Source organism: Martes martes (genome assembly GCF_963455335.1).
Source record: "Martes martes genome assembly, chromosome: 7".
Classification (NCBI taxonomy): domain Eukaryota; kingdom Metazoa; phylum Chordata; class Mammalia; order Carnivora; family Mustelidae; genus Martes; species Martes martes.
The window spans coordinates 23,231,143-23,375,321 of record NC_137894.1 but is presented as its reverse complement, the minus strand read 5'-3'; the positions used below and the strand labels follow the sequence as shown (position 1 = coordinate 23,375,321).

At 36.8% G+C, this 144,179-nt stretch overlaps 1 protein-coding gene across 5 annotated transcripts; it reads left to right on the top strand.

The window, feature by feature from the left end:
* Positions 1-43,543: 43,543 nt before the first annotated feature.
* On the top strand, positions 43,544-135,376 carry UBE3A (ubiquitin protein ligase E3A). Of its 5 annotated transcripts, XM_080807560.1 has the most exons (14): positions 43,565-44,118; positions 68,146-68,209; positions 70,348-70,467; positions 72,007-72,206; positions 73,811-73,855; positions 95,239-95,546; positions 101,989-103,235; positions 112,818-112,962; positions 115,874-116,079; positions 116,746-116,910; positions 118,442-118,597; positions 118,694-118,767; positions 133,602-133,745; positions 134,743-135,376. In XM_080807560.1, coding segments are annotated over exons 5-14 (2,568 nt in total). In that variant the 5' UTR covers positions 43,565-44,118; positions 68,146-68,209; positions 70,348-70,467; positions 72,007-72,206; positions 73,811-73,853; the 3' UTR covers positions 134,864-135,376. The 5 variants fall into 5 exon arrangements, with proteins under 5 accessions (XP_080663687.1, XP_080663686.1, XP_080663685.1 ...); XM_080807559.1 differs by lacking the exon at positions 72,007-72,206; XM_080807563.1 differs by lacking the exon at positions 72,007-72,206 and having other exon boundaries at positions 43,571-44,118; positions 73,811-73,878; positions 95,435-95,546.
* The last annotated feature ends 8,803 nt before the right edge of the window (positions 135,377-144,179 follow it).

Here is a 144,179-nt window from a genome sequence, read left to right as displayed (position 1 = left end):
ATCAAAATACCATCAACTTTTTTTTCACAGAAATGGAAGAAATAATCCTAAAATTTGTATGGGAACAGAAAGCACCCGAATAGTCAGAGGAATGTTGAAAAAGAAAACCAAAGCTGGTGGCATCGCAATTCCAGACTCCAAGCTACTACAATGCTGTGATCATCAAGACATTATGGTACTGGCACAAAAACAGACACATAGATCAGTGGAAGAGAGTAGAGAGCCCAGAAATAGACACTCAACTCTACGATCAACTAATCTTTGACAAAGCAGGAAAGAATGTCCAAAGGAAAAAAGACAGTCTCTTCGACAAATGGTGTTGGGAAAATTGGACAACCCCATGCAGAAGAATGAAACTGGACCATTTCTTTACACCAAACAAAAAAATAGACTCAAAATGGATGAAAGACCTCAGTGTGAGACAGGAATCTATCAAAATCCTTGTGGAGAGTACAGGCAGCAATTCTTCAACCTCAGCCACAGCAACTTCTTCCTAGACACACCCCCAAAGGCAGGGGAAGCAGGGGCAAAAATGAACTATAGGGACTTCATCAAGATCAAAAGCTTTTGCACAGCAAAGGAAATAGTCAACAAAATCAAAAGACAACTGACAGAATGGGAGAAGATATTCACAAATGACATATCAGATAAAGGACCAGTATCCAAAATCTATAAAGAATTTATCAAACCCAACACCCAAAGAACAAATAATCCAATCAAGGAATGGGCAGAAGACATGACATTTCTGCAAAGAAGACATCCAAATGGCCAAAAGACACATGAAAAAGTGCTTAATATCACTTGGCATCAGGGGAATACAAATCAAAACCACAACAAGATACCACATTACACCAGTAAGAATGGCTAAAATTAACAAGTCAGTAAATTACAGATGTTGGCAAGGATGTGGAGAAAGGGATCCCTTGTACACTGTTGGTGGGAATGCAAGCTGGTTCAGCCATTCTGTAAAAAAGTGGAGGTTCCCCAAAAAGTTGAAAATAAACCTACCCTATGACCCAGCAATTGCAGTACTAGGTATTTACCACAAAATAAAAAATGTAGTGATCCAAAGGAGCACCTGCACCCCAATGCTTATAGTAGCAATGTCCACAATAGCCAACCTATGGAAAGAATCTAGATGCCCATGGACAGATGAATGTTTAAGAAGTAGTGGTATGTATATATAATGGAATATTATGGAGCCATCAAAAATGAAATCTTGTCATTTGCAATGAATGACATGGATGAACTAGAGGGTATTATGATAAGTGAGGGTATTATGCTAAGTGAAATAAGTCAATCAGAGAAAGACAATTATCATACAATCTCACTGATATGTGGAACTGAGAAATAGTGCAGAGGATCATAGGGGAAGGGAGGAAAAAAGAGACAAAATGAAGCCAGAGAGGGAGACAAACTATAGGAGACTCTTAATCTCAGGAAAAAAAAAATTAATAGTTGCTGGAAGGTTAGGGGGTAGGAGGGATGGAGTGGCTGGGTGATGGATATTGGGAAGGGTATGTGCTATGATGAGAGCTGTGAACTGTGTAAGAATGATGAATCACAGACCTGTATCCCTGAAACAATTAATACATTATATGTAAATAAAATAAATAAAGTTCTAAATTTGTGTTCTTCTGCTTATAATTCTCTGTGGTGATGCCCTTAAGCAGGCTCCTTCCTGGCCACAATATCCTCAGCTATATAACACTGGAGTCAAATCTCTGTACCTCCTATCTTCCAAACAGTGATCACTTTTCTACTTGTAGTATACTTGTTTTCTCAGATGTCCACAATTGATTTCTCGGGTGTTCAGAATGGTTTGATAACTACCTAGTTATATTTGAGGGTAAGACAAACTGAGGTTTCCCCTACTCCTCTGCCATCTTAACTGCTCTCCAAGAGTTCTTTTAAAGTTGATTTTCATTGTTTCTGCCAGTGTGCTCATTGCTTGTATGGAGAGGTGAATTTATGGAGCTCTTCACTCTACCATTCCAATTGTAAACTTTTAATTACAGTTAATTAATGAGAGAATGGACCCACAGAAAGAATGCATTATACTTAAACATTGGTTGAGCAGCTCATATTTCCTGGGCATTGGGCTAGGTCATAGAGATCTAAATATGGGAAAGAAATAGGACTTTCTCTCAAAACCTCAGCACTCACAAAGGAAATTAATACATGGATAGGAATAAGTGAACTGATAAAAAAATTAAGGCTTTCCTTAAGGATTAAAGGAGGGAGTCTGATCAGGGAATTAAGTGAAGGGGCTGACACAGCCATTTCCATCTACATTTTTTCCCAGCCAGAGAATAGCTATAGGAACATTTTGAGACTATTTATATGTTGCCACTTGCCAAGTTTTTGTATTTTTGTTTTATTCCTCTATTTATACCTCAGGTAAACAAAATTCTTAAAATAAAAAAGTCTACAATATGCCTGATCAGAACAGCAGAAAAAGACCAGTAGATGCAGAAAAAGAAACTTATTCCATTACTAGACTTAGGGGAAACAGAAACCTCAAGAATAAATAGTAGGTGTTAGCAACTGTAGAATAAAGATAGAAAGAGGGGGAAATAATGAGCTGGATGTCCCAGGTGTCTTCAGTAGAAAATGGTGCTTAGGGATAACACCAGAGTTTGGCCCAGGGGCATAAGGGGAAAAAGGGTTTTGTTGTTTCCTAATTCAGAAGCACATGTGTCATTTTAAATTCATTTTAAATTGATTTCACTTTCACAATTCAATATTGTAAAAAGGTATAGATATCTTTCTAACAATTTGACTGAAATATTTCTTCATCATCTCAAAAAGACCAGGAAAACTTTTCCTCTGTACAAATTACATTAGGAGCGTTGGAAAAATTTGTCAAAGCCATTTTAATCTAATAAACATCATCTGATAATAATATACGTTCTGTGAGTCTCTTAAGATTTCCCAGAAAAAAATTGATTTCTTTCTAAATGGAAACCAGTTCCCCCAACTATGATCTTGTTCATACCTGGAGGCCATACTTGGTCTGGTACAATATGAACTCATTCTGTTATGGACCTGTGGAGGTCTTAATACAAGGCTATTAAATGGAGACAGAAACGTGCAGAAGACTGACAAAGATATGTAAATGCTACAGATAGCAAAAATTGAGGGATAAGCACAAAGTCATGAATTCAATAATCCTTACGGCTGGTGTCTGTTCTGGGGTGGTGGCTTAGTCTATTCAGGCTGCTATAATAAAATACCAGAGACTTGTGTCTTATAAGTCCCAGGCATTTATTTCTCACAGTTTTGGAGGTTGGGAGGCCAAGATCAGGGTACTAGCATAGTCAGCTTCTGGTGAGAGTTCTCTTTGGGGTTGCAGATGCCATCTTGCTGTGTTCTCACATGGTAGAAGGAGCTTCTTTTTTAAGGACATTAATCTCATAATTAATATGCAGAGTCCTTGTAACCTAATCATCTCCCAAAGATCCCTACTTTTTAATACCATTACATTGGGATTTAGAGCTCAACAAATAAATTTGGTGGGGTAGGGGCATCTTCAGATCACAGCAAGTGGAGACAGAAATAAAGATTTCTCTGAAACACTTCCCTGTTCTCCTACTGGAAAGCACATTGCAAATATTTTTATAGGCTACTTAGGTAGTCTAATATAGATAAATACTGCCAAACCAAACTTACAGATTTTTCATTTCTGTACAGTAAAACCCCATTTGTTATATTTAACTGAGTAACACAAGCTGAATTAGCAAAGTGCTTAATTTATGTAATTTTTTTAAAGATATACGGTTTTGTGCATTTCTAGTACCCTCCAGGTTTATCAGAATTTGCCTCTTCACTGAATTTTTCCTTTAAACAAAATTCACTGCAGAGTAGGCTAAGTGATGCCATGGTGACAAACAATACCCCAAATCTTCACGATTCACACAAAGGTTCCTGCTCATTTATATCACTCACAACAATGTGCTTTCCTAGATCTGCGGGGGCTCTTCTGAGCTGTCATCATTCCCACTCTGGAATGTGGGCTGATTGAACAGCCACCATCTGAAACATCATCAGTAACTGTGACAGAGGAAAGAGTAAGAAGCAAAAATCCTCCTGGCTCTCAATCCTTCCACTTGTACATGACACTCATTCCTGCTTGTGTTTTGTTAGCCAGGTGAGTCACATGGGTAAGCTGAATTTCAAAGAGGCTCTGGGTGTTGGAGAACAATAGTACAGCCAGCCCACCACACATGACTTCTTACACAGTCTATCCTGTGTCTCTCACAGGACAGCTGCACAACTACTGCCTGCTAGTCTTGGTTTTCCTTACATAGGTTTACAGTTCAGAGAAAATACAAACAAAAGATCCCACCATATTGAGATTCCCTGACATGCTTGGGTGGGCAGAACCACAGAAAAATGCTGCCATGACAGGTGGCCCAGTCCAGGAAGCTTTTTTGTCACCATGGGCCTAAGACGATCTTCCTTGCCTAAGACACTAAGTAGTTCAATCTGGGGAAACCTGTTCCACTCCCTTAGGAAGCACTAAAAGGGAGTGGAAACCCCAGCACCAGTCAAGAAGTCAAGAAGACCTAAATCAAGGCTCTGAAATAAAACCGATTTGAAACCACAGCCTGGAAAAGTAAATGATTACCTATCTATTAAACCTAAACAGGGTAACTGCCTGTTAAAATTAAAGATTTAAATAAGACTTGGAATCTCCTAACACAATAGAAAAAAAGTCAAGAATAGAACAAAAAAATTACCTGCCAAGTCAAGAACAAAGTACACAAATGGAATGAGAAAAAACAATCCAATGACATTAACACTGGGATGAATAATATCTGAAATTGAATGAGTTGAAATAATCTGATAAGGATTTTTAAATAGCTGCTATAAAAATGCTTCAACAATCATTAACAAATTTTCTTAGAGAAAATAAAAACAATTACAAAATCTCATCAAAGAAATATAAATTATAAAAATAAACTCAATTAGAAACTAAAGAACTGAAAAATACAATAGCAATTAAAAAAAAAAAACCTCACTGGATGGGCTCGATAATATAATGGTGATGACAGAGGACAGAATCACTAAATTTGAGGATATAATTTGCACAGTTTGGACAGGTGATCTAAACAACAGAGAGAAATGACTTTAGAAAATAAACAGAGTCTAAGAGACCTAAAAGACTGAAAAAAATCCAACATTTCTGTCATTGGAGCCCTAGAAGGAGAAGAGAGTGGGGTTCAATGAGTACTTGAGGAAGAAATAACTAAAAACTTCCCAAGTTTGATGACACACACAAACCAAAAGAAATTTGTGCCAAAGACAAATTTTAAAATTCCTGAAAGAAACTAGAGAGAAATGATACATTACCTGCAGGAGGAAAAATGTTCAAATGTCAATAGATTTCTCATCTAAAACCATGGGAACCAAAAGAAACTGACACACCATTTTCAAGAATTGAAAGGAAAATAAATCAACCATGAATATTATGATTGGGAACACTGTCCTTAAGGAATAAAAAGGAAAAAAAGAAAGACTTTTTCAGATGAAAAACAATTAAAGAATTTTTTGTCAGCGAGTGTGCCCTTAAGGACTGCCAAAAGTAATTTGTCAAGTGAAAAAAAACTGATAACAGACGATATCTTGGAGCATCAGAAAAGGAGGGACAACAGAAATAAAAGGAATGTGGGTACATACAATGGACTATCCTTTTCATAGGTTTCATAAATTAATCATGTTTGATGATTAAAACAAAATTGTTAATGCCATCTGGTACTCAAGCCAATGAAATTTAAAAGAGGAGAAAGTAAAGAGATCTAGGTAGAAATGAAATTCTACACTTAACACAAAGTAGTAAAGTGTCAATATTGGTAGACTGTAATGTCACATATTTATATTGTAATACCAAGAATGACCACGAAATAAATAGATAGATAGATAAATAAATAAATAACTATGCAAAGAAATATACTCAAGAATACTATAAATAAATCAAAGTGGAATCTGAAAAGTAGTTCAAATAACCCAAGGAAGGCAAGAAAACAGAAATAAAAGAACAAGAACCAGAGGAAATAAACAGAAAATTAATAAAAAGGCAGACTTAAGTGTCAACATATAATTTACCTTCAATATAAATGGTTTAAATATAGCAATAAAAAGACATATTGGTGCATTAGATGAAAAAACATGACACTTTTAATGTTGTCTAGAAAAGACTCACTTCAGTTATATCAATATAGGTAAGTTAAATGTGTAAATTGTTCAAATGTTTTATGCATATCATGAAATACTACTCATCAATTACAAGGAACAATTCATGGATATACACAATTACTTCAATGGGTCTCAGAAGTGTTATGCTAAGTGAAAAAAAAATTATATATGTTATGTGCTGTATGATTTCTTTTATATAACAGTTTTGAAATGACAACATTTTAGAAATGGGAAACAAGATTGCCAGTGCTTAGGGGCAAGGATGTAGATAGGAGTGGGAGAAGGTGGATGTGGTTATAAAAGAGCAAAATTGGGGGGAGGGGTGCACTGATTCAATGGATGATAAAACTTTCAGTATCCTGACTGTGGTGGATAACACACAAATCTAAAATAGGATCAAATTGTTTATAACTAAATACACACACATGCATGTACATACACAAATAAGTATAAGTAAAACTGAGAAATGGGAAATATGCATTGTATCAATGTCAGTATCCTCATTGTTATACTATAAGTTCACAAAATATTACCACTGGGAAAAACTGGGAAAGTAAATACAGGATCTCTCTGTATTTCTATAGTTACATGTGAATCTATAATTATATCAGTAAATTTTTCAATTAAAAATAACTTTAAAAAAAAACTTACATATTCAGAATTGTTTTAAAACATAAATGCATGAGGTCTCCTCGTGGCTCAGTTGGTTAAGTGATTGCCTTCAGCTTGGGTTATGATCCTGAAGTTCCAGGATGGAGTCTTACATTGGGCTCCCTGCTCAGCGGGGAGTCTACTTCTCCCTCTGACTCTCTTCTTCCTAGTCTTTGTCCCTCAAATAAATAAATGAAATCCTGAAAAAAAAATACACGTACACACACACTTATTAAAACTTGCAATCTTTCCTTACTAGTGAAATAGTATTTTCCTCTTAGAAGCTCATCTCCTCTTACATTGTCCCTGTCTTCTCCCCTCAAGCATCTACAAGATTTTGAACAAAGAGAAGCACTCCGGGAAACATATCTGGCTCAAGCATCTTGGCCCCTGCTTTTGTCCTTGGTTGTAGGTAGAGTGCTGATGAGGCTCTTTGGTTCTGAGTCAGCATGAGTTGGCTCATTATGAGCCTCTGTTAACACCACAGCACTGACTAAGCCCAAATTTGGCAAGCCAAGAGAAAAAGAAAGAATAAAAAAAGGAAAGCCAAGACAGCAGGGAGGCAGGATTGAGTAACAGGGATTTAAAGCTAATGCTTCACATGGCTACAGAGATGCTTTTACAGGTCTTTCAGGGGCTGTTGTTTTCTTTCCTGGCAGCAAGAAACAACAGAAGGAATGGCACTGCACCTAGTCACATCTCTGTGATTAATTATAACTTTCTATATCGAAAGGTAGGCAATAAGGCATATATATGCCTTTTAGGAAATGAAAAAGGCACAGCTTTCATCATGGGCTACTTAAATCCTCCAGGACTCTAATAGGTTATGTAAGGACCTATTTTATATTTTTATATTTTAGCAAGAGGCTTTCATTGAGGTTAAACAAAAATCTTGTTGTTTAACCCTTAAAGTGTCCCTGCTCCCCTTCCCCCAGGGTATTCACTTAAAAACAAGTCCCGGAAACCAGCTCCAGGTAACAAAGCCCAGATACAAGGCTGGGTCAGGCCAGGTAGAGACATCCCATCAGTGGGGCATTGCATACTGTCTCCCTGGTTACCAAGGAGTATGGGCCCCGCCCTTTGGGAGCCTTTTGGGTGCCAATCCTAATCAAGGTGTAATAGGCTGGTTCAAATGTCTACTAGGGTAAATTGTAATTCAATTGGTCACCTAGCATCACTGTGGAGTTTCCTGTGTGTGTTACAATCTCATTGGTCACCTGTGTGTGGCCAGGCCTGACCACATGGCCTTTGCCCTTAAAAGCTAGTCTGTGACACAGAGAAGGGTCGCCCTCTCTTACAAGAGGTGCGGCCCCGAACGTTCAGTTAGATTCTTGATGCTTGTCATGAAGTAAAGCTTTGCTTGACCTTCGCTTCGTATCAGTCTCACTCCTTTAATCACGGACCCATTAATTAGGGCATAACATATGGGGGCTCTGTCCGGGATTAAACGATGAGAACTGAGCCAGCATCAGAATTTCTGGGAAAAGCCTCGAGGTAAGATCTCACAGATTTTACTCTGTGGGATCCGCCGATCTCCAGGTGCTCTATGAGATTGGTCGGTCTGTCTGGGTTGAGCTCCAGGTATAGCCCACCGAGATGAAGCTGAACGCGGCCATGCTTCCCAGGGCTGGAGAGGATGCGGGGACGCCCCTTCCCTCCACTGGTAGATCACCAGGGGGTTCAAGTCCCCCTAGACAGTCAGGGGGTTCGAGTCCCCCTAGGCAGCCAGGGGGTTCAAGTCCCCCTGGACGGCCAGAAGATGAAAAGTCCCCACTGGTGGCAGGTTCTGGGTAAGAACTGCTGGGCCTGGGGTTGTCTTTGTCTTGTCTTTTTGTTGTCTGCTGTGCTGTTTGTAGTGTTTGAAGGAATGGGGCAGAGAGTAAGGGGACTCTGACTCTTTTTTTTTTTTAAAATATTTTATTTATTTATTTGACAGACAGAGACCACAAGTAGGCAGAGAGGCAGGCAGAGAGAGAGAGAGGAGGAAGCAGACTCCCCACGGAGCAGAGAGCCTGATGCGGGACTCGATCCCAGGACCCCGGGACCACGACCCGAGCTGAAGGCAGAGGCTTTAACCCACTGAGCCACCCAGGCGCCCCGGGACTTTGACTCTTAATGGCTATAACTGGAGCCAACTGAGGTTAGTCTAACTCGAGACAGAGACTTTAAGGAATATTCCCGAGCAGCTGCTGAAACAACTTTGTTTCGGGGGCATTCCTTGCCCTCTCTGTCCCAATGGAGACTGCCTAGCCCCTCCCTCTTGCTGGCGGGAAAGCATGGCGTCTGCTCCTCTCTTGGAGCTGATAAGCCCTAGAACTGGGAACCCTTTCTCTGCCTTCTGGTGGCACTTTGTTCTGTTCTTCACTGTCGGGAAACAAGAAGAGCACCCCCTGGACCTAACAGCCCCCACTCCGGATCTTCCCACCTGGGTCTCAGATAAACATTTGAAACGGAGTGGGCCCAGGTGGAACGTAAATCAGTATTTGAACTAAGTTACGTTTGTTGGGTTAATTAGGATAAATATGTCTTTTGAGTTAATAGTAGTAAGTGTGAAACTTCAGAGTTTTTACTTAAAGTCAAGTAAGCTCATGTTATTTGTTAAAATCTGTGTTAAATCTATTAGCAAAGAGATGACTAAACTGATGGTTAATTGTCTCAAAGTTTTAGTGGGTAATTCTTAAGGTAGCTTTCAAAGTCTTTGGTAACCTGAAACTTTAAATCAGATGGGATAAAATGCTAGAGCGCTGGTTGCTGGAACTAGGTTTGTGCTTTTGAAATCTGTTGGTAAACATCTTTTGTGCTTAACTGAATTCTGTTGTAGCAGTTCACAATTGGCTTATATTTAATCTTCAGTAGAGGTTAAGGTATTTCTAAGAGTACAAAATTCTGGCTAAGTGTAATTAAGACTGATGGAAATAAGGGAAACAACTCTGTAGAAAAATAGGAAATATGTAAAAAGGAGAGAAAAATACCAGATGCCTGATCCTGTTTGAATAAGAAAGAAAAACAGGCCCGGGGCTACTGTCTGAGCTAAATCTATTCCTAAAGAATGGAAGGGGAGACCCAATGGGGTGAGGTGTCCAACCTGTTTGAATCTAAAGAGTGCCTGACTGTGAATGTGTCTATATGGCTCCACCGCTTCGGCTACAGAGTTTGAGTGGGCTGCACCCTGAGTCTCGCGGGGCGTCATATGTCATAACAGTCATCTACTCCACGGAGTAGCCTGGTCCGGGGTTTATATGGACAGACCTTGGACACTCCTAAGTTCCCGCGAGGGACGTGAGCAGGACAGCATCTGAAAGACCCCCCTCCCTTTGTCTGCGACATCCTTCATGATGGGAGGGAAACCCAGAAAACTTATATTATAAGACTGCACGCTTAAAAAAAAAAAAAAAGGAAAGATACTGGGATAAAAAAGCTGGTTTTCTCTCTGTTTAACAGGGCAAAGTTTTCTTCGGTTAATCGAAATGTAAATGGTTTCTCTTTGCCTGCCCAGAGTTGTAAATGAGACCTCTTTGGCTCATAAGGTTTCCTTGATATGCTAAGTTATTCAGGGAGTACTGCTAAACCAATGATAAACCTTGGGTTGCATTTGGGTTACATTTTATAACTACTCTAGAGGCTCTATACATTTCCTAGAGTTTAATGTTTTGATAAGGGTCATCACTTGATATTTAACCATATCTATTCTGAGTTTTTGTCATATGTAATTGTTTTAATTCTCTTGTAAGATGAATTCCGCCCTAAAGGAAATTCATATGGGAAGGCTTTCAGGACAAATACAGGCCTTTGATATGTTAAAACCCTGGTAACTGAAATGGGTAAGAATTTACAGAAATAAGGGCTGCATTCGGACCCAACCAGAATTAGTAACATGGGACTAGATGAACTGAAAGGTTGTAATGCTGTGTTTCTTAATGTTTTGTCTTGTTTTAAACATGACTGGTTCTGTAATGTTTGCTCCTCCAGACTAGGGAAACTCTTAAGTTACCTGTAACTTACAGAGATGTAAAAGTACTCATTTGTAAACGAATCAAGGCATTCAAATTTTCTCTCTATCTGAACCGTCTGAAACCAAAAAGTCTCAGTAAGTATTCTTTCTTCCTTGGCAATCAGTCATTTGCATAAGTTCAATAAGAATCTGTTCTCTTTGTAACAGGACAGCATTGGAAACTGGTTATTTTACCAAGGCTTTGACTGGAACGTCATATTTGAAAAGACTCAGATATGACCAGACAGTTTAAAGGAACTAAGGTTGACTTTATGAAACCTGGAGCTGTAAAGCCCTTTGGAACTGTTGGCCTGATACCTTGCTTACAGAGTTTCCAGCAGCCTCACCAGGTGAGTAAAGAATGTCACTCCCTGGTAGGAGGAGGAAGGAGCCTCAGGATACTTTGGGTACCTCAGGGAGAGGAATTTGCCCAAATTGACAGGTATTGCAGGCATGTCTGATGGCAAGTATGTGGCTTGGCTTCTGGCCCGGAGAGGCTACTAAAAGTTCAACCTAGAGGTTCCTTATAAGAAGTTCCAGCAAAGCAGATTCTAAATCTATATGATTACTTACCGTTCTTGCTGAGCTTATGTAAATAACTAGGCCAAGTTTGTTAAAACTGGACTTGTTTTTCAAATTAATAGGTCCTGATTTGGATATCTCTGGAAATGGTTATTTTAGAGAGAAAAACTGTTTTAATAACATGCCTTTGGGGCGCCTGGGTGGCTCAGTGGGTTAAAGCCTCTGCTTTCGGCTCGGGTCATGATCCCAAGGTTCTGGGATTGAGCCCCACATCAGGCTCTCTGCTCAGCAGGGAGCCTGCTTCCCCTCCTCTCTCTCTGCCTGCCTCTCTGCCTACTTGTGATCTCTGTCTGTCAAGTAAATAAATAAAATCTTAAAAAATAACAATAACATGCCTTTATGGGTGTCAAATTCTAGATTAGATTGTTATTAAATGTTTGTTTACCTAAGCTAGACAACTTAAGGTAAACTTCAGAGAAGTTGCAAGATAACTCATGTAAACTATCTTGCCTTTGTCAGTCAGTCAGCCCCAGATATAAGGAGGAAACTCCAGAAAATTGAAGGATTTGAAAGAAAGAATCTGACTGAGTTAGTGGGAATAGTAAAAATAGCCGCTGAGGACTATTGGTCATGCTTGTGGGGGACAAGAGCTCTCTTACAGACTCTGCAGGGAAAAGGGTATCAGGTGTCAGCAATGAAAACACAGCTTTGTAAGAGCCATGCCACTTATTTAGACTTTGGTCTCCATGAGGGAATTCCTTGGAACGGTGGGCTACTGCAGGCTGTGAATACTGTGGCTCACAGAGATGGCGCGAACTGGCTAAGGGAGGACTCACTATGGTAGAGTGGACAGCTAAGGCAGAAGGAGCATTTCGGGAATTACAAAGAGCCATACTGATTGCCCCAGCACTGGCCATCCCAGACGTTACCAAGCCCTTCCACTTGTATGTGGATGGAAAGGCAGGGGTGACTGAAGGAGTTTTGGCTCAGACTCTGGGGCCTTGGCAAAGGCTAATAGCTTATCTTAGCAAGAAACTAGATCTAGTAGTGGCTGGGTTCCCCCTTGCCTCCACATAATTGCTGCCACGGCCCTCCTGGTCAAGGATGCAAGTATATTTACAGAAGTGGACTAAATTAGACTATGAAGGAGATTGGGCTAAGACTAGAAGAAATTAGTAAGCCAAATACATCAGGGCACTCATCTGGGGACACGCAAGCTTAAGGAGCTTATGGGCAAGCAGTTCCAGATTTCTAAATTAGGGCGTATGGCTCAAGATGTGGTTGATAGATGTGCTCAATGTCAGGCCGTAAATGCGGGAGGAACTAGAATGGGAAGAGGGAAAAGAGAAAGAGGTAAGGACCCAGGAATTTATTGGGAAATAGATTTTACAGAGATAAAACCAGGAAAATATGGGCACAAGTATATGTTAGTTTTTGTAGATACCTTTTCAGGCTGGGTAAAGGCTCTTTCTGCCGAACATGAGATGGCAGGAATGGTAGCCAAGAAGCTACTAGAGGTTTGGGTCACCTCTTGTGATCAGGTCAGACAAAAGCCCTGCATTTGTGAGTTCAGTCTCACAGGTATTGGCAAAAGACCTAGGCACTAATTGGAAACTACATTGTGCCTACCAGCCCTGGGGCCCCGGAGCTCGGGGCAAATAGAAAGAATGAATCAGACTCTTGAAGAGACCTTGACAAAGTTAATTCTGGAGACTGGCAGTGGATGAGTAGATCTCCTTCCCTTCGCCCTCCTCAGGGCGTGATGTACACCCTACTTAAATAAGGTGACCCCATTTAAAATAATGTTTGGGAGACCCGCCCCCCCACCCTTGATTACAAGAGGTTGCTATAGCAGAAATGACTGGTCAGTCTGTACTCCAGTCACTGCAGGCATTATAGGCTGTCTTAAAAAGAGCCCATGCAGGGATCTGGACTGCCCACACTGGGACGGAAATGGAGGTGGAGCCACACCCTTCCCAATACGGGGACTTGGTTTGGATACACCGCCGTCCCTGGAGGGTGCACCTAGAGTGGGAAACCTGGAGCCTCGCTGGAAGGGACCATTTACTGTCATCCTGACCACCTCCATGGCAATAAAAGTAGAAGGCATCAGGGCCTGGAATCACGCGGGTCACATCAAACAAGCCAAGGACGAGAACGCCCCCCAGAGGTGGATGCTGCTCCCGATGGACCCCACCAATCCTGGACTAAAACTAAAACTCAAAAACGAGTTCATTAAATTCATTGTACCCCTGTTAAGATATAGGCGGGAGGTATAAGCAATTGCAAAATAAAAAGCGGGGGACTTAATTTACTGTTTCTGGGTAAATCACACTGGAGTCATTAAAACAGTCTAGCAACCGTTAAAAGGAGGGATATAAAACTGGCTAAAAAGTCAAAGATTTGACTAGTCTCCAAAGAAAAGGGTGGAATGTAAGGACCTATTTTATATTTTTATATTTTAGCAAGAGGCTTTCATTGAGGTTAAAAAAAAATCTTGTTGTTTAACCCTTAAACTGTCCCTGTTCCCCTTCCCCCAAAGGATTCACTTAAAAACAAGTCCTGGAAACCAGCTCCAGGTAACAAAGCCCAGATACAAGGCTGGGTCAGGCCAGGTAGAGACATCCCATCAGTGGGGCATTGCATACTGTCTCCCTGGTTACCAAGGAGTATGGGCCCCGCCCTTTGGGAGCCTTTTGGGTGCCAATCCTAATCAAGGTGTAATAGGCTGGTTCAAATGTCTACTAGGGTAAATTGTAATTCAGTTGATCACCTAGCATCACTGTGGAGTTTCCTGTGTGTGTTACAATCTCATTGGTCACCTGTGTGTGGCCAGGCCTGACCGCATGGCCTTTGCCCTTAAAAGCTAGTCTGTGACACAGAGAAGGGTTGCCCTCTCTTACAAGAGGTGTGGCCCTGATTGTTCGGTCTGATTCTTGATGCTTGGTGTGAAATAAAGCTTTGCTTGACCTTCGCTTTGTATCAGTCTCGCTCCTTTAATCACAGACCCGTTATTGGGATACCCATTTTGGGGGGGACCTAACAAAACACAGGGTCAAGACCGTGGGCAGAAAGAGCTGTACTGGGGTCATGAGGAGAGGCCCATTATATACTTCCAAGTTGGGGGGGTGGTTAGGGATAGTGTAAGTCTCTAAGGAATTAGGAAGCAAGGTTTCTGGGACCTTAGGGGGCTAGCTATTATTTGGAAATGTCACTTAATACCATCTAATAAAATCTTAGTCATGAGACCCTTCAGATGTATATCAGTGGGCCATGCTTGGGGGATGATTGTCAACACATATTTGGGGGGTAAAGATAAAGGAAATTTCCTTTTTTTTTTTTTAAAGATTTTATTTATTTATTTGACAGACGTATTTATTTGACAGATAGAGATCGCAAGTAGGCAGAGAGAGAGAGAGGAGGAAGCAGGCTCCCTGCTAAGCAGAGAGCCCAATGCTGGGCTTGATCCCAGGACCCTGAGATCATGACCCGAGCCAAAGGTAGAGGCCTTAACCCGCTGAGCCACCCAGGCGCCCGATAAAGGAAATTTCTAAAGGAATTTGTATATGTTAAAGTAGACTTACAGGCTGGGGGGGGGGGGGGGGCGTGGTCAGGCTAGGATTGGCCTTTGTTGAGTCCCTAGAGGAATGTCACTCTGCCTGTTTCAAAGTTGTCAGTGGGCTCTAGGTAGTAAGTGAATTTAACAATTTTTCTTCTGCCTTTGCTTCCTACATCAATCATCACCTGTGAGGAAGGCAAAAGCAAGGAAGGGGAAATGGGGAACATTACTGGCTCCTGAAAGGGACTTTTTCCTGCCAAGGTTATGGAAGTATTCATCTCAATGCATAATGTCATGTCTTCTGTGTTCTTCTGGCTTTTCTTACCCTTTTGGCCATCACTTTCACATCTACCCAGGCTGGCCTCTATGGTTAGTCATTTGAAATCATTGATTTTTTTGGAACCTTAGAATTTCTGCTTTTCCAAACTATCACCCTTTTTTTGTCCAAGAATATCTGGAGGAAAACAAAAACCGTGCTGTTTTGATTCTCAAATTGTGTGCTAACTATAATTTGGCCTTCAGAGGGACTGTACAGTAAGCAGTCTTTTTCAGTTAATCTTTTCTTCACCTTATTATGCATTATCTAAAGTAAGGGCTCCAAGTATGTGTCACTTTCTTCAAGCCCCCAGTGACATCTCCGCCCCCCTACATTTTTATAAAATTACCTCTCCTCCCAGTTTTGTAAAACTTTCCCTACTTTCTTTTCTTTCCATCTCATTTCATGTCTTCTTAGCTTTCCTCTTCTCTCGTTGCTTTCCTTTGCAGTCAACTCCATTTGGAAAACCATCTGTTGATATCCCGCATTATCAGTCTCTCTCCTACATTTTCCCTTTTCAGTGACCACCCACATCCCCCAGTTCAGGCTCCCTTGCAGCCTCCACCCTTCACATCCCTTGATTCCATAACCCTTGCTGATAATTTTCGTCTTCTTTGCTCTGGGGAACAATTGACCCTAGCATCTCTTGTCACATGAAAGCTGGTTTTTGGCCTCAATGTGTTACTCCTCTACTATTTTATTTCTTACTGTACACCCCAAATTCATGAGCCCTCTTTAAACTTCTATTCTCAGGAACTTCCCCTTTTCTGTGTGAATCTTCTTGACAGATACATTACCTAGTAGAACTTCAGTCCTACTTCAGACCTGCCTCTGTAGTCCATCTCAGACTCCAGACTCTACCTTTGTTCCAGTCTCTTGTTCCTGCTTGTTTATTGGATGTCACTGTCTAAACAGCACTTTGGAAATGCAAGCCCTTAGTGTCCAAGTCAGAACTCACCACCTTTCCCCCCAACTCACTCTTCTCTATGAATCTTTTTCTGTTCCCATCACTAAATCTGGGAGTTTTGCAACAACATTTACTGCATGTCCTTGAGGTAGCATTGGGTCTTCATTACACTGGCTCAGGCACCTAGCACAAGACCTAACACAGAATAAAAGATGTTCACTGTATTTATGAATAACACTTTGTCCTCATCTGATCATTTATTGAGTCTTAGAAGTGGGAACAATTTATCCCCAATAATTCAGATAAACTATATAAAGGACCTGGATTGAGTTGACAGTGACACTGGAAATTGCAAGTAGGAAAGACTTTTGTTTGTTTTTGTTTTTACTTTTTTTTTTGTTTTGTTTTTTGTTTTACTTTTGTTATTACTAACAATTGACTTGTGTAACCTCCTCCATCTGTTCAGCATTTTGTGCATAAAGCACATACAAGCAAGCATATAGCAAGCTATATTTATTTTTAATATTTAATTTATTTTTTATGGAATGGGTATTTCATTTTAATCTCACTAGTAACCCAGTAGAATATGTATTTTATTCCTCATAAGTAAACAAAAAAATTGATGTTGGAATAGATTCTGTAAATTGTCCCACAGCAGAAAAGTAGCAAATTGGAATGAAAACTAATATCAATTTGCAAAGAAAGCACATATTCTTGCCATGATGTTACACCTACCTTCCTACTGGTGTCTGTCTGTCTTTCTTTCATTCTTTCTTTCTTCTTTTAATTATATTCACTTAGCCACTGCATAGTACATCATTAGTTTTTGATGCAGTATTCAATGATTTATTAGTTTATTTCATACCTAGCCATTCTCCTAAACTAATTCTAAGCAAGTGATTCTCATGAGTTTCCTAGTCTTGTTATTTTTTTTTCTAAAAATTTTATTTATTTGACAGAGAGAGATACAGTGAGAGAGAGAATACAAGAAGGGGAAGTAGGAGAGGGAGAAGCAGGCTTCCTGCTGTGTGGGGAGCCCGGTGTGGGACTTGATCCCAGGACCCTGGGATCATGACCTGAGCTGAAGCAGATGCTTAACAACCAAGCCACCCTGGTGCCCTCTAGTCTTGTTATTTAACAATGGTGACCACTTTCCTCTTTTGAATAATTATATTTTTTACCTTTATTCCTTTTGCATTGCATTTCAAAACATTCTTAAATAATAAAATAAACAACGAAGTGCTCAGATTCTCAATCAGAATGTCATCTGCTAAGAAAGCATCTTGAAGGGCACATATAATGATTTGCTGAAGTTTTCAATGTGTGTGTGTGTGTGAGCATTTAAGGTATTTAGGCAGACACCACCTTTTTTTTTAATGACTTTTTACGTTCTCCATTCAAAATAGTTAAGTCCTACCACCATCTAATAGTTATCAGGAATGCTAACAATGTACATTGCATACATTATTACTCACTTGAATATTTTATCGATAGCATATTTATACCCCCCTAGAAGGAAAGTGAAATGCAGCAAAAAAAAAAAAAAAAAAGAAAAGAAAAGAAAAAGAAAAAAGAAAAAAAAGAAACCTCTATTAGACACTGCACTCAGGAGCCAAGGTGGCACGTGGAGACTGCTGAAAGGCAAAACTTTCAAACTCTTAAAACTTTCATTTATAAAGGAAACCTGGAAATCACAGCACTACACAGGAAGATGGCATCTGGTAGGTACTGTAATTTTCCCTTGAGTTCATTTATTCTTCAAAAACAGGCAAACCAAAAAGTTCATTTTTTAAGATTATCTTATAATCACAGAGTAATCAGCAGTACCATCTTTCTGTACAGAGGAAGAAGTTGGACATAGGTTTTTCTTCTGAGTGAAATTGTTAAAAGCAAAACTCCCCAAGACCTTTCTAGCATGGGGATCAGACACAGCAACAAAAATTGCCAAGTGTATGACTTTTTTCCTGACACACCTCAGAACACCTGGGGGTGGGGAATGTGCACAATGCTGAGTCAAAGATTTTCTGCTAGCTCACTTATGCATCCAGGCACAGAATCTGGAAGAAAAGGGGTTATTAGTTACCTCTGACAAAACACCTTCATTCATTCACATTTTCTACATACTAGAAACTGGTCTTGGTATAGTGATAACCTACACTAATGCAGCTCCTATCCTTTGAAGTTCATAGAGAGGGACAAGATAGATAGATAGATGATAGATAGATAGATATAGATGATAGATAGATAAATAGATAGATGATAGATATATAATAGATGGATAGATAGAGATATATAGATATAGATAGATATAGTTTTTTCAATGTACACTGAAGAAAAAGAAAAGGAATTATAAGAAAGAGAATAATAGGGAGCCTTACCTTAAATCAGGTAGGGAGGGAAGGCCTCTCTCTGATATCCAAATGACAAGCTATGGGGGTGAAGCAAGGGGAGAGCATTAGGTTCCAGATGGGAACAGTGCAAGATTCCTGAGGAAGGAAAGAGTTCTGCATATCAAGAAACTATAAGAAAGCCCAGGAGTGCAGGACAGCAAATGAGACAGCGTAAGGAGAGGTGGTGGAATAAGACATACAGGCTTATATAGGCTGTAATAGAGGGTTAGGGTTTGGGTTAGTTGCTGGATCTTGCTTATTTTAAGGGTAATAAGAGTATATGTAGGGTGGTGGGGACAAACACTGGATTTCAGAGAAATGAAAAATGAATGAAAATGAAGAAATAGTCACCCAATATGAGCTTATTTCTTCAGGAGACCTTAGCTATAAAAGAATACAGAGTAAAGAGATTGAGTGAGAATTCCCTTTCTAGTTGCAATAATTTGAGCATACTTACAGACCATGGAAAAAGCCAGTAATATTAAAAAAAAAATGGAAATGATGCCAAAACAAAGTCCACAGCCAGATAGCTTCTCAGGGGAGTCCTACCAGACATTTAAAGAAGAGTTAATACCTATTCTACTCAAACTTCCAAAAAATAGAAATAGAAGGAAAGCTTCCAAGCTCATTCTATAAGGCCAGCATTGCCCTGATTCTAAAACCAAAGATTCCACTAAGAAAGAGAACTACAAACCAATATCCTTGATGAACATGAATGCAAAAATTCTCAACAAAATACTAACAAATCAAATCCAACAGCTCATTATAAGAATCGTTCACCACAATCAAGTGGATTTTTTTCCCCCTAGGATGCAGGGGTGGTTTAATATTCACAAATCAAACAAGGTAATACACCACATTAATAAAAGAAAATATAAGAACCTCGTTATATTTTCAATAGATGCAGAAAAAGCATTTGACAAAGTACAACATCCATTCAGGATAAAAATGATCAACAAAGTAGGTTTAGAGGGAACATATCTCAACATAATAAAGACCATATATGAAAAATACACCTCTAATATCATCCTCATTTGGGAAAAATTGAGAGCGTTTCCTCTTTCGTCAGGAACAAGACAGAGATGTCCAGTCTCACCACTCTTATTTAGCATAGTATTGGAAGTCCCAGTCTTAGCAATAAGGCAATAAAAAGGGAAAAAAGGCATCCAAATCAACAAAGAAGAAGTAATATTTTCACTATTTGCAGATGACATGATACTCTATATAGAAAACACAAAAGATTCCATGAAAAGAAAAAAAAATTGTTATTACTGATGCATCAATCCAGTAAAGTCGCAGGATACACGAAGTACAGAAACCTGTTGCATTTCTATACACCAATGATGAAGAGACAGAAAGAGAATTCAAGGATTCAATCCCATTTATAAACCAGAAGATCCCTAGGAATAAACCTAACCAAAAAGGTAAATGATCTGTACTCAGAAACTATAAAACCTTGATGAAAGAAATTGAAGATGACACAAAGAAATGGAGAAATATTCTATGCTCATGGACTGGAAAAAAACAAATATTGTTAAAATATCTATACTACTCAAAGCAATCTACACATTTAATGCAATCGTTATCAAAATACCAACAGCATTTTTTCACAGAGCTAGAATAAAAAACCCTAAAACTTGTATGGAACCATAAAAGACCCCAAATTGCCAAAGGAATCTTGAAAAAGAAAAGCAAAGCTGTAAGTATCACAATTCCAAACCTCAAATTTATATTACAAAGCTGTAGTGATTGAGACAGTATGGTATGGGCATAGAAACAGACACATAGATCAATGGGAACAGAACAGAAATTCCAGTAACAAACAAGCAACTGTATGGTAAACTAATCTTTGACAAAGCAGGAAAGAATATCCAATGGGAAAATGAATTTTTTCAACAAATGATGTTGGGATAATGGGACAGCAATGTTCAAAAGAATGAAACTGGACCACTTTCTTACACCATACACAAAAATAAATTAAAAATGGATAAAGGACCTAAATGTGAGACAGAAAACCATTAAAATCTTAAATGAGAACTTATGCAGTAACCTCTTTGACATTTGTTGTAGCAATTTCTTACTAGATATGTCTCCTGAGGCAAGGGAAACAAAACCAAAAATAAACTATTTGGACTTCATCAAAATAAGAAGCTCCTGCACAACAAGGGAAACAACAAGACTTCAAGACAGCCTACAGAACAGTAGAATATATTTGCAAATGACATATCTGATAAAGGGTTAGTGTCCAAATTGTATGAAGAACTTATCAAACTCAACAACCAAAAAACCAATAAACCAATTTAAAAATGGGCAGGAGACATGAATAGATACTGTTACAAAGAATACATACAGGTGGCCATCCATCATATGAAAAGCTGGTCAACATCACTCAACATTAGAGAAATACAAATATAAACAACAATGACGTATCACCTCACGCCTGTACTATGTTGAATAAAAGTGGAGTGAGTTGGCATTCTAATCTTGTTCCTGACTTTAGGAAGACAACTCTTAGTTTTCCCCACTTAGTAAGAAGTTCACTGTGAGGATTTTTTTTTTAAGACTTTGTTTATTTATTTGATAGAGACACAGCGAGAAAGGGAATACAAACAGAGGGAGTGGGAGAGGGAAAAGCAGGCTCCCCAATGAGCAGGGAGCCTGATACAGGGCTTGATCCCAGGACCATGGGACATGACCTGAGCCAAAGGCAGATGCTTAATGACTGAGCCACCCAGGCGCCCCCACTGTGAGGTTTTTATGTAATGCATTTGTTATATTAAAAATTTCCTCTAGACCTACCTTGTTGAGAGTTTTATCATAAATGGGTATTTTACTTTATCGAATGTTTCTTCTGCATTTATTGAAATGATCATATGTTTTCTACCCTTTCTCTTATTACATCATGTTGGTGGATTTGTGAATATTATACCACACTTGCATCATAGGAATAAATCCCATTTCATCATGTATTATTTTTTAATGTATTATTGGATTTGCTTATAGCATTCTGTTGAGGATATTTGCATCAGAGACTTTGGCCTGTGACTCTTTTATTCTGATGTCTTTATCTGGTTTTGGTATCAGGGTGATACGGACCTCAAAGAATGAATTTGGAAGTTTTCCTTCCTTTTCTATTTTTGGGAGTAGTTTGAGAAGAATAGGTATTAACTCTTCTGTAAATGTTTGGTAGACATGGTTGGAGCTAGAGAATATTATGCTAAGCAAAGTAAGTCAGAGAAAGACAAAAAACACATAAGTCCCTTCACAAATGGAATTTAAGAAACAAAACAGAAGAACCCAGGGTGGAGTGGGGGGGAGGCTTGGGGAGGGTGGAGAGGAAAACCAAGAAACAGACTCTTAACTACAGAGAACAAATTGATGGTTACTGGAGGGGACATAAGTGGTGGGGGATGGATTAAATTGGTGTTGGATATTAAGGAGGGCACTTGCTGTGATGAGCACCCAGTGTTGTATGTAAATGATAGATTAATAAAGTCTACACCTGAAACTAATATTTCAGTATCCAGTTTAGACTGCAACTCATTCATGGCATTTTTCTTTAAAGATTTTCTTTATTTATTTGAGAGAGAGAGAGTGAGAGAGAGCATGAGAGGGGAGAAGATCAGAGGGAGAAGCAGACTCTCCATGGAGCTGGGATCCCAATGCAGAACTTGATCCCGGTACTCCAGGATCATGACCTGAGCTGAAGGCAGTCACCCAACCAACTGAGCCACCGAGGTGCCCCTCATTCATGGCATTATTAAGTTCATAGATCTCATTTCTGCCCTTAGAGATTCTACATTGTCTATATTGTCACTAATGCTTTTTTCTAGCCGAGCTATTGACTTGCTATCCTGAATTGCTATTGAATTGCTATCCTGAATTCTTTCTCTGACATCTTGCTTATATTCATTTCCATTCATTTGGTGGTAGAGGACATTGTCTCTGTTTCTTTTCTTTGTTCAGGGTTCTTCCTCCTAGTCATTCTGTTGAGGGATGGTTGAGTAAATGAGCAGAGTCCAAAATATCAACCATGACCCAAGCAAAATGAACCATAGTAAAATCCAGGATGGTCCAAAGCCACTACTGAAAAAAAACAAAGATAAAATGAAACGCACCTTGCCTGGATCATGGTTGATATATTCACCTCTACATCCCCTCAACCACCTCTCACCAAAATGATGAGGAGGAGGAACACCCAACAGAGGAAAAATTCAGAGACTGTGCCCTTTGCCATAGAACTATTGGGTATGGACATAAACAGTATACCAGAAAGGGAATTCAGGGTAACAATTATCCAGGCAATGGCTAGGCTGGAGAAGACCATTAGTGACAACATAGAAACTCTAAGGGTGGAAGTGAGGGCTGATCTGACAGTACTAAAAAATGCTATCAGTGAGATTCAATCTAATCTAAATACTCTAACAGCTAGGGTAAGTGAGGCAGAAGATGGAATTAGTGATCTAGAAGACAATCTGATAGAAAAGAAGGGTCGGGAGGAGGCCTGGAACAAACAGCTTAGAAGCCATGAAAACAGAATTAGGGAAATAAATGATACCGTGAAACGTTCCAGTGTCAGAATTATTGGGATCCCTGAGGGGGTGGAGAAAGAGAGAAGACTAGAAGATATAGTTGAAAAAGTCCTGGACGAAGATTTCTCCAGTTTGGGGAATAGAACAAGTGTTCATGTCCTAGGGGCAGAGGGGATAACCCCCAAGATCAACAAGGCTAGAAAGACATCTAGACACTTAATTGTGAAATTCATGAATCATAATTTTAGACAAGAGGTCTTAAGGGCAGTTAGGAGGAAGAGATTCCTTATGTACACAGGGAGGACCATCAGAATAATGTCATACCTGTCCATGGAAACCTGGCAAGCCAGAAAGGGCTGGCAAGACATATTCAAGGAGGGGGAGGAGTCAAGATGGCGGAGAAGTAGCAGGCTGAGACGACATCGGGTAGCAGGAGATGAGCTGGATAGCTTATCTAACCATTGTGAACACCTACAAATCCAACGGGAAATCGAAGAGAAGAAGAGCAACGATTCCAGAAACAGAAAAGCGATCACTTTCTGAAAGATAGGACCTGCGGAGAAGTGAATCCAAAGCGACAGGAAGATAGACCCCGGGGGAGGGGCCGGCACCCAGCAAGCGACGGAGCGACGGAGCACAAAATCGGGACTTTTAAAAGTCGGCTCCACTGGGAGACATCGCTCCAGAGGCTAAACTGGGGGGAAACCCAGGCGGGGTCAGCATAACCCCAGGTCCCGCGGGGTCACAGAAGGACCGGGGGTGTCTGAGTGCCGCAGAGCTCGCAGATATTAGAGCGGGGAAGCCGGCTACAGCGACAAAGCCGAGGAGTGAGCTCTAAGCCCGGGATTACCTTGTGCCGGTCGCAGGCTGGGTGGGCTCGGAACGCGGCCGGAGGCCACGGAGACGAAAGCGACCCGGCGCTTTTCTCCAGCTCCAGCAATTGACTGCTTTCCTCGAGGCGCGACTGCAAGCCAGGGAGGCGGGGCTGTTGGGCGCTTTGCTCTGAGAGCGCACTGAGGAGTGGAACCCCAAGCTCTCGGGGCCGAGAGATTGGGAGGCCGCCATCTTCATTCCCGTCCTCCGGAACTCTACAGAAAGCACTCAGGGAACAAAAGCTCCCGAAAGCAAACCCGAGCGGATTACTTAGCCCGGCCCCTGGCAAGGGCGGTGCAATTCCGCCTGCGGCGAAGACACTTGAGAATCTCTACAACAGGCCCCTCCCCCAGAAGATCAACAAGAAACCCATCCAAAACCAACTTCAGTCACCAAGAACAGCGGAATTCCACAGCAGGAGAAAGCAAATCTTTTCTGGACAAAATGACAAGGCGGAAAAACTCACCTCAAAAAAAAGAACAAGAACAAGAGGCCGTACCGAAGGCTGGAGACCTAATCAATATGGACATAGGGAACATGACAGATCTAGAGTTCAGAATGACAATTCTCAAGGTTCTAGCCGGGCTCGAAAAAGGCATAGAAGATATTAGAGAAACCCTCTCTGGAGAGATAAAAGCCCTTTCTGGAGAAATAAAAGAACTAAAATCTAACCAAGTTGAAATCAAAAAAGCTATTAATGAGGTGCAATCAAAAATGGAAGCTCTCACTGCTAGGATAAATGAGGCAGAAGAAAGAATTAGTGACATAGAAGACCAAATGACAGAGAATAAAGAAGCTGAGCAAAAGAGAGACAAACAAATACTGGACCACGAGGAGAGAATTCGAGAGATAAGCGACACCATAAGATGACACAACATTAGAATAATTGGGATTCCAGAAGAAGAAGAAAGAGAGAGGGGAGCAGAAGGTATATTGGAGACAATTATTGGAGAGAATTTCCCTAATATGGCAAAGGGAACAAACATCAAAATCCAGGAGATGCTAAGAACGCCCCTCAAAATCAGTAAAAATAGGTCCACACCTCGTCACCTGGTAGTAAAATTTACAAGTCTTAGCGACAAAGAGAAAATCCTGAAAGCAGCCCGGGAAAAGAAGTCTGTAACATATAAGGGTAAAAACATTAGATTGGCAGCAGACCTATCCACAGAGACCTGGCAGGCCAGAAAGAACTGGCATGATATATTCAGAGCACTAAATGAGAAAAACATGCAGCCAAGAATACTATATCCGGCTAGGCTATCATTGAAAATAGAAGGAGAGATAAAGAGCTTCCAGGACAAACAAAAGCTGAAAGAATTTGCAAACACCAAACCAGCTCTACAGGAAATATTGAAAGGGGTCCTCTAAGCAAAGAGAGACCCTAAAAGGAGTAGATCAGAAAGAAACAGAGACAATATACTGTAACAGTCACCTTACAGGCAATACAATGGCACTAAATTCATATCTCTCCATAGTTACCCTGAATGTTAATGGGCTAAATGCCCCAATCAAAAGACACAGGGTATCAGAATGGATAAAAAAACAAAACCCATCCATACGCTGCCTACAAGAAACTCATTTTAGACCCGAAGACACCTCCAGATTTAAAGTAAGGGGGTGGAAAACAATATACTATGCTAATGGACATCAGAAGAAAGCTGGGGTGGCAATCCTTATATCAGATCAATTAGATTTTAAACCAAAGACTATAATAAGAGATGAGGAAGGACACTATATCATACTCAAAGGGTCTGTCCAACAAGAGGACCTAACAATCTTAAATATCTATGCCCCTAACATGGGAGCAGCCAACTATATAAACGAATTAATAACAAAATCAAAGAAATACATCGACAGTAATACAATAATAGCAGGGGACTTTAACACTCCCCTCACTGAAATGGACAGATCATCTAAGCAAAAGATCAACAAGGAAATAAAGGCCTTAAATGACACACTGGACCAGATGGACATCACAGATATATTCAGAACATTCCATCCCAAAGCAACAGAATATACATTCTTCTCTAGTGCACATGGAACATTCTCCAGAATAGACCACATCCTGGGTCATAAATCAGGTCTCAATCGGTACCAAAAGATTGAGATCATTCCCTGCATATTTTCAGACCACAATGCTCTGAAGCTCGAACTCAATCACAAGAGGAAATTTGGAAAGAACGCAAATACATGGAGACTAAACAGCATCCTTCTAAAAAATGAATGGGTCAACCAGGAAATTAAAGAAGAATTGAAAAAATTCATGGAAACAAATGATAATGAAAACACAACAGTTCAAAATCTGTGGGACACAACAAAGGCAGTCCTGAGAGGAAAATATATAGCGGTGCAAGCCTTTCTCAAGAAACAAGAAAGGTCTCAAATACACAACCTAACCCTACACCTAAAGGAGCTGGAGAGAGAACAACAAAGAAAGCCTAAACCCAGCAGGAGAAGAGAAATCATAAAGATCAGAGCAGAAATCAATGAAATAGAAACAAAAAGAACAGTAGAAATAATCAACAAAACTAGGAGCTGGTTCTTTGAAAGAATTAATAAGATTGATAAGCCCCTGGCCAGATTTATCAAAAAGAAAAGAGAAAGGACACAAATAAATAAAATCATGAATGAAAGAGGAGAGATCACAACCAACACCAAAGAAATACAAACTATTATAAGAACATACTACGAGCAACTCTATGGCAACAAATTTGACAATCTGGAAGAAATGGATACATTTCTAGAGATGTATAAACTACCACAACTGAACCAGGAAGAATTAGATAACCTGAACAGACCCATAACCAGTAAGGAGATTGAAACAGTCATCAAAAATCTCCAAACAAACAAAAGTCCAGGACCAGATGGCTTCCTAGGGGAATTCTACCAAACATTTAAAGAGGAATTAATTCCTATTCTCCTGAAACTGTTCCAAAAAATAGAAATGGAAGGAAAACTTGCAAACTCATTCTTTGAGGCCAGCATCACCTTGATCCCAAAACCAGAGAAGGAGCCCACCAAAAAAGAGAATTACAGACCAATATCCTTGATGAACACAGATGCAAAAATTCTCACTAAAATACTGGCCAATAGGATCCAACAGTACATTAAAAGGATTATTCACCACGACCAAGTGGGATTTATTCCAGGGCTGCAAGGTTGGTTCAACATCCGCAAATCCATCAATGTGATACAATACATTAATAAAAGAAAGAGTAAGAACCATATGATACTCTCAATAGATGCTGAAAAAGCATTTGACAAAGTGCAGCATCCCTTCCTGATTAAAACTCTTCACAGTGTAGGGATAGAAGGCACATACCTCAATATTATCAAAGCCATCTGTGAAAAACCCACCGCAAATATCATTCTCAATGGAGAAAAACTGAAAGCTTTTCCGCTAAGGTCAGGAACACGGCAGGGATGTCCGTTATCACCACTGCTGTTCAATATAGTACTAGAAGTCCTAGCTTCAGCAATCAGACAACAAAAAGAAATTAAAGGCATCCAAATTGGCAAAGAAGAAATCAAACTCTCACTCTTTGCAGATGATATGATACTATATGTGGAAAACCCAAAAGGCTCCACTCCAAAACTGCTAGAACTTATACAGGAATTCAGTAAAGTGTCAGGATATAAAGTCAATGCACAGAAATCAGTCGCATTTCTTTACACTAACAACAAGACAGAAGAAAGAGAAATTGAGGAGTCAGTCCCATTTACAATGGCACCCAAAACCATAAGATACCTAGGAATAAGTCTAACCAAAGAGGCAAAGAATCTATACTCAGAAAACTATAAAGTACTCATGAAAGAAATTGAGGAAGACACAAAGAAATGGAAAAATATTCCATGCTCATGGATTGGAAGGACAAATATTGTGAAAATGTCTATTCTACCTAAAGCAATCTACACATTTAATGCAATCCCTATCAAAATCCCATCCATTTTTTTTCAAAGAAATAGAACAAATAATCCTAAAATTTATATGGAACCAGAAAAGACCTCGAATAGCCAAAGGAATATTGAAAAAGAAAGCCAAAGTCGGTGGCATCACAATTCCAGACTTCAAGCTCTATTAGAAAGCTGTCATCATCAAGACAGTATGGTACTGGCACAAAAACAGACATATAGACCAATGGAACAGAATAGAGAGCCCAGAAATAGACCCTGAACTCTATGGTCAACTAATCTTCGACAAAGCAGGAAAGAATATCCAATGGAAAAAAGACAGCCTCTTCAACAAATGGTGCTGGGAAAATTGGACAGCCACATGCAGAAAAATGAAATTGGACCATTTCCTTACACCACACATGAAAATAGACTCAAAATGGATGAAGGACCTCAATGTGAGAATGGAATCTATCAAAATCCTTGAGGACAATGCGGGCAGCAACCTCTTTGACCTCCACCACAGCAACTTCTTCCTAGGAACATCACCAAAGGCAACAGAAGCAAGGGCAAAAATGAACTATTGGGATTTCATCAAGATCAGAAGCTTTTGCACAGCAAAGGAAACAGTTAACAAAACCAAAAGACAACTGACAGAATGGGAGAAGATATTTGCAAACGACATATCAGATAAAGGGCTAGTATCCAAAATCTATAAAGAGCTTAGCAAACTCAATACCCAAAGAACAAATAATCCAGTCAAGAAATGGGCAGAGGACATGAACAGACATTTCTGCAAAGAAGACATCCAGATGGCCAACAGACACATGAAAAAATGCTCCACATCACTCGGCATCAGGGAAATACAAATCAAATCCACAATGAGATACCACCTCACACCAGTCAGAATGGCTAAAATTAACAAGTCAAGAAATGACAGATGCTGGCGAGGATGCGGAGAGAGGGGAATCCTCCTACACTGCTGGTGGGAATGCAAGCTGGTGCAACCACTCTGGAAAACAGTGTGGAGGTTCCTCAAAAAACTGCAAATAGAGCTACCCTACGACCCAGGAATTGCACTCCTGGGTATATATCCTAAAGATACAAACGTGGTGCTCCAAAGGGGCACGTGCACCCGAATGTTTATAGCAGCAATGTCCACAATAGCCAAACTGTGGAAAGAGCCTAGATGTCCATCAACAGATGAATGAATAAAGAAGATGTGGTATATATACACAATGGAATACTATGCAGCCATCAAAAGACATGAAATCTTGCCATTTGCGACGACATGGATGGAACTAGAGGGTATCATGCTTAGCGAAATAAGTCAATTGGAGAAAGACAACTATCATATGATCTCTTTGATATGAGGAAGTGGAGATGCAAGGCGGGGGGGGGGTTGGGGGAAGGTAGGAAAAGAAAAAATGAAAAGATGGGATTGGGAGGGAGACAAACCATAAAAGATTCAATCTCAAGGAACAGACTGAGGGTTGCGGGGGGGAGGTGGTACGGGAGAGGGTGGTGGGGAAATGGACATTGGGGAGGGTATGGGCTATGATGAGTGCTGTGAAATGTGTAAACCTGACGATTCACAGACCTGTACCCCTGGGGATAAAAATACATTATATGTTTATTAAAATAAAAAAAAATTTAAAAAAAAAGATATTCAAGGCACTAAATGAGAAAAACATGCAGCCAAGAATACTTCATCCAGCAAGGCTGACATTCAGAATGGATGGAGAGATAAAGAGCTTCCAAGACCGGCGAGGTTTAAAAGAGTGTGTGACCACCAAACCAGCACTACAAGAAATATTAAGGGGGTTCTACAAAAGAAGAAAGAACCCAAGAGTGACATAGAACAGAAATCTACAGAGACAATCTAGAGAAACAAGGACTTCACAGGCAACATGGTGTCAATAAAAACTTCTCTTTCAATAATCACTCTCAATGTGAATGGCCTAAATGCTCACATAAAAAGGCACAGGGTTGCAGACTGGATAAAATGACAGGGCCTATCCATATGCTGTCTACAAGAGACCCATTTGGAACCTGAGATACATCCAGACTGAGGCCAAAGGGATGGAGAACCGTCTTTCATGCCAATGGGCCTCAAAAGAAAGCTGGGGTAGTGATTCTCATATATGATAAATTAGGTTTTAGGCTAAATACTATAGTCATAGATACAGAAGGACAGACACTACATCATTCTTAAAGGGTTTATCTACCAAGAAGATCTAACAATTATAAATATTTGTGCCCCCAACATGGGAGCAGCCAAGTACAAAAGCCAACTGTTAATCAAAATGAAGAGTCATACTGATGTGAATACATTAGTTGTAGGGGATCTTAACATGCCACTTTCAGTAATAGACAGATGAACTAAGGAGAAAATCTACAAAGAAACAAGAGCTTTGAATGACACATTGAACCAGATGGACCTCATAAATATATACAGAACATTCCTCCCTAAAACAACAGAATACTCATTCTCCTCAAGTGCACATGGAACTCTTGCAAGAACAGACCACATACTGGGTCACAAATCAGGGCTCACCTGATAAAAGATTAAGATTATTCCTCACATATTCTCAGACCATAATGCTTTGAAAGTGGAACTCAACCACAAGAAAAGGTTTGGAAGGAATTCAAACACTTTGTGTTTTTTTTTGTTTTTTTTTTTTTTGTTTTTTTAAAGATTTTATTTATTTATTTGTCAGAGAGAGAGAGAGAGCGAGCACAGGCAGACAGAGGGGCAGAGGGAGAAGCAGGCTCCCCGCGGGGCAAGGAGCCCAATGTGGGACTCGATCCCAGGACGCTGGGATCACGACCTGAGCTGAAGGCAGCTGCCCAACCAACTGAGCCACCCAGGTGTCCCAGGAATTCAAACACTTTGAAGCTAAAGACTATCCTGCTTAAGAATGTTTGGGTCACTTCAAAGTATAGGGATAGAGGGAATATTCCTCAACTTCATAAAAATCTATCTATGAAAAACCCACAGCAAATATCATCCTCAATAGGAAAAAGCTGACTGCCTTCCCTTTGAGATCAGGAACATGACAAGGATGCCCACTCTCACCACTCTTGTTCAACATAGTATTAGAAGTCCTAGAAACAGCATTCAAACAACAAAGAGAAATAAAAGGTATTCAAATCGGCAGTAAAGAAGTCAATCTTTCTCTCTTTGCAGATGACATGATACTTTATATGGAAAACCCAAAAGACTCCACCCCAAAACTACTAGAACTCATACAGCAATTCAGTAATGTGGCAGGATACAAAGTCAATGTACAAAAATCAGTTGCTTTCTTATACACTAACAATGAAAATACAGAAAGGGAAATTAGAGAATCGTTTCCATTTACTATAGCACCAAGAACCATAAGATACCTGGGAATAAACCTAACCAAAGAGGTAAAGGATCAACAGAACACTCATGAAAGAAATTGAAGAAGACACAAAAATATGGAAGACCATTCCATGCTTATGGATCAGAAAAATAAACATTGTTATAATGTCTAAACTCACTAGAGCAGTCTATACTTTCAGTGACATTCCAATCAAAATTCCACTGGCATTTTTCAAAGAGCTGGAGCAAACAATCCAAAAATTTATATGGAATCAGAAGAGACTGTGAATTGCTAAGGAAATGTTGAAAAAGAAAAACAAAACTGGGGGCATCATGTTGCCTGATTCCAAGCTTTACTACAAAGCTGTGATCACCAAGACAGCATGGTACTGGCATAAAAACAGACACATGGACCAGTGGAACAGAGTACAGAGCCCAGATATGGACCCTCAATTCTATGGTCAAATAATCTTCGACAAAGCAGGAAAAAATATCCAGTGGAAAAAAGATAGTCTCTTCTATAAATGGTGCTGGGAAAATTGGAAGATGGAAATGTAGAAGAATGAAACTCAACCATTCTCTTACACCATACACAAAGATAAACTCGAAATGGATAAAAGACCTCAACGTGAGGTAGGAATCCATCAGAATCCTAGAGGAGAACATAGGCAGTAACCTCTTCGATATTGGGCACAGCAACTTCTTTCAAGATATGTCTCCAAAAGCAAAGGAAATAAAAGTGAAAATGAACTTTTGGGACTTCATCAAGATCAAAAGCTTCTGCACAGCAAAGGAAACAGTCAACAAAACAAAAAGGCAACCCACGGAATGGGAGAAGATACTAGCAAATGACAGTACACACAAAAGGCTGATATCCAGGATCTATAAAGAACTTCTCAAACTCAACACACACAAAACAGATAATTATGTCAAAAAAAAAAAAAAAACAGGCAGAAGACATGAACAGACATTTCTCCAATGAAGACCTACAAACGGCTAACAGACACATGAAAAAATGTTCATCATTACTAGCCATCAGGGAGATTCAAACCAAAACCACATTGAGATACCACCTTACACCATTTAGAATGGCCCAAATTAACAAGACAGTAAATAACATGTGTTGGAGATAACGTGGATTAAGGGTAACCCTCTTACAGTGTTGGCGGGAATGCAAGTTGGTTCAGCCACTTTGGAAAACATTGTGGAGATTCCTTAAGAAATTAAAAATAGAGCTTCCCTATGACCCTGCAATTGCACTACTGGGTATTTACCCCAAAGATACAGATGTAGTGAAAAGAAGGGCCATCTGTACTCCAATGTTCATAACAGCAATGGCTATGGTCGCCGAACTGTGGAAAGAACCAAGATGCCCTTCAATGGACGAATGGATAGGGAAGATATGGTCCATATACACTATCGAGTATTATGTCTCCATCAGAAAGGATGAATACCCAACTTTTGTATCAACATGGATGGGACTGGAGGAGATTATGCTGAGTGAAATAAGTCAAGCAGAGAGAGTCAATTATCATATGGTTTCACTTATTTGTGGAGCATAAGAAATAACACGGAGGACATGGGGAGATGGAGAGAAGAAGGTAGTTGGGGGAAATTGGAGGGGAAGATGAACCATGAGAGACTATGGACTCTGAAAAACAATCTGAGGGTTTTGAATGGGTGGGGGTGGGAGGTTGGGTGAGCCTGGTGGTGGGTATTATGGAGGGCACGTATTGCATGGAACACAGGGTGTGGTACCTAAACAATGAATTCTGGTACACTGAAAAGAAACTAACAAAAGAAAAAAAAAAAAACAACAACGAATGTTTGGGTCAACCAGGAAATCAAGGAAGAACTTAAACAATTCATGGAAACCAATGAGAATGAAAACACATTGGTTCAAAACCTATGGGATACAGCAAATGAACATAGCCATCCAAGCCTCCCTCAAAAAAATTGAAAAATCCAGAATACACCAACTCTCTTCATACCTTAAGGAACTGGAAAACCAACAACAAATTAAGCCAACCCCATGCACAGGAAGGGAAATAATTAAGATTAGAGATCAATGAGTTAGAAACTAGAGATACAGTAGAACACATAAACAGAACTAGAAGTTGGTTTTTTGAAAGAATCAATAAGATTGATAAACCACTGGCCCAACCAATCCAAAAGAGAAGAGAGAGGAACCAAATTAACAAAATTATGAATGAGAGTGGAGAGATCACAACTAACACCAAGGAAGATTTTTGGAAGATTCTGGATTTTTGATGACTGATTTAATTTCTTTTATGGTGATCAGTCTGTTCAAATTTTCTATTTCTTCTGGTTTCAGTTTTGGTAGTTTGTATTTTTCTAGGAATGTATCCATTTCTTCCAGGCTGTCCAATTTGTTAGCATATAGTTTTTTATAATATTCTCTTGAAATTGTTTGTATTTTTGGGTGTTGATATTATTTTTCCTCTCTCATTTGTGATTTTATTTATTTGTGTCCTTTCTCTTTTCTTTTTCAGAATTCTGAGTATAAGTTTATCAATTTTGTTAATTCTTTTAAAGAACCAGTTCCTGGTTTCATTGGTCTGTTCTACTGTTTTATTTAGGTTCTATATCATTTATTTCTGCTTCAATCTTTATTATTGCCCTTCTGCTGACTTTAGGCTTCATTTGTTCTTCTTTCTCCAGCTCCTTTAGGTGAAAGGTTAGGTGATTTGAGATTTTTCTTCCTTCTTGAGATAGGCCTGTATTGCTCTATACCTCCCTCTTAGGACCACTCGAGGAGTCCCATTTTATCCAGTCTGCAACCCTGTGCCTTTTTATGTGAGCATTTAGGCCATTCACATTGAGAGTGATTATTGAAAGAGAAGTTTTTATTGACACCATGTTGCCTGTGAAGTCCTTGTTTCTCTAGATTGTCTCTGTAGATTTCTGTTCTATGTCACTCTTGGGTTCTTTCTTCTTTTGTAGAACCCCCTTAATATTTCTTGTAGTGCTGGCTTGGTGGTCACACACTCTTTTAAACCTCGCCGGTCTTGGAAGCTCTTTATCTCTCCATCCATTCTGAATGTCAGCCTTGCTGGATGAAGTATTCTTGGCTGCATGTTTTTCTCATTTAGTGCCTTGAATATGTCTTGCCAGCCCTTTCTGGCTTGCCAGGTTTCCATGGACAGGTATGACATTATTCTGATGGTCCTCCCTGTGTACATAAGGAATCTCTTCCTCCTAACTGCCCTTAAGACCTCTTGTCTAAAATTATGATTCATGAATTTCACAATTAAGTGTCTAGATGTCTTTCTAGCCTTGTTGATCTTGGGGGTTATCCCCTCTGCCCCTAGGACATGAACACTTGTTCTATTCCCCAAACTGGAGAAATCTTCGTCCAGGACTTTTTCAACTATATCTTCTAGTCTTCTCTCTTTCTCCACCCCCTCAGGGATCCCAATAATTCTGACACTGGAACGTTTCACGGTATCATTTATTTCCCTAATTCTGTTTTCATGGCTTCTAAGCTGTTTGTTCCAGGCCTCCTCCCGACCCTTCTTTTCTATCAGATTGTCTTCTAGATCACTAATTCCATCTTCTGCCTCACTTACCCTAGCTGTTAGAGTATTTAGATTAGATTGAATCTCACTGATAGCATTTTTTAGTACTGTCAGATCAGCCCTCACTTCCACCCTTAGAGTTTCTATGTTGTCACTAATGGTCTTCTCCAGCCTAGCCATTGCCTGGATAATTGTTACCCTGAATTCCCTTTCTGGTATACTGTTTATGTCCATACCCAATAGTTCTATGGCAAAGGGCACAGTCTCTGAATTTTTCCTCTGTTGGGTGTTCCTCCTCCTCATCATTTTGGTGAGAGGTGGTTGAGGGGATGTAGAGGTGAATATATCAACCATGATCCAGGCAAGGTTCACCCTGGAAAGTTTTGGAGTTATCAGAAGACACCACCAAAGGAAAGAAAGAGGGGAAAAAAAGATTAAACCCAGCCAAAGTGAGTCCCAAAATTAAGATTCATAAGGTATATAAACAAAAATGAATAAACAAAAAGACTGACAAAGGTAAAAGAGAAAAATAAAAGAAAAACAGCCAAAATGAACTCCACAAATAAGATTTATACAGTGCAAATACAAAAATAAATACAAAGATACACCAACGATGAATATCATGGGAAGGTGGCTATAAACCCTCAATGTGGGCAAGGAAGGTTATTTCGGTTCTTCCTGGGTGAATTTTGTGATCTTTGTTAAAGGACTCAACTTTCCAGAGATACAGGGAAATTAAAACTGGTTTATATATCAGGATAGTACTGAATAGGGAAAAAAGGATTACCTTGAAGCTTGTGTTTATATGTATTAAAAAAAAAAGAAAAGAAAGAAAAAACCAGAGGTATATGTATGAAAAAAGTTCAAGTTAAAAAGTTATTATGCAATATGTTGTATTAAACCTCTTGTTGTATTGGTAAGTAGGTTAAAAAAATCAATGATCGTGCAAGCTAATTAAAAAAAAAAGTTGTGTCTATGAAATATACAAGTTTTGGGGCAATATCGGGAGCTTAATATATTGTTTTCCTCTATTGTTGGGGTTTTAAAGTTTTATGGGGACCCTGTGGTGGTTGTCTTCTTGTTCTTTTGTCTTGTCTTCTGGGGAAGGGGCCTGCTGCATTGTTTTTCAGTCCCTCCTGCTTGGGCTGAGTCACCCTGCTCCCTATGTAGGGGTTTGGCTCTGTGGAAACTGGTTTTCCAGGCTTTTGTTCTCTGGTGGTTTTTGTTCTTTGGCAGCTTTTTGTAGCTTTTTGGAGGTTTAGTGGAAAGCAAACTGTCTGCACCTAGCAGACCTCCACCTCAGAGAGAAGCTTCAGTCTGCTCCCCTCTGGGTGGCCCAGAATATACAGACACCCCCTCTGCAAACTCTGCTGAACACCACAACCTCCAGAGGCAGTGTGTACCCCCAGCCACTGTCTCAGTGGTCACCCGAGGCCCCCGCTTGTCTCTGCACCCCCATGCCACTAAAACTGCAAGCAGTTTTGGTCCCAGTGAGCTCAAACCCGGGTGACAGCCATGGCCGGGACTGCTGTCTGGGGTCCATGCCCACGCTGGGTGTGCTCACACCTGGCAGAGGCACAGGTCGTGGAAGGCTGTGGGCCCTGGGACCCTGACCTGAGTCAGGGCTGTGTTCTCTCAGGCATGGGCTAGGTGCTCTCAGACCCCGTGGTCGCTCAGGTTGCAGAAGGCTGGGGGCCCAGAGACTGTGGGCCGGTGCCCACACTGGGCTCTCTCAGGCACAGGCAGGAGTGTGCCCAGCCCAAGCAGTGATGCAAGCAGTGGAAAGCCATGGGCTCAGGGACCATGGACTGGAGGTCCTGCCCGGCTCTCTCTGTCATGGGTTGTTGCTGGTAGTGACCATTCTGGGACCATGGACTTAGGCCCACGCCCGTGACCACCCGATTCCACCTGCTGCCCCTTAAAATCTTTTGCTCTTTTTGAGTGCTTTTAACCAGTCTCCAAATTAATGCTGGTCCCCAATCACAGGGCACTTTCGTATTGGCATATTACTTTCCAATGGGTTGCTTCTAGTGGCTCCCTTCCCCTTCTGTTTATCTTCTGATATCTGTCTGAGCATTCTCACTCTGCTTTACCCCTCCACTGGTGTCTTCTACCCCTGTAGAGATCTAGAAGTGGTTAGTCTTACATCTCAGTCTGATTTCATGGGTGTTCAGAGTGTTCTGGTTGATATTTAGTTCACTTTAGGGGACCAGTTGAAACAAGGTCTCCTACTTTTCCACCAACTTGCCCCTCCTCCTTATTTCTCAATTTAAATCAATAAATTGGCATTCTGATTTTAAAATTCCATGGCTTCAGCTTTGACAATGTTAATTTGGTTGCTGGACTACTCTAAACCTGCAACCATGAGGGCCATCTGAATGTGGCAAATTAATCAAATTTGGATCATTTGTCCCTTTGTTTATTTGTGCATTTATTCATGTAGCAGATGCTATTGGCAACCTGGGTCTTATCAATGTAGTACATGCCAGTTCTAGTTCCACTTGCCAGCATTTGCTCCCCCCCCCCTTTGGGCACTCCCTGACCAGCTGGAACTGCCATGTCCCTACCACAGCAAGCCAGTAGTGTGAGTAGTCACTGGGATGGTCAGTGTACAATAACAGCTACCTCTCTCTACTGACAGGATAACTGAAGTGAATATTCTACACTTTCTCACAGAGTTTGTCAGTAGAAGTAAGCACTAGTTGCCCACAGTGGATACTTGAGTGATACTGCACACTTTATTGGTTGTCCTCCTTCCCTAACTCACTTCCTTCCTTCCCTATCAAAGTTTTGGGGATTACCTCCCAAAGAAAATACCTGTGCTCAATTATCTCAAATCTGCTTCTGGGGAATCCCAAATTAAGACAATTTCATCTACTCACCCATTCATTCATTAACATTTACTGAGCATTCATCATGTTCCAGGCACGGTCAAGTCCTTAGCAATGTATGGTCTCTTTAATCATTATTCATATCATCCTCTTTACAAATGAAGAAACTGATGCTTAAAGAAGGTGAGCAGCTGGTCCAACATCACAAAATAAGATAGAATGCTGGAATGGAATGGTGGCAGATCAGGTTGGCTGAGGTTCTCAGAACCTGAGCTTTTAATTGAACAGTATGGAAAAGGAGGTTTCTGGTGGGGTAACAAGTTGAGAATATTTTTCTGGTATACAGGTATCTCCCACTTTTGAAAGCTCATATTACACTACTTGGCTTTTATGAAAGACACACATTAGCACATACTTATTTTTACTGACTGAAAGAAATCTGAAGATTTTTGCTTTTACAAAAAAAGGTGAAAAGTGAAAAATTGTGTTCAGTATTTGTTTTGCAGCTAGCCATAATAGAAGCAGCACACACTCAGAGCAGTGACAGTGTCACCACCCAGCTTCTTCTTTAGGAACTACACTCAGCATCTCAGCATCAAAGCTGCCATTGCTTTGAACTCTATGAGTATGTGTTTTATCTCCATTCATTGTATGTGTCCATTGGCAAGATGTGTCCTAGGATATCAGAAAAACCTAAGAGAGGTTTTTTTTTGGATCTGGGAATGTTAAAAAAAATTTCCATATAAATTAATGGTATTTGCTTTTTTGCTTTATGTCATTTCAATTTATAAAAGATTTCATAGGAACATTCTATTTTGAAAAGCAGGGGAAACCTGTAATACTGTTAGGGATGGCTGATTTAAAAAGCACTTCAATGAAACTTATTTGAAATTCAAATAAAAATATATCTTTATTTTCTGGGAAAGAAGCAACAACACACACACACACACACACACACACACCCCGGATTAAATCCTACCTCTACTCAGCTGTAGGACATAGACAAGTTACTTATTCTAGGCTTAATTTCCTAGTTGGTAAAATGCACAATACCCAAAATTGTAAGAATTAATGAGATTTATTCAGACAACTAGCATTTAATGGGTGCACGAATGTCATCTGTGGGGAAATAATCTGTCATTCCAGAAAGTCTGTGTTAGGTTCTAAAATACAGATGCAATTGGTATAATACTTAACCAAACTAAAAACAAAACATTTTATGTCATGAATAATATCTACATTCTTATCTTTAAAAACCTTCCCTTTTCTGTATCATTATGATGATTTACTGTCACAAAGCAAAACTAAAAACAAACAAAAAAGGCAAGCGTTAGATAAAAAATTGTTTGAAGCAATTTCAAAGAGACCAACAGTAAATTTTATCAATTTGATAATTTTGTATTGTTACTATCAAGCAAGAATAAAAAAATGAAATATTATCAATTGAAAACTATACTCATGATTCTTCCCTAGACAGATGTTTTCTTTTGTCAAGATATTCTGAAGAAAAAATGTATTAATTTTTAATCAATTTATTTTTATTTCAATTTTTTATTTTAATTAATTTTTAATTAATTATTTTTAAAGATTTTATTTATGTCAGAGACAGAGAACATAAGAAAGGGGAGCAGCAGACACAGCAGGCAGAGGAAGAAGCAGGCTCCCAGCCCAGTGAGGAGCCCTGTGTGGGACTTGTTCCAGGACCCTGAGATCATGACCTGGGCCAAAGGCAGATGCTTAACTGGCTGAACCATCCAGGCACTTCTGCACCATTTTTAATAATTGATTTTATTTAACCAATGCACTTCCTTAGATTTAAAAAAAGTATTTTGTTAGAATTCCTGTTAGAATAAATATTAAAAATAGTATTAGACATTTAAGTGCAATGTGAATGATTTCAAAGAATGAAAGGTGCACCTGTCAGAGACAAAATTTCTAAGGACGGCTTCATTGATTTCGTTCAAACTGTTTTATTCAGAACAGTTCAGATTAGCAGCAGCAGCTGCTGGTAGTCAATGAAACTCTCCCACCTACTCTCCTGCTGGGCTTACCATAGGCACAAAGAGACCAAAATGACCAAAGTCAAAGCATGATAGCACTTCCGGGTTTTTTGCTTGAATGATTTTTTTTTTTTTTAATTCCAGTAAGGTTAACATACAGTGTTATATATTAGTTTCGGTTGTACAATATAGTGATTCAACAATTCCATAGATCACTGTGCTCATCATACGTTCCCTCCTTACTACCCATCATCTATTTCACCCAACTTCCCACCAACCTACCATCTGGTAACCATCAGTTTGTTTTCTATAGTTGAGTCTGTTTCTTGGTTTGCTCCCTTTGCCCCATTTGTTTTGTTTTTTAAATTCCACATATGCATGAAGTCATATGGTATTTGTCTTTCTCTGACTTATTTTGCTCAGCATTATACTTTTAGCTTCATCCATGTCATTGCAAGTGGCATGATTTCATTTTTTTTATGACTGAATAATATTCCTATAGATATACAATCACCTCTTATTTATCTATTCATTTGTCCATGGACATTTCTGCTGCTTCCATTATTTGGCCATTGTAAATAATGCTGCAAAAAACAGGGGTGCATGTATTCCTCTGAATTAGTGCTTCTTTGATTTCTTCACTTGGATATTAGGATACAAAGTTAGCTTCAATAAAAGGTGTCTAGAATAACCACACAGATTATAGTAGTTAGCCATCTCACACCAAAGCTCAAGCTGGTACACAGGATCCAACTCATGAAGTCTTCAGGAACCCACCTTGTTGTACCTCCAAAATAGCTCACAACCCTTCCTACATTCTGATCATTAAAAAAGGACAAAGGAAAAGAGGCATCCCATTTATTTTAGAGTATCATCTGGAAGTTGCTTACATCATTTTTGCTCACATCCCACTGGCCAGAATCTTACTGATATGGCCATACTTACTTTACTATAGGCAACCATATGTCCAGCTAGATAACTCCATTATCATGGATGAAGAGGAGAATGCATATTAGGGGTCAACTAGCAGTCAATCTCTACTACAGATATCCACTCCAGAGATATAGGCATCTCTAATTCAACATTTGCAAAACCCAATTATTGCTTGTTGTTCCAAAACTTGCAGTTCTCCAAAATAATTCCCATTTCAGTTAATGGTGGAAAATGGAACAAATGAGTTCAATATTAAACATGCTGATTTTAAGGTGCTGTAGAACATCCAGTACAAATTTCCAAAAAGAGTTTGAAGATACGTCTGGTTCTGAGTGAGAGCAGTGTTCAAGATTCAGACTTGATCCCTGACTGAAATAAGTGATAAACGAAGAATATGAATATATATATATTTAGAGAGAGAGTGTGTGTATGTGTGTGTGTGTGTGTGTACTGGGACAGACTGTGTAATACAGTAGGTAAAAAAAACTGAGGATTGAGAGGAAGAACATTCTGCAAAGAAGACTTGAAGAAGAGGGCCCAAGACATAGGGAGAGAGGCTAGAGAATGCAGGATAATGGAAGCAAGGGAGCAATTTCCAGGAGGCAGTAGTTACCAATGTGGAAACCTGCAAAAAGGTCAGGTACAATGCAAATTGAGAAGCAACTTTTAGATTTGGCCTTTATGCTATTACAGACAGCTATATAGTAAAATGGGGACAGATGTTAAATTTCAGTAGTTGAAGAGGGACTTAGAAATGACAATCCAAGTACAGATAGCTCTTCTAAATAGAAGGGACAGAGTTAGCATAGCAAGAATTTATGAACAAGAGTGGGAACGACCAAGGGACTGAGTCTTGAGGTCTCACCCCTCACCTGCCAGTACTCTGACACCCGCCTCCCCCCAAAAAAAAGCTGTAGGAAGAAGGATGGCTCATACTGTAAGACAGGAGATCAGGGTAAATACAAATTTAGGTAGCTCTGTAGGAATTAACGGTGGAGGTGTAGAGGAGTTCATGAAGTGTGTAATGCTAAACAATGGTATTGATAATAGTAGTACTATTACTAAGTCCTAACATTTACTGAGCACTTATCTTATGCCAGTGAATGTGCTAGTAATTTTTATGAGCAAACATCACGAAATTTGAAAATGGGTAAGACAAAGAGCATAGTGTGGTCTTGAATCAGGTGTGACACTAATGTCAGACACAATACCTATTAATGAACTAAAAAAGCCTATGTGTAATTTCTCCATATTCAGAGGAGAAACTGCAATCCTTCTTGATTTTAGTAAAGATCTGGATAGTCATTCTGACTTTTAAGAGCAGATTTATTGGGGCACCTGGGTGGCTCAGTGGGTTAAGCCTCTGCCGTCAGCCCAGGTCATGCTCTCAGGGTCCCGGGATGGAGCCCCACATCGAGCCTGACATCAAGCTCCACATCTGGCTCTCTGCTCAGCAGGGGGCCTGCTTCCCTCTCTCTCTCTGCCTGCCTCTCTGCTTACTTGTGATCTCTTGTCTGTCAAATAAAGAAATAAAATATTTTTTTAAAAAAGCAGACTTATTTCTCTTCAGTCTTTTTTTTTTTTTTTTTTTTGGTACTCGGGAATTTGTTTCATTTTGATGCACCAGGTTATATAAAATTTCATTTATTCAAGCAATTTCTACTTAAGGAGAATAGTTAAAAGTATCTTCACAGGCTAGATAATGAAGTAACATATTGCTTTGATCATTTTAATACAAATCTTTGAAGATTTTCTCATTTGCCTATTTTGATAATATGCAAAGAAAATCCTTAAAAGATTATGATTCTAACTAGCCTCTTCTACAAAATGTAACTACAAATTATTTCCAAATGAGGATCTATAATGGGGGAAAATGAAAAAAAGAAAGAGGAAGTAAGTTAAAATCAGACATGATTTAATACTGTCACTTATCATTAATTGTCCTGGGATAAGTTAAATTCCGCTAGCTTATTTTTTATAGTTTTAAGTTTTTTATAGTTGCTTATAACTGGGAAGCAGTATACATAAATATATCCCTGACTTACAATGTTCTAAGAATGGCAGCTAAATACACCGCTATGTAAGACTGTTGATTTAAAAAAAATTCTTTGAATGCTAGACGAATGGGATCTCATATAGCATTTTAGGGCTTAGCAAAGTTTCAAGCCCTTAAGTCTATGAATTGTTAGTGATTCCACTATATTTGCCAGTTAAGTGTCGCAGAGCCATAAAAAAAATCAAACCCTTTTTAAATAAAATGATGACCTTGATACTAAACATGAAGATGCATGGTTTTAAATGGGTTCAGTTGTCATATAGATCAAAATTAGCATCCATCCAGCTGATGTTAACCAGAAGGCCACAATCTCTTTAACAACCACCTACCGAATGTCAAAACTGCGAGACGGACTTTCTTCTCCTAGTAAACTAATGACATCGTGTTGGAGAGAGGCCTGAGCAAATGACCTTGGTCCCCTGAAAGATGGCTCACACTTTCGGGGTACCTCTGCAGTATTTACAAAGGCAGCTCTGGGCGGAAAGGGGTTGGGGTCAGAGGCCTGGTATCCGGAAACTGCGGCCTCGCAGCGGGGCAGGGAGCTATCAAAGCCGCCCCCGCCTCCGGCGGATTTTCAGAGCTGATTCGTCCCCCTAAAATCGGGCGCGTTTAAGTCCCAGCACATTCGTCGACTTGGTTATACCAAGTAACTCTCTAACACTCCCGGAGGCTCCAGGGGGCTTCCGGTGTGTACCCTCTTCTTTCGGAGGGAGGGCCACAAACAGCGGTGGCTCAAGAGAAATACTGACCCTCTTCTCGATCCCAAGATGGCGACCAACCTTGGTTGGACTCCAGGGAGCCGCGAACCACTTCCCCTTCCCAACAGCCCCTGCGCTGCCGACGACGGCAAGCAGGAAGGGGGAGGAGCCGGCAAGAGAGGGCGGGGATAACGCTGCGCCCTCCCTCGCGCACCCCGGCCCCGCCCCACGTCCCTGCGTCCGGCCCAGAGCTCTCGCCAGACCGGGCGGCGCGCGCTGCCTGCTGGGATACTCGGCCCGCCCAGCCAGTCCTCCCAGCTATCGCTGCGGCCGCGAGATCCGCGTTTTTCCCAAGATGGTGGCGCTCGGTTCGGGGTGACTGCAGGAGACGACAGAGCTTGAATCCCCTTCGCCAGAACCTCGACACACCACCTTCCTCCCGCTCGCGCACCCCGCTGCCACTTAGCTATCTACCGGCCTGGGCGCTCGCCTCCCGCTGCCGCCTCCGACTTGCGCTTCATCTCTACGAACCCAACGATTACGGCCGCGGGCAGCTGCGCCTCCCTCGGCTCCTCCTTGGGGTCGCTCTCGGAGCAGCTCGCAGCGTAGCTCCGGCTCAGAGGGCCCCGCAGCTCCCCAGTGGGGAGAAGCAGCGGCGGAGCGGCGGCTGGCGACGAGCGCGGGGTTTTCTGCGGCCCCGGCGCCCCCTTTCCCGGCCTTAATCTCCGGAGAAGGAAGCGCGGGTCCCGCATGAGCCCCGGCGGTGGAGGCAGCGAAAGGGAACGAGGCGGTGGCGGGCGGAGGCGGCGAGCGAGGGCGACCGCGACCAGTGAGGCAGCCGCTGCTGCGAGGGCCACAGCCCAGGCGCGGGGGCGACAACAGGTCAGTGTGGCGGAGGACCGGGCCTGGGCCGGGGAGGCTTGGCGGCATTTCCCTTCGTTCTCTCTATCGCCCAAACCACCCTTAGGGGCTGGCTCTGGCGAAGGTAGGGACGCTCCCAAACCGCGCCACCGCGAGTGTTTGGGGGCGCGTGGTTTGGAGGGGTCGGTGCCAGAAGTAGGCCTCTGGAAGCAGCGGCTGCTGCTACCGTAACTGTCAGTCCTGGCTGAGGGCCGGAGGGAGGGTTTTGTGCCTAAGGGGACGCCAGCGGGTCCGGGGCGGGGCGTGTAGGGCGTCGAGAGTTGGCCCTCCTTGGAGCCAAGCTCACGGAGCAGGCCTGGACCCCAGGCAGGGTGGGCTGCCCTTTTCTTTCCAAGGGGAGCTCTTTTTTCGAGGTTTGGGCCCTGTTGGTGAAAAATGCTTAGACGTGTGCTTTGGGGGTTGACTGGTGGGGAGGGAGGGCGGATGAAGTGGGAAATCAAGCCCAAGGGTTATGTTCACAGATTATCGATTGTCGGGATTTTCACATTAAATGTGAGGTTCCGGGTTTGCCAGAGATTCTGTTAAATGCAAACCTGCAAACAGTTGGCTTCCCCCCCCCCCCCTTTTCAGTTGAGAAAATGAAAAGGACTCTTTCTTCGTCATGGCGTGGAGGTTTTGTTGGTAAAGTCAGAACTGAATGTGGCAAATGCTTTAGTCCATAAAATTGTTAGAAATAATTTTAACATAGACACTGAGCTTAGAATTCTTCAAAGATAATTTCGTCTCTGAATTTTTAAAAACGGCCAATTGGCATACTAAAATAGAAACGTTACTAAATCTGTCTGGGATTATATTTATTAAGTGCTAGGGTACTTTGGGAAATGTAAACGAATAGCAGTATGGGATTTACAATCCAGATTTATCCTCCATAAATCATGAGGGGGTATAGATAGGACCCATAATTTTGGAGAATTCCACTGCCTGTAATACTGAAAGAAGCAGGAAATTATTCCAGAATATTCTTCGGGGGAGGGTAGGGGCCTTGAAATGGAAATGACCTAAAGTTTGGAAGTATAACTGTTAAAAAGTCACCTGTCAAAGTCACAATAGATACACAATAAATCTTGAGTGAATTAGACAAGAGGGATGAGAAGTGTTTACTTCATAATCTCTGACTAATGAGTATTCTTACTTAGATTACTGTGTAAACCAGGTACAAAAGTTTAGAATTTGGGAAGATAAAAATAAAATTTTTGTCATGGTATGTATAGTTGAAATAATTTTAGAATTAGATCTTATAAATCTGAGTTATCACATTTGTAATAAAATGAATACAGTATTAGTGACGGTTCTGATAAGCCCAAAGAATGACCCAGAAGCCCTTTAAAGAATCTAATGATAATGACAACAAAAGAAATAGATTCAAGAAATAAAGACCCTCTCTTTATACAAAATTAGAACTGGAAACTAAGTCTTGTATCAATATTTATTAACTAGCGTTTAGTATGCTAAGTATTATGTACACTATTGTCTGGACATTTCCTAGTTCCTGAGGAGTTTAACTTTACACAGAGATACAATAACGGTGTTCTGATTTCTCTTTAGAGGTTTTGTACGCTGTTTTTATTTTACCTCTCTTAAACTGTACATTTTTTTTCTTGGCTTAAAAAATACCTTCTTAAGTATATTTGTTAGAAGTGTGATGCAGACACATTCTCATTCCGCTTGTTAAGTTCATTTAATAAGATTTATTGGGTACTTACAGTGTCTTGAGTATTTAACCTTTAATCATTTGTATTTCTTAAACTTCAGATCTTTTTATAAATGATCCTTTTGCTGTCCCCACCAAACCCCCCCCCCATCAGAAATAATTTGCTGTTTCAAATAAGCAGTCAGTGGGATAATCCAAAACTGTGGATCATATGTAAATTTTTCAACCCAGGCACTTGAAATATTTATAAATGTTTATTTTCTTAAATGATTACTGGTTATGTTCTTGTCATGTTGCACATTTTTGTTTAGACCCAAACTTGTATTGGTCAAAACGTAGAGGCATTTCATTAAATGCACATGGAGCTGCTAAAAAGTTAGTTTTTTGATTTTTATGAGTGAAGACAAGTTTTCTCTTTTCAGGATAATTCAGGATAACAGAGTTTTGGCCGATTTTGACTCTCCTCTCACTGTAGATGTAAAGATAAATTCAAACACCTTACAGTATATACAGTTCACTGTACTTTTAATTCTGGGCTCACCTTAGTTGTCTGATCTTGGTAAGTTGCTTAGTCTTGGTGAGCTGCAGTTTTGTCATCTGTAAAAAGGGAATGGTGAAACTAACTAGAGTTGTTTTGAGGATTAGAGTTTATAAAATGTCAAACACATAGGCCCTTAATAAGTTTAATTCTTTGAAGTCTTCCTCCCCTGTTATTTTTGTTGTTGTTCTCAAAGCATCTTACATAGGGTGGACTCTAGCGTGTTATTCTTTACATTGTTTCATTCTCACTAGCTGGGAACTCATTCTTTAAGGGCAGGGACTCCTAGTGTTTACCAGAAGGTGTGTTGCCAGCATATGGATGAATTAGTTATCAGTAGTCAACTAACATTTATTGGGTACCTACTGTGACTGTGAGCTGGGTTATATGTAGGAGCTACAAAGTCAGGATTCATGTCTATCTTTTGGAAGCTTACAGTCTAGTGACTTTCTCCACGTAGCACCATTTTTTGTGAAATCCTATCACATAATGGAGCCTCATTCTTCTGAGCTCTTCTAGTCTTAGGGCAGTTCTTTGGACTGAACACTTCCAGCCACAGCTGCTATTCTAAAGAATATTGTTTTTACCCCTTTATACAAGTGTTTGGCATATGTGAGATAGTTTTTTTTTTTTTTTCCCTGTTAAGATTTTATTTATTTATTTGACAGAGATCACACAGAGAGGCAGGCAGAGAGAGAGGGGGAAGCAGGCTCCCCGCTGGTCAGAGAGCCCGATGTGGGGCTCAATCCCAGGACCCTGGGATCATGACCTGAGCCGAAGGCAGAGACTTAACCCATTGAGCCACCCAGGCGCCCCTTGTGAGATAGTTTATATCCTACCTTGGTCCTACTCCGTAATCCAAAACCTGGCACATTGTGTGTGTGTGTGTGTGTGTGTGTGTGTGTGTGTGTGTGTGTGTGTGAATGGCTATGTATTTAAAAAAAAAAAAGAAAGAAAGAAAGAAAGAAATTTACTTTGTCAGTTGCCTGTAAGTACTTTGGTATTTTTCTTCGGTGACTATCATTCTTTCGTCTGGTTCTAGGTTTATAGAAGTTTCAAACCTCAGTAGGACTGTTCTTGAGGCCAGTCACTCCATTTATTTTATACATGAAGAAATTGAAGTGCAAAGTTTTAAAATGATTTTCTTAAAGTCACCCGGTGATAGAGCTAGAACCGCAGTCTGAGTCTCTGGACTAGAGTTCAGGACTCTTTGCATTCAGTGGTGCATGTTCTGTCCTACCTGTTGAGAGGAGTAATTTGCTTCTATTTGAATCTTTTCTACATTATTATTAGAAGGCAGACTTCACAGGATGCCATCATTGGGCCTTTTCTGAGCATAACAGTGCAGGAAGTGGGGCTTTTTCTTCTAGTAAAGGAAGTCAAGTAAAATTACAGTAAGTAGTAGTGGTGTTAATCTACAAACATATCCTATGTCCGGAACAGATGTTTAAAATACTTAAAGATGCTATATAATTTCTTAAATGGAATAACTAATTAATAAATGATAAATTTCTTTGCCAACTTTAATTTTCATTTACCCTCAGAAATGTTACCTATATTGTGCTTTGATCTAAGTTATCATTAATAAGTAACACCATTATGGATAATGAGTCAAAATGAACTTTGTAAGTTTAAGGCCAATCTGAGAATGAAATAAAGCTAATACCTTTTTTTGGGAATATTGTTGTTTGCAAATGGGATTTGGTTGACAGTTGTTTCTGTTTGATGCTAAGCTTCGTGACTGTGAACTCCCTAAAATTATATATAAATTTTAAGTTTCAGAGTCTCAACAGGTTCAGTGAACAAAAGCCACCAAGAAACACTGATGTGGAGGAAGAAGCACTAACTTTGGTGTCAGAAGATACATGGGTTCATCCTTCCAATCTAGCTTCCTAGCTGGTCATGAGCAGGTCATTTACCTTTCAAAGCCTTTGTTCTGTTAACTTCTGTTAAATGAAGGTGATACTTGCTTTGTCTCTTTCAAAGGATTGTTTTTTCAGATGTGATGATTCTCAAAAAAGTAGAATAATAGTGTATAAAGTGACCTTATATGTGACTTAGTGACTTGCCCAAGAAAACAAGTTGGTTAGTAATAAGCAGGTGATTGGAACATTGGTATATTTTCATGCTTTTTTTCTATAAACATTTTTAACCTTTTCATACTTTCAGAAGTATTATTTTGGGATATACTTAGTATGTGAGTTTATTTTAAATTTGTTAACTACCTTTGAAGTAAATAATAAGATCTTAATAATTACTGATGCACTATTCAGTATTACTAATCCTAAGTCAAAAAAATGCCTTCTGTAATTTGCTTTACTTTTTTTTGTTTAAGATTTTATTTATTTGAGAGAGTGCGAGAGAGAAAACAGTAGAGGGGGAAGGGTCAGTCAGAGGGAGAAGCAGACTCCCCACTGAGGAGAGATCCTGGCACAGGACTTGATTCCAGGACTCCAGGATCATGACCTGAGCTGAAGGCAGACATTGAACCAGCTGAGCCACCTAGACGCCCTGATTTGCTTTACTTTTGACATCTCCTGTTAATTTGATAAATGGCAGGTGAATCATAAGGTTGGCCTGAAAGTAAAAGAGGTTTTAGAGACATAGATTCTTATTGGATAAGATTATTCCAAAAGTTACATCCTAGGAAGTCTTCTGGAATCTATAAGATAGCACATGTGGATCATAGAAAAGAATCCTATGTAAGACTTTATTAAAGTCAACATCTATGCCACAAATAAAAAGCATGGAAATTGCATTTGAGCCCTGAACACTTATTATACAAGTAGGATAAAATATTCCTTCAATGAAACTCTTGGCTGGCCACTATAGAGCTCTTAACAGTTAAGTGTGTTATAGAAGTTGACCTTCTGTACCCTTTGGGGTTAGTTGAGGTTAGTGAAGCACAGATTCTTTTATATTACAGAAATAAAACATGAAAAATTTTTTTGACCTGTCTCTTTGTGGTATGCAGGCTTGTAATTCTTTGTTCTTAATGTGATGACATCTTTCTCTTTGTATCAAAAGGGATACCTTATCCATTTCAAGCTTCTAATACAGATTTCTGTTCTTGGATGTGAGAAGGTAGTCTTAGAATTGCTTTTGTGGCTGTAACCACTATCCTAACCTGTTTACTTTCATGTTCTTTGTGATGCAGAATAAATTCTGAATTTTCTCTCTAAATTATATACTCAGTACAGAAAATAATGTAAGAATCATGTATCTAGAATTCAGTATAGACAAATGTCACATTTTGTCACTTCCTTATAGTCTTTAGCTTCATCTTTAAAACTGGTGTTATTTCCTTCTGAGATGATAATTTCTAGCACTGCATCTACCACTGTGGGAATTTCTTCATACTGCCAACAAATACTTCCTTTCTCTTATCAGATGTAAAGCATAATCCTCTTGGGAAGGGAAAAGATGAAATGCCAGCAGTGTTTTCTGTATAAAGCTTATGGGTCATAGGGAGAAATATAGGTATTTCCAGCTTATTAATTACTTTAGTATTTTTTCTTAAGAATTCTATTTATTGTGCTTCTTTGTGTGTGTATGTGCCAATATTGATAACCTCATAGTGTACCATAAATAAGAATGTTAACTATTTACCTTTGTTAAATACAAAGTTTTTGTTTGGGCGAAAAATACATGTCTTTTGAGCACCTATTGTATATGATACGTATACTGATCGATAAATCCCATTTCATACAAAAAGTGATTGGGTAAAATTTTTCTTTTCTAGTTTTCTGAAGTGGGCTGACAGTGTATCATATTGCATGTTAGTGATAAAAACTATGCTGTTTAAGATATTCTAAATTTAGAGCTTCTATGGAATGAAAAGTTTCTCTAATTACTTCAGCTGTTTCATTCATACTCAATTTCTTACACATTTTGCTATGTCTGTCACATATTGCTATATATGGAATGATTATGTCCTCTCAGAATTCATACCGTTGAATTGTTAACACCAATTGCAATGGTATTAGGAAGTGCGGCCTTCCTGAGGTGATTAGATCATGAGAGTAGAGTCCTCATGAATGAAATTAGTGCCTTATTAAAGATTGCAGAGTTCCCTTGACTCTTCTGCCATATGAGGATTTAGCCAGAAGACAGCTATCTGTGAACTAGGAGGCTGGTTCTTGCCGGACACTGAATCTGCCAGCACCTTGATACTGGGCTTTCTAGATTCCAAGAATTTGAAAAATAAGTTTCTGTTTATAAGCCACCCAGTCTGTGGTATTTTCTTTTAGCAGCCAGAAATGGACTAGGACACATTAAAATGTTTTAAGAATAGGGAGGGAAAATAGAAAATTAAATGGATAAAGTTTGGTATATAAGGTAGTGATACATTGTGCTTGACAGAATGGAAGTGCTTAAAAGTTGACTATATATAGTGTTGAAATGAGAACACTTAAGGAGAGTGTATTAGAAAAACCGAGCTAACTTTAGTCTTTTAAACACATAAAACTAGATTTCTGCATTTCATATTATTGTATATTTCATTAATTATTGCCCAGTGAACTTTATTTCAAATTATTTTCAAAATGAAAAAGTAAAGTTTTATGGTGTCATTTAACTCATTAGGGAGTCAGTTTATTCCCTCTAAAATTCCTCTTTTATCTTTTGGGTTAAATGAAAGGCAAAGAGGGATGAACTTAAAAATAGTTGGATCTCAACTGGAAAATAGATAAGTTACCTCAACTGAAATTAAATCCTTTCTTTCCTCCTGAATTGAAGATTCTGTGAGAACACTTGCTGTGTGTCTCATTTTTTTTGTTTTCACATGCAGTTTTATGTATTTGTAAGTGCTTGATGAATGTAACTGCTTTCTAATTCAGGACTACTTTAAGATATCTACTGTGAGCTGATGAGTAAGAATCATCAGGAACAAAATCCTCTAAGCTTCAGAACTTTTAACTGATTTTAAGCAGATACAGGACTAGGGGTTATCCTGGACAGTGGGCCAAAGACATCTGTACTATAGCCCCACTTTACTGCCTCTCTGTGCTGAATTTGACAAGGCTTTTCTAGGAGGGGTGTGTTCGTGTTCTCCGTATTTCTAGCTGACATCAGATTTTGAGAAATTGAGGCTGATCACTATGGCCTACAAGTTTTTCTTAAGTGATCAAGATTTAATTCCCCTAGGTGCTGTTTTAGACAAGTAGCATGTGTTTAAAACTGCCAAGACTACAGTAGTATTTATTTTATATTTTTACTCTGATATCTTTTCTTTAATATAAAGTACGTAGGTTGGATTAAATGATCTCCAAGGTAATTTTCAGTTTAGGTGTTACATATTCATTTTTTTCTTTTTGAATATATGTATGTATCTTAATTATGAGATAGTTAAAACATACCATAAATAATACAGCAAATGTACACCGTCCAGGACTGTAAATTCTGCCACTTTTGATTCTTTGGGAAGTAAATGCTGTTAACCCTCTATAAGGCAATAACTATCCTGAGGTTCTTGAGTATACATCATATTCTTGTTTATACTTTCACTGTATGCCTGTACAAGTATCCGTAAGTGACAAGTGTTTTGTGTTTTAAATTTTTACAAAATGGTACTGTGTTGTACATAATCTTTCATCAGAGTCCTTTTAAAAAAAAGCAGCATTTTTTGGAAATATATATGTATTTATTCAATTTGCTGTATGGTACTCCATTTATAAAATGTATATATTTCACTATTGATGGATATTTTTAGTTATTTTTTTGTTGTCATAAATAATGCTGAAATGATTGCTTTTACACATTTTTTGGTGTTGGTGTTTAAGAAGATTCATGAAAATGAATTGCCTGGGAATAGGTTGTGAATAACTTTGACCTTAGTAAATATTTCTAAATTCTTCTTTAAAATCATTATGCCAGGACGCCTGGGTGGCTCAGTCGGTTAACCAGCTGCCTTGGGCTCAGGTCATGATCCCAGGGTTGTGGGATTGAGTCCCACATTGGGCTCCTTGCTCAGCGGGAAGCCTGCTTCTTTCTCTCCCTTTGCCTGCCACTCTGCCTGCTTGTGCTCTCTCTCTCTGACGAATAAATAAATTGGAAAAAAAAAAAAACAACTTTAAAATCATTGTGCTGGTGTATACTTCATATTTGCACTTTGCTTTCCAGTATCCTCGCCCTCACTTGGAATTGTCCTGTTTTAAAATTTTTGCAAAGTTGAAATGGATGAGAAATGATACCTTTTTTTATATACCTCATTTTAATTTACATTAAATGGTGTAAATGGTGGGTAAATGGACATGAATTTTATTATTTCTGGCGTCTTTTAAAGGTTTCGTAAATTATTGTTTTTAAAGAATGAGACATTAGTATGTAGTATTTATGTTGTAAAGGACCTAGACCATCATCTCATCCAACCTTTTTATTTTACATTGCAGCCATGAAAGTTATCAGAATAAGAAAAAAATACTGCTGGTTGCTTATTATGGTATTCTCTTTTGGGATATAGAATCTCAAGTTTCAGTGTTGAAATCATAAATCTTTTCCTTTATGATTTGTATTTTTTGTTCAAGAAATTCTATTTTATATTGTTTGCTAATAGGTTTATGTTATTTGGTGTTTTTTGTTTTTTTGTTTTTTGCATTTAGGTCCATGTGGGAGGGAGTTGGGAATCAGATTTTTTTTTTTTTTTTCATGATAAGCAAGTTGTCCCAACGTTAAGTATTGAATTCTTCCCCCATTATCTTATTTTTTGCGTGTCATCTGTATCATCTGCTATGTGCTTGGGTTTGATTTTAATTTCTTTCTTTTTTCTCTTTATTTTTTTAATTTTTTGTCTGTTTTTTTTTTTTTTTTTTTTTTTACACCAGTACTACATTGTTTTATTTCAAATAGTTAAGTTTTGAAGTCTGGGAATACAGGACTCCCCTTTATTAATTTTCAGAACTGTCTTATTCTTAAGACTTTTATTCTTTCATAATGATTTAAAACCAGTTTATCACATTCCTTTGGGGATATTATTTGGAATTGCATTGAACATATAAATTGAGAATTATCTTGTTATTTATTTGAATCTTCAGTATTTTGCGGTTTTCTTCATAAATACCTTTTATGCATATGTTACTGAATTTATTAGATATTTGATTAATTTTTGCATTGTAAATAGCATCTTTTATTCCATTTGATTATTGCTGGTATTGATTTTGTATCCATCAATTTGGGTGAACTCCATCATTTCTAATAGTTTGTAATTCTTTTGGATTATTGTGAACAAATAACAATTCTGTCTTTTCAGGCGATCTTTTAAAAATAGAATTCTGGGGCACCTGGGTGGCTCAGTGGGTTAAGACTTGGCCTTCAGCTCAGGTCATGATCTCAGGGTCCTGGGATTGAGCCCCACATCAGGCTCTCTGCTCAGCAGGGAGCCTGCTTCCCCCTCTCTCTGTGCCTGCCTCTCTGCCTACTTGTGATCTCTCTCTCTCAAATAAATAAATAAAGTCTTAAAAAAAAATAAAAATAGAATTCTGACCTGTAACTTTCTATTTAAAATTCTTCTCTGGCTTTCCACTGCTTTTAGAGTAAAATTCAGAAGTCTTTATTAGTTTCCAAAGTCTGGCATGATCTAGATTCTGTACTTCCTCAGCTTTACCTTTCTCCATACTCCTCACTAAATAGAACCATCTAACATTACTGGCCTTTTCAGTTTTTTGAGCTAACCTTTCTGTGCCAGATCCTTTGCCAGTGTGTTTCAGTTTGCTTGGAGCACAATTAGACAACAAATTTCACCCATTCACAGATCTCAGGGAATATTGCTAAATAAGCCAAAATATTACTTAGGGAAGCCTCCCTGAGAATCTCTTTGTACTCATTGATTTTAGTGCTTCTTTGTTTTATGGTCTTAATGAATCTTGCTTTTCCTGAGTAAGCAAGTAATTTCAACTGCAATTAAATAATTTCTTCACTTCCCGAGTGAAGTGAAGTATGTGTAAAAGGCATTTTACGAATCTTTTCTTATGAAAAGTAAATAGTTGCCTCTCTGTATTTTATTAAAGATTTTTTAAAAGTAATCTGTGCATGCAACAATTGAGGCTTACACAACCTCAAAATCAAGAGTCTCAAGTTCCACTTTACTGAGCCAGGCAGGTGCCCTCTTTTTTAATGTGCAATTTCAGGCATTTGTGAGTGCTGGGTAAATGAATGAATGTTCATGTACTGATTGATTCAGAAATACTATTCCAGTTGGTAACTGCTCAAAAGAATATAATTAGGCTATTTTAAGTATTTTACTAGACATTCATAGAAAATTAAATGCCCTCAATTTTTATTACTTAAGTCCTTCAAATATGGCTGGTGTTCAGAACAACAGTTTTCTTTTAACAAGAGGCAGTCTAGTTGACTTAAAATTATATGTGTTAAATTTTCTTAAAAGGATTTTGAAGTTAAATTAGAAGCCAGTCTTTTGTTATCCTTAAATCAAATTTTACAAGTTGATATACTACATTTGATAACAGATGAAATATAGTAAACCTGAAAATATGTGTTCATGATTATTTCAAGGAAAACCCACCTACCTTTAGTTATTTTAGTATCTTCTACTACGCATCTTTTGTGTGTGCATAACACAGGCTGAAAGCTAGCATAATTCTAGGTTTAATTTTAGGTTAAGCACTATATAAGATAGAACTCAATTGAACTATAGTGCAAAAAGAACCCAAGGGAAAATTTCACAATAGTCAGTCCTTGAGACTATGTGGCACATTTGCTTCTGTTTTCAGATCATAGAGTTGTTGACCAGAATGAGTGGTTTATCATTAAAGCCAGGAAATTGAAATAATTCTGGTAATTTAGAATTTCTAAAGGATCTCTGTAAATGATACTTGATCTGCACTTAGGTAAGATACTCTCAGTGCCACTAAGCCATGTAATAAAACACTTAAGTAAAGCTACCTTATTGGGAGAAAATAGCATTTTAATATTGGCCTGTCATGAGTGTACTTTCTGTAGTTATTCAGGTAGGTAAATAAGCATAATTTATTTAATTTCTGAACTGTTCACAGAACCCAGAGGGAGGGGCAGGCCAATTGTCATTTCAGAGAGTTCATTTCTTTTCAGCGATAATGATCCCAGAGTTATTTTCCTATATGTAACTGATTGTGTATAATCTAGATTTGCAGCACAATCTCAGTTTTAACTATTAGAGTGTTCCCATAAATCATAAAACCAAGAATTCTAATATTTTCATATTTCCAGAGAGCCTCTTGTATTTCCTGGTTGGTCCCCCCCTTAAATACTGGTATGTAGAATTATTTTTGAGTAAGGAAATAAACATATAGTTGTGTATTTTTAAGTACAAAAATAAATGAAAGTTTGCTTTTTCTTAACTAATTCTAAAACATAACAGTTGTTAAATGTAGGTGTAGAAAAACAGAAAATTGCCTGGCAAATACGAAGTAAGTATATCTGTGTAACTACAGATACATGCAGCTTTTTTCCTTTTTTGCGAAGTTTAAAAAAAAAAAACAAGCATATAGTTTTTATAGTTCTGACTTTATTGAGATATAATACACATACCATAAAATTCACCCTTTTAAAGCATGCGATTCATTTTTAGTATATTTGTATTTGGTTTATTTGGGTTTTCGTATTCACTGCTGCTAATTTTAGAACATTTTCATCATTCCATAAAGAAACCCTGTACCTGTTAGTAGTCATTCTCTATTTTTCTGTCCTCCAGCCTCTGACAGCCACTAATCTGCCTGCTTTCTACATGGATTTGCCTATTTTAGACATTTCATATACATGGAATCATAAAATATGTGCCCTTTTGTGTATGGCTTTTTTTACATGGTATTGTATTTCAGGGTTTACTTGTAGCATATAACAGCATTTTATTTTTTTATGGCTGAATAATATTACACTATTAATATGTGCACGATTTATTCAGTCATCAGTTGATAACTATTTGGATTGTTCCATTTTTTGATTATGAATTATGTTGCTGTGAACATTTACATACAAGCTTTTGTATGAACATATATAGTCATCTCTCAGGTCTATCTGGGAGTAAAACTGCTGGGTCATAAGTTATCTATCTGTGTTTAACATTTTGAGGAGCTGCGGGAATCCTCCAAAGTGGCTGACAGCTCTACTTCTGTGCCAAAGTTGATTATCTCTTTATTTTAGTAATTTATATGGATGTTAAGATATCTCTTTATGGTTTTGATTTGCATTTGCTTAATGATTAATGATGATTACATTTTATGTGCTGATTGGCCCTCTTGGAGAAGGTCTACTCAAATCCTTTGCTGTATTTTAATTGGGTCTTTTTTTTCTTATTGGGTTTTATGTATTCTTTATACATTCTGGTTACAAGTCTTATCAGATAGATGATTTCCACATGGTTCTCCCCATTCTATAGGGTTGTCTTTTCACTTTCTTGATTGTTTCCTTGAAGCAGCCAGGTTTTAATTTTTGGTGAAGTCCAATTTATGTATTTTTCTTTTGTTGCCTTTGGTGGTGGTGTTTAAGAAACCATTGCCTAATCTAAGGTCATGAAGGTTTATGCCTGTTTTCTTCTAATAATTTTGTAGTTTTAATTCTACCTTGAGGTCTGTCATCTGTTTTTGAGTTAATTTTTGCATATAGTGTGATTTAGGTTTAGATCTAGATTGCATTTGGCATGTTTTTAGATACGGCATACAAATACCTACCTTCTATTTTTTTTCACTTGGGTAGCCAATTCTCTATACCACTTGAGGGATACTTTACTGTTTTAAAACACCACCTTTTAATTTTACTCAAATATTATTTATTTTAGAGAGAGGGAGTACATATGTGCATGAGCAGGGGAGGGTCAGAGAGAGAGAGAGAGAGAATCTCAAGCAGACTCTGATGAATGCCCACCCCAAATTGGGGCTCAGTCCCATGACCCTGAGATCATGACCTAAACTGAAACCAAGAGTTGGACGCTTAACCAACTGAGCCACCCAGGTGCCCCAAAATGCCACCTTTTTATATATTAAGTTTTCATAAACTAATAAAGTTTTTGAAGTATAACCTATATCCTCTATAGTATACCCCTTTTTAAGTGTACAGTTTGATGTGTTTTGATGCATATACTGTAACAACTACCATAGTTAAGATCTAGAACATTTGAGTTACTCTGAAAAAATGTTTCTTTGTAGTCATTCCTCCCTTTTGGGTCTGGGCAACCAATGATCTGCTTATTAGTTTTGCCTCTTCTAGTATTGATATCATAAGTTATATACTCTTATGATTGATATCATAAGTTATATACTCTTCTTTTAGCTTTGTTCCTTTAGCATGAATTTGAGATTTCTTCCATTTTGTGTTTATTACTTTTTTTTTTAATACAGTATGGCTGTACCACAGTTTGCTTTTCATTTTTTTGGTGAACATTTAGATTTTTTCTGGGATTAGGCTATTGTGAATAAAGGTACTCTTTGCACGTGTCTTTGAACATATTTTCATCTTTCCAGGGTAAACACCTTAAGATGTAATTACTGGATCACATGACAAGTTTATGTTCAAGTGTATAAGGCATTCTTTTCCAAATAGTTAAACAATTTTGCATTCCCACCAGCAATGTGTGGAAGTTCCAGGTCTTTCAAATCCTTGTCAGCATTTGATACTCTTAAATTGTAGACATTTTGATGGGTGTGTGGTGGTATCCCATTGCAATTTCTTTTTTTTTTTAATTATAGTAAAATACATATAAAACCCATCATTTTAACTTTTTTTAAGTGTACAGTTCAGTAACAAAGTACATTCATGTTGTACAGCCATCATTCTTACTCATCTCTGGAACTTTTTCATAGTCCCAAACTCAAATTCTGTACCTATTAAATTAGTAACACTCTCCTGCCCCTGTTATCTTCCCCCTCCCTCCAGCCTCTAGTGACCACTGTTCTACTTTCTGTCTCTAAAAATTTGACTCTGCCAGCTACTTATGTAAGTGTAATCATACAGTATTTGTCCTTTGCTTCTGGTTTGTTTCACTTACCCTGATAGCCTCAAGGTTCACTCATGTTACAGCATATATCTGAATTTTCTTTTTTCCTTCCTTCCTTCATTAATTTATGTGAGAAGAGAGAACTCACACCCACAGATGAGCAGGGGGAAGGGCAGAGGAAGAGGAGAGAAGCAGACTCCAAAGCTGGGCTCGATCTCCATCTCACAACCCTGAGATCATGACCTGAGGGAAATCAAGAGTCTAATTAATCCTCAAGTGACTGAGTTGTCCAGGTGCCCCTCCTTTTTAAGGCTGAGTAGTATTTCCTTGTATGTAAAAATATCACATTTGTTTAACCATTCATTCACTGGACACTTGGGTTGCTGCTGCTTTTTAGCTATTATGAATATGCTGTTGTGAACATGGGTGTACGAATAATCTCTTCAAGTCCTTGCTTTCAGTTCTTGCATGTTTAATTCTTGGGTATATACCTAGAAATGGTATTGCTGGGTCATTTGGTAATTTTGGAGGGGTGAATCAACATAACCATGTTGTACCCATGGCACAACTGTACCATGGCTGTACCCATTTTACATTCCTACCAGCAATTACAGGGTTCCAGTTGCTCCACATCTTTGCTAACACTTGTTATTTTGTTATTTTTAAAAAATAATTTTCATACTAAAGGTTGCGAAGTTTCATGGTTGTTACATTTCCCTGATGAAGAATGATATTGAGAAGTTTTCATGTGTTATTAGCCATGTGTATATCTTTTTTGAGTATCCATATATTTTGCTCATTCTTTTCAGGATACAAACTCTTTATTAGATGTATGTATTTCTTCTGTGTCATTACTGATTTTTTTGGTTAATTATTTTATTAATTACCAAGAGAGGAGTATTGAAATCTTCAACTGTAATTGTGAGCTTGCTATCTTTTCTTTCAGGTTTTGTCCATTTTCGCCTCATATATTTTAAAGCTGTAAATACAGGTTCAGTCACGTTTAGGTCTCTTAGATCTCTCTGATGGATTGATTCTGTATTGTTACAAGATATCTCTGTGGTTCTCTGGTAATGTTCCTGGTCCTAAAGTCTACTTTGTCTGGTATTAGTATAACCACTCCTCCTTTATTATGCTTCATGTTGGAATATTACATCTTTTTAAACTTATCTGTCATTATGTATATAATGTCTTTCTTTTAGACAATGTATAGTTGCATCTTTTTGGTTGATTTTTATAATTTCTTGCTTTCTGAGTGTTCAGTCAATTTGCATTTGTTATAATTGACTATATGGTTGGGTTTCCGATTCGTTTTCTATTTGTTCCATCTATCTTCTTTCTCCCCTTTCCTGTTTTCTTTTGGATTGAGCATTTTTATAGAAATTTGTTTTGATCTTTGCTATTAGCTTATATTTTTATAAGCTATTTTTATTCTTCTTCTGCCCCCAGTGGTTGTGCTAGTACTTACAATATCCCTTGGTTTATATCAGTCTACTTTTAGAAATATACCTCTAAGAGTATATGGTGAGAATTCTCATACAGTATAAATTTGTTTACACTCTATCATCCTTTTTTGTATTGTAGTCTTATATTTTACTTCTACATAAGGTATAAACTCCATAGTCTTATTTGTAATTATTCCTTTTAAATGGCTAACTGTTTTGTAAAGACATTTAAAAACCAAGAAATTATCAAACCAAGTTATTAAACCAAATTCATCAACATTTTTTATATTTATGCTCGTATTTACCATTTTCATTTTCCTTTGTGTAGATTTGTATAGATTTCTTTATGTAGACCCAGGTTTGAAGAATTTAGAAAAAACTTCTTTTTGAAGATTTTACTCATTTATTCCACAGAGACACAGTGAGAGAGGGAACACAAGCAGGGGCAGTGGGAGAGGGAGAAGCAGGCTTCCCTCAGAGCTGGGAGTCCGATGTGGGGAGCAGGGATGCAGGGGATGTGGGGAATGAGGGGCTCCGTCCCAGGACCCTGGGATTATGCTCTGAGCCGAAGGCAGATGCTTAATGACTGAGCCACCCAGGCACCCCTAGAAATTTTTGAAGTGCAGATCTGTTAGCCAAAAAACTTTCAGGTTTTATTTGCATGAAAATGCCTCTATTTCTCTTTTATTGTTTTATTAGGAAAAATACTCATTCACACAGGTGTGAAATAATTGTAGAATGTAATTCCACAGTTAACATTTTGCTTTGTGTCATATCTTTCCATCTGTTTGTTTTATTTTTTGATGCTTTTCAAAGTAACTTGCAGTTATTAGTATTCCTCATCCTTAACTTCAGCATGTATATTGTCAACTGAAACTTAGTAACTTATTATTAACTAACTTTAGTATATTGAATTTAACTGATTTTAGTATATTGCTCCAGTTATTTATTTCTGTGTAACAAATCACCCTTAAATATCAGGATTTAGTTTGCTTATGAACCTGTGCTTTGTGCAGAGACTAGAAAGCATAGTTTGTCTTGGCTTCAAGCACGTCAGAGTGGCTTGATAATTGATGTAACTTGATAATTGGAGGCTGGAATTATCTGAGGGATGGCTTACAAGTCTGGAGATTGATGCTGGCTTTTAGGACTTAAGCTAGAGTTGAGGTTTAGAACACTTACATACTGCCTTTATATGTATGTGGTTGCTTGGCTTCCTTGCCAAGTGGCTGACTTACTCAATATGGCATTGAATGGCATTTTTATGACCTAGCATTAAGTCGTAGAGCACCATACTCTCTTGACTGAAAGAATCCTAGAGGCCACTCATATAAAGGAAAAAGGACATAGAACTCACCACCTGATGGAGAATGCCAGTGTTGACCTTGTAAGAAAGGCATGTGTGATTATATTGTAGTAGCAATCTTTGGAAAATAAAATCTGCCACATATACCATTCCATGAGTTTGGACAAATGTGTACACCTTTGTAGCACTTAAGTCCTATCAAGTTATAGAACCTGTACCCATTCCTGGTCAGTTCCTGTCCCCACATCACTTCTCCAAATCAACCATTGTTCTCATCACTTTCATCCTAGATTAGTTTACCTTGGACTAGAATTTGTATGAGGTTTCTTTTATTCAGCATAATATTTTTGAGATTCATCCATGTTACTGCATGTATAAGTTGTTTGTAACGTCATTCTTCTACTGTTTTCAGTTCCTAGCTGTTATGGATAAAGCTAAAGTAAACAATTATTTGAAAGTCTGTGTGGATATATATGGTATCTTTTCTCTTGGATAAATGCCTAGGAATGTGATTTTTGGGTTATAAGGTGGTTATAATACCAGATCTTTTCTCCAGATTGGTTTGTTTTGTTTTACACTCCTGCCAACAATATATGAGATTTCCAGTTGCCCAACGTCCTTATCAACATTTAGGGCTGTTAGTTATTTTGATGTAGCCATTCTGGTAGATGTATAGGTGTTTCTCTTCATATTTTGAAGGGTATTTTCACTTGATATATAATTCTAGATTGACCTGTTTTTCTTTCAGCCATTTTTTTTTTAAGATTCTATTTATATATTTTTAAAAGGTTTTACTTATTTTAGAGAGTGTGTGCACGTGCGTAAGCAGGGGAAGGAACACAAGAGGAGGAAGAGGGAGGTTCTGGGAATGAATCTCAAGCAGACTCTGCGCCAAGCACAGAACCCAGTGCAGGGCTTGATCGCATGACCGCAAGATCGTGACTTGAGTCAACCAAGAGTCTGATGCTTAACTAACTGAGGCACCCAGGTGCCCCATTTTAGCCTTTGTTTCTGATGAGAAGTCTGTGGTCATACTTCTCTTCCTTCTGCTGTACTTAAAAGTCTTTTCTCTCTGCCCCCTTGTGAGATTTTCTGTTTATCACTGGTTTCCTTTGTGATTATCCTGCTAAGGTTTTATGGTTTCATCAAATTTGAAATAAGTGTCAACCATTATTTCTTCTATGTATTTTTTAAATTACTTACCTTCCTCTTACACCGTCTTTTTCCTGGAACTCCAGTTACAGGTGTGTTAAATCATTCGCTCTTGTCCTTAGGTCATTAACATATTATTTCTGGTCTTTTTGTCTCTCTGTGCTTGAGATTGCTTTGTTTTCTGTTTCATTGTTCCTTTTTTTCTTCCTGTAGTGTCATTGTACACTGTATTTCTAAAAGTTCCATTTGATTTATATTTGTGTTTTCCGTTTCTTACGTAGTCTTTGAATTTTTGAGGATATTTTTAATAGCATTTGAAAGCCCTCATGTACTGGTACCATCAGTTCATTCATTTCAGGGCCCATTGATTGGTTTTTCTCTTGGTTCTGGGTCATATTTCCTTGTTGCATATTTAGTAATTTCTTATTGGATGCTGCACATAATGGTCTGTTGTTGAGTGACTGGATTTTGTTGTTTTTTTTAGAGTATTAAACTTTTGTTTTGGCAACCAACTAAGTAACTTGCTGGTCACTTTGATCCCTCCAAGCTATATTAGGGTGTCTTTATTTAAATCTAGTAGCTATATAAAGTCATGGCCCTTCTCCACAAAATACCCCAGTGTCAGTCTTCATTCTGGTTAGGGGGATTTTAGGCGTTTTCCAGTCCTGTATGAGCACTGGGAGTTGAACTCACTGTTCCTCTTTTTCTAGCTTCAAGGAGTCTTTTACCTTACAGCTGAGGAGCAGAATCAAAGGACTGCCAAGGGGCAGATTTCTGGAGCCTTTTCTCTGCATAGCTGCCCTCCTCTCATTCTGTTCTACAAATTCTACCATTCAGCCTTTGGAACTCCTGAGTTCTTGGTTTTCATTTTAGTGATACTGTTGTTCTCTGATTAGATTTTCCCTTCATTGGCTACAGATCAGAAAGTGCCTCCAGACAGAAGTCTAAGCACTGGGGGTTCACTTCATTTCTGTTCATTCACTAATGGATCACAGTCCTGCATTGCCTGTTACCAGATTTGAAAACAGCTGTTTCATATGTTGTCCTTTTTTTCCCCCACAAGAAGCAACTGTTAACACACTTTTCGATCTTTCTCTGGGCTTACCTTCTGTTCCACTTACCTGTTTATCTAATACTCATAACTTAGCTTTAAAAATAAACTTTTGATTGAAGTATAATATACATAAGAATGCACATAAAACGTACACAGAGCTTGTCAAACTTTCACACACTGAGCACATGTTTATCCAGCAGTCAGATCAAGAAATAACAGGAGCAGCAACTCTGAAGCACTTACGCTCTTTGTTATTACCTCTGTTCTCCCAGAGGAACCTCTGTCCTGACTTTGAATAGCATAGATTAGATTTTTCTGTTTTTATGCTTTATATAACTAGAATCCATCATATTTAATTGTGTCTGGCTTCTCTCACTTAACATATTTGACATTTGTCCACATTGTTGGTTGTAGTCATTGATACTTTATGATAGTTGCTGCATAGTATTCTGTTTTAGGAATATACCACAATTTATTCATTTTGCTGTTGATGGGCAGATATTTAGTTACTTTCGGTTTGGGACTACTTAGAATATTGCTATTCTAAACATTCCACTAAATATGTACTCATTTCTGTTTGATGTGTACTTAGTGGAAGTTACAGGTTTTAGAGTATGCATGCATTTAGTTTTAGTAAATACTGTCAGGTTTTTGAGAGTTGTACTAATTTTAATTATGCTATTTAATATTTCATGGTTTAATCCCTGGCAAGACAAGTTTCTTGGGGAAAAGAGACATTATTCTTCCCTTAGAAAGTGAAACTTTCTTGGTTATTGTGGTATGCTTGGTCTTCAGACTTTTGATTAAATTGGCATTGCATTAAATTTGTGTTAATTGGGGGGAAAATCATACTCTTGTTTGTTTATACATGAATTCCATTTGGAACTATCAGGATCCTGATTCTTTTTTGTTGTTGTTGATTTTGTAGAGGGAAGTTATGGTGTCAAGAGAACAGTCTCTCCATTACTATGAGAGTAAAAATATAGATAAGATGAGCCATACCATGAACCAGGTTATAACTAGAAGCACTGATAAATGTATACAGATAGCTATAATACAAGGTAGAAAATAACAGATGATAGGATAGAAATTTATGTGTATTGTATTAGTAATATATAATAAGATCCAAAAGTCCGTGGTTATTTACAGAAGAGCTTAGAGAACCCTGTGAGATACAGCCTTTAGAATGAATAGAGTTTTTAATAGGGTATGGTAGATTGTTGGGGGATGGAATTTAGTTAGCAAGGGATAGGGAAGTATTTCTGAGTGAAGTGACCTAAGAAACAAAACAACTGAAGTCAGAAGTTTCAAAGGCCAGCATGTAATAACCAGTAATCCAGGGATGGGACCAGATCATCAAGTACCTGGTAATAATGTTATGTAGTGGGCAGTAAGGCTTGTATGAGTGGGTAGAGATCAGTGACAAGGACCTCATATGATATGTGGAGTTTGGAATTTATCCTCTAGGCATTGAGGAAGCATAGACTATTTTGAGCTTGAGAGTGATAAGAACAAAATCAGGAAGATAATTCTAGTAGAGGAAGTAAGGGATAAAGGCAAATGGGAAACCAGGTGAAGTAATGAGGGTCTGTACTATTTTAGTATGCATGGAGGAAAATAAAAGGAAGCAGGAGATAATTCAAAGGTAAAATTTATAGGATTTGATTATAAATTAAAAGTGTGGTACAATGGAATGAGCATGGCCTTTAGAATCATACAGCTTGTGTTTGAATCATAACCTTTATTTACTAGTTAAATGACCTAAATAAAGCAAGTCATCTAAGAGAAAACTCTCCTCTCTGTGAGCATCTTCAAGCATTAGAAGTATAAAAATGAATGATGCAGAGTCTGGACTGGCAGGTTTGGGCCAAATTGTGTGTAGTTTGATCTGAAATGTTTGGGAAATTGGGTTTTATTCTGAGAGCAACCAAAAGGCAACAAAGGAAGAATTGGGGGTAGTGTTGGAATATGGGGGATTTCTGAGATAGAATTGGTGGCACTGGGAGACCAATTTGTTTTACTGGGAAAGAGGGGCCTTCTGTTTAGAATATCACTCAGAATTTTCCAATTTGGGCAAATGGACTGATAGAGCCATTATTACCTCACAAGGTTTTTCTTAATATGTGTGATAAATCTTGATCATGCCTCAGAACTTAGTTTATATGTCACTTCATGAAGAATGCCTTTCCTGTTTTCCTGGTTTAAGTCAGAACTCTGTATACACTACCATATCCTTACCGTTTCTCCCTCACAACACTGAATTATGCATTGCAATTGCATAATTTCTGTGGCTTTTATTTGTGCCCATTTTGCTTATTATATGAGGACAGGAGACTATGTCTGATGTCTTAACTGTGTTTTTATCCACTTCACAGGCGCTCAAAATCTATTATAATTTTTTAATTGTGATATAATTGATGTAGGACATTGTATTAGTTTCAGCTAGTAGACATTTTTTGAATGAATGAATAAGAATTTCAAGGTTAACAGGTATCAACCTGCATAGTGGTTAGGCTAAACAAAAATGAGGGGGAGAAAACAAAGAATGGCGACAACCAACTTTTTTCAGCCTCTAACCAGAACAGCAAGATGAGGCACATTTAAGGTGGTGTGACTTTTGGAAAATAACTGAGTTTGATTTTAGATGCTAATGATATATCAGGTGTATGTGGTAATTGAGAGTAGTAGGCTTATAACTTAAGAGATAAAGGCTTAAAGATAGAGAGTTAGGGATCCTAAGTATAGAGGTGCTACAGAAGTGGATGGAATTGCACAGATAATTAATTTAGGTTAAGAAAAGGGACCTAATGCAAGAAACTTGAGTGACCAAGACTGAGAGCTAGGAAGATGAACCCACAGACTTACTTGCTGTCACAGGTAAAAGAGTGTATTATGGAAGTGAGAGGAGGTGAGGAACTATTAGTGGTGTGAAAAGCTACAGAAATAAAGTAGGATTAGGGGCCACAGGGTTTAGAATACTGAGGAGTGATTAACTTCTGTAAGAAAAATATCAGTAGATGGAAGGTTTTGTATATCAGAGGTTGAGCTAATCCTTTTCAGGTCTTTTAGCAGTTAAGGGAAGGAAAATAAGGAGCTAGTACTCAGAAGTGTTAATGGAGTTGAGGGGTTTATGTGGGGGAATACTATATGAAAGCAGTATTAAACATTTTAGCCTAACTCCAGAATGGATGAGAATAGCCTTTGGCCATTTGTGAAATTTATAAATGTGAAAAACTTAAGAGTTTCAACAGGTTAGCTTTACCTATAAATTTAAGACATAACCACAGTGCAAAGGAGAAGGGAACTACTGAGGTAACATAACAAAAAAGTGATAGAAAAGGTAGACTCTGAAATTAAGTTTTGACCTAGGTTTAGAAGGAGGTAAAGGAAATTAGCTATTGGAGAGGAGATGAAGCACTTACCAGATGTAGTAATAATGATATAGAGACGTGTGTGTGTGTATGTGTGTGTGTGTGTGTGTGTGTGTGATTTTATTTATATATATATATATATATATATATATATATATGGAGAGTGAGAGTTGGACAATGGATCATTTTAAGAATAATGAAAATGTTAGAGGGGCAGATGAATGTAGACCAATAAAGGCATTTCTTACTAGATTTTATTTCTTATTCTTAGATTATTATTAGACTGAGCCCTCTGTTGGAGAGGGACTCAGATACAAATAAAATAAGGCACTAGGTCTGATATTAGGGTGCTCATGGTAAATTTTCAAAGAGACTACCCAAGATTTCTGGTTCTTACGGTTTGTCTTACTTATCCTGTATCATTCTAAATTTGGTATATTTCCCTATGATTATGTGTTCCTGTTCTTCTAAGGCAAGGGTTCTCAAATTGAGATCTGTGTATTGCCTCCAATGTATGTTAAAAATGCAGATTCGTGTACCCCCGCTTTATACATTGAATCACAGTCTTTGAAAGTAGAGATCAAGTATCCACTTTTTTACAGATTTTCCCAGCTGATTCTATTATTGAATAGATTGAAACTTGGTCCTCTAAGATCTTAAAACTCGGTTAATTCGGAAAAAAAAAGTTTACATATATATTATATATATATATATATAGAGAGAGAGAGAGAGAGAGAGAGCGCGCGCGCGCATTTTCTGCCATCAACCTGTAAGGCACTGGGTGGATTTCTTAATCTTTGAGAGTTGGTTTCTTCGTATATGATAAAAGGAAAGGCATTAAACTATTGCAGTTCTTGTCCACTGAGAAATGCTCTGATCATAAACAAATAAGTTAAGAATTTACAGTGATTATTTGGGTGCATGCTTCAAGCTCAGAATTTGGTGTTTGGTGTATTAAGTTTTGATTTAAGAAATAGTCATTGCTACCATGTATTGAGCTCCTGTTATGTGCCAGGAAGCATTGTCTTACATACTTTGAAAACATTTTCTCTAAAATTCACAAGGACCTGACACCTGAGACTCAGAAACGAAAGGACCTGCCCCAAGGCTGCTAATCTAGGAGGTAGTGGACAGGTGCCTATAAAATGTACCTAACATAGCAGATGCTCAACATAGAGAATTTAATTAAAAGCTAAATTGTTTTAGGTATCTGAAGGAATTAGAGGCATACAGTTGAACAGTTTTCATACATTTTCAGCCCTTTTGGAGGGAGGGAAGAGTAAAGAAATGGCAAGCTCTAAGCTCTATGGATGAATATGGGAAACATGGCTTTGTCAGCTGAGAGCCCTGAGGCAACAGGGCCTGTCTAACCACCCTTGCTTGTATCCTGGCAACAACTTCAGGGACACTTGTCTGTTCCTGTGTTTGTGGATATTCATAAATACTAACAAAATGAATTTCCTTTTAATGAATTTTGGGGAAATTTTTCTTTTGAGTTGACTCAGTTGTTTATGTGAAAAGAATTGAGTGAGGTGTTTTATATTTTAGGTTAAAAATCTGTAAGAACCTGATTTTAGAATTCACCAGCTCCTCAGAAGTTTGGCGAAATATGGTATGTTTCTGTTTTTATTTTTTGGAATTCAAAATTGCATGTATATCTTAATGTCATAGTTAGAATAATGGCAAACATTTTCAGCGTATTTGGGCACTTGCCATTTTTAAAGCATTGTGCTAGGTACTAAATCACTGTGCTACCAGGTAGACCATAAGGGACGTAAGTGGGATTCTGAAAGAAATCAGGAAAGGTTCGTGTGTCATGAGAAGTGAGATCTTACGCATGAGAAGATTGGATGGGGCAGGTTTGGCTATATGAATTAATAATAGCTTCCATTTGTTGAGTTCTATGTGCCAGGCACTGTTGCGAGTAGTTTATATGTTGGTTTGTTCATCCTCAGGGCAGCCCTCTGAAAAAGACACTATTACAGTCTTAGTTCTCCCTGTAAATGAAATGAGGCTCAGAATGGTTAAGAAACTTGCCCAAGAGTTGCCATCTAGTAAGTGACCAAATAGGAACTTATATCCAAATTGGCTCTGGAGCTTGTTTGTGCTCTTTTGAACACCAGACCTCATAAAAAAGGAGACTAGTAGAGAGAACTTGACTCAGTAATTTTCAAAAAACATGTCGCTCTTCAACGAATTAATTTACTTCAGTTGATTAGTTAAGAGATATTTTAACTTTATTATTTTTATATTGACAGATAAGAAAGTTAGACTTCTTTGGATCCTCTAAACCTACATACACATTTAGTCTTAAGAGAGAGAACTCAAGAGGGAATGTTGTTCATTTCAGGAATGCCATTGCCTCTTCCTCATGTGGCCTCAGTAATGTCCTAGGGTCTTATTAGGAGACATGTAGCTGTGATAGGGAAATTGTATTATTTCTTCCAAGGATTAGGAGTCCCATTTATTGAAGTCACCTAAAGTTAATTATATATACTAAGGCCAGCCCTCACCCTTATTTGAATTCGAAGCCCAAGTGTGTAGGCTGCTGCAGAGGTCTGGGCCTAAGCACTGATATTTCAGCTCTTCTCTTGGTATTCTCAGGTACCTTACTATTTTATATTGAGTTCTGGGTCCATACTGGTAACCACCTTCTATAGTTGTCTCTTGTCACTTTGAAGGTGTTAACTGTCAAGGGTATTTGTTTCTCCCTCTTAATTTTCTCATTTTCCTTAGTTCACTTTTCAGATTTGGCCTGGATATACAGTTGGTAGGGAAGTAATTAAGGGGGAAAACTAGCTGCACAAAACGAATTCTCCATACTGGAATATTTCAGATGTGTGTCTTTGCCAGAACTATATATAACATTAGGATGCCTGATGAACCATGACACTCAAGAAAGTTCAGCTAAGGCCAGGTAAGGGAATCAAAAGATCCTAGATTGAGGGAGGAGGACCTATTTTTATATTTTGCCAATCTCTTTCATGAAATTAAGTACTAGTGGATTTGTGGCTGAGAAAGAATAGAACAGATTTTCATGAAATACGCAAGAGGTTTGAGCTAATGTTAGATTACCTTACTTAAATATAGAATAAGTAGGACTAGACTCTGTGTGTGTGTGTGTGTGTGTGTGTGTGTGTGTGTGTGTATAATTATCTGTTAAGCATTTGGCTACCTGGAAAACCCTATGTCTCATTTAAACAATTGCCATAATGGTGGGATCTCAATCCATATTCTAATTCTTTGCTCAGTTACATGTATGTAACATGAAACTCTTGTATCGTAAGACCAAGAAATTCTAACCCTGGATAGGAAGTCAGTAGATCTGAGTTTTAATCTTAACTTCAGCACTAATTCTAAAGTCTTGGGCAAGTCAATTAATCACTCTAAGTCTGCTTAGTTTGTTTTGTTTGTTTGTTTGTTTTCTTAAATTCTTACTGTAGTATCTGCCCTAGTTAGGTAGAGCCAAAGTTGTCAGGAGACTCAAGCAAGATACTATCGACCAAAGTGCTTTGTAAACTGTAACACTCCATAAAAGTACAAGAGATTATCACCACATCTTCTCAAGAAATCATTTAAGGGGAAAAAAATAATGCTGGAAAATAGTCCTTAGAAACATTTCTATAATAATTACTCTTCTGATGAATGTTGCATTGACACTTAATTTGAAGCTTTGGAGATTATTTTTTGAACAGTGGATTGGATTTATATATTAAAGTGTTCTAACTAAAGATTTGTTTAATTTATTAGAGTTATTAAACCTACGCTCAGATCAAGTTAGCAGCTAGACTGGTGTGACAACCTGTTTTTAATCAGTGACTCAAAGCTGTGATCACCCTGATGTCACCGAATGGCCACAGCTTGTAAAAGGTAATTTTGAATGTTATTTTACAGCCTTTAAAAGGCTGTTATTGTAAAGTAAAATACATGCTGTAAAAAATGAAGAAAATGTATAGTTGGCAGGAATGATGTGAATACCTAAGTTTTAATGTGCTTCTCCATTAAGTATCTTTCCTAAAATATTTTATGCTTCCCCCACCCCGGCCCCCAATCTATGTGCATAAGTAAACAGGAAAGTATTTCTCAAAGATTTCAAGTTCTTAAGTAAACATGTTATTATGAACATTAAAAAAACTATGAAAAAATTCTCAATGTGCATTTTATGTGGTGAGAGTTTTAACTAAAATGCTTCTCTAGGAATTTTAAAACTTTAATAAAATTGGTATAATTTCGCCAAAAGAAAAAAAAAACTGGTATAATTTACTTTCCTAAAGAGTTACAATGGAGGTTAAGGAGTGGCTTGTAGGCTAGACAGGCTGCACCAGTTATTGGAAATGAGCCTCCATATGAATGTTCTGGCTCATGATGCGGTATTTAGATTTGGAGGCTTTTTGTGATCACTTCTCTGTGATCCAAACCAAGACTTAAAATAGAGACTTCCAAGATTGATTTTTTTATTTTCTAATGTTACTTATTATTTGTTTTGAAATTTCTTTTCTTGTTTGTTAGTCTGACAAACTTTAGGCTAACCTAAGTCAGTACTTTCTGGTTTTTTTTTTTTTACCCCCTCTGGTTATGTCCTGAATTTGGTAAAGTTAGAGCATGTACTAGATCCTTACTTCCCAAAACTGGACAGTAATGAATAAAGAGACTCTTTAGTGGCCAGGATAAAGCTTGGAAACAAATGCTAGATGTTAGGTGATTTCATAGTTTTGGAAATGAATGCTAACTTCAGGATATATTTTGGTAAGTTATTTACAATATTATAGAACTATAAGCAGAATGACTAGAAATTTATTCAGACATGTACTGTTATTACTGCAAGAAAAGTGTTTCTGTTAATTCTTTGTATATTCACTTTTCTTTTAATTAAAAACAGTTTGCGTTTTGAGTAGAAAACAACTTGGGCTAATAACCATGTGTATGAGACCCAGGATAGACCTGTTTTAGGGTAATACTCTTTCATCCCATTCTTACTCTTTTGTCCTCCTGTTAGACTGAATTGGTTTAAATCACTTGGTTTGACAAATAAATGGTTTTTGTAGCTCACTTGAATATATGTTAATATTAAGCGATAATCCACTGTATTATAATTTGGTGACAGTTTGATGCTAATGTTTACATATTCTCTTGTTTAGGGAACAGAAATTGGAAAACAGTGTAGTTACCATTTGATGATGTATTTAACTTCTGTCCCATTTCTCAAAACTTTGTAGCGGTTATATATTGTGCTTCTAAGACTCCAATTTGTTTTCCTTCTGCTTGTGTCTTACATTTTTGCAGTAGTATTTTAATTTTCCTGTCATTGTGTCCTCATTTTTTTCCCTCTCTCTTTCTCTTTCCCTGTTAATTTTTAAAGTTTTGCCGCCTGCGTGTTTGAAAGCTTCTAATCTGCCTCTCTTCCCTTAGTGCCAGCAGGTTTATTTTTTGTTTTGCAAGCCTGCTCTGCCTCCTTACAGTATGACATCTGATGCTGGAGGGTCGCACTTTCAAAAATGAGTCAGCTGGTACATGGGGTTATCATCAGTTTTTAGCTCTTCTGTCTGAGACATACAAACAAGTTTGGAAGCAATCTTGGGGTACTTACCCACAAGGCTTGTGGAGACCAGGTGTGTCACAAAGGTGATTTGCTTGCTCCCTGGGGGAGAGGGTGGAGTGAAATTTTTGCATTTGTGTCAGTGCCAAGTCACTGCCACCTCCAGCATGCCCCAATTTTTAGTTCTAATATAACTTTGTGCAAAATTGAAAATGTAAATATACTTCAAAGAGGATCTAAAATATCAAAATATTTGAGCTGCTGGAGTCTTGCCTTTTTTTTTTCTTTCTTTTTCTTTTTCCTTTTTTTTTTTTTTTTTTTGCATTCTTGTCCTTGGACTCTGAATGAACTGCAGTGAGGGGTAATTTTGAAAGTCTAATAAGTAAGATTTTTAAAAGCTAAGAAATGTGGAAAACTGTTTGTTTCTTTTTCTTTTCTTTTTCTTTCTTTTTTTTTTTTTTTGCTGGTGGCTCTGATTCTAAGATTCTTTTGTTAAAGTTGTTCACAATTAGAAGTCTCAAGTCAGTGATAAATTTACAGATCAGGTTATAATGTCATTTGGAAAATTTAGTTTTTGATCTCTAAAAAAGTTTTCTGAGAATTTGAGTTAGCAATCAATATTATGTTGATTTAACTTAGTATATATTGACTGATGCTGTTTATAAAACTGAATAGGGTAACAGGAATTTATTTTTTTAACTGCATGGTAAGAATAGGCAAAATTCATTCGTACCCCAAAATGAAAATAAGACTTTTTAATGTCTTAGAATTTTGAATATTTCTATGCAAGATAGTAACAGTATATTAAAAAAGAATAGAAAACAACTGGCAACAACAATCAGTTCACAGTTATCCGTAGTAAAATTTTAATACCCCATCTTGGTATACTTTTGATAGGTAATGCATCTTGCCAGTATATTTTCAGGGAAGGTTAATTTCATTGTTGAATGAAGATATTCATGATTAGAATGGTAAATCTGACTTAAATTGTCTCAGAATTCACTAAGCCTATTAGATTAAATTATTTAGAGCAGAAGTTAGCAAACTTTTTCTCAGTGGGCCAGATAATAAATAAATACTTTAGGCTTTGTGGGGCATATAGCTCTGTTGGAGTTTCTCAACTCTGCTCTTGTAGTATCAAAGCAGCCATAGACAATATATGTAAATGAATGAGTTGTGGCTGTGTTCTAATAATACTGCAAAAATAGGTGCTGACCCAGGCCTTAGTGTGTTGTCCCAGGAAATAGTTTGCTGACCCCTGACTTACATATAGTTTGGGACTGTGAATACCAGTGAATACTTTTAATATTTTGGATAACTAATAGTTGGCTGCAGAAAGTTTCATAGTTGTATGTTTTTATTACAAATATTTGACTTTGTGTATAATTATGATTTATTATACATTTTACTCCTTTGTATGTTGGTATCTAAATGTAGTGTTTACAGTTTCCTTTCCTTAAAAAAATGCACTGACTTTTTTATTAGTCCAGCTTTTATAATAAACGTGTTGAATGGCAATCTAATTTGATCACTTTTTTCTTCTGTTGAAATCTTTAGTTACTTTAAAAACTGTTAACGATTAAATCTTGTTTTCAAAATTGTCTACTAATATAACATGTCTGCCCCTTTTTGGAATACGGAATATTTTGCTTAACTTTCCTCAATTGCATTTTACAGATCACCAGGAGAACCTCAGTCTGACGACATTGAAGCTAGCCGAATGTAAGTGTAACTTGGTTGTGGCTGTGGTGTCTTCTGAGTTACCCTAGATTGCTTTAAAGGTATTAAATTATTTGAAAATAATTTCTAGTTATAAGAGAGTAATATATTAAAAAATAAATTGGGAGAGAAGAGTGTACCTACTATTTTTCCTACCAAATAAATACCTTTAAACTTTGGTACCATGTCACTAAATTTCTGCTTTTAGATAGATAGTTGTAGACTCCTGGATTATAATTTGTTTTTGGTTACCTAGCAGTTGTGGGGAAATAGAGAGGGGAAGGAGTTCAGGTTAACCATCATTTATTAAACACTCCTTATTCAGCTGGTGATGTGTTGTGGATACAAAGATGTGTAATAATTAGTTCCTAACCCGCAGGATTTTATAGTCTACTCAGTGTGAAAGAAGCAAATCTTTAGTCCTTGTGGTAGAAGGATACCATTATGCAACAGGAACATAAAGGAGTACTGGTTACCTAGGTATACAGTAGGAACCTAATCCATGTGGCAGGGAAGTAGGTATTAGGGTAGGCCAAATTAAATCTTGAAGTGTAACTGGGAATTAGGTAGCAGAAAGCATCGGCAGGGTTATTCTAGGCAGAAGTATGGGTGAAGTTATACAGCAGCATAGTGAGCATAGGGAACAGTAGGCAGTTGAGGATTTTTACATCATAAACTGAAAGGCCCAAAAGTGAAGAAGGTAAGACTCAATGGAAGGGCTAGAGCTTTGCCTGCCTAGGCCTATTTCATAGGTATTTGGGAGTCAATAAAGAATTTGCTAAGGAAAGCGTAGTAAACCTTGTTAGACATAAAATTTTAATAGTTTTGGCAGCAGAGAAATAGAATTGAAGAGAAGTGTGTGGTGGTAGGATGACCAGGGCTTTAGCAGTTCAGTCAGTGAAAGCCTTAAAAAAAGACACTTGACATAATAGAAATTCAAGATAACATTCTCTGGCTGTAAGAAAAATATTTAGAAAGTGAAATAGATAAGACTTCAGAGTTGGTTATAAGAATTTAAGAAGTTTAAAGTAATGGGAAGGTGGTAATTATTGAAGCAAGGTTTTTGAGGTAGAAAGGATTAGAATGAAGAATATAGCTATAGGGATTGCTCTTGAATAAGGGCAAAGACCCCATCTTGTTAAACTAGAAGGAGGTAAAGTTGGATATGTGGTGTTAACTGTGTTTGTAGGTAAGAATGGGGAAGACAGGGTCATTTTTACCTGAAGTGTTTTCTCAGTAAATTTGTTTAGGTCTGCTACACCACTGTTTCTGTCTCCTCTGAGATGATACTAGATATTTCTTGAAAAGGAGGTTCAGTTGTTGAGTAAGTTTAGAAACTGTGGTTAAACAGATTTCTTTACTGAAAATAGTGGAAATATACTTTAAAGTGCTGATACACATTGTGAATCTCCAGGAAGCGAATATAAGATGTATTTCTCAAATTTGTGTGTCTATGTAACTTTTTTTTTCCCAAACTTTTTTTGTGGTAAAATACATTTAACAAAGTTGACCAACTTTATTATTTTTAACTGTGTAATTCTCTTATGTTCATATTGTTGTGCAACCATTGCCACCATCATCTCTAACAACTCTTCATTGTGTAATACTGACACTGTATCCTTTAAACAATAACTCCCAATACGCCCTTCTCCCCATCCTCTGGTAACCATCATTCTACTTCCTAGGTCTGTGATTTTGACTGTTCTATCTCATGTACCTGGAATCATTTTTATCTGTCTTTTTGTGATGGCTTATTTCACTTAGCCTAATTTCCTCAAGTTCACCCACATTGTCACATGTCAGAATTTTCTTCCTTTTTATTGCTAAATAATACTCGTGTGTGTGTGTGTGTGTGTGTGTGTGGCATTGTGTTTATCCTTTCACCCATTGATGGACACTTGGGTTACTTTCATATTTTTGCAATCATGAATAATGCTCCCATGAACATGGTTGTACAAGTATCTCTTTGAGACCCTGCTTTCATTTCTTTGGGTGTATACCCACAAGTGGGACTGCTGGATCATGTGGTAATTCTCTTTTTTTAAATTTTTTGAGGAACCTCTATACTGTTTTCTACAGTGATTGTACCATTTTATGTTCCAAGCAAGGGTTATAATTTTTCCACATTCTTGTCAGTACTTGTAATTATCTGTTTTTGATAGTTGCCATCCTGATGAAGTTATTTTTTAATTGTAGCTTTGTGGCCATGTAACTTCTTAAGAAATATGTTTTAATAGTATTTGTGGAACACAGAGATTGATTAGGGAACTTGAGGAGCCTGTGAAAACTTGGAAGAGTCTGGGGGAAATGAGTGAAGTAGAAGACCACGTAATATTGACTCTCATATGCTACTGAGTGGTCATTTGAAGTTAGGAAACTTATCATACTCGGAGTTTCAAGACTTTTCTTTAATAGCCAGAAAAGAGGCATGGTATTTCAAGATTGGGTGCTAGCAAAACGGATAGGATAGAACAACTAATGGCATGTGCGTGGGTTGTTAACACTGAAGTAGTTGAATTTATGTCATTGGTGCTGGCCATAATTGGGTAAGTTATAAAAAGCCAGATAAGTCAAATAAGTAGTTCAGTGTAAATGAAATTTTTTAGAACGATGTAAATGGTGATGATCAAGGGTTGGGTGTTTAATATGCCTGTGGTAGTGATTGGCTGACATAGAGAGGAGGTGAAGCTTTTTGAAGAAAGTCAAGTATTTGGGTGTGACGGGAGCTAAAGTATTGGGATAGATCATGAACATAGACGTTGCAGTCAGCATGACCGTGATGTAACTGGGGACAAAATGGAGCCTTTAGTGTAATGGGTATAATTTACCAGAAGAGAGGGGAAAGGTATTCAGGTAGATAACAGGACTTTCGAAGTGTAAGTTGTGTTTGTGTTATTTTTTATTTTGTTTAGATGGATATTGTTTTAAATCCAAGGAATTAGAAGAGGAATAGTGGACTTAATGGGTTTTAGTTGTCTATGAAAAAGTTGACAGAAAAGGGAAACGAGATAAGCAGTGTCTTTTGGAGTAATCCAGACTTTAGTGAAAGCTAAGAGTTTGGGGATTATATAAAACAGTTGAAGATTAGGGACAACCTGTATTATAAGTGTTTTTCTAGAGATCTTAGTAGAGTTAGATTGGTGAGACAGATCAGTAATAAAGAATAGGAAAGGGTAGGTGAAGCTTGGTACTTCGTAGTAAAAATCAAGGATGGCAAGAATCTGAGGCATGATAGGATATTGTCACAAGATTCCAGATGAAGCTCTAGATGAGTTCTGGTTGAGTTCAGCAAAAAACTTGACCATGTTAAGGTAAAATAGCAGGAAATTAGACTTACCACAGCGTCTTGATAACGGTGTGTAAGGTTCCAGACATAATCTCTGTATTATAGCTCTAAGTCTTCATGTCTGCCCCCATTTCTCAAATTCCTATACCTGTGGAAACCATACCAGGCAGTAGTTTAGTAAGGTGAATAGGTCAACGTTTATTCTACCATAATTTTGTGAGTCTTGATTTATAGAATAGGTAATGAAGGATTCTTGGTTTTACCTATGAATTAGTTATGGTCTTTGATTAATGGCAACATCTTATATTTATTGAAGTATGATGTTTTGGGCACTTGGAGACACGTTTGTATTTGGAATATTTTAACTAGGGAGCATCTTGGGTGAATTTTAAAGGGTAATTATATAAAATTAAAGATTATATGTGTTTTTAGGATTTCTTAGTGTTGTCTATTCTCTAGGGTGCAGAAAAACAGTAAAAATTTTCAACATTTGCATGCCATTCTATAGTCTAGCCTAGAAATAGAACTAACACAATAATCCAGATTTTTTTTTTTTTTTAAGATTTTATTTACGTATTTGACAGAGATCACAAGTAGGCAGAGAGGCAGGCAGAGAGAGAGCAAGGGAAGCTGACTCCCTGCTGAGCAGAGAGCCCGATGTGGGGCTTGATCCCAGGACTCTGGAATCATGACCTGAGCCAAAGGCAGAGACTTTAACCCACTGAGCCACCCAGGCACCCCAATCCTGATCTTTTTATCCAGTTGTGTGTATATTCTCTTTGTAGTTTTTTTAAACTTATATATTAGTGACATCTTTTTGTACATATTAATTTAGATTCTTTAATTTTTTTTAATGATTTCAAAGCAGTTTCTAATAACTTCAGATTTCTTATCCTTTGGTATTTACTCTCCATGCCTGTATTTAATGCTTAGGTTGTTTTCCGGTGCATAATGAAGACAATAAATGGAACAAGGGTAAAAGTATCAATTGACTTAGGGTTTAGTATATGTCAAGGCTATTTAAATAAATACTTAGTTTTCTATAAATGTTGGTATGACCTAAGACCCAGACTCTCTAGGTAAGAGCTTTATCAGCTCTCATATTTTTACCTCCAACTCCGACTTACCCTCTAAATTGTAGACTCATATATCCAATAATTGAATGTCTGATTTTCAAACTTATCAAGTGCAAAATAGCTCTTCATTTTTATCCTCTCAAATCTACTTGTCTTGTTATTTTGCCATCTTAGTTGGTAGCAACTCTTTTTTTTCTTCCAGTTTATCCAAAACTTTAGAAGCATCTTTGATTTCTATTCGTCTCACTCAAATTATCAGCAAATCATGTTGACTCCACCTTGAAAATAACATAATTCAACCACTTGTCTTTTTATACCATTTCCACCTGTCACTCTGATTAAAGCCATCATCTCTTGTGAAAAGAATGTAGTTGTTTACCAGTAGTCTTGCTGCTTCATCCTTGCTCCTTTCAGTGTATTTTCTGTGTAGCTGCCAGAGTGATTTTTTTATTTTTTAAGATGTATTTATTTATTCTAGAGAAAGAGAGAGGACATGAGTGGGAGAGGCAGAGGGAGAGAGAATCTGAAGCGGACTCCATGCTGAGTGTGGGACCCTGACACAGGGCTCTGTCCCACAACCCTGAGATCATGACCTGAGCAGAAACCAAGAGTTGGTTGCTTAAGTGACTGCACCACGTAGGCCTCCGCACAGTGATCTTTTTAAAACTAAAGTTAAACCATGTTATTTATGCTCAAAACCTTTCAAGGGCTTCCCACCTTAGAATAAAATCTAAGGATCTGCAAGGCCCTGTATGAGCTCCCTTGCTCTTGTGTGGCCTTTCTATTTCTCTTGCTCATCTCTGAACTGGCTTTATGTCTTGCCCTTGTGCTTTCATGTTCTTAAGACTTGTGCCTTTTGTTTGTGACCCTTCTCTGATACCCACATGGCTTCCTTTTAGTTGCCTCAGAGCTCTCTGCTTAAATGATGCCTTATCAGAGAGGCCTTCGTTGACCAACTTTATCGAAGAATGGTCATGTTCTGTGTTCTCTATTAGCCTTACCCTGTTAGATTTATCATCATGAGATTTAATGTCACTTGACTTGTTGCATATTGATTTCTTTGTTGTCTGGTTCATTTAATTCTAGGGTGGAAGTCTAATGAGAGTGTCTGGTCTACAATAGGTAATAAATACTTAATATATGAAAGTGAAATTACTAAAATTAATGCAAATTAATTCCCTTATAGAAATGTAGGAAGAATTTTCTGGCATCAGTTTATGTGTAAATAAGTAATAAATGTGTAAACAGCCCATAGAACTTGTGTAGTAGCACCTGATTTTCAGTTATGGAAGTTTCTTTTGATATATCTTCAAGTTCACAGTTTCTTTCTTTAGTTTCTAGTTTGTTATTAAGCTCATCAAAAGATTACAGTGTTTTTGAACTCTTTTTGGTTTGGGTCTTTGGTTTTTCTTTGCTTACATTGTTCAGCTGCTCTTTCATGCTGTTTACTTTATCTATTAGATCCCTTTCATATCAATCACAGGTGTTTTAAGTTTCTGGTGTGATAATTCCAACATCCCTGCCATATTTAGTTCTCATACTTGCTATCTTTTCAGACAGTGTTTTTTTTGCCTGAAGGCAAAATTGTGCCTCATAGTTTTTCTTAATAGCTGGGTATGACTTCCCAGGTAAAAAGAATTGCTGTAAGTAGGCCTTTAGTAATATGGTGATGAGGTATAGGGGAAAGGAAGCATTCTATAGTCCTGTTTCAGTCTCAGTCTTCTAGTGAGCCTGCCTATGTCTCAGGATTGTGAACTTCACAAATATTTCTCATTTTTTTTCCCTCCTCTCTTAGGTGGGACAGGATGACTAGAGTGGGCTAGAGTTGAATGTTTCTCTTACACAGGTCAGTTAGGGTCAGAGAATACCTGGCAGATTAGGCTTGGGTTAACTAGTTTCTTCTGAGGCCAAGGCTTGTTAAGAATAAAGTGCTCTGGGGGCACCTGGGTGGCTCAGTGGGTTAAAGCCTCTGCCTTCGGCTCAGGTCATGATCCCAGGGTTCTGGGATCAAGCCCCACATCGAGCTCTCTGCTCAGCGAGGAGCCTGCTTCCCTTGCTCTCTCTCTGCCTGCCTCTCTGCCTACTTGTGATCTCTGTCTGTTAAATAAATAAATTTTTAAAAAATCTAAAAAAAAAAAAAAAGAATAAAGTGCTCTGGTGTATCCCTTAACGGTTCCTTTTTCACTCTCCTGCTAGAAGCATGAGGGGATTTTTCTCCAACATTTGCTTGGAGAATGTGGTCGAGCTTCTTGATGTAAATATCACAGAATTGTGGGGGATCTGCTGGGACCAGGCCCCCTAGAGTTTTTAATAATTAAGACTTTTCTCTGCTGAACCTACAGGAATTTGTGTATGAAGTTTAGGTTTTCCTGTCCCATCACAGGTTCCTTTGGCAATTTCCTGCTCTCTGCTTCATTAAGCCATGACTCCCTGTATTTGCCTTTCTCTCCAGTCTTTGGAGCAGCAGTTTGTTTTGTATTCTTGTCTCTCTCAATAGAAGAAGAGTTATTAATTTTTTAGTCTATTCAGCTTTTTACCTGTTATTAGATTGGAGTAGCAGCTTCCTAGTTCTTTTTTTTTTTTTTTAAGATTTTATTCATTTATTTGACAGAGGGAGAGATCACAAGTAGGCAGAGAGAGAGGGGGGAAGCAGGCTCCCTGCTGAGCAGAGAGCCTGATGTGGGGCTCAATCCCAGGACCCTGAGATGATGACCTGAGCCGAAGGCAGAGGCTTTAACCCACTGAGCCACCCAGGTGCCCCGCTTCCTAGCTCTTCTGAGTGTAACTGAGAAGTCAGAAATTGAGATATAGCTTGGATGCTTTTACTTTCTATATGAAGTGGGAGGAAAATATTTCTGTATGACTTCCACTTAGTGTTTTATAATAGCGTTTATGGATTAAATAACATCTTGAAGTACATTCTGAAGTAAAAGATACAAATTTCTTGAATTGAGATCTTTTTTCATGATCCTCTCATAGATTCTGATGTCATGTCTTTGCATATTTTTTTATACTTCTGATATACTTATGAAACTGGGAGGTTTTTAAAAAAAATACTTATTTATTTTTGTTCCATTTTGTTTTAAATTCCCGTATAATTAACATACAGCGTTTGGTCAGTTTCAGATGCAGTATAGTGATTCAGTAGTTCTTCGCATTATTCAGTGCTTATCACAGTAAATATATGCTTATGATCCCCTTAACCTGTTTCTTCTCTTTCCCCCTTCTTGGTTACCATCCCTTCTGGTAACCATCAGTTTGGACTTCTGTAGTTAAGAGTCTGTTTTTTTGTTTATCTCTTTCTTTGTTTCGTTTTCTTGAATTTTGCATATGAGTGAAATCGTACAATGTTTGTTTCTCTCTGACTGACTTACTGCACTTAGCATTATACCCTTTAGATCCATCCATGTTGTTGCAAATGGCAAGATTTCGTTCTTTTTTATGGCTAATACTCCATTGTGTGTGTGTGTGTGTGTGTGTGTAGATACTAGATGTATAGATACACACACTCCACATCTTTATCCATTCATCTGTTGATAGACACTTGATTGCTTCCGTATCCTGGCTATTGTAAATAATGCTGTAGTGAATGTAGGGTGCAAATATCTTTTTGAATTAATGTTTTCATAGGTAAATATCCAGTAGTGGAATTACTGTATCATATGGTAATCCTATTTTAAATTTTCTGAGGAAACTCCATACTGTTTTCCATGAGTGGTTGCACAGTTTGCATTCCAACCAACAGTGCACAAGGGTTCCTTATTCTGAAACTGGGAGGCGTTATGGTTAAATACTATAAAAAGGTAGGGTTAATTGATACTGTTATCTGGATAATATCAGAAGAAAAATTGAAGGATTTTTATTAAAGTTTCATGATTTGCTAGGTTCTGAAAATATAACTGTAAAGAAGTTATTTGGTCGTGTGTCTCAGGGAGCTTACCATTTAAATAATAGGCAGTTATAATGAGGTGTACTGAGAGTCGGTACAGGTTGCTGTGGGAGCAGAGAAGGGACATGTAATCATCTTGGAAATGATATCTAAGCTGAGTCTTTGAGAATGACTTGGTATAAACAGAGATCATAGTATTCTAGGCAAGAAGAAAACTTTTAAGACCTGGAGCCAATGAAGACAGCAGGAACAAATCCTTTGAACTGTAGAAGTTCAGTATTGCTGGAATGTAGATTTAGGAGATGGGGGAAGGGTGCCAAAAAATGTAGCTGGAAGAGAAAGCCTTGATCAGATAGTGAAAGGCCTTGACACTACTGAAAAGTCCTGGGTTTTCTGATAGATGTAGGAGGTAGTGAAAAATGTCAGGCATAGAAGTCGCCTGAGTCATAGTCTGTTTACTTTTTTTACCAAATGAAGCATCATATAAGCTTATATACATTCTCTTTTTATCTTTTTTTTTTTTTTTTTTTTTTGAGGATGGGTGATGGGGAGGCAGAGAGAATCTTAAGCAGGCTTCACACCCAGTGTGGAGCCTGCAGGCTGGATCTCACAACCCTGAGATCATGACCTGAACTGAGATCAAGAATCAGACGCTTAACCGACTGAGTTATCGGGCAACCCTATAAGTCTCTTTTAAATAGAGGGTATCAAGCTTCTTGTTCCTGATAGAGATGGATGAGTAGATGGACTGCATCTGGCTGAATCTTCTCAGAAAGTAGAATGAGCAAAACCTGGCCATTTTTGTTGAGATACTCTAATAAAAGGGTTTTTAGAATCAATGTGAAGTATGCATTTTATTTATTATATCTTAATGTGTCCCTAAAAAGGTTTTAGGAAACATTAATGGAAATGGTGTACTTTTATTACATAGAACTTATTAGCTATAAATGGGATTCAAAGCTAAAAGAGGTCAATGAAAAGAAAAAGGATGCCATTACCCCTAAGTTATTTAAAAGCAGGACTTTCTGATTTACTGGGTCCTTTTTTGGCTTCTCCAGTCTCTTTCCTAGGATAATTATAAGTATTAAAGGATACAACATAACAAAAACCATTCACCCTAGGCTAATGAATGTTCGTGGTTTTTGTTATTTCAGTTATTTCAGCTGTAGTACTACCTTCTACCCAGTTACCCACGACAGAAACCTAGGCATTTAGCTCTTTCCACTCCACCCTTTTCGGCCTTACAAACTACATCATTTAAATATTTCTTGCAGTAGTTTTCTTCTGTCCATTCCTGCTACTATTACTTTCTTTCCCTGATCTCTTAACAGTAGTCATCACCTAACTAGATTGCCTGCCTCCACTTTTGCCATCTTTGGTCCCAGTTTACAAAATGTAGTTAATCATAAAAGCATATTTGACTTAGCCACTTACTTGCTTAAATCCTTTTGTGACTTGTTATTGCAGGTGTTTGTATTCAGTGGTTTGTGAATGGTATATGAATCTTCTAAAATTTTTGCAAGATGGAGTACATGTGCATTTTATGGGGAGAAAGTCGTCTTTATTGATTACTCCTCTGCTGACTAAAATCAGAATTCCTTATTTCTTACAGAGTCTCACAATCTGGTTCCTTCTTGCCACTTCATATTTTTGAGTCCTTTTTTTGAACTTTTATGCTGTTGAACTTAAGTTATCATAAGCTGTTCTCAGGCCCTTGTGCCTTTACTCCCTCATTTCCTTCTTACCAGAAACATTCTATTTTTTTGTGTCATCAGCTGCTAGTCATCCTTATCTTGGCTAAGTTGCTTTTCTTTAAATTGCCATACCTCTGTATTTCCTATGATATTAAAGTCATCTGGCTTTTACCTCCTTAAACAGTAAGTTTTTTGAAGAAAGAGCCCATATGAAGGTAGTCAGAGGACCTGGAATAGTACTAGATTCTCAATCAGAGTTTGAACTATGCTGAAGGAGACATTTGGAAGTCATCAGGTATTACCTTGAAAGAAGATGAAACAGCCCAGAGAGAATTTAAAAGAGAAAGTCTCTCATGGCTGGTCCCTGGAGAGTATAAACATTTCCAGATTAGAAAGGGAAATCTGAAGAACAACCAGAGAGAAAGGAGGAAATCAGGAAATGGTGTCCTGAAAGCACATAGTAAATTTCGAGAAGGTCTGCATTTCTCAGCAAGGTTAAACAAAATAAGGAGTGAAAAGTGATGACTCAGCAAGAATGATTTCTACATCACTAGATAGAGAGGCTAGGTTATAGGTGCAGCAAGCCTTGACCGGTTTGTTTCGCACACATTGTTATCTTGTTCTCCACTGCTGCTTCTGGACTATTGTTATTCTCTCAGCATGAAAATTCCTGCTCCTTTGAAGCTACAATGTGTATCTCTCCTCTGTCTTTATTGATTGGTGACCTCCCAGTCACTTCTCAGTCTTTTGGAACTCATACTCTTCCACTCTACCCCAGATCCCTGAAGTCTTTGTTGATACGCTTAACTCCCTAGTATCTTAATTCCCCAACTATTTTTTTTTTTTTTTAAAGATTTTATTTATTTATTTGACAGACAGAGATCACAAGTAGGCAGAGAAGCAGGTAGAGAGAGAGGAGGAAGCAGGCTCCCCGCCGAGCAGAGAGCCCGATGCGGGGCTCGATCCCAGGACCCTGGGATCATGACCTGAGCCGAAGGCAGCGGCTTAACCCACTGAGCCACCCAGGCGCCCCTTAATTCCCCAACTATTTTATCTTCAATAATCTGGACCTCTGCTTTGCTGCTCCTTCCTATTCCCTTGGGCATGCTAATGTTTATTGTTAAATGTTAATTAAAACACCCATTTCAGGTTGTCGTCTTTTTATGCTTTCTTTCTTACTTTCTCTCATCCCATCTGTTTTTCCTTTGAGTTTTAGCCTTCTGGTTCTTCTGCTTCCTGGCATAGAATCTTCAGACCCAGGAGATTGAATAGATCATATTCTGTATGTTCCCTTTTCACTCTGTTGGTTATTTCCTTTGCTGTACAGAAGTTAAGTTCACTGTAGTCCTATTTGTCTATTTTTTGCTTTTATTGTGTATGCTTTTGGTGTTATACTGAAGAATGTATTGCCAAATCCAGTATCATGAAGCTGTTTCTCTGTGTTTATTTTGGGAGTTTTATAATGTCAGGTTTTATGTTTAGGTCTTTAATCCATTTTGAGTTAACTTTTTTTTTTAAATGTAGTATGAGATGTAAGGGTCCAACTTTATTCTTTTGCATGTGAATATCCATTTGTGGGAGAGACTCTCCTTTTCCCATTGTATAGCCTTGGCACCTGTGACAAAGCTCATTTAACTATATATTATGTAAGGGTTTATTTCTTGCTTCTCTGATGTGTTCCATTGGTCTGTGTGTCTTATCTTTGTGTGTGTGTGTGTGTGTGTGTCTTATCTTTATGCCAGTACCATACTGTTTTGATTTCTGTAGCTTTGTAAGATGTTTTGAAATCAAGAAGTATGAGAGTGGCTTTTTTTTTTTTTTCCCCTTAAGATTGTTTTTGCTCTTTGGGTTCCATTGAGATTCCATATCCAGGAATTTTAGATTCTTTTATTATTAAAACATGCTGTTGAGATTTCAAAGGAATTAAATTGAATATGTAGATTGCTTTGGGTAGTATGGACATTTTAACAGTATCAAGTTTTACAGTCTATGAACACAGGATCTTTACATTTGTGTCTTTAGTTTCTTTCAGCAGTATTTTGTAGTTTTCATTGTACAGTAGTCTCTCCTTATCTGTGGTTTCAGTTACCCATGGTCAGCTGCGGTATGGAAGCAGATGATTCTTCTTAAAATATTATCAGAATAGTAGCCTAACACTACATCACAATGCTTATGTCATTCATCTCACTTCATTTCATCATGTAGGTTATTTTACCATTTTCACATCACAGGAAGAAAGGTGAGTATAATAAGATATTTTGAGAGAGAGAGACCACATTCATGTAACTTTTTTTGTTGTAGTTGTTCTATTTCATTATTAGTTATTACCGTTAGTCTCTTAACCATGGCTAATTTATAAATTAAATTTTATCATAAGTAAGTATGTATAGGAAAAGAAACATACATAGGGTTTGGCACTCTTGTGGTTTCAGGCATTCATCAGGGGCCTTGGAATGTATCCCCCAGTGGATAAGGAGGACTGTAATACAAGTCTTCCACCTCTTGGGTTAAATTTATTAGTAAAGTATTTTATTCTCTTTGATGCTGTTGTAAATGAAAATATTTTTAAAATTTCCTTTCGCTCATAGTTTAGAGAAGCACAGCTGGTTTTTGCATCAGTTGACTTTTATATCTTACAGCTTTAATAAATTTGGCTTATTAGTTCTAATAGTTTTTTTGTGGGGTCTTTAGGATTTTCTACATATAAGATCATGTCATCCGCAAGCAGAGATAATTTTGTTTCTTCCTTTCCAGTTTGGATGCCTTTATTTATTTTTCTTGCCCGATTGCTCTGGCTAGGATTCCCAGTAGTGTTTTAAAAAGAATTGGTGAGAGCTGGCATCCCTGCCTATAGTTCCTGATTTTAGAAGGAAAGCTTTCAGTTTTAAACCATTAGGTGTAATCTTAGCTTTTCATATATGGCATTTATTCTGTTGAGGTAATTTCCTTCCTTGTCTAGTAATGTTTAGGGATTATTATTATGTTAAAAGTGTTTATTATAGTAAAAATACTGATTTATAATTAAAATTTTTTCCCTGAAAATTATATTTTGTTCTCTAGTAAATGGTTTATTGGTTGGATATTGTAATAATGACTTCACAATCATAGATTCAGTCTTGAAATAATCTAATATTTTGTGCAATTCCATTTTAACAGACCCAACTTGAAACCTACCATAACTGTGTCACAGATGTCTTATGTCATCCATTTCTATGAGGTGTAGTATATCTAGAATACCATTGTTCACTCTTCCAAAATTTTTATGTTAAATGCAACTTTGAGGGAGGGGATGGAATGTTTACAAAGGCAACATCCCAGAAGGAACAAAGAGATAAACTTACTTTGAGAAACCACTAGGTAAGTGGTAGTTAGCTTTATAGACATTATATAAGCCTTTTATCTTTGGCTTCTTATCTCCTCACGTCTTTATTTAACTTCATATTCAATTAAAGTCACTCTGCTTTGACTTTTTTTTAATCTTTGCCTTTTTAATTATTCTGTACCTTATCTTAGTTTTTTGGGTTTTTTAAAGATTTTATTTATTTATTTGACAGAAATCACAAGTAGGCAGAGAGGCAAGCAGAGAGAGAGGGGGAAACAGGCTCCCTGCTGAGCAGAGAGCCCAGTGCAGGGCTCAATCCAGGAACCCTGGGATCATGACCTGAGCCGAAGCAGAGGCTTAACCCACTGAGCCACCCAGGCGCCCCGCATTAGTTTTTATGATGCATGTCACAGTTATTATTTCTTTAATGTTCTATCATTTTTGTCTTTAACTCTAATTTCAATCTTGTTTGCTCATTGTTCACTAACACATCTTCATTTTAGGACAATAGCAATTTTTGTGGCTTCATCTTCATTCTTATATTCATTCTGTATTTTCTAACTACCTGTTAAGTTTAAGATCTTTTTGCAACTTTCATCTTTTACATTGTTGGCAGCCATTTCAGTGGTTCTAACCCCAATGGCTTGCCATTGGCATAGGAATATTTAACATACTTTCCTAGTATTTGTCACCATGAAGGTAAATTAAGTTGCTATGCATAGTTACTGCCAGCTTATAACTTTTATTTTTATTAGTATTATAGGCAGGTTTTTTTGGTTTTGTTTGTTGAATACTGGATTGATTAAAAAATTAGATTTAAAGTCAGAAAACACAGTATTAGTGCCATTGATAACATGTTGGTTTTCCTTTTTCATCCACTAGTGGCTGAAACCATTTCTTCTGCCTGTTGACTGCTCTGAAAAGTTATAATATGGTGACAGTATTTTCTCCCAGTGTTTTATTTTGAAAACTTAACAAACATGTAGCAAAGTTGAAAGATTTTTGCAGTTGACACAATAAGCTTATCATCTAGATTTTACTAATAATGTTTACCTTGTTTTATCACATATCCTTTTGTCTATCAGTCTATCATTCCATCTTTTTTTTTTTTCCCCCCCCATGCATTTCAAATTGCTGACCTCAGTGTCCTTCCCTCTCAGGTGAAACTATTTTTTAAAGATTTCTGTCAACTTTTCTAGAGTAACTTTGGCCTACCACATGTAATTTATTTGTAGAACTGTCTAACAAATTGAGCCTTACAAATAAAGTAAGTAAATAGAAAATGTTGTCTGTTTTAAGTGCATATTTTCACTTGTCTACTTTAACTTTGAGAGCTTTCTCACTGGAAGATCTCACTTGCCCTCCATCATTATTGACTCAATAAGAAAAGTACGTGAAACGTGAGGAAATTATAGAAAGTAAGCCATATTTTTAACTTTTTGAGGAACCTCCATATTGTTAACTTTTTGAGGAACCTCCATATTGTTTTCCACAGTGTTTTCAGTTTGCATTCCCACCAGCAATGCAAGAGGGGTTCCCTTTCTCCACATTCTTACTAACAACTTGTTCTTTGTGTTGATTTTAGCCGTTCTGACACATATGAGGAGATACCTTATTATAGTTTTGATTTGTACTGCCCTGATGCTGAGTGATGTTGAACATCTTTTCATCTGTCTGTTGGCCATCTGGATGTCTTTGGAAAAATATCTGTTCATGTCTTCTGCCCATTTTCAAATTGGATTATTGTTTTTTTGGGGGGTGTTCTTTATATATTTTGCATACTAACCCTTTATCAGATCTGTCATTTGCAAATCTCTTCTCCCATTCCGTGGGTTGCCTTTTAGTTTTGTTGGTTGTTTCCTTTTCTGTGCAGAAGTTTTTTATCCCAGTAGTTCATTTTTGCTTTTGTTTCCCTTGCCTCAGGAGCCATATCTAGAAAGAAGTTGCTGTGGCCAATGTCAAAGAGGTTACTGTGTATGTTCTTCTCTAGGATTTTTGTAGTTTTTGTTTGTAGTTTTTTTTTTTTTGTAGATTTTGTAGTTTAAGTTGCACTGCTAGGTATTTACCCAAAGAATACAAAAACACTAATTCAGAGGGATACAGGCACTTCAGTGTTTATAGTAGCATTATCTATAATAGCCATATTATGAGAACAGCCCAAGTGTCCAGTAACTGATGGATGGATAAAGAAGATGTGGTATATATACACAATAGAATGTTACTCAGCCATAAAAACAGAATAAAATCTTGCCGTTTGCAGCACCATGAATGGAGCTTGAGAGTATTATGCTAAGGGAAATAAGTCAGAGAAAGACAAATACCATATAGTTTCACTCATAGGTGGAATTTAAGAAACAAAACCAACAAACATGAGGGGGAAAAGAGCGAAAAACCAAGAAACAGACTGTAGAGAACAAACTGTAGCTAGCACAACTATGGAGAACAAACTGAGAGGAGATGAGTGGGGAGATCGGTTAAATCGGTGATGGGGATAAGGACTGTACTTGTCACAAGCACTCAGTGTTGTGTGGAAGTGTTGAATCACTGTATTGTACACCTGAAACTAATATACACTGTCTGTTAACTAACTAGAATTTAAATACAAACTTTCTAAAAAAGAAAGTAAGCCATAGCTCCTTTTCTCTTGTCATTTTGATTATGAGTGGCAGATAAGGTGTCCCTAAAGGGATCTGGTTAGGGAAGGAGTCTCTTCATTTCTTTCCTTTTTTCTATATTGTTTTGTTCTTTTTCTTTTTTTCTCTTGTCCTCCTTTTTTTTTCTTTTTCTCTGCTTTAATCATAGGTAGGGAAAAGTACACATTTTGCTATATTGATTTGCAGAGGAGAAAGTGAGCAGGTCATGTGCTTAGATGGAAATGTCACAGAGACTAAAGAACACAGACTCTAAATTAAGAGTTGGGAAATTTTTTCTGTAAAGGGCCAGGTGGGGTTTATTTTAGGATTTGCAAGTCGTACAGTCTCTTCAAACTACTCAACTCTGCTGTTGTAATGTGAAAACAGCCATAGACAATAATTAAATTAATGATCTCGGTTATGTTTTAATAAGAATTTTGGTCACTGAAATTTGATCTTCATATAATTTCTGCATATCACAAAATAATTTTTTCTGATTTTGTCAAACATTTAAAATTATGAAAACCATTTTTATCTTAGGGGCTATAAAAACCAGGTACAGGCTAGATTTGGCCCATAAGCTAAGATTTGCTGACTCCTAATATATAGGGATTAACCCTATACAACTTACTTGTTTATAAAAATGTCATTTATGTACATTTCCCAACATAGAGGCCTTTTATATGCTCTAAATTAGATGGGGACACAGAATTGTACAGAGATAATTCAGGGTATCATTGGTGTGAGTAAAGAAGAAAAAAATGTTTAATATGATTGATTCTGCTGATAACGTGGAAGTTCTGGCATGGCCTCTTTTCAGTCCTGTCTCACCTGTGTAGCTACTATTTCTAGGTCTTGGGTAGAGAAGTGGACTGAATAGAGGGGCCTGCTTTCTTCCGTCTGGTATTAAATCTCCCCTTAGTGGTATTAAAACCCAGGTTTGAGTCAAGCCTGGACTCAAATCTCTTACTAGATTTGTAACTTGCTACATAACTGCTCTGAGCATCAGCACAATGATGGTTTATATAGCTAATTCATAAACTTAGATCTTAGTAATAATCATAACAGTAATAGCAGCAAACTCATCGTGGTGCTTATTAGGTGCCAGGCAGTGTTCTTACTATTTTATATATATTAACTCATTTAATTCTCTCACACCCATGATAATTGTTAATGTATACCATCACTTTAATGATGAGGAATCTGAGACACAGAAATGTTAAGTAACTCATTTACAGTTACATAGTTATAAGTGGCAGAGCCAACATGTGAAGTTGGGGAGCCTGGCTTCAGAGTGCAAGCTCTTAACTGGTAGGGCTTAGAGCCTTGCCAGAATGGGGACATCTGTAGTACATAGGTTCTCAAGAAATTACAGATACAGTAAGTTTACAGAATATTGTGGTATTTTTTCCTTAAAAAATTTGGTATACTTATGAGGTAGTGGATATGTATAAATATGAGATTCAAATTTTTGATTTTTCAGGGTTTTGCTTTTTTTTCGGTTACATATTATTTATGGGATTTTTTTTTTTCTATAGGAGTTTTTAGTACTGCTATTGTTAAGAATTATTTTGAAATCAGTCACTTTCTGTGAGACAATGTAGTGGAAATGACTTAGACTCCAGAGCCAAAAGACCCCTGACTCCTGTTCTTGTCCTGATTCTGCATTTTCCTTCATGTGATTTTGAGTACATGATTTTATCTCAGTTCTGTCTCCTTTGGCTCTGAACTGAAGATAATCCTCATCATGGGATTCAAATGAGATAACCTACGCCAGAGTGCATAGTATGTTACCAGACACTCATCAATCACTAGTACTGTGTTTGCCTATCTCTTATGTAGAATAACCTAAACTTTAGAACTGAAAGGTGGGAAAACTGAGGCTCAGAGAATTACTTGCTTAGGATCTTATAGGTTTTTAGAGGCAGAAGGAGCTGTCATGTAACTCAGATCTGCTAATTTCTCAGTCTTGTCCTATTTTTGCTGTTCACACTCCTTTATGGATTACACACAGAAGCATTAGGTAATATGACTGGGTTTTGGGTTTTTCTTAGGACAAAAACCTGATATTCTTATTAAGAAAATAACTAGTGTTTGGTATTTTGAATTTTGATAATTAATCATTAAAAACTCATACAGACAGTTTAGTAAGCTTTGAGGCTATTCAAATCATGTATTTGTATATATATCAAACTAGTATTTGGTATTTTGAATTTTTATAATTAATCATATCATAAAGTCATATGGACAATTTAATAAGTCTTGAGGCTACTCAAATCAAAATGTTAACACATTTTTCCATATCTTTTTAGACTTTTTAAGACTTTGATATATGTTCATAATTTTCCTACAAAGCAGAAATACATTCCCTTTACATTTTCTTAGGGAAAGCTACTGTATTTCTGGAGAAGATGGTATTATTAATCTCCCATTCTTTAGTAAATGATAGCAACATATGGTATATATAAATCTCCTAGGTTCTGTATTTCTGTTTCTTTACATGTTGTTACTTTACTGTTTTGCATGGTGATATATCTGGAATAATCTTTAATTTTCAGAAGTTGGATTGTTTGTAGGTACGTGTAATAAAATAGGTGATGCCCATGCAGTTTTCTTTAAGTGTGTTTTGTAGGGTTTTTTCTCTCTCTCTCTTTGCATGCATGGGTTTGCATGGAACATTTGAAAAATAGAAGCATCAGAATGAATTGAATGTTTTTGAATTACAGTTGACCCTTGAACAACATAGGTTTGAATTGTGCGGATCCACGTACATGTGGGTTTAAAAAATATATATATATATGTATGTATATATACTTACATGTTGATAAATCCAGACAGAACTATAAAGGTATTTTGTCTTCCTTAAGATTTTATAAATATTTTCTTTTCTCTAGCTCACTTTAATGTAAGAATATAGGATATAATACATATAGCATATGAAAGTGTTAATTGCCTTTTTATGTTATTGGTAATGCTTCTGGTCAGTGGTAGGGTATATGCAGATTTCAACTGTGCAAGGGGGTTTCACCCCTGATGCCAAACATTGTTCAAGGGTTAATTGTGCTAGTCTTTGTCACTTACCTTGATAGTTTAGAGACAAAGTTCTACTTTTGAGACAAAAGTCTTATCTACTGCTCATTTGCCTTCTTGTTCAGTTTCTCATGATTAACAAGATATAGCTCACAGTTAACAAGATGTGAACTCTATTGCCATTTGCCATTTAGTCTTACATGTTAGTAAGATAATTGTGGAACATTTAGAGAGTCAAATAAATTTTTTTAATAGTTTCGATTCTTTGTAGTTTTTATTCCCGTGCATGTGAGTTTGAGACCAAAAGGAATAGCTATGAATTATGTTTCTTTGGATCCAGTAGATTACTTTCTTTAAGGCACGGTAATCTCACATCATCAGACAGTAGAAGCATAGATCTTAGAGTTGAATAAACCATAGAAATAGATACTGTAGCTTGGCTTCTTGCTTGATGAAATAATCTCTTCAGTATCTTTGCAAGCTCTGCGAAAACAGCCAGTTAAGAACGTGAATCTACATATTTTAGGTTCACGATGTAGTAGTGAAACAAGACTTTTCCCTAAGGGAACTTAAAATATTCCATATTCCTCTGATTTGGAATTAATGAGCAAGTTCAGTGACATGATTTAGGTTCAGCATTATATGCTCAGAATCATTTTCTTGTAGTATAACACAGTTTTGGGTATTTCATTTATAAGTTTATTTTTAAATCTCTCATGTAGATAATTGGAGAAAAAAAAATTTCTTTCCAGTTAGAAGTTATATGTAAACTATAAATCAAGTATTTACAAACTATTAAAACAAAATAGTAATTACATAAAGGGAATTTGGATTGATACTTTTAACTAGACTCTCATTTTCTTAATGTTAGCTTTTTAAAATGATTAAATACTAAAAGTCTTGGCCATAAACCTTGTGACTTCCATTTGTTCTGCTAAATAATTGAAGCACATATACCATTAAACAAGTATTTTTCTCCCTTTTTTTAAACCAAAGAAAAGCATATTTTATTTCAGCAATGATTTTGATGAACCTGCTAGAATTGACTGTTGGGAGCCAGCGAACCCCAGGTTCCTCCCACCACACTCACATGCTTTTTCATACTCACCACACAGAGTACCCCCCAAATTGAGTTGATTGACACTGTTTGCCATTCTCTTGGTTGGCTATGAAATCCATCCTCTTTTCCTGCTGCCCCAAGCAGCATCCTCCATTTGTTCAGGGCTTTTGTTAATACTGAACAAAGCATTGGGCTTTCAGAACCCAAAAAAGAAGCCAAGTCTCTTTTTTGCCATCTTTAAGACCATTCTTTTTTTCCTCCCTTTTAAAAAATGGTCAATAAAATACCTTTTGCAGAATTCCCCCCAGAGAACCAGGGAATCCTTTCCACTCTCAGCTGTTCCGGGTCATGTGGCCCTCCATGACAACCTGCTACCCTACTCCTACCCCAGCCCTTTTATAATAGGGCAGATGTTGAACAAGGACTGTCCTTCCACAGAAGGAAGGAAAATTTGTGTCTTAAGTAGGCTGATGAGTTAACACTGTTTTAGAGTCAAAAGAGGGTTGGACTGAGTTAGGAAGCAGAACAGAGAGTCTTTCTGACTCTTTTAGCATAGAAGTGTGTGCCTGCCAGGAGGGATGGATCTTTAAGGCTTGTTTATTCCTGCCTTGAATGTTCCACGAACATCAGACTTTTCCTACTACCATGTGCACAGGAACTTGTGGTCACAGACTCCATGTCTCTGGGAAGCTCCAGAACTCATTTTGGTCCCTGGTTTTCATTCATTTTGCTAGGCTTCCTGTCTGGATTTGCCGGAAGAGTTTGAATAAAACATGGCAGGTTGGGTAGTCCTCCCTGTCCTTCCTATTCTAGCCCGAAGCATTTCCTACCCATTTTCTACAGTCCCAGAACATAAAACCATTACTGAGGCAGGCAGGGAGCTGGGCTTTATGGGCAAGAGGAGGGCCTTTGCTACACTGCTGTCAGCTATGGGGAGTCCTAGGTAAAGGCCTTCGACAGCTGGAATTAGAGCTGTCACAGACAACATGGCCACCTCTGGGTCTTTATGCATGAAGATTATGTAAATGTTTTTATTAAAAAACTTTTTATTAAAAAGTTTTTATTAAAAAGTGTGTGTATGTATATATATTTTATATATATATATGTAAATGACCTAGATTATTTTCTTTTTCTGAAGCTACTTTCTTAAAAACAATAAATAAAATGTTTATAGAATTCCTGCTTAAAAAAAAGAGGTATCTTAGGCAGTATTTTATCAAACATTTCTCCAGTTAAAAGTTGTATATAAACAGTGAATCTCCAAGTTCTTCACCTCATCTTAATATGCAGGTTTATTGCTTGACTAACTTGCCTTGCTTTAAGATCCCTTGAGCTTTTTACATGGGAGCTATACTAATCTTAATCACTGTGCTTATTGTTTGAATGTTTGCTACAGGAAGCGAGCAGCTGCAAAGCATCTAATAGAACGCTACTACCACCAGTTAACTGAGGGCTGTGGAAATGAGGCCTGCACGAATGAGTTTTGTGCTTCCTGTCCAACTTTTCTTCGTATGGATAACAATGCAGCAGCTATTAAAGCCCTCGAGCTTTATAAGATTAATGCAAAACTCTGTGATCCTCATCCCTCCAAGAAAGGAGCCAGCTCAGCTTACCTTGAAAACTCGAAAGGTGCCCCTAACAATTCCTGCTCTGACATAAAAATGAACAAGAAGGAAGGACAAGGAGCAAGAGATGATTTTAGAGGTAAGATGTTCTATTTTTAATTGAGAGTTTTTGACTGAAACCTGGATTGGAGATTTAAATAAAATGTGTGACATTTTTGTTTGTTTTGTCTAATTGTGTGGACATTAGGACATGATAGTACAGTGGCATTTATTTACCACTCTCTTACTTACTGCGATAAAGGACAGAACTAATAATTGAAGCAACGGTTTAAGAACATTTTAGTGTTCTAATGGTCCCTAATTAGAAGCAGTTTATATTCCAAAAGTTCCTTTGTTAATGGATTCCTTTGTTAATGGAAGTTTTTGAACATTTTCCACTAGGAAAAATATATTAAGTGATAATCTCCTAAACTAGACCACAAAATCTAACTAAATTATCAAATAGCTGGACTGAATATGTGGAATGAGTTGTGGAACCCTAGAACTATGAGGTGAAAGAAGCAGAAAGAAGTGTTGGCATTCTTTTCCATTTCTGAGGGCAAAGCAAAATTTTGTAGCCGTTGAGAAATAATTCAGTTTTTCTTTCTAATATTCTTCCCATATCCTGCTCAGATTCTTCTAGGCATTTGGCACACTCATGCTGCCAAGAATCGTCACCACTTACCAGTGGCAATCTTCACCTAAGCCCTTGTTTTTTAAATGATCCTGCGTTTCAGGATCATTTTTTAAAAAAATTTTCTTAAATTTTTAAAAATCTTTAAATCCAAGCTTTCTTTTCATCAGTTACTAATCAGTGTTAGTAACAAGGTAATTGAATTTCTGAATAATTTGATAGGGCTCAGCCCTACCAGAGGTAATTATATTTTAAAAGAGGAAGGTTTTTGTTGAAGACATGTATAAGTTGGAGAACAGCTCTGAAGTTTTCAGTAGCATGATTTAAATGCAGATTTAATTTAATTGGTGACATGGAATTTTCTTGTATTTTTTACTTTAATCTCACAGTAAAAGGTGTTTTCATAACTTGGTAACTTTACACAGCTTCAAAATGTGTGCTTGTTACATGATTTAACTCATACACTGTGGATAAGTAGGTGAATGTTGTCAGTATGTGTAACAGGGAAGTTGCAGTGACTCCATTATACACATTTCTCCAGCAAGTGTGTGTCAGAGAGTAACAGTTACTAAATGTAGAATGTGCTGGTGCAGTTAAATGCAGTCTGCAGTAGGGGATTATAGTACAGGGTGGATGGACACATCTTTTTGCTATGTGCTTCATCATAGGTGCTTATTGAGTGGTTATTCCGAGTCTTTGTTTCCTGTTTTTGCTCAAGTCTGTGTAGTTTAGCAGTTCCTTATACTTTATTCCAATATGCTACTCTGTCCTCCTACTCCCTTTTTTCTGTTAACTTTCTATTTACTGTAGTATTTTTTCCTACTAGGAATTACAAATGCATTAACTACACTAGTACTTTCATTTTTATTGTTAATTATATTTGTTGGTTCTCTTTACAAAATTCTATATGTATTGTATAGTGCACCCCAAATTCTGTTTTTGCATAAAAATTTTAAGTGTAAAATTTTGTAGATTAAGTTTATTTTCAGGAACATACATATATTACAAAATATACAGATATCCCATATAGGAATGTTTCTTCATTTAATATTTTCTCAGTGGAACATCTCTTTTTATTGATAAATATTGTGAATGTTTGTATCTAATGTTTTTTAAACTAATTTATGTCTGAAAAATACAGTTCAATATTTTAAAACACTATCTAGGGAAAGTATTGATACATTTTATATGGAATTATTAGAATGTCAGAATCACTTGAAAGTATTCTGAACAACATGTCAACAAAGGGTGTCTGGGTCTAGAGTGTCGCTGTCCCTTAAGATACATCATGTGATTCATGGAAAATAACTTTTTGTTACTAAGTTTATGAATTGGTGATTTAGGAAACAGTGTTTTATGTCCAACAAGACAGTTACTTTATAATAGTTATTTACTCTACTTTGGTTACATTTTAGGAAATGGGGGGTTTTTCATTTTCTTGTAAGAAGGTGTTACAATTTTTTTCCAGTTAAAATAATGGGAAATAAGCTCCCAGTTAGCAGTTTCACACTTTTTGGAAAGAGATTACTGATGTTTAGCAGAAGATGTCCTCTGAAAGTAGAGCAGTCCTGTGAAACTTTCATGAGCCAAAATGGCATACACAGTGAAGAAGCAGTTATCATTAATTTATACAGAAAACATTTTGAGGTTCCCTTATCCAAAAAATAGCCTCTCTTAGGTCTTTCTGATACCTTAGGACACATCTTGCTAATGGTGTACAAAATGAATTGAGATAAACACAGACGCCCAGAGACACAGTTCAAAGCTGTGGTGACTTGGGGCTGAGACGCTGAGTGTAATTCCTGGGGAAGGGGATTGTCAGTGCTGTTCTTGCTCCTCAGAGTACGTTTTGCCTCTATAATGGCTTCCAGTAAAACAAACACTAAACGCTTTTTTGCTTTTTAACTTTCTTACTATAAGTGAAGTTGCCTAGTGGGAACTTTCGAAAAGCAGGGGTATCTACATATCGTAATAGAACAGATCTAAAGATTAACTCTTAAAGGGTTAAAGCCCATAAAAGAAACTACAGGTGTTGACAGTCTGGTAGCAGGGGCCGAAGATCAGATTCATGGTGTGGTAAACTGTTATTTTTGTGGTTGAACTTTTATAGTTGTTCATTTAATGATCATTTGCATGTATCTTGTCTTTGTGAAACAAATATTAAAAGAGGTAGAAATTTTATTAAGAAATTTTATATGTTGTACAGTACATGTATATGAGTCCATTTGTCACAATGAAGATTGAATTACCTCTGTGCCTCTAAAATTATCCTCTGCTTCATTTAAGTATTTGTTGACAGGCCTGCCACTTCCTTGGTATATTTAGACTTTTATTATATAGCGTGTTATATTTTACAAATATAATCTCCATAAAATTAATAGACAAAATATATCATTTTTTCTCTTTCCTGTAAAATAATGTATCTGAATAGTTTATTCAAAATGCAGAGACTATTTGGGGTGCTCCATTTTTATTTCTTCCACAGTTTGATGGTGTTTTTTATTGGCTTGTATAGTACTGCCTAATGGAAAATGGTGTTGGAAATATTAGTAAACATTGCTTTTTACTTTTTAATTTGAAGGACAGTATTTTATAATTTGTAGAGACATGTATAGCTAATGCTTAGATAATTTGAAGATGTTACTAGATTATTTGATATATTAATAAAAAATTAAGAGATTCTGTTGCACTCATAATATGAGTTAATCATGTTTGACCCCATTTATCAGGAAAATAAACCTTCAGAAGTGCATCAGTGGACTTCCACTTAGGTAATTGGCACACCTATGCCACATGTCATCCCCCAGGTGCAAATGAGGATTAGAATACTAGTGTTTAGTTTTTATACTTTCTGTTTTATGATGGCATGTCAGAGAAGAGGGTTGAATAGATTTGGAGTTTGCCAGCCTTCAGTGTCTGTCCAGGTATATTAGAGAGTTAGAGGAAGACCAGAGTTTCATAAGATCACCTTTTAGATACTGAATGATTAATAATTCTAATTTGGAGTTATAAATAATCTCAGTATAAAATATAAGTTGCCGTATTCATGTGAACTAAACTAGGATAACTCAGGACACAAAACTCTTGGGGTACTATCCAGCATTGAATGTAGACATCTTTATATCAGTTGAAAATGATGTCCTTTGGTTGATCATTAATGGTTTCATATCCTTTTAGTGATTGGTTAGTCTTAGCTGTCGACCAACATTTGAATACTTTGAGCAATAGCAGATTAGCAGTCCTTAGGGATCACAAAAGCACACATGTACATATAAGTAACATGGAACTTTAAGGTGTTTTTAATTATCTTTGTCCAGAGCATTCATTCTTCCTTTAGCTTTTAGAATAGGTTATACAGTTGATTTGTAAAGTGAAATTCAATTATCTAATGTTTAAAGGATATTTTTACTTTTTTATTAATGAGGTTGTTTGACTGTAGGGTCAGAATGTTTTTATTTCTATATTTTCATGTGAAATATAATCATTTATGTTCTTATTTGACTATTAAAACAGTTTATTTTATCCCCAGTTGCCTGATATTCATACAACTCATAAGAGAAAAATAGTGTTGTTGAGGTATATTTCTTAGGTTTGGTAAGGTGAAATTTTGTGATTATTTAGCTTATCTCAGATTATAAGTAAGAAAATGAAGGGTGGGTTTTCTTGTTTGTTTTTGTTTTTCGTTTGAGAATAGATCATGAGAGTGAGTACATCAGAGCTAAGCTAATTTCAACTTTTAAAATGTTGGGTTTTTTCCTTCTTTTTTTAAATTGAAACTCATGGTAAGTACCAGGGAGTTTATTATTTGAGGTACTGAATCTGTGAGTTGTCAATTGTATGATGTCTCCAGGCATTGAGATCTATTACTCTTGGAGTTGGAATGTTTTACATGGTTTTCCTCTTCAGTCACTATATTCAGTGCTTTCTATGAAAGAGTTAAATGTTATGAAAGCTCAGATTAAACTGATGAAATAAATTAACATTTGAGTAAAAGATGACAACTTGGGAGTTTTAGAAAACAGCATGTTAAAATTATTTTTTGTGTGTGTGAGTAAGCAAAGCATAAGAGGGAACACACATGTAGTTTTCCTTTTTTGTTCTAATGTGTTTCATTCAGTGACATTCCCTTTTGGGAGTGGAATGCTTATGCATTCCATAATCTCCAAACTTAACTCTTCATTCCTTTCAAGGGGATATATGTATAGATTTATATTTTGTTGGTGAAGAGAATTAGAGCCATATGTTTATCTGTTTTTTGTTTGAAAGGGTATTCCCTGGCAAATATGAAAAGAGCAAATATAGAAGTACTTAAAAAAGTGATAATGGAGGTCTGAGCTACTATTTAGAGACAGATGTGAGAGGGAAGTAAAATGCATACCAGCAAACTGCTATAGACTCTTTCATCCCTGTAGTAGTCCCTCCTTCCAGAGATTTTTATCTAAAAAATCCTTGAAATGTTCTTTTCATTCTTGTTTCTTCTGTGATTTCATTGGAATTTCAACTTGTTAACATTAGTATAACTCTGAAAATGTGTAATAAATTGATATTTGGTCTAGCCTTTCATTGCCTCCTGTCATTTTTGCCTCTTACAAAGGGTTGTTTCTTGATCATGCAGTTTCATGGATGTGATAGAAAAACATAATAAAACTCCCTTGGATTTGAATACTACAGACTGCAAAAATAATGGTAATGATGGTAATGCAGACTGCAAAAGAACAATCAGCTCATCTTACCTATAAAATTTTTAGCACCAGAAAAGTACCAAGAAGGATTAAGCATAATTTAGACAGTCTGCTGGTATTTTAAAGAGTTTGATGGCAAGGTGGGAAAGGTGAAAAGCTTCTTTCTTTATTATTAATGATCAACTAGACTGCAGTATTAAGTATATACCAGAAAGAGCACTAGCTTATTAAACAAAGTGGAAATTTATTTCTGGGTCCCCTAATAGCCATGATATTCTAGGTTGGCAAAGTTCCACATCACATAATCATTCAGAAATGCTGCTGTAGTGTCACTGTAAATCTTCAGCACATGGCTTCCCAAGCATCCTGGGAACATCATCCCATTTAGCCAGAAAGTAGCACTTAACCTTGGCCTGAAAGTAGCACTTAACCTCAAAAACCTGGGAAAGCTGGGAGATATGATCCAAATCTGCCCAGAAAGGAGAGGAGAAAGATTTTGGTGACTACATAGTAATCTTTTTCACTTGTCCGCTTATAAGTTGCCTTCTACCACTCAATTTTTTTATTACTCTGTCACTATTTCCTGTTTATTCCAACCTGATTCCTGGCTACAGATGGCATTATTTGTCAGCTTGAGATCTTATGAGAAATGGTGTAGTAATTTTTCTCAATCACCCACGGAATGACCACCCTGGGAAAAACTGAAAAGACTCAGAAGGAACCAGTTTGATTTTAAGATACATGAAAGTAAGACAAGGGCTGTTTCCCAAAGAGGATGCTCAGAGAACCTTTCTTGACTTTCCTCAGTCTTTTGGGAAGAGTGAAATAAGAAAGAAACCTCTCAGAAGAATGTGTTTCTGCTCTAAAATAAGGTTGTAAGAGGTGTATTGTGATGAATCAAATCAACACATGATTGTCTTGGTTCATATTTATAAGTTAAAGCTGCATGTTAATTTCCACTGTGATTGTGAAAGAGTTTGAGCTCATTAACAGCTACATATTATTGAAATAATGTACAAAGAATGGGTGAGGTTGTTGCTATTATAGTAGTTCATTGACAAAAATAAGTAAATCTGTTTTGTTTGCTGAATCTAAGTATTAGAAATGTTTTAAAAGAGTTCTAAGTCATAAATGGTATTGAGTACAAAATGGCTATTTTACTTTGCACTAGGACTTAAACATACTTATAAAAATAAATGTTCTCCTTTTTTTCTCTAATTTTTTAGATGTGACTTACCTAACAGAAGAGACGGTATATGAAATTCTTGAATTATGTAGAGAGAGAGAGGATTATTCCCCTTTAATCCGTGTTATTGGAAGAGTTTTTTCTAGTGCTGAGGCATTGGTACAGAGCTTTCGGAAAGTCAAACAACACACCAAGGAAGAACTGAAATCTCTTCAAGGAAAGGATGAAGACAAAGATGAAGATGAAAAGGAAAAAGCTGCATGTTCTGCTGCTGCTATGGAAGAAGATTCAGAAGCATCTTCTTCAAGGATAAGTGATAGTTCACAAGGCGATAACAACTTACAAAAATTAGGCCCTGATGATGTGTCTGTGGATATTGAGGCCATTAGAAGGGTCTACACCAGATTACTCTCTAATGAAAAAATAGAAACTGCTTTTCTCAATGCACTTGTATATTTGTCACCTAATGTGGAATGTGACTTGACGTATCACAATGTATACTCTCGAGATCCTAATTATCTGAATTTATTCATTATTGTAATGGAAAATAGAAATCTCCACAGTCCTGAATATCTGGAAATGGCTTTGCCTTTATTTTGCAAAGCAATGAGTAAGCTACCCCTGGCAGCCCAAGGAAAATTGGTTAGACTGTGGTCTAAATACAGTGCAGACCAGATTCGTAGAATGATGGAAACATTTCAGCAACTTATTACTTACAAAGTCATAAGCAATGAATTTAACAGTCGGAATCTAGTGAATGATGATGATGCTATTGTTGCTGCTTCAAAGTGCTTGAAAATGGTTTACTATGCAAATGTAGTGGGTGGGGAAGTGGACACAAATCATAATGAAGAAGATGATGAAGAGCCCATCCCTGAATCCAGTGAATTGACACTTCAGGAGCTTTTGGGAGAGGAAAGAAGAAACAAGAAAGGTCCTCGAGTGGACCCCCTGGAAACTGAACTTGGTGTTAAAACTCTGGATTGTCGAAAACCACTTATCCCTTTTGAAGAGTTTATTAATGAACCACTGAATGATGTTCTAGAAATGGATAAAGATTATACTTTTTTCAAAGTAGAAACAGAGAACAAATTCTCTTTCATGACATGTCCCTTTATATTGAATGCTGTCACAAAGAATTTGGGATTATATTATGACAATAGAATTCGCATGTACAGTGAACGAAGAATCACTGTTCTCTACAGCTTAGTTCAAGGACAGCAGTTGAATCCGTATTTGAGACTCAAAGTCAGACGTGACCATATCATAGATGATGCACTTGTCCGGGTAAGTTGGGCTTATGCTTAAAAATTAGTACTAGAATAAATACCTAATATTGGGGAGATTGTAATACAGTTCAGTGCATTCACTTGATAAGTGACTGTTTGAAAAAAATATGGCATTATATGGTATAGGAATATATGGATGTTTTTGTATTATAAGTTGTAAATATTATTCTTTTGTTGTTCCTATCCAAATTTATAAATGTGTTCCACAAAGTATTGGTTGTCTCGAATAATGAACACTCTCTTTGGAAACGAATAGATTTTCCAAATATTGACAAATAACCCCCAAATTTCTTCTCTATTCAGAAGACAGGTGGATGTTGGGAAAGGACCAGAGCACAGGAACAAGGGGAATGTGGAGATACCCAGTAATACGTATGAATGTCAAATCTTAACTGGGAAGAGTGAAACAATAAAATCATACCGTAAAATAATAAGTGGTATCCAGAAATTCCATGATGTAAAATTTAGAGTTATGTTATCGTGAAGGTGAAGTGATCTGGGCAGTTTGGTGCATGCTGCTATTAAGAGTTCCTGCTGGATCACTCAGAATGCCCCGTATAGCACTGCCGTATTGTGATATTTTCTTACCACTTAAGTATCTTGGAGTTGGTTGAAACTCCAGGAATCTTGAAATTAATGGTGCTTTTTTTTTTTTTTTTAAGATTTTATTTATTTATCTGACAGAGATCACAAGTAGGCAGAGAGGCAGGCAGAAAGAGAGGAAGGGAAGCAGGCTCCCCCGCTGAACAGAGAGCCCGATGCGGGGCTCGATCCCAGGACCCTGGGATCATGACCTGAGCCGAAGGCAGAGGCTTTAACCCACTGAGCCACCCGGGCGCCCCTTAATGGTGCTTTTTATCATCAACCCAATCCAGGGAGATTGAGCTGGGAGAATATTAGCAACTCAAATACCCACCTTCCAACTTCCTGTTTCTCCAGATTGCCTTTTATTAATTGCTTGCCTCCACAAAAAGTAAGAATTTTAGTGCCCCCATTGAAGAATGCAGGCCTGGCCAGAAGATAGAAACCAATTGCCAATCAAGTACCATAATTTTCATTTGTCCTAGGGTGCTTTATCACAGGTTATTTTTGTGTGTGTTTTTTTAAAGTTTTACTTTAAGTATCTCTACACCCAACATAGGGTTTGAACTCAAAACCCCAAGATGAAGAGTCTCATGCTGTACCAGCCAGGGGTCACCCCCTTTACCACAGAGTTTTATTTATGATACTACATACGCCCATCATTACTAGTTTTTTTGTTTTGTTTTGTTTTTTGTTTTTTTTTAAACAACTTCAAGTAAAATTTGATGTCAGGTAAAATTAAGGTACAGTCAACCTTCCATACTAATAAAAGATAAGAATGCACGACACAACTAGGAAATAATGATACTTATTTTAAAGTATATTTTAGTTTTAGGATGGATTTGTGTAAATCTGAGTATTCATAAAACTGTAAACCAGTGGAAAAAGTTGTTTGATATCTCGGATGTTTGAAAGTTGCAGAGATTGTGTGCCTCTTCTGTTTGTTAACTGGTTTTTAAAAACACTAAATATATTTCTAGTGTTGAGGAGAGATTCTGCCTTAGGCAACTCAAGCAGTTTTTCAATAGAGGCAGAAAGGCATTAGTTGTTTGGAGTAATTATCATTGCTTGCTTTCTGGTGTTCTTTTTATTTTACTCTTGTAGTTTTGAGCTACATAAATAACTAATATAATCATCAGGCAGCCAGCAGCTTTTATGTAGGTCCGCAGAATGATGGGGTGTCATATAAGGACGTTGAGTGATGTTTTGTGGAAAGTACATTCAGGTCTGTCTTTGAGTTTTGATTGTTAGAGCAGAACTGTAAATCCTAAGACCATGCATTTTATATTTGGCTTCTTGGGTTAGGATCCTTTCATCTATTTCCAGTAGAAGCTATGCCTTGCCTAATTTAAAAAAACAATGATACTACTCTTTATAAGATTAATACAGAGTTAGAAATAAAAAGAATTGTCCACTTTCCTTATCTACCTTCAGCTGAGAAATCTACCCAACTTTATTTTCCTTCCCCTGCCTTGTTTCCCACCACCACCCCCTCTTAGTAAAGCAAGGCTAAGAACTTAGAAAAGTTTAAGTACTTGTTGTATACTTCTTTTATCATCTAGAATTTTGAGGAAACAGTCATTTTGGTTTATAAGGTCTTTTTTAAAAGAGGGTTTTAAAAGTAGAACTCTGAACGTCTTAATTATACTGTTGTTGTTTTTTTTAAGTGAATTCTTAATTCTGTCAAACCTGAATATTAAAATTTGACCAATTTTAAGCCGGGATTCACTAGATAATATCTGTACATGAATATTACAAGTCCACAAAAGCAGTTTGCTTCAGAAATCTTGTGTGTGAGGCACTTTGCTAATCATTAGAGATGTAAAGAGGAATTATGACCACTGAGAATCTTCTTAAGAAGTGCTAAATGCTCATACTAAACGCTCATACTAAACACATTTTACTCTTCTTTCCTTTTTTCTTCTTTTTTTAAATAGCAATGTGAAAATGTTAGGAAAAAAAAATTACAGTAGGCCTTGTGAGTTAGTAAAATTGAGATTCTTATTTTTTTTTTTTATTTTATTTTTATTAGAGAGAGATCACAAGTAGGCAGAGAGGCAGGCAGAGGAGAGGGGAAAGCATGCTCCCTGCTGAGCAGAGAGCCTGATGCGGGGCTCCATCCCAGGACCCTGAGATCATGACCTGAGCCGAAGGCAGAGGCTTTAACCCACTGAGCCACCGAGGCGCCCCGAGACTCCTATTTTTAAAAAAATATTCATAGTGGTGCAATTATGATAAAGTCATAGTATTTTAGTAACAAAAAAGTTTACAACAAAAAGTAGTTTTAAGATCATCCTCTCAGCTGAACTCTCAAAAGTACTGATGGATGTTTAACATCTTATTCCTCAAGGATCTACTTTGCTTTTTTAAAGCCTTATTCTTCTGTAACAATTTGACAAAAAAAACCAAAAACTTATTGACTACTTTTTATGACCTGCTAATTTGAACTACAGAGTGGGGTTGGGAAGAGAAGAGGAAATGAGAAATTTGCTGAGCTCAGTATTAATATTTGAATAATTAGGGTTACAGAATCGTAGACTTTTAAGAGCTAAAAGGAGCCTTGGAGTTCATCTACTCATTAGTCTACAAATGAGGCCCAGAAAATAATGACTACATATATGAGACACTTGAGTATGTTTTCTGTTAGGTCTTATTTTTTAGTTATTAATCGTAAGACTGACTGGCATGGTGGAAAAGGGAGGAGTAGTACCTTCCGTTAATAATTACAGATTTTTTTTTTTTTTTTTTTTTTAAAGAAAACTCTGTTCCTCACTTTCATGTACTATGTAATTCAAACCACACTAGCCGTTTATTTCCTAACTGGAGTTTTCAGAGGAACTGGGTTTTTGTTTGTTTTAAAGATTTACTTATTTATGAGAGAGAGAGCATGAGTGGGATGGGCAGAGGTGAAGGGAAAGAGAATCTCAAGTGGACTCCATGCAGAGCCCAATGCAGGGCTTGAGATCATGACTTGAGCCCAGACTAAGAGTTGGATCCACAACCAGTTCTGCCACCCAGGCGCCCCTAGGGGAACTGTCTTTGATGACAGCTGTACCCAGGAGCCCCTTGAGAAACTATTTTTGATGACAGCTGCACCCAGGTGCCCTTAGAGGAATTGTCTTTGATGACAGCTGAAGAATTAGTATATTGAAACTTAGTTACTGTTGATTGTAGGACACACGGTTATTTTCTTACCACTTTTAATAGTAGGAAAATATGCTGCCGATTGTGAGATGCTACCAGTTTTCTGGTATATCCTGATTTCAGAGATGTTAAAATGTGGAAACAAATGAATTTTAGAATCAATGAAGTATGGTAAAATATAAGTTGCCTTTTCACAAGTAGGTGTCTCAGAATCATTTAAGGACTGCCGCACACTTCAGATTATTGGAATATTTCTCCCTGGACTTATTTACACTATATGTTGTTGTTATTTCTTAGAAAATAATACAGTGATACTTATGAGCTCACTTGAATTAACAATCCAAACCATGATAAGGCTTTTACTGTATTTTACTAATAACATTTATCTATTTGTATATTCTTTTTTTTTTTTTAAAGATTTTATTTATTTATTTATTTGACAGAGATCACAAGCAGGCAGAGGCAGGCAGAGAGAGAGAGGAGGAAGCAGGCTCCCCGCCGAGAGCCTGATGTGGGGCCCGATCCCAGGACCCTGGGATCATGTCCTGAGCCTAAGGCAGAGGCTTTAACCCACTGAGCCACCCAGGCGCCCCTGTATATTCTTTTAAAAGTAGATGATTTGTCATTTTTCTTAGACAAAGCATTTCCAAAGGAAAGGGGTCTGAAAATTTATTTTCATTATTTTTTATTTTAAGAGATTATGTTAGTAGAGGATGAGTATCATGGAAGACAATATTGCCATCTGTGACGTACCCCAAACTGTCTTCACATCTGAACAGGAAATATGTTTAAAAAAAAAAATCCAAGGTTCTACCATCTAGAGATTCAGATTGGGAGTTCATTGTCGAGCCTAGGAATTATATTTCTGGTAGTGTCCCAGATACTCTGATAAAGCCATACTGCAAACCAGTGTTTGGGAAAGATGGCTATTGGTATAGTTTATAGATACATTTTTATTGAGGCCATATTTATATACAATTACACATTTAGGAAACTGGCAGTCTTTGAGAGGATGATGAAAATAGCAGGTTTAGAGTAAGGATTGACAGTGGTGTGTGACTTGGTTCAGATTAGTCAGGGAATCCTAGAATTCTGTGTAGGGATCTAAAGACTGAAAGGAATGGCTGAAATGGAGAACTGTATAGGAGAGTCCAAAATATGAAGTAGAGCAGATCAAAGTGATAGACACAAATAAATAACGCCACTACCAATTGGTTCTGCTCAATCCCTTCTAAAAAAATCATTTTTTTTTCGGGCTCTAACAGTGCTATCTATCCTAGTCCCCACCATTTTCCTTGGCAAATACCCTTGGTTATTATTGAAATAAAACTTGATTCTTTTATTTAATAATTGACCTATAGTGCTTTAAGAATAAGATTATCCTGTGCTCCTCTGAGTATGATTAATTGTATCTTACACATTCACTATATTGTGCTCAATGCAATAATCATTATTGTTTCTTATAATTTACTCTAAATGAAATGAAGAACTTCATGCCTAATTTAATGTTCTCAAAGGAGATTAAGAGAATTAAGTAGATCTACTTAGATTCTCAGGATCCTGTAATAATCTAAAACAATGAAACTTGTCAAACTTCTTAGCTTTATATGTGAGAAAAAAGAAATTCTGGCCTACAGAAATTAATGGCAGAATTGGAAGTAGAAGTCAGGGTTCCTGGTCTCAAAAGCAGATGTGATTATATGATATGACTGTTACCCAAACATCTAAACTTTATACGTAAGATATAAAAAAACTTTCCTTCATCTGTTTTAGAGAAATGAAAAAAATTAAATATATTTGGATAATCTAAAGATATTATTGTAGCCAGTATCTTAAAGGTAAACAAAGTGTTTAACCGTAGAATCTAGTAAGTTGAATGAAGTTGCTTAAGCCAGCCATTCTTAGATATCCTAGGTATTCTTAAATATTAGGGAGGTCTATTTTATGTGACTACTACTACTGCTACTTAAATATCTTTACCGTTAAGGCATTTTTTTCAGTTATGGATAAAGATGACTTTACCATGAGTAATAGCCCAGAATACTGTAAGATTTTAAAGGATGGGGTTTTCCTTTTGACTCTTGTAAATCTGGCAAATATGATATTTTTATTATTAAGATGTCATCCTACCTAGGTATTCTGGGAATGCTTTGATACCAGATCAGTTTTTTAAAAAATGATCTCTCCAGGATTTCATCATCATGGCCAATTAAAAGTTCAGAAATTGAAAGTCGTTTTGTCCAACAATTGATGAAATCAAGAGTCTTAGTAAGAAGAGGAAGTCATAGAAGGAAGAGGTAGATGTCATTATGTTCAGTCTATTTTTGTTTATTTTTCCCCAAAAATCTGTCTTTTGCCGGTCTCCATATTAAATTAATATACCCTCCTTTAAGAAATTCTATATATAAAAACACAGGTCTGTATACTAAGTGATTTCCGTTCAGGGATGCATACAGATTCTCCTTTTCAGAATAAATGTTCACTGACAGTCTTTTAAGTTTTCACATATCCTACTGCATCCAGGACAGCTTTTGATTGTCAAAATTCTGTTTTAAATGGTATGTATATATTACAGAAAGTGATAACACCTTTACCATTCAATTCAATGGGTCAGAAGTGGTTGTTTTAAGAAAAATAAAATACATGCAGTGCATTACTTCACAATGGCCTTTGTCAAAATGATAACTGGTAAATTTTATGTTACAATTAAAAGTAAAAATTGTTATTTAAAGGTAGGCTACCCATGTATACGTAAATAATAAAAGTATTCCAGAACCCCTTAAGATATACCTGATAATGATAATCTAATATAGATAATAATGGGAGATTTTTGCCTGCAGATTTCATTTGCCACCTGTTTTTCAAACCATTATTTTTACATATATTCATTTAACATCCTGATTCTAAAATAGATATTTATTTTTTAAAAAATACTTAAAAATATAGAAAAGCACAAGGAAGAAAATAAAAGTTACTTGGTAGTCATTGCGGAGAGTAGGAAGGCATAGTATTTAAGAGCTTGCTGCCTGAATTAGAGTTCTGTCCTACCATTTACTAGTACTGGAAGCAAATTATTGAGTCTCTTATTACTTTGGGGTCTTCATCTGTAAAATGAGCTTGAAATTATTGGCCACATAAGATTGTGAAAGTGAAGTGAATTGGTGTGTGTGAAGTGCTTAGAATAGTCCCCTGGCACGTAAGTGCTATATACTGTTGTGTTATTTTTACTGGAATATTTTTTTCTGTAATGTCTGGTTTGTTTGGTTTTCAGGCAAGCCTGAAAAAAATTTTCCATACAAGTTAAAGTAACAATAGCAACAAAAGCTAGTACTATAAGACATTGTTGTACAGGGAATTCATCTAAGTGTTTCACATGTATTTATTTCTTCTTAAAATAGTGTTCTCATTTCAAAGGTGAAACTAAAAAAGATAAAGCTATATGTTTACAATTACAATTATAGAACGTGACGTTGAATTATTTTGGCACTCAGTGGAGACAGATAGTAATATTTAATACTAAGAATGAAGATAAATTTGTTTCAATGTCATATAAAGTGTCTCTGGTGGAGCTAAGACTGCAGCACATGGTCTCAGAATTCTGTAGAAACACCACCAAATCCTTTAAAAGATACAGTCACATTGATAATGGATTCTGCGCTCATTTATGAATGTTACTGAGGAAGAACTATAGGAAGCATAATTTAAATATCAGATAATTTTTTTCACCTTGGAATGCATTATACTTTTGATATAAGCGGGTTTGTTTTTGTGTTATAAGGGCATATATAAACATTGACTTATATTCCTTTAACACCTAGGCAGGTGGGAACTGGAAGAAGGAAACTAGGAATGCGTTCCATGGCAATATGGGATGTTGGCGTGATGGGTAAACCACATTGGAGCTGATAATTCTAATTTAGTTCTCAGCATTCTTTATTTTCTGTGGCTTGAAACAGGTTTCCAACTGGAACTATTTTTCCCCAAGGTTATTTTCAAAACTTGGGACAAGGCTATTAACACCAAATTTTGTGAATCTTTTGTTCAAAGTTCAAAGTTGTTTTAAAAGGTTGCAACATAATATGTTCCCTTAATATTGCCCATTCTAGAACTCTTTGCTATATATTTTTATTAAGCCTTCACATCTTTTCAGTATGAAGAGTACTATTCCTTTTTTTTCTTTGCAGATGAGGAAACTGAGGCTTACCTGAGTCGCTTGCTAAAATTTAAATTTTAAAAGTTAAGTGATAGTTGGAACTAGTACAGAGTATTCTGTCTCAGTCTCCACAACACTCTGTCTCAAAAATAAGTTATCCTAATATAACTTGGCATGAAAATGATTTTGTAAATATTCAAGACCACTGTTGTGCAGCACATTTCTTAAAGCTAAAGATCCAAAATTCACAGAATTATAGAATCCAAAAGTTGGATCTCTCCAAAAGAGATCATTTCAGCCTTTGTTCTTAAAATGTTTTTGACTGAGTCCCAAGTAAGATATTTTGCATAGCATTAGGTATACACGTGCATATCGGTCTCTACATATAATTGAAATAGAAGTTTCATAGAACAGTAGATGCCATTACTATGTGGAATACGTTCTGAGTTTTTCCTCCCATTGTTGGTTTTAAACTGCTAAATGAACGGACTGGGCTACTCACTAGGGAGTTTCAGTTGGCCGTTTGAAAAACATTGATCTAGGGCAACTGGCTTGATTTATGACTAGGAAGTTTTATTTTATTTTTTATAGACATGCTAGAATGTTCAAACCAGTGCTGTTACCTAAAGTCATTACTTTAGGACTGTAGTAAAGTTACTTTGTTGATGTTTGAATTGCTCAAAACCATTTTTAAAATACTAGTTGGAATAGTTGCAGTAACTTGAACACCCTTATTAAATACTCTGTTTTGGCAAATTTAAAAATTTTTTAACAGCCAAACGGCATTTAAAGTCAGTGTAGCAAATAAGGTGGGTGTACAATCAGGCAAGCTGTTAGTAAATCTCAGATACATTAAAAAAAAATGCAGTATAATTTCACATTAGAATCTAGAATCTAGATTTTCAGATTAATTCTTAATGACTGAGATCAGTTACTATGTATATTATTCTGTAAATACAAAAAAGTATCTGGTAAAGATTTATAGTTAAAAAATGCTAGGTCCTAGGGTTTGATAACTTGTTAGTAAGAAATAAGGAGTAAGGATATGAGCAAGCGTATGTCTCATCTGCTTCCAAAAAAAAGTATATATATGAGATGTGCTGTGATCAACTAGGAAGTGGCAATTTATACTAAGTACTATAAGAGACCATAAATTGTTTCCCTATTTATTCAGTGTGTTTTTTTCTCTTAATTGAAATTATTTTCTTAGTTTCTGTTCTATTAAACATAAAGAACTACTAGTGAACAAATTTGAAGCCAAACTTTTATACTCCATTGTTTTTGTTGAAATGATTTAGTTTGAGTAGTCTCTTATGTATTTGGCTGTCAAGACTTCTTTTCACATCCTAACCTTACAACCCAGGTTTGTTATACAGAAGTAACAAAAAAAAAAACTTTTAATTTTCTACTATATGTTAATTTCATAACAAATCCGTAGTTAGAAAGTAACCTTTTATAAATCTATGCTGGTTTCTTTACTGTCCTATTTTTTCTAATATCTGTGAGACTGAATCTTTGCCTTTACTGGCTTTTTACCAGTTTGCTTCCTGTTTCCATTTAAAACGGACCAAAAGTCAGTATTTTTTATTTGCTCCATAGCCCTATTCCTGGTTTTTATTTTTTGCTTCTCCTTATTTTTATTTTGCTTTCATTCTTAAACTGGCAGTCATCTTCTTTTCACTTTATCTTTTCACTCATTAGCTAGAGATGATCGCTATGGAAAATCCTGCAGACTTGAAGAAACAGTTGTATGTGGAATTTGAAGGAGAACAAGGAGTTGATGAGGGAGGTGTTTCCAAAGAATTTTTTCAGCTGGTTGTGGAGGAAATCTTCAATCCAGATATTGGTAAATATTTCAGTGATGTGATCATGATGTCATATCTTTTGAATTAAACGTTTATTTACCAGGGTTTATAAATACTCTCAGTTAAAAAGAACAGTAATAGGTTTTGATGTGGATTTCCTAGAGTCACGGATAATGACTGAACTTGTGGGCTTGGGGTACTGATTTGCATCACTCATTTACTCAACTTCTTATTTAGATTACTTAGCCAAATATTTTACTACAGGACATTATTATCTTGTAGTTAAATACACTGAAAACACTTTAGAATGGTACATTAGAACAACTGAAAGATATCTTGCTCTTTTAATTCTACACATTCGTCAAACTCACAGCATTTCTGAAATAAGAATTTCAAACAGTGGTCTGAAGAATATTGAGAATGTCTCACAAGTGTATCATGCTCAAAGTTCAGAAACCCTGACTGGTATCAAATTAATTAGGTTTTATTTGCTACAGGATTTCATGGGGCATAATATTACATTGTTTTCCCAAACTATTTAAACTCCAGAACCCTTTCCCACCCCACATCTAATAGCATTTGCCTCCCAGAAATGTTTTTTATTGAACAGTTCGGGAAAAACTGATCTATGTATGTCAGTCTGAAAGTGAAGGATTTGAGTTTTACTGGTAAAAGTGGGTAAAGTAGAGCTGGTAAAAGACTGCAGCATCTTGGATTGTATTCTTAACTGTGTAGTTCTGAACTGTATAGTATAGGACTGTGTAGTTCAGTAATATAACCACTAACTTGGTTACTAGGTTTGCTTATTTTTTAAAACTGAATGCATGACAGTTACAGGAAAAGAATTCCATTAAATGTACTGTCAGAATTGTGAAGAATGTGACATAGAATAATGCATATATCATTTCCATTAAGCTTTGAAAATTGAGCTTGTTGATTCTCAGTATATACATTGAATTGACTTTTCTGTTATTTTTAGTTGGTAATATATATACATACATGTAAATGGAAGTAGACTCATGTTCATGACATAAATACAGTTAAGATTACTTTAGCTAACATTTATTAATCAGAAGCCTATGTAATTTCCACGTAATTTGCTCAAAGTAAATCAAGACACCTAAAACCATCTTTTTTGTGAAAGAAAATTAATTTGTGATCTTCTTAGGTTTGGTGAACCTTAGCTCTGGGTTCCTTTGTGTCTCGACACGTTAAACATCAGCTGTAAAGCATACTAACATTATATGCAGAAATACTTTCAAGAGAAAAACAAAACATTTAATAGTTCCACTTGATAGTAAGGTAATTGAAATGATAGTAGTTAAAACTATCAGAAATGAATATTTTAGAAGAGCCACTTTTTATGGTGCATTTCTTCCAGGGACTGGCAAAAATGTGCCCAAACTGGAATCACTTTGAACCTTAAAATTATTATCTTTCATAACACAGATGAGAGTAGTGGCCTCTGTAATTTATATTCTGATTAATTTGTAGTTAATTGCTCTTGAGACCAAGGACATACATTTGTGATAGTTCATCAAATTTATTTATTAGTTGTAATTATTATTTACTGTTCTTGATTAAAAAAAGTTTGGATCTAAACTAAAATTCAGGTGAGAATTGGATAATTTTCACTTTTATTTCATGAACATTAACTTCATTAAAAAAAAAGTCCTAGCTTACTTTATACTTTGATGATCCAGGGAACATTTCACAGTTCCTTTTGTATTGAACTTAAACTAAGTATAAAAAATAAAAAAACATTTTTAAAGCTTTTAAAAATCATATAAATTAATGTATTTATGTGTCATAATGATTTCTAAAGTTTGTGCTTTTGGACGTTGCCCCTTTTTTCAGAACTAATTTTTTTTTTTCCTTAAGATTTTATTTGACAGAGAAACGGAGAGCAAGGAAATATAAGCAAGGGGAGCGTGAGAGGGGGGAAGCAGGCTCCCCGCCGAGCAGAGAACCCAGTATGGGGCTTGATCCCAGGACTCTGGGATCATTACCTGAGCCTAAGGCAGTCTCTTAATGGACTGAGCCGTGCAGGCGCCCCTCAGACCTAATTCTTAAGATATTTTCATTCAGTTGCACAGTAGCAATTGAAAAACATTTTAGCAAAGTGAGAAAAGTCATAAATTCATAAAATACCATGTAACCTTTTCCTTAGATACTCTGTTTGTCTAAAGGGAAGAAGATAATTCTGCCTTAGTAATGGTATTCAGATAGGTAAAACCAAACATTACTAGTTTTTAAAATGAATGATACAACAAAGATTTCTAAGCTTGGATTTTGAATAGTGAAGACCATGTAAAATTGAAATAAGACTATAAATGCAAACTACTTTTGTTTTATTTATTGGCTCGCAATGTGTGTATTAAATAGCTTTGGGTTTTGGGTATAATTAAGTTCATCAAATTTATTTAAGCTTATATACGTGGCTTCATCTGACTTTGTTTGAAAGGTGCTTAAAAAAACCTCATGGGATCATTGCAGTTTTCAAAAAACAAAAACTTTTCTTTGATGAAATTCAAAATTATTTTTTGAAATCAGCACATGTAGATTAGTTTTAATAAAGCTTTTTTTTCTTTTGGTTTTGCATTTATTTTCAACCATTCAGTGGATAAAGTATCAATACAAATTAAGTTATCGTTTGTATTAGTAGACAATTAGAGAACTTTAATGAACATTTTCCCTACCTTCTTGGAAAATACAGTCAGAATTTCTTACTGTTTGGTTTCCATGGCTTCTTCAAATGACATACTACCATTTGCCACAATTTTATAACAATCATGTATGAGCTTTGGTCTCTCAAGTGTTAATGTAATAGAGAAAAAAACTTTGTACACTTACTACATATAAGTTTGTGTAATTATTTTATATTTATATTTGTATTCATCGGTCTTTAATAAAATATAAAAGTAATATATTTTTTAAAATCATTTTTTATAGGTATGTTCACATACGATGAATCTACAAAATTGTTTTGGTTTAATCCATCCTCTTTTGAAACTGAGGGTCAGTTCACTCTGATTGGCATAGTGCTGGGTCTGGCTATTTACAATAACTGTATACTGGATGTACATTTTCCCATGGTTGTCTACAGGAAGCTAATGGGGAAAAAAGGAACTTTTCGTGACCTAGGAGATTCTCACCCTGTAAGTCTGTAATTTTTTATTTTATGTTTAGATTTTATTTAAAAGCAAAACTAAAGTTTAATTTATGTAAAAAATTAGTTTTCATTTGAAACCATTTTTATTAATATTTATACCTAGTGAGATAAAGTCATTTTAATCTGTTGAAGTACCATGCACACTTAAAAACTCAAAGGGGAAATTTAGTATAACTGTCAGCAGGCAAGTTTTGTAGGATTGATTCTGTAGGAAAGAGTTTTGTTTTAACATGTCATTTTGGGTTTGGGGTTTTAGGGTTTTTTTTGTTTTTTGTTTTTTAATGAAGCCACATGAGATCGCCAGGTGAAATCAGAGCTGGTCTGGAGAAGGGGTTTTGTGGCTACACTTAGTACATCTGTTTCTGTTTCCACCCCCTCCCTCACTGTGAGAAACCTCTGAGGTTCTCTCATAGAGTACAGTGTAAAATCCATTGCTAAATTGACACTCTGGTTTTCTCAGCAGAGAATTGGACAGATCAGTATCTGTCAGTCTTTCTGTATCATAAACTATTTGGGGGACAGAGAGAATGCTTTCTATGCTTTAGTTCTAACTGTCAGGTTTTTTTTTTTTTTTCTCTTCCCTAGAAGAGGGATACAAATTACTGTATTTTATAGTACTGTGGTAACCTAATTTTTCATTTCTGGTTGTTAGGTCCTATATCAGAGTTTAAAAGATTTATTGGAATATGAAGGAAATGTGGAAGATGACATGATGATCACTTTCCAGATATCTCAGACAGACCTCTTTGGTAATCCCATGATGTATGATCTAAAGGAAAATGGTGATAAAATTCCAATTACGAATGAAAACAGGAAGGTAATAAGTGTTTTAATACCATCATTGTCTTTGTCTCTTTATTAACAGAGTTTTAAAGCATATATGCTTGTAATTTTTAAAGAAGTATCAAATACTTCATACAAAAACTCAAGAAATCCAGTAATCAAATTCCTGTAAATGAAATAGCCCATTTCCTAAATCTTGAATATAAGCTGGTATGAGAGCCTGTAGTTGGGCAATAAAGCCCCTTTTAAGAGAGAGGAAGGAGTAGGAGATAGTGAATGACATAGTGTGGCTATAAAAAAAAGCAAGAAATAGTGTGTTTCTGATACTAGACTCCACATGGGAGGGGAAACGGACATCATGATTAAGATCCTTCTCACCCAACAAGTGATCGTTATCTTTAGTGTATACACATACATATGTGACTTAAAAACGCTAGTGAAAAGTGCTGAGTCAGATAGGTTTTTTGTATCCATTCAGAAATGGGAATAATACAGAACATGACAGGAAAATTAAGATAATAAATAGTAAGCCTTAAAAAAATAGTTTCTAACAGCATATTGATAAAACATTCTCCAAGTTAGGATATAAAGTACATTTATCTTTTTATGATTTGATACAGTAGGTTATGTATCAAGTAAAACACCAGCATTTTTGCTGAACTGGATACAGTAGGCCCCTTCTCAAATATTATAGCATAGACAACATGAGGCTTCCTGGTTTGCTCAAATCAGGTACATTGCATCGTTAGCTTTTATAAATAGATGTATACAATTTAAATGTCTCTCTGTTTGCACACCTGGTTGAGGGATCTCAAAATTGTATTGAGGCTAGCTTTTATATTTAGTCTTGCTTAATATAATAACAAAATTGAAACTTATATGTATATTTAGTTTATGTACATGGCCTTTTTATAGTTCAATATTGGCTATTGCAGAGAGCTGTGAAATTGTTAAAGTTGCAGGCATACCTTGTTTTATTGTACTTTATTGCACTTCACAGATGTTGCTTTTTTTTTTTCATAAATGAGAAGGTTTATGACAACCCTGTCGAGCAAGTCTGTCAGCACCATTTTCAAACAGCATTTGCTCACTCTGAGTCTCTGTGTCACACTTGAGTAATTCAGACTTTTCAAACTTTTTCATCATTGTTATATTTGTTACGATCTGTGCTCAGTGATTATGACTCAAACCTCAAATGATGCTTAGCATTTTTTTGCAATGTATTTTTAAAATTAAGGTATGTACATTTTTTAAGGTATTCTGTATTACAAACTTAATAAACTACAGTGTAACATAATCATAACTTTTATATGCACTGGGAAGCCAAAAAATTCATTTGACTTACTTTATTTCAATACTCGCTTCATTGCGGTGGACTGAAACCAGATCCACAATATCTCTGAGGTATGCCTGTATTCCTTTGTATGTGTAAGGTTTGAATCTTTAAAAATATTCTTGATTGTTCTTCTTTGGGAAAATAAAAACAAAGGATATGCAGCCCAGTATCTTGTGTTTTATTTGTATAGCATATTATAAGAAGTTCTTGTGGTTAATGTTTTCTGCAGGAATTTGTCAATCTCTATTCTGACTACATTCTCAATAAATCAGTAGAAAAACAATTCAAAGCCTTTCGGAGAGGTTTTCATATGGTGACCAATGAGTCTCCCTTAAAGTATTTATTCAGACCAGAGGAAATTGAATTGCTTATATGTGGAAGCCGGGTAAGAAAGCAAAGTGTCTGCAAAAATATCCAATTGATTTATTGTTTGTAATGGTATGGTATATATATATTAAGACATATTTTCTTGAATTTTCAGAATCTAGATTTCCAAGCACTAGAAGAAACTACGGAATATGATGGTGGCTATACTAGGGACTCTGTTCTGATTAGGTGAGGTGCTTAATTCTTAAAAGGAAGATTTAATTCATCAAAGGGGTGTGTAGTATATGCATTAGAACTTCATCTCTCTAGGTGTTACTTACCAAGTTAGCAAACTCACGAATTCTCAGTCTGTAATATTAGAAAATGTATTTGTAATACAATCACCAGTGTATGATTGATTTCTTGAATGAAGTGTTTTATGTAAGTCACATGTTTTCTTCTGCATTTGGGATATAAAGTATCTAATATTCTTAGTGATTCTGATTAGCATGTGCTTACTGCTGGTTAGAAAATGAGAAAATAGAGCTACCATCTCTGAATATTTCTCCTTTCTTTTGAATTCTGTGTTTGTGAACTGTTATTCTCCACCCTGTATGAAGCACTTTTTGTGTGAAATGTTTCTTTACTTAATCGATATGATCACATGCCAAGATACATGTTAGTATGTGTTTTACCCCTGAAGAAACTGAGCCCCAGATTTTCTCAGCAAGACGGAGAGATTCCCAATCTTTTCTGCTTTCAAACAAATGCCCTTCCTACCGCACTATCTCCTTTTCTGTACTACACAATTCAGTCTTAAAAGATATAGGCTTCTTCCTCCCTTGTAGAGATTGGTAAAAGGGGACAAAGATGCTTTTTTGATGCCCCCTAGTGGGATAAGGTGGAAGAAATGCAAACATTAAGTTCCTAAAGTTCTGAAGTTCTAAAGGTTTTTTAATTTCTAGAAGGTAATTTTATTTGAAGTTAGATATTTGAATGAACGTAATTTTATTTCTAGCTTATAATAATGTAATTCTTACTTGATAACGTATCTTAAGATCACGTGTTAAGTGTGATTTGAAAGGCGAGTGAAGAGTTTTAGTAGCTTCCAGATCATTCACCATTTAATGGTATTCTAAAAATCTTTTTAAACAAAATTCAAACTTATTTTGTCAACATATATATCAAAATATTCATTAAATAGGATCTACAGCTAGTGGGAAATTGAAGACTTGGAATAGTTATTATAATACGAAGGAAAAATTGGCAATATTGGTATCTCGGTTGGTATTTATTTCATTTAAAGTATTCAGGATTCATTGAAGTGAAATGAATAAAAAAAACTTTGAAACTGTTTAATACATTTCAACTGAAAATTAGTAGCATAACATTGGTGTAATGTAAAATATCAATAGAAATATTTTAGTTTTTAATATTAAAAATAAAATTCTAGTACAACTTGCCACTAATAAGGTTAATGAAAATGAATTATTCAAAAAGTAACTATATGTAAAATGTGAACATTTAAAAGTCTAGCATTAATAAAAATAAAATGTGAAAATGTTGACTCTCAAGCAAGTTTTTGTGTATATGTTTTCCAGTTGCTGTTAAAGCTCTCCCTGATTTCATTTGACTACTGAGAGACTTAGAAGTATCTTTTTCAGTGGTCCTCCTTAATGTTTTTGGGTGAGAGGCAGGGACTACAGTTTCTTTTTAGTTGATAGTTTCTGTTTAAAAGGCTTGGTCAAATTCACATTTGATTATCGTCACTTCACAGTTAATGCGATTAATTTCATTTTATTTTTCAGTACTGTATCAGCCTTTTATTTCTAGATAAGCCTAACATAGCTTTGGCCTTTTAGTTTATATGTTGCTCTGTTTATTTTACTAACATTTTGTTAAGGTTTTTTGCTCTGTATTCATGAGGAATATTGACCTGTAATTTCTTTTTTTTTTTTTTAATACACATCAGGTTTTTGCTACTCTTATATAATGAGTTGAAAGGAGTACTGTTCCTCATTCTCAGAAATACTTGCATAAGATTGGTATTTTTTTCTCTTAAATATTTGCTCAAATTCACCAGTGACCCTATCTGGGCCTGGACATTTCTTTGTTGGAAGGTATTTTGTTTTGGGTTTTTTTTTTAAGAATTTTATTTTGAAAAAACTATAGATTTGTTGGACTTTTCTTTTATAATACAGGTTGGAGGGGCACCTGGGTGGCTCAGTCGGTCAAGTGTCTGCCTTCGGCTCAGGTCATGATCCCAGAGTCCTGGGATCAAGCCCCACATTGGGCTCTATCTGTCAAATAAATAAAGTCTTAGAAAAAAATAATAAAGTACGGGTTGGTCCCCTGTACCCTCCATCCACTTTCCCACAATGGTAACATTTTTGCGTTACTGTAGCACAGTATCAAATTCAGAAAATTGATACTGGTTCACTCTATAGACCATAGTCAGATTTCATCAGTTTTTCACACACTTATTTCTGTGTATTTGTGTTTCTGTGTATTTCCATCACATTATATAGATTTGCATAACCAGTATTATAATGATTGTGTACAACTCTTTGATCACCAGAAGGGTCCCTTTTGCTATCCTTTTTTTAGGCGCACTCATATTCCTCCAGCATGATTCTCTTGAGATCCATCAACTTTGTTACATGTATCGACAGCTCATTCCTTTTTATTGCTGCATAGTATTTTGTGACATAGATGCACCATATTCATTGTAACCTTTCAGCTGTTAAAGGACACTTGGATGTTGTCAGTATTTGGCTATTAGAAATAAAGCTACTAAACATTTAAGTAAAGATTTTTGCGAGAACTTGTTTTCATTTCTCTGGTATAAACACTCAGGAGTGCGATCCTAGGTCATATGATAAGTACATGTTTAGTTTTTTAAGAAACTGCCGAACTATTTTCCAGAGTTGCTATACCATTTTACATTTCCCTGGGTAATATATGAGTGATCCAATTTCTCCATATCATTGCTAGCATTTGGTGGTGTCAAAATTGTTAGCTTTATCCATTCTGCTAGGTATGTTGTAATGTCTTATTGTGTGGTAATTTGAATTATGCTTGATGGCAGCGATGAGGAATATCTTTTTGTGTACTTACTTGCCATCTGTATATTGTTTTTGATGAAATGTCTGTTTTTTATTTAATTGTTGAACTTTGAGTTCTTCATATATTCTAGTCCTTTTTGAGGTGGGTGGTTTGCAAATACATTCTCCTACTCTTGTGGCTAATCTTTCCATCTTAACAGAATCTTTTGCATGGCAGAAATTTTTAATTTTGTTGAGCTTTGATTTTTCCTTTTGTGGATCATGTTTTTGGTAAAGTCAGATATAAAACTCTTGGCCAGCCTCAGGTCCTGAAGATACATTCATTCTCTCTCTCTCTCTCTCTCTCTCTCTCTTTCCCTCTCCTCCTCCTCTTTCTTTTCCTAAAGTTTTTATAGTTTTACGTTTTATATTGAAGTCTTGGTCTATTTTGAGTTGATTTTTATATAATATATGAAATTTAAGTCAAGATTCACTTTTTTGCCTATGAATGTCCACTTGTTTCCATATAATTTATTGAAAAGGCTGTCTTTCCTTTACTGAATTATTTTTGCATCTTTGTCAAAAATCAGTTTATAATGTTTGTGTCAATTTTTTTCTGAAATCCCTGTGGTCTTCCCTTGATGTGTGTGCCTATCCATCCCTCTGCCAATACTGCACTGTCTGTTAGTACAGGTAAATGGTAAGCATTAACATCAGATAGAATGCTTATTCCTGTTTTAAATGAAAGATTTCTTGCCTTTTCCATATTTTAGCTACTCTTTGCTTTAACATATAAATTTCGTATTCACGTTGTCTATGCCTACTGAAAACCTTGGTAGAATTTTGATAGGAATTACACTAAGATCAAATTGGGAGAATTAACATTTTTATTATGTTGACTCTTCCAATCTGTGCATACAGTATAGCTCCCCATTTATTTAGGTCTTTTTTTTTTAATTTTAATTTTTATTTTTTTAAAGATTTTATTTATTTATTTGACAGACAGAGATCACAAGTAGGCAGAGAGGCAGGCAGAGAGGAGGGGGGGGGGAGAAGCACGCTCCATGCTGAGCAGAGAGCCTGATGTGGGGCTCGATCCCAGAACCCTGAGATCATGACCTGAGCCAAAGGCAGAGGCTTAACCCACTGAGCCACCCAGGCGCCCCTAGATCTTTTTTTTAAAATTCCTTTCATCAGCATTGTAATTTTCAGCACATAGATTCTGTACGTGTTTTGTTTGATTTATACCTAAGTATGTGGTATCCTTTGTGGTGATTGTAAATGGTATTGTATTTTTATTTTATTTTAATGGCATTGCATTGTATTTTTAATGTTGGTTTCCACATGTTGTTAGTATATAGAAATGTGGGTTTTGTTTTGTTTTGTTTTATTTTTTTAATATGTTGACCATTTATCTTTTGACCTTGCTGAACTCACCTTTAAAAGGTTTTTTGTTTTGTTTTGTTTTTTGAGACATCTTGGAGTTTTCTGTATAGACATTTGTGTATTCTGTAAATAAGGATAGTTACGCTTCTTTTTAAATTTGTATGCCTTTTATTTCTTTTTTCCTGCCTTATTATGCTGGCTAGAACTTTTACCGCTGTGCTGAATAAGAGTAGTAAAAGCAAGAGCCTTGACTTGTTTCCGAATTTAGGAGAAGGCATTTATCTTTATTAAGCTTGACATTAGTGTAGTTAGTGCTCTCTCTACAAATTCAAGGAGGTTCCCCATATACCTTGTTTGTTAAGTTTTATTGTGAATAGGCTTTTGGTTTTTGTCATTTGCTTTTTCTGCATCTGTTGATACAAGCATGATTTTTCTTTATCCTCTATTTGATATGGCACATTGCATTAATGGATTTTCCATTACTGAACCAGTGTTGCATATCTGAGTCATTTCCATTTAGTTCATTGTCATTGACTTGGTAATTGGTTAATGATTTTTGTGTCTAAGTTGATGAAAGATACTGGTCTGTAGTTTCTGTCTTTTTTTAATGTTGTCTTGGTCTGGTTTTAACATCAAGGTTAATTCTGGCCTCATAAAGAATTAGGAAGTGTTCTGTTTTCTAGGAGAGCTTGCGTTAAAGTGGTACTAATTCTTTCTTTTTTTTTCTTTTAAGATTTTATTAATTTATTTGACAGATCACAATTAGGCAGAGAGGCAGGCAGAGAGAGAGGGGAAGCAGGCTCTCTGCTGAGCAGAGAGCCTGATGTGGGGCTCGATCCCAGAACCCTGAGATCATGACCTGAGCTGAAGGCAGAGGCTTAAACCACTGAGCCACCCAGGCACCCCAGTACTAATTATTTCTTAAATGTTTCATGGAGTTCTCCCAAGAAACCATCTGGGCCTAGAATTTCCTTTTTGTGGAGGATATTAGTTTCAAATTCAACTTCTTCAATGTTTATAAGATTATTAAAATTGTCTTTCATATTCGGTGGGTGGTGGTAATTTGTGTTGTTCAAGGAGTTGATCCACTTTATTAAGGTAGTCAAATTTATGTGTGCAGAGTTCATAATATTCCATTTTTATCTGTTTGATGTCTGCAGATCTGAACTATCATACCCTTCTTTATTCCTCATAGTGGTAATTTGTGGGGTTTTTTTTTCCCTTTTTTAAACTTGTTAGTCTTGCTTGAGAGGTTTGTTGAAATTACTGATTATATTGAAAAGCCAGCTTTTTATTTCTCTGTTCTCTTCCTGTTTTTAATTTCATTGATTTCTGTTCTTTATTAGTTCCTTCCTTGTTTTGGTTTATTTGCTCTTCTTAGTCTAGGTTACTGAGGATAGAAATTGATTGATTTGAGACCTTTCCTCTTTCCTAATGTCACCATTTAGTGCTTTAAATATTATTCTCATCCTTGCTTTAGCTATATCCCATATCTTTATATGTTATATTTTCATTTTTTTCATATGTATGTATTTTTTAAGAATTATTTTGAGACTTTCTCTTTGTAATTTAAACAAAATTATATTGTTGAATTTCCAGGGTTTTTGGCTATCTTCCTCATCTCTGTTACTGAAAACTAGAAAGTTTGACTCTTATAATCAGAGAACTTAACTCTTCCTGACTCCTCTAATACTTTTGAATTTGTGTATTCTCTGTTGGTGGGTGGAATGTTCTATAAATGTTGATTTAGATTCTGTTTGTTGATGACTTTGCAGATTACTGATTTGTATTTCTATCAGTTGCTCAGAGAGAGGGGTGTTGAATGCTCCATAATGGTGGATGTGTCCATTCCTCCTTTCAGCTCTATCAGTTTTTACTTTATTTTGAAGATCTTTTGATTGGTACATACACTTTGAGCCTCAGTATGTCTTTTTGGTGGATTGATCCTTTATAATTATGTGATGTGCCTCTCTGTCTCTGCTGATTTTTTTCCTCCAAAATCTACTCATCTCATCTATTAATCTTCTTTAACACTTTTTTTAAATTAAACTTTATTGTGGAAATAATTATAGATTGGGATACAGTTGTAACCATTTTTCCCTCAGTGGCAAATTTTTATAAAGTATTAGTACAGTATCACAAGTAGGATGCAGTCAAGATACAGAAAAATTCTATCACTACAAGAATTCCTCCTCTTGTTGCTCTTATATAGGCAGTCACACCTATATATCCATACCTTTACCCTATCCCTAACCCCACTCTATTCCCTTATCCCTGACAACCACCCATCTGTTCTGTATTTCTTTAATTTTGTCATTTCAAGAATGTTGTATTAAGTGAATCACATATATGTCACCTTTTGGGATTAGATTTTTTGACTCAGCCTTGACAATTACCCACATTTTTTTCCACAAATCAATAGTTTGTTTCTTTTTATTGATGAGTAGTATTTATTCCTTGATATGGATTCATCAGTCTTTTTAACCATTTGCCTATTAAAGACTTCATGGTTGTTCCTAGTTTGGAGCTATTACGAATAAAATTGCTATGAATAATCATGCACAGTTTTTTAGCTAAACACAAGTTTTCATTTCTCTGATAAATGGCAAGAGTGCGCTTGATTGTTTTTTACTGTTGAATTTGAGAGTTCTTTGCATAGTCTAGATACACTACTTTATCTTTCCTCCAATAAATTACTTTTTCATATATGCCAGAAATCAGCTGAGCATATTTCTGTAGGTCTCTTCTGATATTTATCTCCTCCTCCTCTTATCTCTGTCAGGATTTGCTTCATGTATTTTGAGGCTTTGTCATTTAGTATTACCTTTTTTTTGTCTTTTTTTCTTTTTTGTACGTACCCATTTGGAGTCATTATGTCTTTTTATTATTATGTAAGGTCCCTCCTTATGATTTGTAATTTTCTTTGCTCTGAATCTAATATGAATACACCATTCTTGTTTTGTTTTAATGTTTGCCTGGTATCTTTCTCTGTTTTGCTTTCAACCAGTCTGTTGCTGAATTTGAAATGAATTTAGAAACAGTTTATGGTTCTTTTTTTTTTTTCATCCACTTTGTCAGTCTGCCTTATAATTAGTATATTTAGACAGTTCATGTTTAAGGTAATTATTGATACATTAGGGTTTATGTCTACCATTTTGTATTTTCTTTTTTTTTTTTTAAAGATTTTATTTATTTATTTGTCAGAGAGAGAGTACACACAAGTAGGCAGAGAGGCAGGCAGAGGCAGCGAGAGAAGCAGGCTCCCTGCTGAGCAAGGAGCCCGGTGTGGGACTCGATCCCAGGACCCTGGGATCATGACCTGAGCCGAAGGCAGCGGCTTAACCAACTGAGCCACCCAGGCGTCCCCCATTTTGTATTTTCTGTTTCTGTCTTTATGATTGCTTGTTTCTATCTTTTTGCCTTCCGTGGGTTATTTAATTACTCATACTTTTTTTTTTTTTTTTGGGCACACTCTTGATTTATATTTAGCATTTTTTGGGTTGTATTGTTCAGTATAGTGTTATTCCTGGTTGCTCTGTACATTTGTGAGAGTGGATCAACACCTCTTCCAGTGAAGTATGGAAACCTTGCTTCCATTTGGATTTCTTTTTTTTTTTCTCTTTTTTGTTTTTTAAAGATTTTATTTATTTATTTATTTATTTATTTTTTAAGATTTTATTTATTTATTTAACAGAGATCATAAGTAGGCAGAGAGGCAGGCTCCTCGCTGAGCAGAGAGCCCGATGGTGGGGCTCTATCCCAGGACCCTGGGATCATGACCTGAGCCGAAGGCAGAGGCTTTAACCCACTGAGCCACCCAGGCAGCCCAGATTTTATTTATTTATTTGAGAGTGAGCAAACATGAGAGGGGAGAGGGTCAGAGGGAGCACAGACTCCCCACTGAGCAGGTAGCCTGGTGCAGGACTCGATCCCGGGACTCTGGGACCATGACCTGAGCCAAAGGCAGTTGCTTAACCGACTGAGCTACCGAGGCACCCCCCATTTTGATTTCTTTCCCCACTTTTAAATATTGTCTGGAATATTAATGCTGTTATGATTTTTGTATCAGTCATCACACAGGATTTACAAAATTGATGAGAATGGTAGTCTGTCGTATATACCTATGTTTCTGCTATTTCCATTCTTTTTTCCATTTGCTTTAAGAGTCCCATCTTTTATTACTCCTTTTAATCATTCTTAAAAGGTCTGGTAATGACAAATTCTTTTAGTTTTCCTTTATCTGGTGATATCTTTATTTTCCCTTTATTGCTGAAGAGTAATTTTGTTATGCCATTTGGGATTTGTTCAGCTTCTTGAATTTGTGGGTTTGTTTTTTGCCCAACATGAAAGTTTTTGGCCATTATTTCTTCAAATACTTTTTCAGTCCGCGCTCTTTCTTTTCTTTCTTTCTGTGCCTCTAGTGCCAGTGTTTAGTCATTTGTCATTGTTCCACAGGTACCTGAGACTCTGATTTGTTTTTGGTTTTTTTTGTTTTCCAGTTTTCTCTCTTGTTCAGTTTTTTATCCTCTGTCATCTCTATTACTGAGCCCATCCAGTATTTTTCTCTTACCCTGTGTTTTTCAAGTCCATAATTTATGTTTGGCTCTTTTTTTTTTTTTTTTTTTTTTAAAGTTAGAACTTCTGTTTCTTTCTTGGGATTTCCTATTTCATTTGTGAAACAATAGGACTTAAAATTGTAGAATCATTTTTATGATGACAGCATTAGAATCCTTGTAGATTTTATTTGTTTATTTGAGAGAGAGAGCACAGGAGAAGAGGGAGAAACAGACTCTGCCTGAGCAGAGAGCCCAATGTGGGGTCTCAGTCCCAGGACTCAGATCATGAACTGAGCCGAAGGCAGATGTTTAACTGGCTGAGCCACCCAGGCACCCCAATTCCAACATCTTACTCATCCCAGTATTGACACCACTTGATTTTCTTTCCTTCGTATTATAGTTTTGCATGGTGTCCTGGGCATTGTGTCTGTTAGGAGATTCTGGGTCCTGTTTACACTTTTTTACTTTAGCAGGCAGTCATCCTATTCATACTATTCAAGTGTAGCATGCAGGTGCTGGCATACTTTTTGTGGGTTGTAGTTCCAGTGACAAATTTTAGTTTTCAGAGCTTTTGTGGCACTGTTCTGCTCTGCTTTATTTATCTCATTCCATGAGGGCTCCCTGTGGTCCATGATGGTGTTGCTTGAGGGAGGTGAAATTAACAGCTTCCCCAGGCTGAGTTGCACGTGTATCAAGCCCGTAGGGCTGAAAAGCTCTTCTGGGCTCTGTGCGTATTATAGCAGGATCCCCCTTGCTGGTGCTGATGGCCATTCAGTGTCTGTGGACTAGGAGGGACTCTAAGGCTCCACAAGAAGGGGACCACTTCCCAGGCCAGCACCTCTTGTGGCAGAAATCCCCTGTCAACTGTGTCTCTGGGTTGAGAAGGAGACTCTCAGGCATCGCTTCTTTTCTTGATTCAATTTAAGTTTTTTATCTTCTGTTTCTGTTATATTATCATTGTGCTTATTTATCCTATGGTTCCTCTAGATTAAGTTTTGCTTCCTCAATTTGACATTACTTATTTTATTTCCAGTTATTCCCTAGTTCTGTCATATCTTCCAGAATCCTTTTTCATAAATTCTGAAATTTTTCTAAATTTTTGTCAGAAATTTTCTTTCTAAGTTAGTTGTCTTTTCATAGCCTCTACTGTTATTTAAAAATTTTTAGCTTCACTTGAATTTTGTTTACAATTTTCATGTGTTTTATTGGCAGATCTTCTCGATGTAATCTTATTCTCTATAGAGTTATCATTCCTATGCGCACATACACATATTATTCCTCTCTAGTAACTCTTAGTGTTTGTGATCTTTTCTGGTGTGCTTTTTAAGTGAGAAGAGTTTTCTCATATTTGGAAAAGGGAGAGATAGGCCAGGGCAGATTTTTCATGCTTCAGCTCTATGCATTTTATTTTTGCAAAATGACTTAAGAAAAAAGAAAAGTACATTTATTTGAGTTTTTCTTGGCCTTTTTATTCTTGATTTGGTGAATTTGGACCTTATTTCCAGCAGTTTCTCCTCAGTTTCAGAAAGGAATTTTGGTGTTCAAGGGCTTTAAGGGCCCAGAGCTTCTACTGTATACTGTATCATGATCTCCTGCATTTGCCTACAAATTGTATAACTCTCTTTTAGCTGTCTTCTCAAATTGTCCTGCGCTTTCCAGTGGATTGGTGGTTTTGAGGTTCCCTTGCTCCCAGGGCTGTAAGAAACCCAGTTGCCTTCCTTTTGCATCCTCACCCACTGACACGGATACCAACCAGGTGTTCCAGCTGTTAGTGGTGTGTTCCTATTCATTTACATGGAAGGATTTGTGGGGGGATGTCTTGTCACCTAGTTTTGAAGGTGTTATCTATAGGTCTTCCATTTTCCCATCCAATTAGCTCTGGTTTTACAGGAGAGAGTAGGAAGATTCAAAAGAAAAGCAAAAACAAAATAACTGTCACTGCTACCATCATCTTTCCCACACCTCTTAATCTGTATTTCTTCTTTCATATCTATTAGTATCCTTATCTGAATCCATTGTTTCCCTGGGGCTTGCAAAATGGTGATTTGGAAAAAAAAATTTCTTCTGTTAATTCTACATATATACCTGGTGTTCTTTTTCCTCATCGGTGGTTGTTACTTGATTACTGTGTAAAACAGTTTTACTGAAAAGGCACAATAAAATGTAATTAAATATTTTAGAGTAAGGAGTTAATGTAATAATTTGAGTAGTAACAGTTGAGTTTGGATTTTAGTTGTGTTTTTTTTTGTTTTGTTTTGTTTTGTTTTTTGCCTCTTTCTGGATATTGTTTTGAACTCATAGATTTTTATATATTGAGCGTGTTTCACAGTCATTATTCTTAGTGATATTCATATTGCTTAGTCTTGGTATGCTTCTAACATCACTTCATTTTTCATTTTGAAGTTTTTAGCTCACCTTGAGCGTTTTTAACTCTAGGCCTGAAATAAGCCGTTTTTAGAAGAAATTCTTGGGGGAATGGCATCTTTAAAAGTCAACTTAGGGCTCAAGGTGTGACCGTTGTTATTAAACGTTAGTTAGTGCATACAGACTTTTTCTAGGGGACGGAGGAGGAATTTTCATTGTATCCTGGAAATCACCTCATTTCAAGGTGGAGAGATCTTCCGTCTTCTTCTGTATGGCTGACTACTGTTATTGTGTGAAAGCAGTATAGATTATTAATATTCCTGGACATAGTGTTTATTTCCAGCATTTTGCTACGAGAAGTAATGTCACAGTGAATCATCTCATACCTGGATTATTCCATACATACGTGTTACAGATATATACTTTTTTTCTTGTTCTTTTGTGTTCTCTATGTCCCTACTAGAAATTTTGGTCATTCCTTTGGTCACCATGTAAGTTAACCTTCTGTTTCCAAATTTATTTTGCATATTTCTTGAGTATATTCGAGTATTGTCATTTCTGTTCCAGATGTTTTCATTTCTGAGTTTTGTATTTCTGATTAATGGTGTTCTTTTTGATCTGCTGTTGCATTTTCTCTTCATGTTGGAATATATGTGATTTTCCATTTTTCATGACTGAATTTTTCAAGTATACTTTATTCTGCTAGACAATTTAGCTTCTTATTTATTTGCTGAACTTGTTTCATAATATCTTTATTTGGATTTTGGAATTCTGTTTCTCCCATTTGTGTTTCTGTTGGTTGAGGTTTTCCTGGACCTGCTATTGGTAGATCTCATGGTACAGTGGGGAGAAGTTTGGGTGGCATTAGTGATCTCTTGATTGAATGGGTCCCTCTTTTGTTTTTATGGTAACAGCAGTTTCTTTAATATATGGCTATGTGGCCTAGCACCTTCTGATTCTTCAACTCCATCTTGTTTAATTAAGGCCTGAATCTTTCATTAGCTGCCTCCATTCCATTACAGCCAGAAGCTACTTTCAGGAGACACCTCTGCCTCCCAGGGTACTCCCCATCACTTGCAGGCATCATGCCTATCTGTCATTTTTTTAAAAAAATTAACATATAATGTATTATTTGCTTCAGAGGTACAGGTCTGTGAATCATCAGTCTTAGACAATTCACAGCATTCGCCATAGCACATACCCTCCCCAATGTCCATAACCCAGCCACCCTGTCCCTTACCCCCTCACCTCCTAGCAACCCTCAGTTTGTTTCCTGAGATTAAGAGTCTGTTATGGTTTGTCTCCCTCCCCGGTCCCATCTTGTTTCATTTTTTCCCTCCCTACCCACCACATTCCCCCACCCTGCCTCTCAGATTCCTCATATCAGAGATATCATATGATAATTGTCTTTCTCTGATTGACTTATTTCGCTTAGCTTAATACCCTCTAATTCCATCCATGTTGTTGCAAATGGCAGGGATTCGGGGTTTTTTTTAATGACTGTATAGTATTCCACTGTATATGTATTTATACACACCACTTCTTCTTTATCCATTCATCTGTTGATGGACATCTAGGTTCTTTCCATAGTTTGGCTGTTGTGAACATTGCTGCTATAAACTTTCGGGTGCATGTGCCCCTTCAGATCAGTGCATTTATATCTTCAGGGTAGATACCCAGTCGTGCGATTGTGGAGTTGTAGGGTAGCTCTATTTTCAACTTATTGAGGAACCTCCATAGTGTTCTCCATATTGGCTGCACCAGTTTGCATTCCCACCAACAGTGTAGGAGGGGTTCCCCTTTCTCCACTTCCTTGCCAACATCTGTTGTTTCCTGAATTGTTAATTTTAGCCATTCTGACTGGTGTGAGGTGGTATTTCACTGTGGTTTTGATTCTACCTGTCATTTCTACCCTGGTACTTTTCCAGGGCCCGCCCTTTTAGCCCCCCCATTGCTCTTACCTTTCTTTAGCAGTTCACTCTTGAGGTGGGGGTTTGCCCAGGGTGAAGTCTGACCCATACTATTCTGCACACCCCTGTCTTCTGTATTGCTCTTGTAGGACTGTGATAATTTGGGCTCAGGTGTTCATACTCTCAACTTACATGTCACTTGGGAGTTTGCTATTCTGTTTTCCTAGTTTTAATCTAAACTTAGGTTATGGGTGTTTCTATCAGATTCCCTTTTTTGATCTGCATAGGTTTTAGGAGATGTGAATGGGGTGTGATCCATGAACCTATCACTTAGGGAGAAATGCAGAAGTTTTTTTCTTCATTTTCAGTTTTCTAAATAGTTGCATTCCTAATTCAGAATTTTAATATAGAACATAGCACTTATAGGAAGAGAAGAATTTCATTCAGTAAGTGTTTTCATTGTCTAAACTAGTAGTAACCCCAATATTTTAAATTCTAATTTTAAATTCTAGAGAGAACCAAATAAATAAATAAATAATGTAGACAGACTGGTCAAGGTACCCTTCTATCTGCCTTTTCAGGTGTGGGTGGTTTAGTTAGGCTTCAGAGCACTCCTATAGTGACTTGATTACTACCCATTTGCAGGGGAACTGTTCTGCCCTGACAGAGAGCGCTGGGCCATAGGAGACTTTTTTCTTGTCAGCCACCCAATAGGAATGATCTAGACTGTGGAATGATTTTAATTCTTCCTGAAAGATGCACCTGCAAATTCCATGTCTAATTTCCTGTTGTTATGATGTAGTTCTTTATTGTGTTCTCCAGGTGAATGGGAGGTTTGCAGGAACTGAGGAGGGTGTTAGAATATCAGGAGAAAGAAGTGGGAGGACATTGAAGGAGAGCCAAGAAGTCTATTAAGCTGCTAACCCTGTCAGAAGTATTGGCATTATACCAATAAAAATGCCCACATTTTAATATAGAAATTGTATACTGGAATACAAGGATATCAAAAACTAGAATTATAATTACACATGTAGGAAGTGTGATGTTCTCTGCCAAGATTCTGGAAAGAGCTTTTCAAATAAATGTTAAAATGTATTCTTTTCTTGAAATTTTTTGAGCTGAGAATTAGTGCATATTTTTAAATTTATGGATACCTCATTATTCATACACGTACGCCAAGATTGCTCTTAATGAACTGTATTTTGTTTTTAGAGTGACTCTAACAAGCATCATTATAACAACATGACTTTTATCATGTAGATTTTAGGAATGTCAGGGACTAAATCATTGCATATAGCAGAAATACCAGAATTATCCCCATCCCTACTTCCACAGCCCACAAAATCAAAAGTGTTCTGGTTTATATAAAAAATTGTGCCTTTGTATTCCTACTACTACACGTGTGTCTGTGTGTATGTGTATGTGTTTTTATTTTGTCCTTAATTGGTATCACCTCCCTCCCTCCAATCTCATATTTTCAATATTTATAGGATTTGAGTTTTGGATTTTGTCTTTTATTCCTGATTATATTGTATGAGTATACCATAGTTTACATAATTATTTCCTGTTATAGGACACTTCAGTTTACCAGTTATTACTGTTCTAGATAATGTAGCCATGAACTATGCCTTTAAGTGTTTCCGTAAGATAAATTTGCATCAGTAATTTGTAGATCCTTGATCACCAGGAATGAATATTTAGGGTTTCTGATACTAATTTCCAGGTTATCTCCATAATACAGTTTTAATAAGTCATAAACTTAAATTAGTACTAGTTATAAATGAATGCCAAACTAAAATCAGTATTCTACCTTTTCTCATTAGGGAGTTCTGGGAAATCGTTCATTCATTTACAGATGAGCAGAAAAGACTTTTCTTGCAGTTTACAACAGGTACAGACAGAGCACCTGTGGGTGGACTAGGAAAATTAAAGATGATTATAGCCAAAAATGGCCCAGACACAGAAAGGTAATTATTAAATTGTGACTGTATACCGAGAACCTTACATTCCATATCACACACATGGGAACTGTCGGGAGCTTCTGAGCACTTCTAACAGTTTTATGTGGAACTCTCCAAATCACATGAACTGGTAATTCAGAGAAAATTTTGCTGCTTTTGTTTGAAGAAATTTTTAAAACACTGGCCTAGTTCAAAGCTATTAAAGGGCTCACTTGATTTTGAATTTTGCAAAGTGATATGATTCAGTTTTTCAGAATTTTTTAAATTGAAAGCGGTATTATGTAATCTATTTAAGAATGGTTAAATTGAGTCTCAGAAAATTGTTCAGCACTAGATTTCATAATCTTAACATTTGAATCAAGTTTCATGATCTTGTTCTTTCTTCATTGTATAAGTTAATGTTTTTGTGAGTAAGGATCTTACGTGAACAGTAGCATATTTAAGGGTTTAAATATATAGAACCATTTCTATTAGTATTCCACATTATTTGATGCATAATGGCTTTAATGTAACTTTACATATATTTGTTATTAAGTCACTTATATGCTCATATTGCCAAGAATATTTCTAGCTGGCATTAAAGAACATAGACTTTGAAATCTTAAAAGCCAGGTTTGAGTATTATCTTCATCCTAGAGTAAATTAACTTCTTAGTGATGTCAGCTCTGTAGTGGGGATAATGATAGGTTTATTTTGAGAAGATAAAGTTAAATGAGATCAATAAAATATAAATTAAACAATATCTGGTATGTCATAATGACTCAGTGGATACAATATGTTATCATCAGTCATCATCATCATCATTAGGATTGAATAATAAGATAAAAACAACTGATATTTGGTAGTTGCATAGGAAAAACAAAAAGTTTATGAGTTGCATTAATGTGTACCCTGCATTGCAAACCATCTCAACTATACATACCATCTAAAAGTAGGGGTTTTTTAGTGCTGAGTATATTCTCCGTGATTTATTTTCCTATTTTCCCCTATTCTCTCTGTTTAGGTTACCTACATCTCATACTTGCTTTAACGTCCTTTTACTGCCGGAATATTCAAGCAAAGAAAAACTTAAAGAAAGATTGCTGAAGGCCATCACTTATGCCAAAGGATTTGGCATGCTGTAAAAAAAAAAAGAAGAAGAAGAAAAGAAAAATGGAAAAAAAGGAAAAGAAAAATTTAAAATTTTAATAATTATAACAAGAGGGATGAATTTGGTGGTGATAATGTCCCAGTACAAAAAGGCTGTAAGATAGTGAACCACAGTAGTCACCTTATGTCTGTGCCTCCCTTCTTTATTGGGGATATGTGGGCTGGAACAGCAGATTTCAGCTACTTATATGAACAAATCCTTTATTATTATTATTATTTTTTTTTTTTGCGTGAAAGTGTTACTTATTCTTTCACTTGTATGTACAGAGAGGTTTTTCTGAATATTTATTTTAAGGGTTAAATCACTTTTGCTTGTGTTTATTACTGCTTGAGGTTGAGCCTTTTTGAGTATTTAAAAAATATATACCAACAAAACTACTCTCCCAAGGAAAATATTGCCACCATTTGTAGACTGTGTAACCTTCAACTATGTGCTATTTTCGTCCCTGTATCTAACTCAAATCAGGAACTGTGTTTTTTTTTTTTTTTTAAACAATTTGCTTTGAAACTTGAAGTCTTGAAAACAGTGTGATGCAATTGCTGCTGTTCTAGTCCCCAAAGAGTTTTCTGTGCAAAATCTTGAAATCAATAAAGATGGAAGGGAGAACTTGGAATGTTTTAACTGCAGCCCTCAGAACTTTACTTTAGTAACAGCACAACAAATTAAAAACAACTCATGCCACAGTATGTCGTCTTCATGTGTCTTGCAATGAACTGTTTCAGTAGCCAATCCTCTTTTTTAGTATATGAAAGGACAGGGATTATCTTGTTGTTGTTGTTGTTGTTGTTATTGTTATTGTTGTTGTTTTAAGTTTACTGGGGAAAAGTGCATTTGGCCAAAAGAAATGGTAGTCAAGCCTGTTGCAAGAAAGCTAGGAAGTTTGTTGTTTATTATAAACGCAAAGCATGTGAAAGTGCACTTAAATTTTTTATTAATTACTTATTACCTGCATTTTAAATAGACAATCCAAAGTCTTCCCTTCATGTTGCCATCATCTTGTCTAATCAGCCATTTTATCAAGGCACATGATCAGTGTTGCAACATAATAGAAAGGATGGCTATTGTGCCTTGTTTTACTTAATCATACGTTAAGCAGACCTGGAATGAATGGAACTATTACTCTTAAGTCCTATTTACATTGTATATCCCCAAAGATTAAGTTATACTTCAAAAAGTAAGTGTTAAATATTACTTCCATGTGGAAAAGTACAAATAGGTTTAAATTACTGGACATTCAGAAGTAAGTAGTTTCCCCTTTCTAGTCTTCTGTGTCTGTGATGTTAATTTCTTTTATTACAATATAAAATAAAAGGATTATGTATTTTTAACTAAGGAGAGATATGGATATATCCTTTTACTACAAGCTATATACAGCTAACGTGCTGAGCTTGTGCTTTGATGATTGTTTTAACAGACTGAGATTAGATCAACCTGATGATTTGTTTGAAATTGGCAGGAAAAATACAGCTTTTCAAATCATGGGAGGGGAGAAAGGATATCTTTCAGGATTATTTTAATTATTTTAGTAATTGAGACAGATCTGTTGTGTACCATAATGCTAAATAAAACAGTGACATTTTTCATCATAATTTAGAGGAAAAAGAAAACAGTGCTTTCATCTTGTGATAAGGTAACTTTTTTTGTTGTTGTTGTTGTTTTCTCGGCCAGCCTTTAGAACACTGTTAAGGTATGTACACTACCTTGATGCAAGGGACTCTCATGATACTACAGTCATCTTAAAGAGTGTCTCATCCATGTGCTTGTGTATAATGAAAGAAGGAGAGAAATCAAATACTCTGGGGGCATTTTATATAATAAATTCGTGAAGAAATGTGTGTTCTTCAGTTCTCAAGTTCTATTATCACAGTATTGAAGTTCTATAATTGTATTAACATATCTGTATGAAGTTTGTGAATGGTAATTGAGTATAGGTTATCAGATATAGAATTCACATCAAATAGACTTTTAACAAACAGTTCAAAATAAACCTACCCTTAAAAATATTTTAAGAGAAAAAGTCATTGGTTGTCCATACTAGCCGCTCTCACTTGCTTAGTAATTATCCTGGGCATGTTACCACTTCTCTTACCATTGCCTCCTGTTCACTACTGTTTAGTAGAATGCCATTGAACAGTATCTCAAGGAAGAGGAAAACAAATTTTTGACTATAATGACTAATTCTTCTACCCAAATTTCTTATGAAAGCACTTTTTTGCCTGAACACTTACATATTTTGGTTATCTGTGAATCAGCCAACAGTCTGCAGGAAGCTGTGGGGATAAAATGAACCATAAACTAAAATAATTAGCTTTCCAAATGAAGTAGAAACTTTATTTTACAGTTTTATTATTTTAGAAAATTTCAAACATGCAACATAAAAATAAAACCTGCTATCAAACTTTCCTGGAGCCTGGCAGCTTCAGTAAATGAGTTGGATTTCCTCACCCTATACTACTGTTCCAAGTTGTGGTTAATTGATAAAATACAACAACTTCCCTAGCTTTATTTTGGGATGCATACCTGTGTAAGGAGAGAAATATCCAAAAAACAAACAAAACCTTAAAAATGAGGCTTCAAACTGAACTTACTGATACTCATTCATTGTGACTTAGTAACACCACTCCCTGTTCCCTAAGAACACAATGGCTGGGATTTCAGGCCCCATTTTGTTTTTTTCTCAAGAATTTCGTAACAGTCTCTCAGAAGAAGAATTGTTTCCCTAAGGCTACTTTATTTGTAGTCCTGATCCCCTTACCTTCTCTCTCTCTCTCTCATATGTATACATATAATTTTTTTAATTTTTTAACCAAAGAATTAAAGAACAAACTTCTATTTGCTCCCTCTTGTCTTCTCTGTGTTACTAGTCTATCAAGAATTTCCTGGGGAAGACTGTTAACTTGAAATTCCCAAGGCTCTTCCCCCTTCCCTGTTCAAATCCAGTAGGTTGGCATTTGTTAAACTCTGCAAGATTTTGATGAAAATGTCTCACTGAGAAATGCTGCTAATCCATTTCTGTGCCACTGAAAATGCTTTCCTGAACTATACAACCTCTTCAACTGCCAGTATGAACTGTTTAACCTTGCCAACACCTTGAAATTAATTTGGCTGCTACTCTGTTCCTTTTCAGTTGGATGTTTAGCATCCAGATCTTGGATGGATAGTATAATTCTACTTATTGTCCAGTTCTCTTCTGGTCAGCCTCAACCACTCCTGAAGATTCTTGTCTAAATTTATATTTTTTTCTCAGACCCTATCCCCAGGATAATTTTTCTGGTACCTCAAAGTTAACTTGCATCTCTACCTACTGTTAATTTGTTTCTTCCTTAAAAGGATCACTTTCAACCCAGTCATTGAAATCCCTCATCCCTCAGCTGTCACAGCTTTTATCAATTCCTTTCCCCTCCAGTCTCCCCAGTTCATCATACTTCCTTTCAGGTCCTGGTCCATTGAATCACCTGGTTGCTTTTAGTAGCTTCCCAAATAACTGCCCTGACTGTAACCTCCTTTTCCAATCTTTTTCATTTTGCTAAAACAATTTTGCTAATTTAAATATCCTCTGCTTCAAAATTTGCTCCCCTTTGAATATTCTTCAAGCTTGGCATCCAAAGCCCTCCATAAACTGGGTCCCACGTGCTTTTCCAATTTTGCCATCTGTTACAGGCACTTTTCCTGAAGCACAACATCTTCATTTGTGCTTAATTATTTCATATTTCTCAAGTACCCTTCAAAATGAAAATTTAAAAACAATTTACCCATAAAAACTTCATGGACCACCAAAATGGACTTCCAAGCGCCTGTGTGACCTCACATACTTACCACGGTAGTTCAGCTCGTAGGGGCACATTCCTTATTTAAACAACGAGGAGTACCTGAGATTTTCTCCTCCCAGCCCCATAACCATTACCCAGGATGTGAGCAGATTCATGGCAGAGATAGTGTTTTCTTAATCTTTCTACCAGCTTGTCACCACTTGAATGATTGAAAACAGCTCAGCATGCAATAGGATGTTCAATGAAGCTTCCTGTTTTTAATCACTAAAGATAACCTCTTCTTGTCTCCCCACACTTCTCCCCCCCAAAAGTGTTGTTGTTGTTTTTTTAATTAAATATTTAAATGTTTGTGGCTAAAAGGACTTGCTTCTTGAGGAAGTGGCTCCCCTGGATCAATGACTGTTCCAACCCATGGAAAGACAGTAAGAGGGAAAGAATGAAAAGGACAAATGTCTTTGAGAGCAAGATTGTGTGACTTCCCCAACCCTACCCTTTGGATGTGCTCTCACAACCAGGAACCTCTGTGTAGACATGTCTGTGGCCACACTCCTCTCCCATAGGGGCAGGCATCTTACACCACCCCACTGTTGCCAGACCTTCATGTCTATCAAGGAACAATCCTCTGCCAAACACTGCTTTTTATAATAAATGAAGCACCACAATGAATGAATGCATCATAAGCCTTACTACAAATCAACCCTCAAATCAGGATTCTTAGGTTCATTTGAACAGAACCTGGAGTAATTATCCTAGCTATCTTCTGGTCTTTAGGAAACCATAGAAAATACGGTAAGCATGTGTCTGGTAAATGGTACACAGGTGTCGAGGGTGCCGCCTTCAGTGTCAGATGACTAGGTCTCAGTCCGGGCCCTGCCCTTGCCTCAGCTTGGATTATCCTATCCAAGCCCACCTCATTGCTAATTCAATGAATTTGAGATACAGATGCTAGAAAACCTGGTGCAAGACAGAAACTGAGATAGGTTCTCTCAATATTTGCCAATTAAAAGGAGTCCATTGAGAGGTTGGAGATATGATTGCTTTTGCAGGAGTTGACCCTCCCTCATCTACCTCAGTGGGGAGGGGTACATCTCTCGTTTTTGTGTAAGATAAAATCCATGTAACAAAATTCACTCTCTTTTGCAGTGTACAATTAATGGCTTTTAGAATATTTACAAAATTGTGCAATCATTACCATTAAATACAGAGCATTTTTATCACTGTAAAAAAAAAAAAAAATCCTGCACCTATTAGGAATGACTCTTTATTCTCCCCTCAATAATATCCCCAAAGCTCCCCTACACATACACACCAAAGTCCTTGGTAATCACTAATCTTTTCTGTCTATAGAGTCCCTTGTTTGGGACATTTCATATCAACGGAATCATGCAATATGTGGCCTTTTGTATCTGACTTTTCACTTAGAACAATGTTTTCAAGGTGCATCTATGTTGTAGCATGTATCAGTACTTCAGTTCTTTTTACAGCTGAATAATATTTCATTGTATTGATATACCATATTTTTGTTCACTCATTTGATGGATGTTTGCATTACTTCTGTTTGTTGGCTATTATAAATACTATTGCTATGAACATTTGTGTACAGGTTTCTATGTGGCTATAAGTATTTATTTCTCTTGGTTATGTACATAGGAGTGAAATTGCTGGGTCATATGCCTACTCCGTTCAAGGAACTATCAAACTTTCCCAAAGTGGCTGCACTATTTGACATTTCCATCAACCGTACGAGAGTTCCAATTTCTCTGCATCCTGGCCAACATTTATTACTGACATTTTTATTCTAGCCATCCTTTTGGGAGTGAAGTATTTCATGGTTTTGATTTGCATTTCCCTAATGACTAATAAGGTTGAGCATCTTTTCATGTGCTTTTGGCCATTTGTTCATCTTTAGAGAAATGTTTATTCATATCTTTTGCCCATTTCTTAATTGGGTTCTTTTTATTACTGAATTCTTTATTCTGGATGTAAGTTCCTTACCAGATAAATTACTTGCAATTATTTTCTCCCATTCTCTGGATAGTATTTTCACTTTTTGGATGATGCTCTTTGAAGCACCAAAGTTTTCAATTTGGGGGATGTCCAAATTCTGTGTGTGTGTGTGTGTGTGTGTGTGTGTGTGTGTGTGATTTGTGCTTTTGGTGTCATAATTTAAAAGAAAAAAAAATAACCTACTGCAATCATACCTGTTTTCTTTTAAGTGCCTTATAGTTTTAGGTCTTTGATCCATTTTTGCATATTGTGCATTGTAGGAGTCCAGCTTCATTCTTTGGCAGATGGATCTCCAGTTGTCCAAGCGCAGTTGTTGAAAAGACTTGTTTCCCTATGAATGGTCCTGGCACCATTATTGAGAAGTAATTGCCTGTAAATATTAGACTTTATTTTCAGACTTGTAATTTTATTCCATTGATCAATATGTCTGCCCTTATGCCAGTACCACACTGTCTTGATTATCATAGCTTAATTACTATAGCTAGATTTTTAATTTGGGATGTGTGAGTCCCCCATCTTTGTTCCTTTCCAAGATCATTTTGTCTACTTGAGGTCCCTTGCAGTGCCATATGAATTTTATAATCAAAAAAACACATCTGGAATTTTGATAAGGATTGTGTTGTGTTTATAGGGACTATTGCTATTTTTAACAATATAAAGGTTTCCAATCCATGAACTTGGGATGTTTCTCCATTTGTTCAGATCCTTATTTTTTTTCATTGATGTTCTGTAGATTTCACTGTTCAAGTCTTAAATTCTTTGGTTAGATATTTTCCTAAGTTGATATTTCTGATGCTACTATAAACAGAATTGTTTTCTGAATTTCATTTTTGGATTGCTAATTGCTAGTATATAAAATACAAATACTTTTTGTATATTGATCTTGTATTCCCCTCCCTCCCTCCCTCCCTCCCTCCCTCCCTTCCTTACTCCCTTCCTGCCTTCCTTTCTCCCTCCCTCCCTTCCTTCCTTCCTTCCAAGTTTGAACATACAACATCATGCATCTGTGAATAGAAATAGTTTGATTTCTTCCTTTCCACTCTGGATTCTTTTTGCTTGTTCTTCTTGCCTAAGTGCCTAGCTATTATTTATAGTATAATATTGAATAGAAGTGGCAAGAACAGACATTTTTGTCTTATCCTTGATTTTAGGAGAAAAGCATTCAGTCTTTCTCTGTTGAGTGTGATTTTAGCTGTAAGTATGTTATAGATGCTTCAGGTTGAGGAAAATTTCTTCTATTCCTAGTTTGTTAAGTGTTTTTATCAAGAAAGGATATTGGATTTTTATCAAATGCTTCTGCATCTAATAGGGTATATTATTACATTGATGGATTGAACCAGCCTTGCATTCATGAGCTAATCCAACTTGTCCACGGTACACAAACATTTTTATATGCTGCTGGATTTGGTTCACTAGTATTCTTTTTTAGAATATTTGTATCCGTGTTGGTAAGAAATACTGGCCTGTAGTTTTCTTGTTATATCTTTGTCTGGTTTTGATATCAGGGTAATACTGGTTTCATAGAAAGAGCAGGAGGCTTTCCTTCATCTTAAACTCAGTGAGCTATGTTTCAAATGAAATAACTGGAGACCTTGACCCTGTGATCTTTAGATTTGGGGGAATGCAAGGATGGTACTTGACTCTTCCTGGAAAGGGTACTTGGATAAGATGTGCCTGAAGGGGCCTGTGACAACTGAATAAAGGGCACACTCACCAATAATGGGGCAGAGGTGTATGTTTCCTGTATGCCACATGTAGTTGTGAGATGAGCCATCTTGCAAATTACCCTACACATGTTGGCTTATTGAGTGTGGCCAACCACCCAACATCTGAGCACCATCAAATGCTGTGAGAAGGAAGAGAAATGGGAAGCTGCCAGCCAAACTAGAGATTCTCAATTAGGATTCCCAGTAGGACATATTTTATGAAAGAAAGCTATTAACTCCCACCTCTCCCTGAAGTTTCAATACCCTATTATAGATGCACCAACTGGATGTGGCAGATTCCTTTTCTCTAAATCTCTCCCTTCCAGAAAGGCCAGAAACAGATTTTTAGTAAGTAAGAAGAAAGGGAAAGGGCAGAAGAGAAAAGAAACTGGTTGCTCATATACCTATCTTTAGACTTCCCAACCAGAAGAAGACCTGAGTGAGAGTTATGTTTTGAGTTAAGGGAGTTTCACTAGTGTGGACATAATACCAGAAATGTTACATGACCTGAGATTTCATCCCTGAGAAAACAATTCAGACCCAGAGAGTAGGTTTACAAAAAGAAAGTTGTCTTCTGCTGCTCCACACTGCCCCCTACAGTCCCCACTAAATAAATCTGATTTAGTATATCAGATTTATGGAAAGAACTTGGGACACATATGATGATGATACGATAAGAAAAGATTTCTACAGGAGATACCAAAACCCGTGTCTTACCCTATTCCAACTGAAGTGTCAAGTTGTTCCCTTTCATTAACATTTAGTAACAAATAACAATTGAATGCTTGCCACATTGCAGGGTTGCTGCAACTAGTTTTAGATTGATTCAAAAATGCTTTGTCTATTATGGGGAGACAATCTAATAGACCAGACATGAACAAACCACAAAGGTTAGTAGAAGTACGTAAACGTAAAATTTGGGCAGAGAATTCAGATCCAAAAATTTTTCAAGTATGAGAAAAGGTTTAAAAGAAACACCAAAGAAACAGAAACAATTATTATAACATATTATGAGCAACTATATGCCAGCAAATTTGACAATCTGGAAGAAATGGATGCATTCCTAGAGACATATAAACTACCACAACTGAGCCAGGAAGAAATAGAAAACCTGAACAGACCCATAACCAGTAAGGAGATTGAAGCAGTCATCAAAAATCTCCCAACAAACAAGAGCCCAGGACCAGACAGCTTCCCAGGGAAAGTCTACCAAGCACTTAAAGAAAAATTAATTTCTATTCTCCTGAAACTGTTCCAAAAAATAGGAATGGCAGGAAAACTTCCAAACTCATTTTATGAGGCCAGCATTACCTTGATCCCCAAACCAGACAAAGACCCCATCAAAAAAGAGAATTACAGACCACTATCTTTGATGAACACAGATGTGAAAATTCTCACCAAAATACTAGCCAATAGGATCCAACAGTACATTAAAAGGATTATTCACCCTGACCAAGTGGGATTTATTCCAGGGCTGCAAGTTTGGTTCAACATCCACAAATCAATCAATGTGATACATACATTAATAAAAGGAAGAACAAGAACCATATGATACTCTCAATAGATGCTGAAAAAGCATTTGACAAAGTACAACATACTTTCTTGATCAAAACTCTTCAAAGTGTAGGGTAGAAGGTACATACCTCAATATCATCAAAGCCATCTAGGAAAAACCCACAGTGAATATCATTCTCAATGGAGAAAGACAGAGCTTTTCTGCTAAGGTCAGGAACACAGCACGATGTCCATTATCACCACAGCTATTCAACAAAGTACTAGAAGTCCTAGCCTCAGCAATCAGACAACA

Bases quoted from the DNA above. Each gene is read 5' to 3' on its own strand.
- UBE3A (XM_080807559.1), top strand. From the start codon at position 70,448: ATGGCCACAGCTTGTAAAAG. The intron at 95,547-101,988 runs GTAAGATGTTCT...CTAATTTTTTAG, and splicing joins AGCAAGAGATGATTTTAGAG to ATGTGACTTACCTAACAGAA. The intron at 103,236-112,817 runs GTAAGTTGGGCT...TTCACTCATTAG, and splicing joins TAGATGATGCACTTGTCCGG to CTAGAGATGATCGCTATGGA.